This window comes from Meriones unguiculatus, chromosome 11, assembly GCF_030254825.1.
Source record: "Meriones unguiculatus strain TT.TT164.6M chromosome 11, Bangor_MerUng_6.1, whole genome shotgun sequence".
Lineage (NCBI taxonomy): Eukaryota > Metazoa > Chordata > Mammalia > Rodentia > Muridae > Meriones > Meriones unguiculatus.
The window spans coordinates 10,548,823-10,687,215 of NC_083359.1; the positions used below are offsets into that span (position 1 = coordinate 10,548,823).

The 138,393-nt window shown below is 49.2% G+C and overlaps 7 protein-coding genes across 15 annotated transcripts in view; 3 read left to right on the forward strand and 4 right to left on the reverse strand.

The window, feature by feature from the left end:
• The first annotated feature begins 7,253 nt into the window (after positions 1-7,253).
• On the forward strand, positions 7,254-31,490 carry Shmt1 (serine hydroxymethyltransferase 1). The gene is made up of 12 exons (XM_060363598.1): positions 7,254-7,559; positions 13,583-13,679; positions 16,089-16,234; positions 18,017-18,132; positions 19,302-19,462; positions 22,220-22,301; positions 23,249-23,461; positions 25,540-25,656; positions 27,251-27,373; positions 29,391-29,507; positions 29,915-30,025; positions 30,281-31,490. Exons 2-12 carry the CDS (start codon positions 13,602-13,604, stop codon positions 30,451-30,453), a joined length of 1,437 nt encoding a protein of 478 aa, XP_060219581.1. The 5' UTR covers positions 7,254-7,559; positions 13,583-13,601; the 3' UTR covers positions 30,454-31,490.
• Positions 31,491-35,143: 3,653 nt separating this feature from the next.
• Positions 35,144-41,845, reverse strand: Smcr8 (SMCR8-C9orf72 complex subunit). Its single transcript, XM_021658190.2, has 3 exons — positions 41,686-41,845; positions 39,008-41,378; positions 35,144-36,778 (listed from the first exon to the last, which is right to left on the reverse strand). Exons 2-3 carry the CDS (start codon positions 41,371-41,373, stop codon positions 36,325-36,327), a joined length of 2,820 nt encoding a protein of 939 aa, XP_021513865.1. The 5' UTR covers positions 41,374-41,378; positions 41,686-41,845; the 3' UTR covers positions 35,144-36,324.
• Positions 41,846-42,042: 197 nt separating this feature from the next.
• Top3a (DNA topoisomerase III alpha) lies at positions 42,043-79,325 on the forward strand. 4 transcript variants are annotated; one of them, XM_060363595.1, is made up of 20 exons: positions 42,043-42,176; positions 42,308-42,462; positions 51,657-51,716; positions 53,003-53,076; positions 53,919-53,994; positions 56,488-56,596; positions 58,885-59,028; positions 59,160-59,330; positions 59,561-59,661; positions 61,835-61,909; positions 63,710-63,792; positions 65,070-65,277; positions 66,303-66,488; positions 66,610-66,739; positions 69,380-69,493; positions 69,579-69,744; positions 71,590-71,733; positions 74,484-74,606; positions 75,679-76,370; positions 78,080-79,325. In XM_060363595.1, the coding sequence occupies exons 2-20, from the start codon at positions 42,358-42,360 to the stop codon at positions 78,256-78,258; spliced, it is 2,940 nt and encodes a 979-aa protein (XP_060219578.1). In that variant the 5' UTR covers positions 42,043-42,176; positions 42,308-42,357; the 3' UTR covers positions 78,259-79,325. The 4 variants fall into 4 exon arrangements, with proteins under 4 accessions (XP_060219578.1, XP_060219577.1, XP_060219579.1 ...); XM_060363594.1 differs by having other exon boundaries at positions 42,043-42,462; XM_060363596.1 differs by lacking the exons at positions 42,043-42,176; positions 42,308-42,462 and adding an exon at positions 44,180-44,845.
• A 4,877-nt stretch (positions 79,326-84,202) lies between these two features.
• Mief2 (mitochondrial elongation factor 2) lies at positions 84,203-90,044 on the reverse strand. Of its 4 annotated transcripts, none has more exons than XM_021639507.2 (4): positions 89,909-90,044; positions 87,167-87,319; positions 86,802-86,964; positions 84,203-86,289 (listed from the first exon to the last, which is right to left on the reverse strand). In XM_021639507.2, the coding sequence occupies exons 2-4, from the start codon at positions 87,311-87,313 to the stop codon at positions 85,235-85,237; spliced, it is 1,365 nt and encodes a 454-aa protein (XP_021495182.1). In that variant the 5' UTR covers positions 87,314-87,319; positions 89,909-90,044; the 3' UTR covers positions 84,203-85,234. The 4 variants fall into 4 exon arrangements, with proteins under 4 accessions (XP_021495182.1, XP_021495181.1, XP_021495180.1 ...); XM_021639506.2 differs by lacking the exon at positions 89,909-90,044 and adding an exon at positions 89,658-89,782; XM_021639505.2 differs by lacking the exon at positions 89,909-90,044 and adding an exon at positions 89,574-89,711.
• A 118-nt stretch (positions 90,045-90,162) lies between these two features.
• Positions 90,163-103,900, forward strand: Flii (FLII actin remodeling protein). Of its 2 annotated transcripts, none has more exons than XM_021639502.2 (30): positions 90,163-90,300; positions 91,967-92,077; positions 92,526-92,597; positions 94,633-94,713; positions 94,982-95,067; positions 95,155-95,316; positions 95,468-95,571; positions 95,981-96,156; positions 96,234-96,391; positions 96,726-96,810; positions 97,078-97,225; positions 97,372-97,508; positions 97,658-97,870; positions 98,057-98,236; positions 98,821-98,903; positions 99,020-99,094; positions 99,282-99,365; positions 99,451-99,622; positions 100,882-100,986; positions 101,068-101,259; positions 101,495-101,683; positions 101,773-101,912; positions 101,988-102,231; positions 102,388-102,542; positions 102,614-102,674; positions 102,753-102,881; positions 102,952-103,058; positions 103,133-103,238; positions 103,411-103,476; positions 103,617-103,900. In XM_021639502.2, the coding sequence occupies exons 1-30, from the start codon at positions 90,238-90,240 to the stop codon at positions 103,749-103,751; spliced, it is 3,819 nt and encodes a 1,272-aa protein (XP_021495177.1). In that variant the 5' UTR covers positions 90,163-90,237; the 3' UTR covers positions 103,752-103,900. The 2 variants fall into 2 exon arrangements, with proteins under 2 accessions (XP_021495177.1, XP_021495178.1); XM_021639503.2 differs by having other exon boundaries at positions 97,375-97,508.
• Llgl1 (LLGL scribble cell polarity complex component 1) lies at positions 103,856-118,478 on the reverse strand. Of its 2 annotated transcripts, none has more exons than XM_060363593.1 (22): positions 118,228-118,478; positions 115,355-115,452; positions 113,490-113,571; positions 113,252-113,382; positions 112,126-112,281; positions 111,884-112,046; positions 111,662-111,794; positions 111,429-111,483; positions 111,120-111,274; positions 110,822-111,045; positions 110,594-110,661; positions 109,471-109,624; positions 109,285-109,389; positions 108,488-108,780; positions 108,089-108,236; positions 107,768-107,921; positions 106,383-106,678; positions 105,756-106,020; positions 105,501-105,615; positions 105,266-105,378; positions 104,957-105,077; positions 103,856-104,867 (listed from the first exon to the last, which is right to left on the reverse strand). In XM_060363593.1, the coding sequence occupies exons 1-22, from the start codon at positions 118,306-118,308 to the stop codon at positions 104,789-104,791; spliced, it is 3,189 nt and encodes a 1,062-aa protein (XP_060219576.1). In that variant the 5' UTR covers positions 118,309-118,478; the 3' UTR covers positions 103,856-104,788. The 2 variants fall into 2 exon arrangements, with proteins under 2 accessions (XP_060219576.1, XP_021495198.1); XM_021639523.2 differs by having other exon boundaries at positions 111,662-111,797; positions 118,228-118,477.
• Positions 118,479-128,287: 9,809 nt separating this feature from the next.
• The window catches only part of Alkbh5 (alkB homolog 5, RNA demethylase), a 21,780-nt gene continuing 11,674 nt past the window's right edge, over positions 128,288-138,393 (reverse strand). Inside the window, exons 3-4 of the mRNA XM_021639519.2 lie at positions 133,621-133,776; positions 128,288-132,400 (exon numbers count right to left, since the gene is read on the reverse strand). Coding sequence (XP_021495194.1) covers positions 132,223-132,400; positions 133,621-133,776 — 334 coding nt within the window. The 3' untranslated portion in view covers positions 128,288-132,222. The remainder of the gene's footprint in view (positions 132,401-133,620; positions 133,777-138,393) is intronic.

Sequence of the window (138,393 nt, forward strand, 5' to 3'; positions counted from 1 at the left end):
ACCCCTCTGATTCTAAGTATGTGTGACTAGTGAGTATACCAGTGCCTTCTGGGCCCTCCTGTGAATCTCTCCCCACTCTTTCTGTTCTTCACAAGATTTTTCTGAATCAGGTTTTATTTTTCAGTTATTGAGACTAAAGTCTCACTATGTAACCCTAGTTTGGTCTGGATTTGCTATGTAGACCAGCCTGACCTGGAACCTGCAATGCTCCCTTTGTCTCTGCCTCCTGCATGCTGGGAATACAGGGCTAATGTATAGCCTTTTGGACTGTTACACTGTAACAGGACCCCAGATATAGTAGGGCCCCAGTAGACTCCTGCTCACAGTCAAGGATGATTCCTTTGTGGAGGTGGGGAGGGCTGAGCCTCTCCTCTAGGCCCCCACCACCATCTAAGCAGAATGCATACATGGAGGAAAAAATAGTTCCCCCAGGTAAACATTCCCTGTGTTCTGTGCCTGCTCTAAGCAACCCCAGGGAAGGGAAAAAGTTCCCCTGGGCTGGGCCCAAAGGAAAAAGAGAAAGTTCCACTCCTCTTTTCAACAAGTGATCCATAAAAACCACCATTCTCTGAAAAGAAAAGAAGTAAGAACTGCCACTGGGTTGGGCAGGGACATTGCTGCCAGGCTTGGACAGGACAGATTTTCCCTTCTGTCCAACAATGACCAAGGAGACTTTAAGCAATTTCCAGTAGGTACTTCTTAGAAAGATTCAAGACAACTGCTTGAAAGAATTTCCTTAGTCATTCAGTCAGCCCCAGATATTAGAAAAAAGTTATAAAAGTTAAAAAACATAAAGGTATAAGTAGGCTCCAGTTTGCTGGAGGTAGCTTACAGGGTACTCAACAATAGAGAACTGACTGGGACAAGACCTTTTGCATAAAGTGAAAGCCACCACATCACCTTCTGTGAAGATGAGACACAGATACCCAGCAAAATTTTGGTGTCTCACTCTCTGTCAGAAGAAACCAAACCCCCAGGACCAGCTTAACACCAAGTTTCTATAATTGTTCAACTAACCAGTGCAGCTAGCTACCTTGATCCAGATTAAACAATACCCAAATGACTCTGAAAAACAACAACAACAACAAAAAAAAGGCGGGGGGTGGGGTGGGGAATTGCAGTCCAGATTGCCTGGCTTGAAGACACAGGCATTCTGGTGCCCAGCCAGTCACCCTAGAATATACTTCTGTTGCCTATGAAGAAACCTGGAGCTGGGTGTGGTGGCACATGCCTTTAATCCCAGCACTCAGGAGGCAGAGGTAGGTGGATCTCTGTGAGTTCGAGGTCAACCTGGTCTACAAAGGGAGTCTAGGACAGCCAAGGCTACACAGAGAAACCATGTCTCAAGCAAACAAGCAAACAAACAAAGAGAAGAAGAAGAAGAAGAAGAAGATAGAAGAAGAAGAAGAAGAAGAAGAAGAAGAAGGAAGAAGAAGAAGGAAGGAAGAAGAAGAAGGAAGAAGAAGAAGAAGGAAGAAGAAGAAGGAAGAAGAAGAAGAAGGAAGAAGAAAAAGGAAGAAGAAGAAGGAAGAAGAAGAAGGAAGAAGAAGAAGGAAGAAGAAAAAGGAAGAAGAAGAAGGAAGAAGGAAGAAGAAGAAGGAAGAAGAAGAAAGAAGAAGAGGAAAAAGAAGCTCAGGCTGACTTTCAATTTATCATCCTGTCTCTTAAGGGCTGGGATTACAGGCATGTCCCATTAGCCCTAGCTACATTTCAAGTCTGTAGGAAAGAGCTTTCTATGCCATCAAACTGACAGAAACCTATCTAGCTAGGTTTATGTGTACTGCAAAGAATGGAGAAGATAGGAAGCACGTTTTCCCGTAGGTAGATCCCTAATGACAAACACAGGAGAGAAGCTCTGACTTCCACTGAATAATTATACCTGCTTAGCTTCTGGGTGTCCTGACAAGCTTCCTGCTTGATGGTGTTCACTCTGGGGCAGGGTAGGGCAGATGAATTCTCTCTAAAACAAAAGAGGCATTTGGCAAACCCCTCTGATTCTAAGTATGTGTGACTAGTGAGTATACCAGTGCCTTCTGGGCCCTCCTGTGAATCTCTCCCCACTCTTTCTGTTCTTCACAAGATTTTTCTGAATCAGGTTTTATTTTTCAGTTATTGAGACTAAAGTCTCACTATGTAACCCTAGTTTGGTCTGGATTTGCTATGTAGACCAGCCTGACCTGGAACCTGCAATGCTCCCTTTGTCTCTGCCTCCTGCATGCTGGGAATACAGGGCTAATGTATAGCCTTTTGGACTGTTACACTGTAACAGGACCCCAGATATAGTAGGGCCCCAGTAGACTCCTGCTCACAGTCAAGGATGATTCCTTTGTGGAGGTGGGGAGGGCTGAGCCTCTCCTCTAGGCCCCCACCACCATCTAAGCAGAATGCATACATGGAGGAAAAAATAGTTCCCCCAGGTAAACATTCCCTGTGTTCTGTGCCTGCTCTAAGCAACCCCAGGGAAGGGAAAAAGTTCCCCTGGGCTGGGCCCAAAGGAAAAAGAGAAAGTTCCACTCCTCTTTTCAACAAGTGATCCATAAAAACCACCATTCTCTGAAAAGAAAAGAAGTAAGAACTGCCACTGGGTTGGGCAGGGACATTGCTGCCAGGCTTGGACAGGACAGATTTTCCCTTCTGTCCAACAATGACCAAGGAGACTTTAAGCAATTTCCAGTAGGTACTTCTTAGAAAGATTCAAGACAACTGCTTGAAAGAATTTCCTTAGTCATTCAGTCAGCCCCAGATATTAGAAAAAAGTTATAAAAGTTAAAAAACATAAAGGTATAAGTAGGCTCCAGTTTGCTGGAGGTAGCTTACAGGGTACTCAACAATAGAGAACTGACTGGGACAAGACCTTTTGCATAAAGTGAAAGCCACCACATCACCTTCTGTGAAGATGAGACACAGATACCCAGCAAAATTTTGGTGTCTCACTCTCTGTCAGAAGAAACCAAACCCCCAGGACCAGCTTAACACCAAGTTTCTATAATTGTTCAACTAACCAGTGCAGCTAGCTACCTTGATCCAGATTAAACAATACCCAAATGACTCTGAAAAACAACAACAACAACAAAAAAAAGGCGGGGGTGGGGTGGGGAATTGCAGTCCAGATTGCCTGGCTTGAAGACACAGGCATTCTGGTGCCCAGCCAGTCACCCTAGAATATACTTCTGTTGCCTATGAAGAAACCTGGAGCTGGGTGTGGTGGCACATGCCTTTAATCCCAGCACTCAGGAGGCAGAGGTAGGTGGATCTCTGTGAGTTCGAGGTCAACCTGGTCTACAAAGGGAGTCTAGGACAGCCAAGGCTACACAGAGAAACCATGTCTCAAGCAAACAAGCAAACAAACAAAGAGAAGAAGAAGAAGAAGAAGAAGAAGAAGAAGAAGAAGAAGAAGAAGAAGAAGGAAGAAGAAGAAGAAGGAAGAAGAAGAAGGAAGAAGAAGAAGAAGGAAGAAGAAGAAGGAAGAAGAAGAAGAAGGAAGAAGAAAAAGGAAGAAGAAGAAGGAAGAAGAAGAAAGGAAGAAGAAGAAGGAAGAAGAAGAAGGAAGAAGAAAAAGGAAGAAGAAGAAGGAAGAAGGAAGAAGAAGAAGGAAGAAGAAGAAGAAAGAAGAAGAGGAAAAAGAAGCTCAGGCTGACTTTCAATTTATCATCCTGTCTCTTAAGGGCTGGGATTACAGGTATGTCCCATTAGCCCTAGCTACATTTCAAGTCTGTAGGAAAGAGCTTTCTATGCCATCAAACTGACAGAAACCTATCTAGCTAGGTTTATGTGTACTGCAAAGAATGGAGAAGATAGGAAGCACGTTTTCCCGTAGGTAGATCCCTAATGACAAACACAGGAGAGAAGCTCTGACTTCCACTGAATAATTATACCTGCTTAGCTTCTGGGTGTCCTGACAAGCTTCCTGCTTGATGGTGTTCACTCTGGGGCAGGGTAGGGCAGATGAATTCTCTCTAAAACAAAAGAGGCATTTGGCAAACCCCTCTGATTCTAAGTATGTGTGACTAGTGAGTATACCAGTGCCTTCTGGGCCCTCCTGTGAATCTCTCCCCACTCTTTCTGTTCTTCACAAGATTTTTCTGAATCAGGTTTTATTTTTCAGTTATTGAGACTAAAGTCTCACTATGTAACCCTAGTTTGGTCTGGATTTGCTATGTAGACCAGCCTGACCTGGAACCTGCAATGCTCCCTTTGTCTCTGCCTCCTGCATGCTGGGAATACAGGGCTAATGTATAGCCTTTTGGACTGTTACACTGTAACAGGACCCCAGATATAGTAGGGCCCCAGTAGACTCCTGCTCACAGTCAAGGATGATTCCTTTGTGGAGGTGGGGAGGGCTGAGCCTCTCCTCTAGGCCCCCACCACCATCTAAGCAGAATGCATACATGGAGGAAAAAATAGTTCCCCCAGGTAAACATTCCCTGTGTTCTGTGCCTGCTCTAAGCAACCCCAGGGAAGGGAAAAAGTTCCCCTGGGCTGGGCCCAAAGGAAAAAGAGAAAGTTCCACTTCTCTTTTCAACAAGTGATCCATAAAACCCACCATTCTCTGAAAAGAAAAGAAGTAAGAACTGCCACTGGGTTGGGCAGGGACATTGCTGCCAGGCTTGGACAGGACAGATTTTCCCTTCTGTCCAACAATGACCAAGGAGACTTTAAGCAATTTCCAGTAGGTACTTCTTAGAAAGATTCAAGACAACTGCTTGAAAGAATTTCCTTAGTCATTCAGTCAGCCCCAGATATTAGAAAAAAGTTATAAAAGTTAAAAAACATAAAGGTATAAGTAGGCTCCAGTTTGCTGGAGGTAGCTTACAGGGTACTCAACAATAGAGAACTGACTGGGACAAGACCTTTTGCATAAAGTGAAAGCCACCACATCACCTTCTGTGAAGATGAGACACAGATACCCAGCAAAATTTTTGGTGTCTCACTCTCTGTCAGAAGAAACCAAACCCCCAGGACCAGCTTAACACCAAGCTTCTATAATTGTTCAACTAACCAGTGCAGCTAGCTACCTTGATCCAGATTAAACAATACCCAATGACTCTGAAAAACAACAACAACAACAAAAAAGGCGGGGGTGGGGTGGGGAATTGCAGTCCAGATTGCCTGGCTTGAAGACACAGGCATTCTGGTGCCCAGCCAGTCACCCTAGAATATACTTCTGTTGCCTATGAAGAAACCTGGAGCTGGGTGTGGTGGCACATGCCTTTAATCCCAGCACTCAGGAGGCAGAGGTAGGTGGATCTCTGTGAGTTCGAGGTCAACCTGGTCTACAAAGGGAGTCTAGGACAGCCAAGGCTACACAGAGAAACCATGTCTCAAGCAAACAAACAAAGAGAAGAAGAAGAAGAAGAAGAAGAAGAAGAAGAAGAAGAAGAAGAAGGAAGAAGAAGAAGGAAGAAGAAGAAGGAAGAAGAAGAAGGAAGAAGAAGAAGGAAGAAGAAGAAGGAAGAAGAAGAAGGAAGAAGAAGAAGGAAGAAGAAGAAGGAAGAAGAAGAAGGAAGAAGGAAGAAGAAGGAAGAAGAAGAAGGAAGAAGAAGAAGAAAGAAGAAGAAAGAAGAGGAAAAAGAAACCTGGGACCTCTGATTCTCATGAGTTTATTTCTTCCAGAGAAACACATATACACTGTCTTGGACCTGAAAACTATGTACTTCAGCCTCCCATTAGCAGAGATGAGTCTTTGCATTTAAATGGACAGATCCAGAAGGAGGTTACAGCAGGCAAGTTATATAGACTAAAGATTATATTGTCCCAAAGATTTAAATGCTCACCTCCCGCTGCCCCTTCCATCAGAGATTTCCTGGGAAAATAGAGATAAAAGGGCCACCCATGGGACTGCTGCCAGAATTACAGACCTTTGGCTATAGAATGTCAGCTATGAAGGCCAGACGTGGTGGTGCATGCCTTTACTCCCAGCACTCAGAGAAGCAGAGGTAGGCGGATCTCTGTGAATTCCAGGCCAGTCTGGTCTACAAATCAAATCCAGCACAGCCAAGGCTACACAGAGAAACCCTGTCTTGAAAAACAAAACAAAACAAAACAAAACAAAAAAAGAAAACTAACAAAATTCTGATTATGGTCCAGGATGTCATGCTTTGCTTCAGCCTGCCTCACCCCATATAGGGAGGGATTTACCCTCTGTGAGATGTTTGGAAGACCTCCCTGGACTGCTTTCCAGGCTCAGAGACCAGCAGTTGGCAGAACTCTCTAGCCATTCCTTGATTTTGATGTCTGCTAGTCTGCCTTATGGGTTAATTAATCCGAATAACAGCAATATTCACTAAGACTAGTGGGGAATGTAACAGGACCCCAGACCTTATTGAAACTGACTCTATGGTAGAAGTTCCATTCACGCTGTAAAACTCAGTACACAAACAGCCAAAACTAAAACAAAGGACTAATCCATCAACATCATATAGATCTGGAAAAGTCTCAAAATGAACTAACCTTGCTTGTTAGCAGACGCAGGTGGATCTCTGTGAGTTCCAGGGCAGCCAGGGCTTAAATAGAGAAACTCTGTCTCAAAAAACAAACAAAAAAAGATTTATGTGCATTTGTGTTTTGCCTTCATGTGTGTGAAGGTGCCAGATTCCCTGGTATTGGACAGTTGTGACCTGCCATGTGGGTGCTGGGAATTGAACCTGGGTCCTCTGGAAGAACAGCCAGTACTCTTAACTGTTGAGCCATCTCTCCAGCCCCCTGGGGTTTTGTTTTATTTTTTATTATTTTTTTATTAGTGCAGAGATGGCTCGGTGGTTAAGAGCACTTGTTGGTCTTGCGGAGGGCCACGGTTTTGTTCCCTGCACCCGTATGACAGGTCACAAGCCATAACTCCAGTTCTAGGGAATTCAACACCCTCTGCCTGCCTTTTCCATGGGACTGGAGTTCCGGACATTTGTGAGCTGCTGGCAACTGAACCCAAGCCAGGATCGATCCCTAACCCTACTCGGGTCTTCCGGATCAGGCAACCTTCCTTTTACAGCCAACTCTAAAGCCCCAAATTCCCTGGTCCCACCCAAGGTGAGAGGCCGCCCCGTTCCCTCCTCCCACCTGCCCGCTTCAGCTCCCTTTCCCTTTCTCTCCTCCCCCTGTGCCCTGACTCCGCGGCGGGGAGGCTGGGGGCGGGCTCTACACGGCTGAGCCCTCTGATTGGGCCTCTGGAGGGGCGGGGCGGGGCCGGGCCGCTTTGGGCTGAGCCTAGTGGATCTCCGACCTCCGCGCGCCAAGTTTGGGTTCTCCCCGGACGTGGTGTGTCACGTGGTCTGTGGGCAGGTGCCGGGAGCACGTGCGGGGCTGTTGGGACCCAGGCGGGGTGGTTCAGCGTTCGGGTCGGCGGCGGGCCTCCGGTCGCTGTCCGCGTGCTCCTGGGGAGCTCGGAGAACCGCCTCCCGAGTGCTGGAGGCGTGCGCCAGCGCGACGGCTTTGGCCCCTTCCGTAAAGGCGGGAGGACCAGGCGTCTAAGGCCCGCTCCCGCTCCCGCTCCCAAGCGCTGTGGAGGCCATCCTGTGCCACAGGTTGAGGCCGTTTCGCAGAACCCACCACGCTCCTAACACTAGGTATGTCATTTCTGATCTTTGCGGTTGTTTGTTGTTTTGTTTGCGGGGGCCGGGGAGTGTCCCGGGAAGCAGTGAACCCGAACTTGTTATGTCAGTAGCCAAGGATGACCGTGAACTTCTGACTGTCCTGCCTCCACCGCACCAGCGAGCGCTGCCCACTCCTGGCTTATGTGGTGCTGGGGCTGGAACCCGGTTTATACATGTTGCTTCCGAGGTTTGTCTGTAGATCTGTAATCACCACTTTTGATGTACTAGTGTTCCCGGGTCTGCAGGGTGTTACCCCGCTCTAGGAGGCACGTTGGGTTGTAGCGATCTTAGCCCCAGTGCCTCTGTTTCAGGTCTGGAAGTTAGGTGACTCATGGTTAGCTGAAGTAAACACAAATGTGTTTTATTGAGCCAGGAAGTTACTGGACTGGAAACACCAGTTTGGGTCCCCCACGGAATCTGTTTTAAATTTCTTCCTTGAGGGAATGTCGAGCCAAGGTGAGTAATTGTGTTACCCAGGTTCTAGGAAGTACCCAAAGTAAACAAGAGTTCAGATTTTGCCTCTTTTTGGTTTTTCGAGGTTGGGTTATTACTCTGTAGCCTTGGCTATCCTGGACTCACTTTGTAGACCAGGCTGGTCCCTAACTTACAGAGTCCTGCCTGCCTCTGCCTCCTAGACTTCTGGGATTACAGCCACCACGCCTGGCCAGATTCTGCCTCTATTATATATATAGCTTTTGGGATGCGCCTCTGTAAAGCAGAGCACAAAAATCCATTTATGAAACAAGGAAGGCCCATCATGCCTGGCCCTGTTCCAGTGGCAATAATAGTAATAAACCTAAGCTTAGGCAAACCTGCAGTCCTTAATAAAAAAAGATGCTGTTTATTTTCCTCAGAGTGAGCTAAGTCCCAGCATTCCAGAGGTGGAGGCAAGTGGATCTCTGAGTTCAAGGCCAGCATGGTCTGCAGATATCCAGGACAGCCAGGGCTACACAAAGAAACCCTGCCTTAAAAAGCAAAACGAGCAAGCAAGCAAACAAACGAAATAAACCCACAAGGTGGGAAACTCCAGGGAGAGGAGAGCCACAGGGCTGGGCATACCTGGCCAATGATAAGAGTTCTGGCCCTCTGAATAAGATGGTTCCAAGTGGACTTTCCTTCTTTGATGGTTAGGAGATTCCCCCACCCCCCAACATAGGTCCTTTCTAGCCTTCAGCAGTTAATGTTTAAAGAAAATGTTGCCCTTTGGGATTTTAGGAGCAGAGGTCCAAACCTGACTGGTGTGGACTCTGGTTCCCACTTGCCAATTGGCAACGGCCCAGAGAGGTGCTGGGATTGCCTGGGTTCTGATCTCCTGGGTGGAGAGGAACAAGAAGGCACTTTGCATGCCTCTCTGAAGTCACTGTGTCTAAACCTCTCCTTTCCTGGTTGCTGGCTGCTGCTGCTTCAACTGCAGAAGCCCATCTGACTGCGAGTGCTTTCTGTGTTTGTAAGCCTAATGAGTTCATGCTTGTGTTAAAATAACAACTACAAGTCCTGCCTGGGAATTTTCTGTTTAAAAGATGATTAACACTTGTTTGTCTACCTATTCCAAAGAGAGGAAGAGCCCTGTTGTTTGGGACCATTTGGGTTGTTTGCCCCTTGGTTTTGTCCGTCTGTCTCCTCTTAGAGAGTAGGCCCTTTGCCTGTGATCGGCTGCTTTCTGTTAGGTTGTCCTGGCTACTTCTTACCCCTAGCACTCCTTTTTTGGCCTTATGTATTTATTCAGTATTTGTTGGCCTGTGGTCCTTCTCCACCAGAGGAAGCCCCATCAGGGCATGGCTCCAACTGGATTTGCTGACCACAGCACCAAAAAGTAGTAGTCTATGGACAGTCCTTAAATACTTACCCCATAAATAAAGTTTATACAGGTTTAACAGAAAAGGACAGGAGGGCTGCCAGCCATTGAGTAAAGAGCTATGAATGCAGTGTTGTGTTTTTTTTTTGTTTGTTTGTTTTTTGTTTTGTTTTTGGTTGTTTTTTCGAGACAGAGTTTTTCTGTGTAACCCCAGCTTTCCGAACTTGCTTTGTAGACCAGGCAGGCCTTGGGATTAAAGGCATGAGCTACCACCGCCCAGCTGCAGTGGGAATTTTGTTGTTTGTTTCTTTGTACCTCCCAGCTGCCCTTGCACAGGGAGGGCGAGACCAAGTGACAAGCCTTTTGATTTTTCTTTCACTTTCCTGGGAACATTTTTTTTCTGTGTCTGTTTGTGACTCTCTTTGTCGTTAACCTACTCTGAATTTGCATACATTAATTGAGTTCAAACCATGGGTCAGGCTTCTACCCCCTTGAGTCTAGTGCTGGACCACTTTAAGGACTTCTAGATTTTGGAACATTCAGGTTTGGATGTCTGCCCAGGAAAATTAACCATCTTTTGCAGGAGGGGGTGGTCTACCTTCAAAGTAGGATGGCCAGAGGAGAGAACATTTTATCTGCCCGTTATCTGTAGGGTGAAGGCTTTGGTCTATGAGGATCTAAGACACCCAGATAATGTCCCATTATGTCACCTGGCAATATATATATCATACATCATCTGGCAATATCTAGTGGAGCACCTTCCCTCCTGGCTCCAACCTTTCCCTGCTGCTGTGCCCTCTATCCTCCCCGTCCAGGAAGTACCACCTTGCTGACCACCTTTACTTCTTCCCTCGGCCCCAGAAGAGAATGATTTCCATCCCCTGTCCTATGCCCCGGGGAAGCCACTGCCATGGATGGGGAAGAACAGTCGGGTGCCCAGGTGGGTCCAACAGCAAGCCTACCTCACTCGAGCTCGTGTGGCCCGCCTGGCAGACTTAGCTAAGTTCACAGTGACTCTTCCCCTTTCTTCCCCTTTCCCAGGAACATCTTTCTGTGTCTGTTTGTGACTGTCTTTGTCGTCATCATTGTCCTGCTCCAAATTTATATAGATTGAGTTCAAACCATGGGTCAGGCTTCATCTACCCCCTTGAGTCCAGTGCTGGACCACTTCATGGGATCCCCTGATGGAAACAGGAGATAGTACATGACTCATTTGCCCCTTGCTAGTAATGGTTTGTATAACTAGAAACTGCAGAACTCCACATTTTCTGAGAAACCAGCTAAGCTCATTGATTTTTCTAGATTCAGTCATGCTTACTCGTCAGCCCACATAGGATGATTGCCAGCAGGTACGGCAGGTTCTCTTCATGACTGAAGAAAAGGAAATTGGTTCTGGGCACCAGTGGTATGTCCACCCAGGTTCAGGCTGATATTGTTGCGGCCTACACCCAATCCTGGGTGCAACCGAGAAAACAAAAGAAAAGCAGACAAGGAGAGGCTACAGGTCTTCCGCCAGATTCTCAAGGGGGCCCTCCAGGACGCCGCCAGATGGCCCCTAATTTTAAACAAAGTGATATAGGGAAAAAATGAAAATTCAGGCGCATTTTTAGAAAGATTGTTGGAAGCCTACCATATGTGCATACCCTTTGATCCAATGGCCCAAGAACTTCAGTCAACCATCGGTATGGTCCCGGACATACTGTGCTAACTCCAGTGACTGGACCCTGTACACACCATGGTACCAGCCTTTTGAAGTATGTAGATGACCTCCTTGTGGCCACCCAGAAACCTGCCTACAGGCCACCACTTGTTTTACCAAGTGAGTTTTGGCCAAAAAGGCTCAACTGCAGACAAGAGGTAACCTCTCTCGGGTACATTCTCAAATTAGGCCAACGGATGTTGTCTCGATCTTGGAAGAAAACCATTCTCAGTATATCGACCCCTTCCACAAGGAGGCTGGTACGGGAGCTCTTAGGATCAGTGGGCTTCCACAGCCTGGGTGCTGGGGTTCACAGAGATTGCCAAGCCACTCTGTGAGGTCACTCGAGGGCAGGAAGGCACTTTGGACTGGACACCTGAAATGGATAGAGCCTTTCTCAGAAGGGCCTCACTTGAAGCGCCAGCCCTGGTCCTACCAGACATTTATAAACCTTTTCACTTGTATGTGGACGAAAATAAGGGCGTAGCAGAAGGAGCCCTACCTCAAGCCTTGGGCCCTTGGAAGAGCCCGGTTGCAGATCTGTCCAAGCAGCTGGACCCCGTGGCAGTGGGACGGCCACCATGCCTCTCACACTGTAGTGGCCACTGCCTTACTGGTTAAAGATGTAGACAAATTATCACAGGGCAGGAGCTAGTAATAACACCCCCACACTAGAAAGGGGATTTGAAACCCCCCACCCCCCAAATGATGCTATCAAATGCTCAGGTGGCCCACTACCAGTCTTTACTTCTACACCTGCCCGGCATACAATAAAACCTGTCTTCAGGGCTCAACCCCACCACTTCCTGCTGGACCCAGACACAAATGTCTAACATGATGCTCCATCATGCTACAACATGTCCAGAATCTCCAGCGGGATCTGACTCCATGGCTGGATGCAGATCGAGGTCTCTTCAACGGGAGCAGCTTTTTCCGAAAAGGTGCCAGCTATGTGGGGGCAGATTGTGGACTTTAACGGGAAAGTTTGGGCCAAGGCACTGCCTCCAGGAATTCAGCCTTCGCTCTTACAAAAGCTAAGGGAGACATTGTCAGCATCTACACAGATGGTAGATATGCCTTCACCGCTGCACTTGTGCATAGGCCCCTTTATAAGGAAAGGGGCCTCCTCACAGCAGAGTGCAAAACTGTCAAAAAAGAAGTTTTGGCCCTTCTGCAGGCCTTATGGCTCCGTCTCAAAGTTGCTATTATTCTCTGTCCAGGTCATCAGAAGGGAAGCTCGCCAATAGCCCAGGGAAGCAGATGAGGCAGCCAGAGAGGCAGGTCTCACTATCACCCAGGCCTTGGTGACTGTGGTGCCAGCTGAGGTCCCAGATTCACTACAATATGAGGAAAAGGATAAACAAGACATGGCCAGATGCCAGGGAATCTATTGGAAGGATGCATGGTTCCATACAGCTGACACCAAGGTACCCACTTGGGGCAGAGAAAGATTAAAGAGTTACTAAGAGGTGCCAACTACAGAGTCTTTCATCTAGGAGAAATAGTCAAGAGGGCTGTTTCCCACTGCCCCACATGCCAAGCTGTTAATGCCACTGTCTCAAGCCAAGAAACCATAGGAACTTGAGTAAGAGGTCAATGGCCTGGAGCCAATTAGGAAATAGCTTATTCTGAAGTAAAACCAGGGATGTATGGCTCTAAGTATTTGCTAGTCTTTATAGATACCTGCTCAGGAGGGATGAGGCCTTCCCCATTTGGAAGAAAACTGCCAGTGTAGTGGCGGAGAAGATGCTAGGAGACATCCTCCTCAGATATGGATTGCCTACTCTCATAGGCTCGGACAGTGGACTGGCCTTCATCTCTCAGACAACCCAGGGTCCATATTGGGTATGTTGGGGGTAAATTGGAAGCTTCATTGTGCATATCGTCCCCGAAGTTCAGGCCAGGTAGGAGGATGAATCGTACCTTAAATTAACTGGCAGGGACTGGGTGGCTCATCTTCCATATGCCTTGTACAAGGCTAGAAATACCCTTTATACTTTGGGTCTCACCCATTTTGAGATCCTCTACAGGAGAACTCTTCCACTCCTCCCCAGTCTCCAGTCTGAAATTCTCGCTGACTTTGATAATCAAAAGTTTCTAGAATCCTTACAGGTTCTACACCCGACTCAAAAGATCACTGGCCTTTCATGAAGGAGATTTATGAGTCCACTCCGCCCCCTAACCCATATTGCTTTGAACCAGGTGATGAGGTCTGGATTAAGAGACATAATCACAGGACCTTGGGACCCCGCTTGAAGCAGACATCACACGGTGATCCTGACCAGGCTCTTTGCTTTTTCATACTACCTGAGTCTGGGGTCTTTGTTCAGTGGTTCAGTGCCTACCTAACAAGGTAGGCAGCTTTGGAATGAGGGGGAGCTTCAAGTGATTTCAAGGGATTTAGGTGCCTGTTTACCAAAAAATAGAAAAGGTGTATCAGCCAGTCTGGAGAGATTTGCTCGGGTTGATGTTGGAATACACATGTTCTTTCCCTTATTTTAGGCAACTCTGAACCAGTGCAATGGCAGTTAAGGATATCACCCTGTGGTCTTCTCATGAGAAGATGTTGACAGAGCCCCTCAAGGACAGTGATGCTGAGGTGAGACCTGTGGTGCTTTCACATGTTACATGTTTGTACTTTGGAAATCTTGTTTTGGTCCCTGGGGTTTTTGTTGTCGTCTAGAGGAATTATAAATCAGAACATGGCTGTTCTGACAAGAGATCACATCCAAAGACCTTCAGGGTCTGTGTGATGCTGCTGGAATAAAATATGCCTTTAATCCAGGAGAGAGAAGCGAGCAGATCTGAGTTCATGGCCAGCCTGGTATAGAACAAGGATCAGGTATTATATACCTTTACTCCCAGCCAGTGAAGGATAGTTAGTTTGTAGAAGAATGCATCCATGATTGAAAGTGATGTTTAATTGAATGGCAGAAATAGTGACGAATCAGTGATGATACGATGGAATAGGATATGCCCAAATCTCAGGAGACAAGAGAAAAGGGAAGCTACTTGATGGGCAATGCAGAGAGGGAGAGAAGGCAGTTTTACTGGGACAGTGATAGAGAGAGAGGCTGCAGGGAGAACTCAGGTGAAGACTGAGAAGAAACCAGGAGATAAGAGCAGATTGCTGGAGAGGGTTTGAGGCCAAGCAGAGCAGTTCAGAGACTGAGAGAAAAGCATGATTGAATAAATGAGCTGGGAGATGAGTTTGAGCCAGAATAACTGAGCCAGCCAGCTCAGATCTCCGTGAGAGTAGGAGGTGAGCTTAGTAAGCGGTGAGTCACTGAGGCTAGAAGCTTCCGGAACTAGGCCTACTTTAGCAGACAGAGGCAGTGAACTTCTGAGACTACAATTACCTCAGGGGAATAAAAGTTCTTTCTACATTGTTGTTTTGTGGGGATTTTGTTTTGTTTCATTTGGGTTTCTTTTGTGCTGTTGGGGCTTAAACCCAGGGCCTCATTTCTGCTAGGCAAATGTTCTATTACCATACTGCACTAAATTTTTCACTGTGATCCTGAGTTAACTTGACTATGTAACAGACAACCTTGCTGAGTGACAGATTGGGCCTGGGGTGTAGTAGTACCATGGTAGAGCATTTGCCTAGGATGTATAAGAATCCCAGTTACATCTCCGGCACAACCAAAGAGAACCTGTGGCCAATAGTCTTGTGGTGATAAAGGTAGGTATTTCCAAGTTCAGAACACAGGGCTAGGTGCTCTAGAGGAAAATAGGAAGAAGGTTGGCCCTTCCTTTACATTGCACTGGAACAGACCTGCTTATATGCCTAAAAGCAACTTGATTTTGTAATTGTTTTATTAATATATTATTCACTTGTACAGTTCTGTGGTTTTAGCATACAATAATCCTCAATTTGTGCTATAGTTATGTTCTAATAAACCCACATAAGTTCAAAATAGGCCAAACTGCATGGAATCTACCTCACCTGGCACGCATCCTGGCTTGGCAGTGTAAAGCATAGTAGTTTGAGTGTTTCCTGTCATGAGCTCAACAGGCACTGTGGCTTGCTGCCCCTGCCAGCCTCGTGAGAGAGGGTTAGACTCTAGCCAGGACACAATTAAAAACTTGAAGTGGTTTCTTTCTGCCTACTGCCTGGTGCTTCTAAAGCTGAGAAATTGTATGTCTGGTGGCATCTGGACTCACAGTAAAGTGTAGGACATTCACATACCCAGGAATCCATGAGCAGTTACCCCAACCCTGGGCAACCATTAGTGGGGTTTCTGTTGTGTTGAATTTTTCTTCTCTCTCTTTTTTTTTCTTTAAATTCCGAGACAGACAGGGTTTCTCTGTGTTGCCTTGGCTGTTCTAGAACTCACCCTGTAGACCAGGCTGGCCTTAAACTCATAGATAGCCATCTGCCTCTGCATCCCCAGTGCTGGGATCAGAGGCATGTGGCAACACTTCCTGGCTGTGCTGTTTTTGTTAAAATACTTTTGGAATAAGGTTCGTGGAGATAAGAACTTGGTAAAATGTAAAGATAGAATTAAAAATTAGCTGGGAGTATGTCCACGCCTTTCTTGCTGGCAGAGGCAGGAGAATGTGAGGCTAGCATGGTCTGTGTAGTGAACTCCAGGCTACCCAAGGCACATAGTGAGACCCTGTTACCAGCAAACAGACATACACAATACAGATTAGCTGTGATATTAAATCACTGTGTTTTGCTGTCCAACTGAGGATGACCTTGAACCCCTGATCATCCTACCTTCACTCCCAGATTACATACTTATACCATAGCAGGTCCTGTTTAATTTGTTTTAAATTCATTTTTTGTTGCTGTTGTTTTTTTTTTTTAAACTCTGTGTGGCCAAAGGTGACCTTGAAACTTCTGATCCTACTCCCACAACCATGAGTGCTGAGATTGCTGGCATGTGCTGTGCTACCCAATTAACTCAATGCTGTAGGTCAGCCTAAAGGCACTGTGAATGCTAGATAAGCACCCCAGCCCCTGAGCCTCACTCCAGCCCCATGTCTGTTTCCTTTTGATAAGGTTTACAGCATTATCAAAAAAGAGAGCAACCGGCAGAGGGTTGGATTGGAGCTGATTGCCTCAGAGAATTTTGCCAGCAGAGCTGTGTTGGAGGCCCTGGGATCTTGCTTAAATAACAAATACTCTGAGGGATATCCAGGCCAGAGGTGAGTGAGCGTTCTTGAAGTCCTACTTTAACATAATTTTGTTTTTCTTGGTTGAGACATTGTCTTGCAATGTTCAGGTTCAGGTTGACTTTGAACTCTGACCCTTTTGCCCCAGCCTCCCAAGCACTATTGCAGATACAAGCTACAATGCATGGTTTTCAGATACAAACCTCCTGTGGCTTGCTAGTCAGAGGGTTGTCTTCCCTTCTTGCTCTTCTGATATAACTCCTCCAGTTCTCTGCTTGGGTGGGATTTTGTAGTCTTTCTCAGAACAGTCAGTCACACTCAGAAGTCCCTATACGAGACCTGCATAGCTGGCTTCATGCCTCTAAGTCAAATGGTTATAAGTAAGGCTTGTCTATGAGATACACAGCCCAGCCTCTAGCAAGGTTCATTGTCCTGTGAGAAAGCTACAGAGAGTAGCTTTTGCTCTGACCTTTACATCTGGGAAGTGAAAAAAGTGTGTATTGCAGGCTCTCTGAAATGCTTCTAATCAGAAGTGTTTTTTTTATCAAAATATCTACTTAACTCATTGGTTAAATATTTTATATCTGAAACCCAGACTTCTTCAAAACTTGAAACTTTGGTGTTTCTTGATTCTAACTATGTAGATATACAACTTGGCGTGTGGACCAGGTTGGCTACAAACGTGCTGATCCACCTTCCTCTTTCTCAAATGGTGGCTTGCAGGCATGCGCCACTTTTATTTTTGGTGGTGCCTGCTGGTAATTGATTTGAGGGCCTCATTCACATGAGGCAAGTCCTCTACCACCAACATGGATCTCACTACAAAGCATAGGCTGGTCTCGTGTTTCCAAGTTTAAGTGGGCTTCTTGCCATAGTCTCCCGCAGGTGTGTGTCACTGCACTCACATTTTTCTGTCTGTTTATTACAGTCCTCATCAGGCAAGGAAAATACAGAATTTGACAGTAGTTTTTGCACATGTATGCATTTGTTTAAGTGGGAACAGGAAAAAAGGAAAGTGTTGTTGTAAATAAAAAATAGTGTTAGGTTTTATATTATTTATTATTTGCCCTGTGATTATCACAGCAGCATTATATAATTGCCTTGTTTACCTCGGGCTGCACAGATATTTCTACCTCACCGTTCACCTCTCAGCCCCCGTCCAATGCCATGTGCCTTAATCCTCATCCCTTCATCCATAATCCCATGGTACTTGCTTTTATTCTTTATCTGGGTCTTTTTATGCCATCATTGGAGTCCTTTCTCCAGTCCCATGTGGTTCTTTTTTTCCATGCTAATGCATGGTAGCACCCTCCTTTTTCCTCTCTTCCCAGCTATCTTTCCCATGATCAGTTTTGTTCTCCAAAGCTCAGGAACCTTAGCCACGCCCATCCCATTCTGCCCTGCCCAGGTATAGGCTGTTTAATCAACCAATCAGATATGTCTTAGTCAGGTTTACAAAACAAAGATAAGTGTAACCAGAATTAAGAGTCGGTAACATGCGCAGACCAACCTCCAAAAGGAAAAGACAGTGCATTCTGTCTGAGATGCCCTTGTTTCTTTTCATCCTCCCTCCCCCTTTTTCTTTAGACAGGGTTTCTCTGTGTAGCCCTGGCTGTCCTGAACAGCTTTGTAGTCTACAGCTATGTAGACCAGGCATGGCCTCACCACTAGTAATACTTCACTGGATTCTCACAGCAACCTTAGAGCAGGACCCACTTCCTCCCAACATTCTCTGCCCACGCTTGAGCATCTTGCACTTCTGCTAGGCGCAGAAACTGGGCCCAGGGTGGATGTGGACCATGCTTCTCTTCACAGGTATTACGGTGGGACTGAGTTCATTGATGAGCTGGAGATCCTGTGTCAGAAGCGTGCATTGCAGGCCTACCACCTGGATCCTCAGTGCTGGGGGGTCAACGTCCAGCCTTATTCAGGTGAGTGTTGCATCCGCATGGACTCTGGGTAGCTCCTTAGGCCTGGCTCTGTGGTGGCACAGTCATCAAGTCAAGTCCTATAAAAGGTTTCTCATAAATAATAGAAACAAGGCAAGGAAATATGTATCTGTGTGCACTGCCCTTGGACTTACTTAGCTCTATACTGACCTCCAAGTAGAACTCCACCCTAGCAGGTACTATCAGTGGGACTGGGACAAGGTTACTTTCTAAAGCTCAGGAAAATCATGGTGATAGCTTGCCATGTGATTGTCTAGTAGCCAAGTTCCTGGATAGTAGCCAAGTGCCCAGTTAGTGCAGTTGGTAAAGCATGAGAGTCGTAATATCAGGATTGTGGGTTCATGCCCCATGCTGGGCACCAAATGTCATAAAGAAAGGAAAATTCTAACTGTTTGATTTTTACCAGTGAACATTCAGGAGCCAGATGCGGGGGTGAAAGCCTACTAGCTCAGAGAAGCAGAGAAAGTACCCAGTTGATCTTCCTACTCAACTCAGAAGGAAAAGGCCCAAAGCTCAAAGTTAAAAGCTTGCTAGCAGGGCTGGAGAGATGGCTCAGAGGTTAAGAGCACTGGCTATTCTTCCAAATGTCCTGAGTTCAATTCCCAGCAACCACATGGTGGCTCACAACCATCTATAATGAGATCTGGTGCCCTCTTCTGGTGTGCAGGTGTACGTGTAAGCAGAATTCTGTATACATAATAAATAATAATTAAAAAAAAAAGCTTGCTAGCTCAGCTGATGGAGAAAAAGGCTTGCTAGTTTACCCAACAGCCCAGGAAGAAAAAGCCAACAGCTGAAAGCCTAAGAGCGAGCTAAAGCTCTCCATGCTGTCTGAAATACTCTTCTCTTAAAGTCCTTCTTTTCAGTTCAGTCCTGTCAGCTGGTTACTTGCTCTGCCTCTTGACCTAGGGTTAACTTTACCAAATCCTGTGTAGAAAGCTGTACGATTAAAGATGTGTTGGGGCTATTACCTGTTTACAAAAAAACAAGAAAGTTCTTAGATTAAAGGTGTGTGTTAGGGCAGAACCATAACAAACAAAAGAGAGGTTTTTACAGTTCACAGTCTCACAACAGGATCAAATATCCTGTAACATGCCACTTCCTGTCTTGTGGGTAGAAATAGTCAAGGCTTCCTGTTCTCCCTGTTTCAGGCTCCCCTGCAAACTTTGCTGTGTACACCGCCCTGGTCGAGCCCCATGGCCGAATCATGGGCTTGGACCTTCCAGATGGAGGCCATCTGACTCATGGCTTCATGACAGACAAGAAGAAAATCTCTGCCACGTCTATCTTCTTTGAATCCATGCCTTATAAGGTAGGGTTGTATGTGTCTCTTTAGAGCTTTCCTTATGAGTTGGCACCCATGGGGATAAGTAATTTCATGTACACAGTGCTGCTCCTCCCTCTTTCTGGAGCTCACTTTCTTGCCCCAAGCACTTCTCAGGTTTTTGGCATACTGGGGACAACAAGGAAGAGGATTTAAGGTTTGGGCCAAGGCTGTGACTGAGGAAGGATGAGCTGCACCAGAGTAGTGTCCACCCAGAATTGTAGCAAACAAAAGAGAGGTTTTTACAGTTCAGCTATAGCCAGACCCTGGCCACACCAAGGTCAGCAACGTCCCTCTGTCTAGCATCAGTATTAACAGCTTCAGTGTAATAGCCATGGGCCTGTACAGCCCAAGCAGAGCCAGGCTTTGCCTATATATGGTTACAGTCCAGCCCTGCAGCCCACCACTGTCCCTAGTTGACAAACTGTTCTCCGGCATTACAGCCATGAACCCACCAGTGGAATCAGTTATGTCACAGCCATTAGCCACAGCAAGTGTGTGTGTGTGTGTATGTGTGTGTAGTCAGAGGGCTCTTTTTGTATTAACAGATGAGCCAAAAAAAAAAAAAAAGCATATAAGGGTTGTAGGTGTAGATGTGTAGATCAGCACTGCATGACTGGAGCATTTGTGTCCCTGTTATCCCAGCCTTTGGAAGGGTTCCAAAGTTCAAGGCCACTTGGAGCTACATAAAGCCCTGCCTAAGAAAAGGGAAGGAGGGAAGAAAGAAAGATTTGAGCCCTCCCCAGGCATAGGGACACATACTGTCCTAACACTTGGTAAGCTAAGGCAGAAGGATTATGAGTTTTGAGGCCAAATGAGGCTACATGAGTTTCAGGTCAGTGAGACTTTGAGTTGAGAAAATGAAAGTAAAAACCAAAAGATCCAAGGGCTCATGCATCATTATGATAGGACCAACACTCAGAGATGGAGATATCTCAGAACTGCAGAGAACCCGGCACCCACCTGGTGGCTTACAACTGCCTGTAATTCCAGTTCCAGGGGACCCCAGGCCTTCTGATCTCTGCCATTACCAGGCATGCATACAGTGCACACACATACATGCAGGCAAAACGCTTATATAATACAAGAAATAAATCGTATAAACCAGTGATAGTTGGATAGAAGGAAGCGTGCATATTTTCTGTTGTCTGGTAATGTTTTCTTCCTAGTGTCCCTCTTTCTGGTGTCTACTCTGCTGTCCATGGTTGTCTTCTGTTTGCTACCATGAAATAGATGGCACTGAATCTTTCCACTCAGCTCAATATTAGGTGTGCTTTTCTTTTAAAAAAAAAGTGAGGGTCAGCAGGAAAACACGCTTGCTGCCAAGCCTGGGGATCTGAAGTCAAACCCTAGGACTTACATGGTAAAATGAGAGAACCAACTCTCATAAGTTGCTTTCTGACCATGGTGCTTGTGCACACACACACGTGTACACAAAGATGCTAATAAATAAATGTAATGGCTGTCATCTTTCTGACCTCCTAGTGACTGTTAGGAGGTTGTACTTGTAGGTGTGAGTGACAGCCTGAGGGTTTCTTGTCACAGATCTTCCTGGCCAGCCTAGAAACTAGATTTTTTTTTTTTTTTAATCAAAATAAGGGTCTCTACTTGGTAGGTAAGGGCCTCTGTACTGTTCTTCCAGAAGTTGGCTAGCCTCTGAACACTTCCTGGTGGTGTGTCTTTGCTGTTGTTAGGTGTTTGTTTTAAGATACATTTTTAGGGCTGGAGAGATGGCTCAGAGGTTAAGAGCACTGGCTCCTCTTCCAGAGGTCCCAAGTTCCAATTCCCAGCAACTACATGGTGGCTCATAAACATGTATATTGAGATCTGGTGCCCTTTGCTGGCATGCAGGCAGAACCCTGTATATGTAATAAATAAACATTTTTTTAAAGATACATTTTTAATTTAAGTATATGAGAATTCGCCAGAATGTTTGTTTACATATATGTATGTGTGTGTATATCTATGTATATATATCATGTGTATGTATCTCGTGCCTGAAGAGGTCAGAAGAGGGCATCAGATTCCCTGGAACGGGAGTTACGGACAGTTGTACGCACCATCGTGTGGGTGCTGTGAAACAGACCTGCGTCCTCTGCAAGAACAGCAGTTCTCTTACCTTATGAGCCATCTCTGCAGCCCGTCTTTGTTGTTTTGATTTAGTCACTCACGCTATAGCCCAGCCTGACTTTGAACTCATGACAATCCTCCAGCCTCAGCCTACTTAGTACCTGGGGTTACAGGCTTGTGTAAGCAGGGGTGACTTTCTTTCTTTTTTTCCTTTTTAAGTTATTTGTTATTTTAAAAAATTTGTTATTTATACAACATTTTGCCTGCATGCGTGCCTGCACATTGGAAGAGGACACCGTATCTCATTATAGATGGTTGTGAGCCACCATGTCGTTGTTAGGAATTGAACACAGGACCTTTGGAAGATCAGCCAATGTTTTTAACCTCTGAGTCATCTCTCCGGCCTCTGGCTGTGTCTTCTTTATTTTCTTGGGCTCTTTGTTCTGTAACATGGGATAGTACCTAGGGCTAAGGCTCCCCTTTATCCTGAGTCTCCTGTGAGGGCTCCCAAGTCTGTGATATTTGGCCTTTTATATCCTTGTGCAGGCTGAATATAGTGCCCTGCCTCAGGTCCCCATCTGTGTTGTGGCAAGCTGAATGGCCTCGGGTGGGTGGACAGGGAACACTGTTTGGCCAGAGGAAGCAGCCAAGCCTGTGGCTCCTTGATCTCCACAGGTGTACCCAGACACTGGCTACATCAACTATGACCGGTTGGAGGAGAACGCCAGCCTCTTTCACCCAAAGCTCATCATCGCAGGTGCGCAGCCAGAGGGATGCAGGTCCGGAAGGCCTCGACAGCTGCTCCTCTAGGCCACTGTGGAGAGCGCAGGACATGGGCTTGAGACATAAGTCTGTCCTTTTAAGGCCTGGGTTGTAAGGAGCTATTCTTTGAACCAGACCTCTGCCATCTTCATGAGGTCTGTTGTGCCTGTTTGCAAAGGTCTGTCTTGATTGCATTTGTGGACAGTTTACTTTTGCTCTCCTACCAGGAGGGAGCTGGAAGGGTAATTGAACCCATACCCTGAGTGTCAGGCCACTTCTCCCAGCCATCTGTGCAGTTTTGCCCTAAGTGTACGTGGCCTCCATGAGGGGCTGGAGTATCTAGACTGGAGAACACTAGGGGAAGGGAGCTTTCTATACTCTGTTATTGAAAAACCATCCATGCTGATGAGGGCTCTCCAAGGCAACTGCATTTGGTCACCTATACTTCCCATAACCTCTCATACTTCCCATAACCTCTCAACCCATTAGTAGGACCAATAAGCTCATTGGTTTTCCAGTGAGAACTTGTACTTTGGCTTGTTATTGAGAATATATGAGGGGAGGGCAGGCATTGTTCACTTTTAGAGAAGAAATTTTAACAACAGCTGTCAATAGTGCTCCCTGGATCAGTGGTTCGGGCCTTAGACTTTTCTTAAGGTGTTTTAGAAACACAGGGATGGTTTTGATGTTTTGTTTGATTAGTTGATTGTTTTGAAACAGGTCTCATTGTGTAGCCCTGGCTGATCTAAACTTGTAGACCCACTGGCCTCTGCCTTCCTAGTGCAGGGACTAAAGGTGTGTATCACTACACTTAGCTCGGGGATGGTTTTGAGGGTACACTATTCATCTGTCTGAAAAGAATAGGGGGATCTCCCTGCAGATCTGTCCAGCTCAGCTATCCTGGACATCTTTGACACTACCATGTCATTTCCCCTGTCGCAGGGACCAGCTGCTATTCTCGGAACCTGGACTATGCACGTTTGCGAAAGATTGCTGATGAAAATGGGGCGTATCTCATGGCAGACATGGCACACATCAGTGGGCTGGTGGCAGCTGGTGTGGTGCCTTCCCCTTTTGAACACTGCCATATAGTGACCACCACAACCCACAAAACCCTGAGGGGCTGCCGTGCTGGTATGATATTCTACAGAAAGGGTAAGTTCCCTCATGCCCCAGCATGAGACAGAGTGTGGGCTAACATTTCCTGTGGGAACGAAACTGGGAAAACTCTGGACTGTGACTTCTGGAAAAGATCAGGATTCTGTCTTGAATTGTTCCTCAGGAAATATAGGCTTTGAAGGAAGCCCCAAGCCACAGTTCAGTGTGTGTGCCAGGAAAGGGCCTTAGCCAGTATCCTGCTCACCTGACTCCTCACAGGACGGAGGTCAGGTAGCCAAGAACTATTTTTGGTGGGGGTACTTGCCTGCCACAGGATGTGGAGGTCAGAGGACAACTTTTGGGAGTTCTTCTCCTGTGGGGTCTAGCAATTGAACTCAGGTTGGCAGTTTTGCACAGCAAGGGCTTTTACCTGCTGAGTCATCTGAGTGGCTCATAAAGAGAGATTAATGTGACCTGTAATCCCAGTTCTTGAAGCAGGAAGATGAGGAATTCAAGGCCAGCCTGAGACCCTGTCTGAGAGGGTGGGGGTGACCGTGAGACTAACACGGATGCTCACAGTGATGAAGCACTGGTGCAGGAGGTGTGGCATGATGGCACACATCTATAAACCCAGCACTTGGGCAGAGGACGGCTGCAGGCTTAGGGGCAGCCTGATCTCTGTAGCAACTTCTAGGTCAGCCAGGGCTACGTAGTTAAGACTGTTTTGTCCATAAAACAAATACAAATAGCCTATGTATGAATGTCATCATTTTAGTGAGGTGTTTTTCTTCCCAGGACCTTATACCCCAGCTCTGCATAGACTTCCCTTATTCTGGAGTTGCTACGATGGTGAAAGGCGTTTATGTAGTTAGGCGTTTATGTAGCCCATAGCCATGCGAAACACAGCAGCTGGCCCTCCTGTGTGACTTACCCTGGGAGGATCTATGTCCTTACCTTACCACACCTCCTACCTGGTATGGGCACTTCCCAGTAAGGCACCTTTTCAGTCTTCTTGGGCCTGTGCCTCTGAGGACTTTTGTCAGTTTAGTCTGTGTGGAGTTGTTGGTGTGTTGTTTTTTGTTTTGCTTGTTTTAAGCTTTAAACCAGGATCTCATTCTATAAGACAAGCACTCAATCCTTCTGCCTCACTCTCTCAAGTGATCAGATTTTAAATGTGAGTCACAAGCTAGGTTTCTGGGTTGGTATTTCTGAGTCACTGGGATTTGTTGACCCTCAGCCAGCCAGAGTAGATCTTCGGTTCCCATGTCATTTTGGGCTACCAGCAGCTTCTCTGAGTCTTGTTTTCCTGATCCTAGAGCGGAGAGTGTCACAATAGTACTCAGGCCTCTACATGGCCATTCTGGGGATTGACACGAGGTGCTTCTGTAGCGGTCCCTTGGCTTAAAGAGACTGCAGGGGTTAGTGATGCTCACCGTTGGACAGGAATTGTCTTTACTGTTAACCTTTCTTGTGAATGGTCATCTGAGCGTTACTGCCCTTGCACTAGCATTCTGGCCTTTGGAGGAGGAGGAGGAGGAGGAGGACAGCCAAAGCATTTGACCCACTCTGGAATATTTCTCTCCTTTCAGTTTCTAGATTTGAGACAAAGTTTTTGTTTTTGATACAAGGTTTTCTCTGTATAGCCTTGTCTGTCCTGGAAGTTGCTTTGTAGATCAGGTTGACCTAGACCTTAGAGATCTGTCTGCCTCTGCTTCCTGAGTGCCCTTGCAAGATTTGTGGGGTTTTTGTTTGTTGGTTGGTTTGGTCTTTTAATTAAGGAAAAGGGACCAAGCATGGTGGTGTACACCTTTAATCCCAGCATTTGGGAAGCATAGGCAGGTGTCTCTCTGGAGCCTAGCCTGGAACATACTTTGTAGAACAGCCTGTTGCAGGCTAGCCATGACTGTTAAGCAAGACTATATATAACATATAATGTATAACATGTATTTTTAGTAGGGGGCAGGTGTACAACTGAAACCAGCAGTCCACCAGTCCACCCAGTCACTCCGCTACAGGGCCCTTTGCTCTGACATTGCAGCCAGTCAAGGCTGAGGTGTGACTAGCTGCTCACACCAATTTGGCTGTGAGTCTGAAGGAAACTGGTCCGTCTGCTAACATTCTAGCTTCTTTACCAGGTGTGCGCAGTGTGGATCCCAAGACTGGCACAAAGATTTATTATGAACTGGAGTCACTCATCAACGCTGCTGTGTTCCCAGGCCTCCAGGGCGGTCCCCACAACCATGCCATTGCTGGTAACGTCACCAAGGCTATTGTAGAGCCCTTGGGTTGCACCCTCACCATCACAGCCTCGTGAAGTCCATAATTCTCATCTTGCCTGTCCTCCAAAGGATGTTCCTGGACCTACACACTGGAAAAGGAACTTAGGGGGAAGTGTCTGTATAGGAGATGATAACATAGGAGAAAGGGGGTTGGTTAAAAGTGGTGCAAGGTGAGGACAGGAAAGAAGTGTCTCATCACGCAGATTGCTACCCTTAGGCAAAACTGCACTAAGGGAGAAATCTGAAAGAAGACTGTGGCCTCCAGTGAAGAAAAGTAGGGGCCAATCCTACAGGCCGAGCTACTTCTCTTCCATGGAGGCTCCCACATGACCCTTGCACCTTGAACCCTGGCTGCAGTGGTAATTCCTGGGTTCCATATGAGCCCTATGGCTCTCATTATTATTCTACTTGCACATATGGCTTGTAGCTACCTTTAACAGTCTGAGTCATCCTCCTGTCATCTTGGCAGTGGATGTGGCACTCAGGACAAGGTAGGGTTTTTCAGGCAGGACATCAGTGTGTACACTGAGATTGGAAAAGGCAGAATATAGGGGCTGGAGAGATAGCTCAGCAGTTAAGAGCACTGGCTGTTCTTCTTGGGCCTGGTTCATTTCCCAGCATCCACAGGGGGTTCACAACCATCTCTAACTCCAGTTTCAGGGAATCCAATATCCTCTTCTGGTCTCTGTAGGCATAAGGCACCTAAATGACACCAGCACAGACATATATACAAGACAAACACCTATATACATTGTAGAGAGGGAGAGGGAGCAATGATAGCATGTGCCTTTAATCCAGCGTTGGGGAGGATCTCTGAGTTCAAAGCTAGTCTTTCTCAATGCAGCATAGCAGCGTAGAGAAGATGCCTGGGGGATGGGAGGTGGTGGGACCTGGGCTGATTTTTCCACAGTGCTTGTATGCTTAGCTCTCACAGTTCCCTCTATCCAAGTTCCACGCTGGGTTGCTGGCACCCAAGCACTGATGTGTTCCACAAGCGGACAGGAGGCTCCATACCAGGACTTAGAACATGGAATCTGCATAGTGCTCTGCTTCTTGTGCCTTATAGTCAAACAGCCCTCAGGAGTCATTAAAGGGTGACAGTGTACCTAAGTAGTGAGGGGGAAAGCAGGCCATCCCTCTTGTGGGAGTACAGCTTGGAATGCTGCATTACATTACACAAGACACTGACTTTGTTCCTCCAGAGCATCATTCTCATATATCAAGCATAAAAAGGACACAATCTGTCCTTGTGGCATTCAGGTTATCATTGAGCTTTCATCCTTAGAGATGATTACCTCCACAGCAGTCCTTAGGGAGTGACTTCAGTGAAGTCTGCAAGAGTGGCGGGCTAATTATAGGGCTAGAGCAATGACTATGGGAGAATATCACAACCATCCTCTGGGTTCTATCCCTAGGACTGTAAATGAACAATTGGGTGCTCAGGTGGTGGTAGTGGTGTGTGTGTGTGTGTGTGTGTGTGTGTGTGTAATTTACAGACACAGGGCTTCGTGAAAACAAAGCCTGCTCTTGAGTCACCACCTGTCTTTAAATCTCTCTCCTTGTCCAGGTGTTGCAGTGGCCCTGAAACAAGCCATGACTACAGAATTCAAAATCTACCAGCTCCAGGTGCTGGCCAACTGCAGGGCTCTGTCTGAGGCCCTCACAGAGCTAGGCTACAAAATAGTCACAGGTATACTAAATGCACATAGCGCTGGCCTGCCCTGCTCCCCTGGGTGGGGATACTGAAGTCTGTCCTCTTGGTTCATCTGGTTAGGGTGTGGACTGCCACCACTGCAGCGACCCTGACCACCTCAGACAGCATACCCTCAGCTGTAGGTCTTTCCCTTACCTTCTTAGCTACTGCTTGACACCCAACATGGGTACTGCATATTCTGGGAACAGCTGTCACCCATTTGTAGATGGCAGAGCCAGCATCCTTCCATTTGGTGATAGCTCACACCATCCATGAGGCCAAGACACAGTAGGCTCTCCCTGGTTCTTGCCAAGTTTTGGGTATACAATTTGAATCTCTTAATAGTCATGTGACATACCAGTCGTTCCCCCCCCCCTTTTTTTTTTCTCACATAGACCCCTGAGATCCCAGAATGTTAGCTGATGGGATCCGTATAGCAAATATGTGGACTTGGCTGTGGTTCTGCACAACTAGGCTGCAGATTTAACTAAGCTGCATCTTTGCAACCTGCAGCACTGCCCAGGGCTGAAGGGAGAAGTGGTCTTCCAAGGCCACACCCTGGTTTAATGAAAGTTCAAAGCCTCTGGGAAAGACCTAGAGGCTCAGAAACTTCTTCATGCCCTTGGGCTAGGTCAGAGCGTCTGTAACAAGTGCCTGAGATACTCAGCTTACACAATACACACTGACTGACCTCTGGAGCATCTGTCCTGTCCTGTCCACAGCCAATTATCCCAATTAGCCCCTTTGCTTTTGGACAGTACATCATGGTGGGAGCTTGTGGTAGAGCACAGCCATTTAGCTCATAGCCAGGAAACAAGAAAAAGAAGGGGCTGAGACCCACAGTCTTCAAGTGACATAAAGACCTACTAAGTCTGTCTTTAGGAGACGGGAGGTTTCTTTTTGAAACAGGTTTCATTATACATGCCCATTTCCAAGTACTGGGTACGACAGAGGCATGTATGACTGGGCCCAGCATCAAGGCCCATCTCCCACAGGGTCTGTCAGTTTTTGATAACGTTAGAATGGAGAGCAAGCCTTTAGCACCATTAACTTTTGGGGAGCATGAGGTCGGAATTTTTGCACTGCCTGTGTCTCTTTCAAAATGTGAAGGCTTTGCACACAAACCAGATGCCTAAAAAGTTTTGGAATAGAATTTTTGTGTTAGGGTTGCTCAACCAGTAAGGTTTGTCAAATGTTCTAAGATGTAAAAAAAACTCACCTTAAACACTGCTTCCGGTCTTGGCATTTACTTTTATTTTTTTTGTTGTTGTTGTTTTGTTTTGTTTTGTTTCCAGACAGGGTTTCTTTGTGTAGCCCTGGCTGTCCTGAAACTTGCTCTGTAGACCAGGCTGTCCTCAAACTCACAGAGCTCTGCCTGCCTCTGCCTCTGCCTCCTGAGTGCTGGGATTAAAGGTGTGTGACACCACCATTCAGCTGGACTTAGCATTTTGAATGATGTTCAGTCTGTATTCCCGCCTCATGGGCTTTGGAAGGAACCCACAGAGCCTCCTGAACATGTGCTTACGACCCAGCTGCATGACTAATTGGACCCTACTCACTGCTCAGGTGCTGCTTAAAAGGTGCTCTTTGTTGTAGTGTCTGAGGTGATATCTCAGTATGTGGTCTTGGCCTAGAACTCATTTAAGAGATCCACTTGCCTCTGCCTCCCAAGTGCTGGGATTGATTGAAAGCGTGTGACACCATTCCTATCCCAGAAGGGCTGGGAGTGTGGCTCAGGGTTAGAACATTTACCTAGAGTCATTTGTCACGGAATCCATAAGACTTGACTGAGTGTTCTGCAAGGGCCTCTACAATGTCATGGCACAGACAGCCTCAGAAGCTGCTAGACACTTCAGCCTGCAGCTGAGCACCTCTTTGTATAATAATCATTTTATAAGAGCTCCTGTCCTCTTCTCTTTCCTGGATGCCTCTACCCACATCTTTGCAAAACAGCAGGTTCTTTTCCTTGTGACATTAACCTTCTATACTTCACTTTATCCAACTTTGTTTCCAGGTGGCTCTGATAACCATTTGATCCTAGTAGACCTCCGCTCAAAGGGGACTGATGGTGGAAGGGCTGAGAAGGTACTGGAAGCCTGTTCTATCGCCTGCAATAAGAACACCTGCCCAGGTGAGGCTCCTCTGTGGTTCTTCCCTTCTGAGGTTGGCCTGTCTGCATTTCTTTCAGCCGGTGTTGCAAAGTATTCAGCTGAGGAGACAGACCACAATAAGGGAAGAGCAGAAAGGAACAAACTAATTGAGACAGGGACTCTTTAGAAACAAGCCTCATATCAGGCCCTGACAGAGGTTAACCTCCGAAGGACCCAGGGCCACACCACCCCCAGAGCACTACTTTTCCTAGGGTAATACAGTGGCACACAAGCTTCTTTACCCTCAGGCTAGTTTTTTAAGACAGTTGTCTCCATGTTAGAGAAAGCTGGGATCACAGACTGGGATCTACGTGCAACTGTCCTTTTAAAATACACAATGGGCACAGTGGTGTATTAGGCACAACTCAGGGCCTTGTTTGTCTTGAAGGTGACAAGAGTGCATTGCGGCCCAGTGGACTGCGTCTGGGGACTCCAGCGTTGACATCCCGTGGACTTTTGGAAGGAGATTTCCGAAAAGTTGCACAGTTTATCCACAGAGGTGAGAATGCAATGTTGGAGGTTTGTATGTATGGAGTTTCTGGTGTGTTTTAGCAGCTAAGACCCAGCCATTGGTGAGAGCTGGGGCAACAAAATCACTCTGGTCTACAAATCCCTCTTGGATGAGGTTTATAAATAGCGTCCACTGTCAAGGGACACATCCCAGAATCACCTGAGGGGAACACTGACACCTCTGAGTTGTGGCAGAATACACAGTGAAGGAAGCCCCACATGGCACTCACTCTACTTTGTACAGGCATTGAGCTGACTCTGCAGATTCAGGGTGAAATGGCTGAGAGGGCCACCCTGAAGGAGTTCAAGGAGAAGCTGACAAGTGATGAAAAGTACCAGAATGCTTTGCAGAAACTCCGGGAAGAGGTGGAGACCTTCGCTTCCAACTTCTCGCTGCCTGGCCTGCCTGATTTCTGACAGCGCAGCTTACATTTGCCAAGAGGGTAGGACTGCTCTGGGACCCTGTGGAGTCTGCCCTCTTGAGACCACCAACCTGTCCCGAAGTGGACCACTGAGCTGCATCATGCTTTGGAGGGTGTTTCTGTCCAGTTTGCATTTCAAATATTCTCGGACAGATTATTAAGGACTACAAATTGAAACTTCATTTCTCAATAGCTGTATATAATTCTGGAAAAAAGTACTATGTAGCTATTTGACCTCATTCATCCAGTGCAGGATGAGGCAGAATTCTCTTTTCTCTTTACTAAGTGGCAGGTGAGGGAATGCTCAAGTTTTCCATTCTTCCTACTGTGTCCCCCAGAAGACTGCCAGAGCATCCCTGAGTGTTCTGCTCTGAGCTTGAGATGGTACACTAGGGGAGTATATGTATAAGCAGAAATAGTATTAGGGGCTGGAGAGACAACTCAGCACTTAAGAGCACTGGCTGCTCTTTCAGAGCATTCTTGCCACATGGTGGATCACAACCACCTGCAACTCCAGTTGCAGAAGATTTGACCCCTTCTTGTACTTTCTGAGGACAGCATACACACATGAAGTGCAGATATGCATGCAGGCAAAATAGCAATACACATAAAATTTTCTTTTAAAGAAAAAATGTCAGCAGGTTGAGGTTTTAATAGAAGGGCTAGGGGTGTCACTTAGGTCAGTATGTATGATGCCCTGGGTTCATGCCTAGGGCACAAACACACTCCTATAGAACTGGCTGTCTCCACAAATTGGGAATCCCTTCCTGGTATGAGAATCGGTGGAGGCCAAAGGCTTTGTGTTTCACCTGCCTAATTTAACTAGATCCTTTCTGTAATTAGGGACCCAGATGCCACCTTCCCGAAGAGTCTTTTATTTTTCACATTGCTGAATTGCAAACCATCAGTGACTTTAATATGGACAGTTTTTTACCCACAGAATGTCTACAAGAATTATAGCTTTAAAAAATACAACCAGTTTTTATATTTTAAAAATATCTGAACTCAAATAAATTAATATCTTAAAAAGTACACTCCTCACACTGTTTGGCATTCACTCTGACTAAACTTTTGTGCATAATGCCTATGGAACATAGTGACATCAGCAGGGCTGGTCCAGTACTGTGACTGCAGCTAGCAGGGTTGGGACACGTTCACAGACATGGTGGGAACATGCAGTAATAAAATAGCTTCTTAGAAAAGGACAAGTTCATTACAGGCTGCCGCTCACTAACTGCTGTGTGCTCTAATCCAGCCTTCAGCTCCAGTTGTCTAGCATAAGATAGTTTGGCCAAGGCTCCCTGGGAGCTGGTCCATTATTGGTACTGTCTCCATGGAAAGAAGACAGTGGTGTCAGTTTCCATCGGGTTGTGGTGGGATATTGGTCCCCTCATCTCCAATTGTGTGGCCTGTGCTTCTGGCCTTGGTGAAGACACCTGGCCCCAGGTAGGGCGTCCTGGGGAAGCGGGCTACAGACCAGATCAACTCTGCAGGGTGCTCTTTTTCCTCTGCTACATCTCATCTATTCCTCCTGACTGTTCCTAACCAAAGTTTTAATAGTACCAGATCTTAGCGGGCCAAGGGCTCAGGGAAACAGTATGTTAAACTCAAGAGATGCATTGCTTTCCAAGTAGGAGAAACCTAACCTCTGCTGCTGTGTGTGTGTATGTCCCTCTCAAAGATTCCAGTTTGATCACAGCATTAAGGTAAAACCAGAAAGCTGGCTAATTTGTTTCAAAGCACAAGCCAAGGCACTTTCTTAGCTCTCTAGGGAAGTAGAAAGTAGCCCAGAGGGTCTACCTGCTATTGCAATTTGGTTCCTCCAAAGGCCTCACGTACCTGATGATATCCCATCCATCACTGGGTGAGCTACTGCCACCCAGCCATCTGATAAACCATGGTGGTGGCAGCTGCACAGGACACTGGCCAGGTATACAACACTCAGGCTAGGGAGTGGCACGGACTCAGCATGCCAAACAGGTAGCCACCATGCATAGAAGATATTCTAGAAGTTGCCTCCAGCACCGCATAGCTCAACTGCTGGCAAAAGAGAGGTCTCCTGGTCTTCCTAGGATCATGAAGAACTAATTTACTTAATTTAGACCAGGCTGAAATCCTTCGTACTTTTTTTTTTTTCCCCTCCTGAAACAGTTTCTGTATATCCCTGGCTGCCTTAGACTCAGGACAGCTTTGTAGACCAGGCTGACCTAGAACTCAGTCTTCTGTCTGCCTCTGTCTTCCAAGTGCTGGGATTACAGGCATGTGCCACCACTGCCCAGCTATCCTTTGTATTTTAACTGATCTAAAATAAAGGAGTTGAAGGTCAGATCAGGAATGATAGGTTATGACCACAGTCCAGTTCCAAGTTTAAGAGCAACTTTAGCCACTGCAAATCAGAAGAGTCAAAATTTTTTTCCTTTTCTTTTTTTTTGAGACCGGGTTTCTCTGTGTAGCCACATTTGTTATGGAATTTACTCTGTAGCCTAATCTGGCCTTGAACTCAAGATTTTCCTGATTTTGCCTCAAGTGCTAGATTAAAGGCATGCACCACCACTGCCCAGCTGAGTTTAGACATTTTAAATTTAAACTTCTGAAGGAAAGTGATAAAGCAGGGGGTGACAACTCAAGCCAGTGTTCCACATGTCCCCCAATTGTATAGACCATGGACTGACCTCTGCAATGTAGCATGTGAACATTCAGTAATGTGCAAGCATTACTTGTACAACAGTGGAAGTAATGTACTTGCTCATTTGGATGGTTCTTTAACTAGACTGCTTTAAAAACAGGAAGGGAAAGAATTGCTTGGTAGTCAAGTTGAAACAACCCTGACTTAACCGTTTTAGTGCCAAGACTCAAAATAGTAATAGGAAGAGTGAAAACTCTGTTCTCTGTGTTTTTTGTTGTTTTGTTTTCCTGAGACAGGGTTTTTCTTGTGGAGTATTGGCACCTTGGCTGTCCTGGACTCACTTTATAAACCAGGCTGGCCTCAAACTCAGAGATCCGCCTGCCTCTGCCTCCCATGTGCTGGGATTGCAGGCATGCACCACTGCGTCTGGCTCTGAGGTGTTTTTGTTAAATTAGCCAGGCTAGGGACGTAGCTCAGTTGGTGTAGTGCTTGCCTAGTATGTATGAAGCCCTGGGTTCAATCCCCAAAACTCTATAAACAAGGCATGACAGTCCTGCAATCTCAGCATGCGGAGGATCAGAAGTCCAAAGTCATCCTTAGCTACAGAGTTCAAAATTGTCCTGGGCTGTATAAAACTGTCTCAAAAGAACAAAACAAACAAAACCCTTACTAACTTGGTACTTGAGAAACACTTCAGATGGAAACTTGTGTTTTTTAAGACAGGGTCTCATAAAGCTCCCAACGCTTGAAACTCTTCATGTTGATCAGGTTGGCCTCAAGTTTGCAGAGATACATCTGCTTTTAAAGATGTGTGCCACTACGTCCCCTAATCAAATGAAAACTAAGGAGTTGAGTTCTGCTGCATAGGTCTCTACACCATCGAAGTGTACTATTAGACGTACTACTGCTAGAAGATTCTAGTCCTCCAAAACAAAGGAACAGCATTAGCTGCCCCTGTCCAAACTCAGTCCCAAGGACCCTGTGAGAGGAAGCGTGCTTTCAGCATTAAATAATTTCTTCAAATGACCGCAACACAGTTTTAAAACCAAAGTCTAAATCTAGACACTGGTTCTGGTGGCACACACTTACAATCCCAGGATTGGGACGTGGAGGCAGAATGACTAAGTTCAGGGTTATCCTTTGCTACATACTGAATTTGAACCCAGTTTGGGTTATATGAGACCCTGTCTCAAAAAACAAAAAGATGTAAATCCTGGAGTTCAACTCCTTGTCAGTCTGTACTTAGTGAGGAGCTATTCAAGAAAGGCACCTGTTCGCCATTTCCAAGACTGCCACCCAAGAGACTGACTGTTCTGCCCACCTTCCACCAGTCTTGGTCTTGTCTAATGAGCCACCCTGTGGCTGAATGCCAAGGAGATGCTTGCATGTGGACTTCCACTTTAAAGCACTGAAGTGTGTTTTCAGTATCCAGAAGGCCAAGCATGGCGACAACTTTTCTTTCTCAGTGCATGGAACAGAATTTGTTCATCTTAGCATCCCTATGTTGAGGCAGGGGTGCCAGCATCAGACCACCGCCCAGCCTGGCTCTTGTACTCCATAACACATTCATCCTTGGTGCCTGAAAAACAACTCTTAGCCAACCAGTCAATGTTGGTGCATCTAGAACACTAAGAAGCAATAGCAGGTGACGAAGCCATGAGGAGAAACACAGCTGTCGATGTGTCTGTAAATACATGTAACAGACACAGTGACAAACTAATGCAGGCAGTGCCATCTTTCTGGTTGTCACAGCTTCAGAAGCAAAATCACATACCCTCTAACATGAAATGGGGAGCATGATCTGAAGCCATTGACCACAGCCACCAGGCTGCTGCTTTGTATGAAAGACCTGGGCAAAGAGGCTGACACAGGAATGACATGCTACAAGCCATCTTTGGTTACCTGGCTTCTATAGGGTTCCTTCTTGAGAGACCTCAGTGGTGACAGACCTGAGTGCAGGGGACACAGCATCTAACAGATGCATACATAGACTGATCCAGGTCCAATCCACTGCAGTTTTTTTGGGAGCAACTTAAAAAAGCAGTAACAACCAGGCCTCTCCTATTTAAGGAGAAAACTTTTTTAAGGTCTCACATTTTCAAGACTGAGCATTCCATGCACACAACAGGAACAGCTTCAAGAAGAATGCCAGAGAGGCTTGACAGTTGGTACCAGTGGGTCGGGTGGGGACTAAAAGGTGCCTCCCCCCTGGCTCAAAGTTCCTTGAAGGGGAAAGGGACTCACACGGAGATGATTGTGAGGACAGACATGTACTGGGCCTGCCTCCCAGATGCCTGTAAAGACAGCCACCAGGAGCTCGTACGAGATATCCTTGCCCCTAAGTTCCAGTCAGCACACCGACTAGCCAACCAGAACTCTGTTGTCACCAAGCACACAGGCCCTCAGGAGAGGGGACACAGTATCTGCAAATCTTCCCAGGGAAGTCAGAGTTGCTGTTCTGGCCAAGAGGAGCCAATGGGCAGCTCCTGCCATGCACAGTGGTGACAGCCTTATGGCCTGCTTCACCCACAGCTTCCCCAGGTAGTTCTCAAACTGGCTGTAGCTGTATGGCATCTGCTTCATGTGCAGATCTAGTAACCACTGTCCGCAAGGACCTCAGGGACCAATAAGCACTTCCTTGACAGTGGTGAAGATAGGACGGGGCCACATGTGGTCTGCAGCCCCTAGAGCCCACGTGTGTGTGTCTGACTGGCCAGAGCTTTGTTCCTCCATGTCCTTGTTCAGGAGTCTCCCCTCAGTTACTGCGTTCTAGGAAGCCAAGTAAAGGGCCTTGGTCGAGGTAGATGGAGGCCATGGCTGTCCTGTTTCCTACCACATCGTCACAGTTCCCCGGCTGATTCTGCCAGTCAGATGTTATTTGGGCTTTGGCTACTTAGGCTCATCTTTTTCAGCTCCATGGGCTCTGGAGCTTTCTCTTCCTGCCCAGACTGCTGATCCTTAGAAAATTAAAGGGCACCCCCTTAATTGGGGCCACTTCCCTAGAGAACCAAGAGCAGCTGCTGCTGTTCTTCCAGCCACCTCTGGAGAGCCAGGCACCCCCTCTGCTCAGCCCACTTCACACACTGCTCAGGCCTATGTGAAAACTACAATTGCCACCTGTTTTCTTCCTGCTGACACCACAAGGCTTAATACTCCAGCTCAGGCAACCATTTAGTCACACCAGCCTTTCTCCCTCCCCATACCCTGAGTCACAGGTCTCGGTCACAGTGGCTGGAATCCTTAGATTTTGTACAAAAAGCTGGGGACATAGTCAAACCTGAGCAGTGGGCAGGCGGCCCCAGGTGACTCCTGCATGTAGTGCAATTTCAACAGCTCAGCCAGGTACTGAACTACTCTGATGTCCTCATTCACCAGTCCCAGGTTAAGCTTCAGGAAGCTGGTCTGTCTGCTGGCCACTGCTTCTCGTGTCTCCTCACTGTGGGCAGGCAGATGTAGGTGGTGGCAAAAGGTGTAGAGGAATGCCTTAGAGCATAGCTGGGTGAGCATGCTCTGGACATGTAGGTAGTAGGTGCTGCCCCGCTTGATCTGAGTGCGATGGTCAGCCAGGCGGGGCACCAGCGTACCGCTGTACAGGGGACAGCGTAGGGTCTTGTTATCCAGGTCCAGGATGCTGGTGTAGCGGCTGTACCGGCTCAGGGTATGAAGAGTACCCACACTGGAAGGGGAGGCCACTCTGAAAAAGACAAGCCAAGGTCAGAAAAAAAGGCAAGGGTTAGAAAAATAGGTGACATCTGCTTAGATTAGGCTCACTGTCCTCAAACTCCCATCCAACTAGCATACACTGGCTGTACAGGAAGTTCAGATGCTTTGGTCCCTAAGACCCTGGCAATCTGAATCCTGATGGCCTCAGAAGCATCTATTCCTTGCCTAAATGAGTCAAACTTCCAGTGGTGCTTCAGAACCATCTGCCTGTCTTTTCTCCTCCTGGAATTCCTCACACCAGACTGAAGCACACTTGGGCTTCCCTCATCTCTGGGATTAGCTTGGTCAGCCTCCTTTTACCCTTTCTGAGCCTCATCTCTAAGATGGAGATACTTCTTCCTGGGGTCACCAGAGTGACAAAATAAGTCACCTTAGGATGAAGCCTGGCCTTTCTTTAGTTGGGTACTACCACTCTGAGCCATAACCACCCAGTGTGGTGACTGCTAAGGAATTCTCCATTCTGGAGGCCTTGGGCCCAGCAGCATGTGTTCCAGGGTGAAGTGGAACAGGCCCAGTGCTCAGCTTCCTGAGGCTGTTCCCTGGCTCCTGCCCCCTAGTTTCTGAGTCCTGACTCAGAAAGGCATAAGTTCCTTTTCTTTCCATTTCTGTTCTAAGCATGCTTTCCATAACACTGGGCTTCACTTTAATGCTCCCCTCCCTGCTGGGTGGCTCTTGCCCACCATGTGGCTGACCTTCATGTCCAATTCAGAAAGCATGGTGCCGAGACTCTTAAATTTCCACCTTTGGATCTGTAATAAACTTCTAAAAACTCAAAGCAAAACACTCCCTGTAAAAAGAGCAGCCTTCCCCAAGGGTAGGACTAGAGTAGGAAGAACAGGGGCCTGCTGTGCATGGACCCTAGCTTACATTCCAATATCACAAGAAAACAAAAGAGCTCTCCTTCAGAATGGTCTTCCCAGCGGGACAGCAGTGGCTCACACCTTTAGTCCCAGCCCTCAGGAGGCAGGGGACATCAGAGCAGTTTCCAGGACAGTCAGGACTACACAGAGAGACCCTTTCTCAAAAACCAAACCAAACCAAAAACAACCAAAGCGGGAGGGGAGGCAGTCTTCCCACACGGGTAGGGATTCCCACCAGAAGACCTTCATCAAACATTTAGGGCTTATATAAGACATAATACTATAAAAAAAGCCACTAGAACCACAATTACTTTTGCCTTCTTGGTGCACTTAGTAATGATTAATTAAGTATTACTAGCAAATCAGGCCGTGAACTGGGAGCTGAGACTGTGATGAAGACTGTCCCAGAATCTTGTCTTATTCTTCTTCATGACAAGCTGGACTTGAAAGAAGAGTGGGACCTGGGGACTGTGGAAGGCCTGAAGACCATGACAAAGGTCAGGATTCAAATGGCAGGACTCACACAGGCCCTAAACCCAGAACAAGTGGCACTGCATGTACAGCATACGCCTTTAACAAGGGAGAACTGGGGCCTGAAGGCAAGAAACAGCCTCAGTTCATGAGGACAGTAAGAGGTCTTAAGAGTGTCCCCCACTCACTACCCCCACTACTGCCTCAGTGGGCTGCCTTACCAGCCACTGCACCCTCGCCACGGATCTTGCTAACTCCACACCAACTTCTTTACTCCCACTGAAGGGCCCAGGCAAATCTTGAGCTCAGCAAGTGCAGCTCAGCTCCCCATTCGGCTCAGCCAGTTCCCACCTGGCAGACCCTCCACCTCTCTTGTGATGTTTCAGCTATTGGAGGTCTGTACCTCCGACAAGGACGGCATAGTGCTTTACACCACTGTGAACTGGAGTCAGAAAGAACACAGGACCTTCAAGTCCAGTCACTCTCTGACTTTACTAGACCAAGACTCCAGTTCTCTTTCCTCACCAACTGAATCAGACTCTGACTGGGAATTCACAATTGACTCCCAGGAGATGTGGCATTCGCAGGCTCTGGGTTCTATCGCTGTCTACCACACAACATACACAAAGAAATTAATTCTCCCAAACAGTTCTGACATGGAAGTGGGGAGGGGTCAAGATAGGCAAGCTGTGAACCCCCTGCCCCATGATAGAGAAGGCAACAGAATCAAGAGTGTTTTGCCAAAAATATGAACAGCTAGTTGGGTTAGCCATTGTCTAGGGAGCAAGCTTCCCTTTCCAGCATTCACAGATCAACCTGCTTCATCTCTTACTGTCTAGGGCTCTTCCCCACCACCTGGAATCAGTTACCTCTGTAGGCCAATAAGCTTCCACTTCTGAAAATCCATGATATGCAAAGGGGAGGAGATCCAGTGCTTCACTGGCTTGGCACAGCAGCCATAGCTGGGCACAAAGATGGACAGTGCAGTCACAAGCTTTCTGACTATGCTTTCATCTTCACCCAGGACCACAAGTGTCCTCCCACTGAGCAGGGAGTAGATGGCTGGGTGTGCAAAAGGATACTGACGAATGAACTTTAAGGCATTCTGGCCAGCTCTCTTTTTGTGCCTCTCAGAGGATAGGCCAGCAGGGTGAGCAGAGAGGCTTCTGTCTGAGCTGGCGGAGGCCACACTGCCCATGTAGCTAGCAGTATCTGAGTAGTTATCCAGGCTCGTCTTACTAACATCTCGGCTAGCCAGAAGGCAGCGTGGATCCAGCTCATAAGCTGGGAACATTTCACATATGTTGTCTCGGGGAGAAGGGTCAGTGTTTTCCATGACAAGGTCCACATGGAGCCCTTGTTCCTTCTGCAGGTAGCGCTGTGGAGGAATGCTCACCACACCATCCTCTTCGGAAAGAGTGGAAGCTGGGGTGGGCAGAGGCACCAGCTGACCTTCACTCTCCTTGCCAATACAGCAGCTGGAGTCTATTTGGGATGGGGTATTTTCCAAGTTGCCCTCCTGAGTTTCACCCAGTTCTGGTGGGGTGACACTTGCATGGAAATGGATGGCCCCCTCATTATCCCCCTCATTATCTGCATAGGTCTCTTCCTCATTAATGGCACTTGGGTAGCTGGCCTTAAAGTCATCAGGAATGAGGGCCTCAGAAGGGCAAGTGCTTAAGACTTCAATGCTGTCCTCACTGACTGTCCTGTGGCTGACCGCTTTGCTGCGGACCACACGGGGGCTCAAGGGCACTGTGAGACTGGCCTGGCTGTCGGATTTTGACAACACAGAAGAGGACTTCTCAGTGCCCAGAACCTCAATGCTTTCCCCACTGCTGATGCTCCCTTTCATATCCATGTCCAGGTAGTCCAGGTTTTCTTGAGGGTCAAAACTGCTTGACTCTGTTGCCTTCACTTCCTTGTATTCTTCATCTCCAAGTTCCTGATCCATCTTGATCAACACAGACTCCACACTGGACTTGTAGGAACCAACACTAATTAAGACTTTAGGAATGGGGCATTCTTCCACAGGCCTAGAAGGCAGCCCTTCCCGGCTGGGCCGAGACGGCACATTCTCTTGCTTCTCTATCCTGTCATCAACATCCATAAAATCTTCGAAGAGGAAATTTGTTATGTGCTGATGTTTTCGAAGTGCTCTGTCAATCTGACTGGTCAGGAGGTAGCAGAGGTCTCCTCTGAACATGTGTTCAATGTGGCTAAGCTGGGCAAGGGTCTGAGTGAAATACTCAGTGTCACAGAGTTCCTCCAAGGTCTTCAACTTCTTGTCAAAGCACTTGGTGGACTTCGCTTTGATGAGTTTTGGGGTATAAGATGGCCTGCAGGTATAAAGGTCTGCGTGAGCTGGCTCCTCAGGATTAGGGGGAATGGAAACCTGGTCAGCCTCATCTTGGGATTGCTCCACATCACCAGGATGCAAATCAGGCACCTTCATCTTCTGACGAGGGTACGAGCGGATCTGCTTCAGCAAATCTTGATGCTCAATGATGGACTTCTCCACATTGGCCAGCTCATTGGCTTTCTCAATTGCCTGAGATGAATAAAAACCTTTGTCATTGGCTTTCTTCTGGATCTCAGTTTCTGTGTGCAGCACTGTCCTAGTGTAATCCAAGTCTTTCAGCTTTTTTTCAAGCTCTCCAGCAAATGCCTTCCTGTTACCCATCTTCAAGCACTCTGATGCTTTGGAAAATTCAGCTGAAAGCTCTTGGAACTGCTGCATGATTTTATGCTGGTCTGCGGAGATATAAGCCATACAGAAGGGTCTGACAAAGCCCCGGGCCTCTAGGTCATACAAGGTTAGGTGATGCACATATGCAAACGCCCCTTCCTTAGAGTCTCCCAGTACCACTTTAGAGTCCTCCACAAAGTTCAACTTGGGGTAGGCAGAACCAGGAGGATGACCAACGAATGAAGCCTGGTAATCCACGGACATGATCCGCAAGGAGAAGTAATTGAGATCAAAAGTGCCAAAAACTTTGGTGTCATTGGGGATGGTCAGCAAGGGTTGTGGTCCCACCTGCTCAGAGAACTCGGAAATAAGGATGAAGTCCCTGGAGAACTTGGCCCCAGAGAGTTTAGACCAGGGGTTAGCCCCCTGGCTGGCATAGGGGAAGAGAGGAACTGAGTACTCTTCAGGCAAGGCAGGCTCATTGTAAGGTTCTTCCTCATACTCGTCTTCCTTGGTGAAGGCTACCACATCAGGGGCGCTGATCATATTTCCTGAAATATGGAGAGAACATTGAAAAGAAATGTAAAATAATGCGGGGTTAGTCGGCAGGAAAATCACGCCTCTGGATGAGAAGGGGAAGTTCTTGTGGCCTTCTTTGCACTTGGAGGGGTCCTGAGCTGCCTCTCACACAACCAAGAATTCCAGTTCCCGCAGCTTCGCGAGGTTTGGGACCTGGGAAGCCTCATGAACTCCAAAGCTGCAGGCCCAGATGACGGAGGAGGCTGGCTACTCTCCGGCTGTTTCCCCAGCTGGCCCAAGGTTTCTGAACCGAGGTCACTAGCACTTCCCGGAACCTACCGGCGACATCAACAGCCTCCACTCTGATCAGGTTCTTAATCCTGGCTACGGGTTGCCGCAGAGTCAGTCAAATGGGTCTCCCCCCGACCTAAGAACAGAAACTGTCGCGGCTCCTAGGACAGTACTGTCCTAAGGAAGCTACCGCGGCACCGCCATCTTGGTATCACATGACTCCCAAGCATCAGCGTTGCGTGACCCGGAAACACTCATCAGTCTTCCTAGAAAGTGTCGTCTTTCAAGAGGCCCTGACGATTACTCCCTCCAGAGGACGAGTCCCATTAACTAACCGCTGTCCTAAAGAAAAGAAAAGTAGAATACAGTGGGGTGAAAGGGAGGAGGAGAAACCGTGTTGTGTGAGCGTGTCCGGGCCGTGAGGCATTCTGGGAGTTGTAGTTCGATGTTGCTCAGAGGCACGGTTAGCGGAAGTTGTCTGTGAGCGCGAGTTTAAGCGGGACTCTGAAGTGTGGGTTTCTGGCAGGGTCCTGGAAAAGGTGCATTATTAAACTGTCTCTGGGAGGGGTGCCTTGTGGATTCTCCTCTCGGTTCCCCAACATGCACGGGCACCCGTAGAGTTGCTGCCGGCGCAGGGCCTAGGGAATGATCTTCTCAGTTACCCTTTTAGCGTTCCAGTGGCAGCGACGGCTTGGAGGCCGTGCCTTGTCCCGTGCTGCCATGGAAGTGGCCTTCCGAGGAGTGCGAAAAGTCCTGTGCGTGGCGGAGAAAAACGACGCCGCCAAGGGGATCGCGGATTTGCTGTCCAATGGTCGAATGAGGCGGGTAAGAAGCATTTAGGTTCGGCTTCCATGGGAAACGCCCACAAAGTGGGACTGCGCGGTGGTTACCCAAAGCCTAGGCTAAAGCGACTCCGCCTGTAACGTCGCAGAAGGCCCCTCCTGCCCTCTTCACACCCCAGGCTCTCCTTTGACTTCAGGCCTTTTAAGGCATCGATAGTTCTTTGCCCGCTTTCTCTGTCTGATCGTCTCAAATACTTGTGGATGATGGGCCTTATGTGGGTCTGGAGCGATTGTGAGGAGACATGTATTTTACAGTTCTTCCTTGGTGAGCCTGAAGTTCAGTTTAGTTGGAAACCGGAAACCAAACTCCTTTGACTTGACGTTCAAATCTCACTTATTGATCCTATGCCTGGATTGTGCAGTCCCTGTGACTTTTTTGTCTCTGTCACCCTAGGGGTAGACAAACACTAAGGTTTGGGAACTAGAGGGGAATTCAGCAACTACTTCCATAGATTGATTCTGAACTACACAAGAGAGGCCTGTCTCCTGACAAACGAGAAAGGGAAGATGAGAAGGGCAAAACCACAGAACTGTTGCATTATCGCTCAGCTGGAGGTCCTTCCAAAGAGCGGTTCTTTTTTCTTTGAAAATACTTGGATCTCTAGACCTCTGCTTCCGGTTCCGAAATCACATGGGTTGGGGTGGAGGGCAAGGTTAGATGGGCGCTGGCAGTAACTTCACTTCTTTAAAATGTTGAATATCTTTGAGTAATAATTTCCTTATCAGCCCTGAATGGTGGTGCACACCTGTAATTCCAGCACTCAAGGGGCAGAGACAAATGGATCTTTGTAAGTTTGAGGCCAGCCTAGTCTACAAAGTGAGTCCAGGCTACACAGAGAAACCCTGTCTCGAAAAACAAACAAACAAAAACAAAATTTCTTTCCCTTCCTTTTTGGAAATAGGGTCTCACTATGTAGCCCTGGCTGTCGTGGAACTTGCTAAGTAGATCAGGCTGGCCTTGAACCAATGAGATTTTTATTCTTTGTTTTTTGTCAATATCTATGGGTGTTTAGCCTGCATGTATGCCTATGTACCACATGCATGCCCACCAAGGCCAGAAATGGGCATCAGATCATCTAGAACTTGGAGGTACAAATGGTTGTGAGCAACCATGTGGGTATCAAACCTAAATACTCTAGAAGAGCAACCAATGTTCTTAACCATTGAACCATCTCTCCAGCCCCTTAACTGTCTTTTTAAGGAGTCTTCCTCCTGCTCTCCACGCATAGTGTTCCTCACTAGGCCCGGGATATCTCTCTCTCTCTCTCTCTCTCTCTCTCTCTCTCTCTTTTTGTGGTTTTGTTTTTTTGGGGACATGGCTTCTCTGTGGTGTAAGTGCTGGCTGTTCTGGAATTTTCTATGTAGACCAAGCTAGGGATTCTTAATAATGTATCACTTAGAAGGCATCTACTGAAGGCTGGAGAGATGGCTCAGAGGTTAAGAGCACTGACTGCTCTTAATCTGAACTTAATTCCCAGCAACCACATGGTGGCTCACAACCATCTATAATGAGATTTAGTGCCCTCTTTGGGCCTGCAGGTGTACATTTAGGTAGAACACTGTATACATAATAAAGAAATAAACCTTAAAAAAAAAAAAAGAAAGAAAAGAAAAGAAAGAAAGAAAGAAAGAAAGAAAGAAAGAAAGAAAAGAAAAGGCATTTACCAGAACCAGAATGCCAAAGCTGGAAAAGAAGATTATTGTTGCTTTGCTGATACCAATGAGTAGGTGGGAACTGAATCTTTAAAACAGTATTTCATTCAGAGAGCTGGCAGTGTTAGATGAGTTTTCCACCTCATCTCCAGCTGGCAGATGAGAATAAGAATAGGGGTGAGGTAGAACAAGAAAGATGGTCAATTATTAGGGAGTTCAGTCTTGCCCCCTAGTCAGCCACATTTTGAGACTTGTGTAGTTCCGTAAGGAGAAGAATTTAGCTGTAGGAAGAAATAAACAGTGAGAAATTAGATGACCTCAAACAGCTAGAGCAATTGTTACTTAATGACAGAGAGGTGTTGTTTGTTTTTCTGACTAGGTCATGATCAGGGCACAGAACCTAGGCACTCAGTGACCAGTGTTCAAGAGAATAAGCATTACTTGCTTTAGGCTGGGATTTTTGTAGCTAAAAATAGGAATAGGGAGAAAGAGATTTGTTTGGGGCAGAATGACAAAGTTAGCTGTTTTCTTTAGATAAGCTGTTTGGTCAAACTGCCATGTCTGTTGTCTCTGGCACCACTGGGTATCTGGGGTTGGGCCAGCTGCTTCCTGCAATCATCAAATAGCTGTTTCCTAGAACTTTGAGCTCAGTTTTAGGACCTTGGCTTTTGTGGAGATTCATGTTTTTAATTTGGAGGAAATGTCACAACAAGGTAAGTGTGGTAAAGTATGGGTTGTATGACCATTATACTATCTAGTTTCAGAAGGTAACTTTGTCTCTTTAACAGAATGCCGTTGTTTGCTATGTCATGCCCACCACCATTAACCTGTTCTGTTGTTGTTAGTGGGAGTGTGGGGGTGGGGTTAGGTTTTTTGTTGTTGTTTTCCAGACAGGGTTTCTCTGTGTAGCCTTGGCTGTCCTGGACTGGCTTTGTAGACCAGGCTGGTCTCACAGAGATCCACCTGCCCGTCTTCCAGAGTGCCAGGATTACAGTTGTGGGCTCTGTGTTCCACTGTTGTTGTTTTTTTTTTTTTAAGATTTATTAATTATTCCCTCTATCTGCATGTATACCTGCATGCCAGAAGAGGGTATCAGATCCCATTATAGATGGTTGTGAGCCACCATGTGTTGCTGGGAATTGAACTTAAGACCTTTGGAAGAACAGCCAGTGTTCTTAACCTCTGAGCCATATCTCCAGTCCTCTTATTTTTATTTTTGTGTATTGCTGTTTTTAACAAAATCTCAATTGTTCGATTTTACCAATAAGAATCAGAGAGTGGTGGTGCACGCCTTTAATCCCAGCACTCAGGAGGCAGATCTCTGTGAGTTCAAGGCCAGCCTGGTTTACAGAGTGTCATGGCTAAGGAAAAAGGACTTAGGAGCCAGATGCTGGGTGAAAGCCTGCTAGCTCAGAGAGGCAGAGAAAGTAACCAGCTGACCTTCCTGCTCAGCTGATATCCCAGAAGGAATCCTCCTTTCCCATGCCATCTCAAACAAGCCTCCTTCCAACTCATTGTCCTTCCCTTCTACTTTCTGTTCATCCCTCTCTCTGTCCTCCTCACCCCCTCTTACTCTTATCATAGTTTTTTCCTAATAATCCTATGTTCAATTCCTGTCAACTGGTCGCTTGCTCTCCCTCTTGACCTATGCTTGACTTTATTTAATCCTGTTTATAACATTCAAACACAAAGCTCTTGGATTAAAAGGTGTGTGCTAAGGCTGGACCACACTACAACTAGAAATTGGTTTTACCAGTGAATAACACAATTGCAGGTTTCACAGTGTGATCAAATATCCTGCAACAGTGTATAAATCTGTCTATGAGTGTGCAGGCACTTGCCACATGTTTGCTTGTGTCCTTGAAGGCCAGAAAAGGGCCTTGGTCCTCTGGAACTGCAGGTATAGGTGGTGATGGGCATTTGCTGTGGGTGCTCTCCTGGAAGGACAGCACTCTAACCACTGAACCCTCTCTAATCTCTAGCCAACCCATGTTTTATCAAACTGAAGCTGGTTGTGAGGTATTTTCTTCAAATTGAAGCATGAGTGTCCCCCTCTCCAAGCTAAGGTCTTGAAACTGATCTCAGTGTTCCAGGAAGTAGCTCTTTGGGAATTTCAGAAGGCCCAACACCAAACACCCAGTCCTTGAAATCTTGACCGTCTTGCTCCCACCTTCCAATATGATTATATAAGTATGACAAGATGCACAGCACTAATCCACTTTCTGTCCTCCTGGATTTGCCTGTTCTAGACATTTCATATAAATGGAACCAGACAGAGCATGGCCTTTTGTGTCACATTTATTTCATTAACAACGTTTTCTGAAGTGTATCCACATTGTAGCATATATTAGTACTTTGTTCCTTTTCATGGTTGGACATTTTATTAGCTAGATGGATCACTCTGTGTTTACGAATTTGAGTTCCTTCTACTTTTTGCTTATTGTAATTAAGACTGTTGTAAACTGATTTGCAATTATGAATAGCTATTACAGTTATGGGAGTTCTACGCGTGGGATTGCTGGGATGTGTGGTAGCTATGTTTAACTTTTTCAGGAACATTAGACTTTTTTCCATATGCTTTAAAAACACTTGTTTGTTTGTTTTTCATTCTGGTGCTGGCACCCAAGGTCCTGTGCATGCTCAGCAACCATCTACTACCAAGCTACAGCACTAGCCCTACACTTTATCATTTATTACTTCATTTAGAAATAATAAACCAGCTGGGGGGAGGGGTGGCACATGCCTTTAATCCCAGTAGTCGTGAAGCAGAGGCTGGTGGATTGCGGTGAGTTCAAGGCCCACCTGGTTTCAAAGCAAGTCCAGGACAGCCAGGGCTACACAGGGAAAGTCTGTCTCAAAAATATTTTTTTATTTATGTTTATTTTATGTTCATTAGGTTGTTTGCCTGCTTGTATGTCTGTGTGAGGGTGTAGTAATAGGAGTAACAGACAGTTGTAAGCTGCCATGTGGGCACTGGAAATTGAACCTGTGTCCTCTGGAAGAGCAGACAGTGTTCTTAACCACTGAGACATCTCTCCAGCCCCTTGATCCACTTTTTTAGTTCATGTTTCCATATTGTATTTAGTCTGTCACACCACATCATTTTGGCATATGGAGATCTATTTGTCCCATCGTCATTTGTTGAAATCTGTCCTTTCAGTGGACGTGGCACCCTTGTCAAAGATCACTTAGCAAGGAAAAACCTGTAATCCCAGCATTCAGCAAAGAAAGTTTGAGGCCAACTTGGGCTATATAGTGATACTCTATTAAAAAATCACACTCACACACACACACAAAATGAGGGACTATAAAGATGGCACTGGCTGTTGCTGTAGAGGACCCAAATTCTGTTCACAGCACCCATGTCAGATGGCTCACAACCATCTCTTCTGGTCTCCTCGGGGACCCATACACATGTGGCACACACATACACACATTGATTTTGATTTAGGGGGGAACAAAACAACCACAAAATGGACTGGGGAGATTGTCAATAAAACACTTGCTACAGAAGCATGAGGACAAATGTTGCATTGTAAGTGCCCACATGAAAAGCTGGGTGTGGCAACGGGCAGCTGTAACACTAGCACTGGGAAGGCAGAGACACCTGGGGCTTGCCGACCATCCAGTGTGGCTGAATTGGCAAGCTCCAGGTTCAATGAGACCCCATCTCAGACAAATGAGGAAGGAGGAAAGCATTGAGGAAGACACCTAACATCGACCTCTGCCCCTTACACATAGTGTGGAAGGTTTCAGTCAACAGAGCAGGTTCTGCCATTCAACCATACTCTTAGTTCTCATGATCACTACAGGGTGTTTTATTTGTTTGTTTGATTAAATCTGATGTTTAGTTATTGTAGTGTAGGCTTAGATTTTTCAAACACTCTATTTAAGGTTCTTAAATGCCTTTACCTCCCTTCCAAACCCCATCTTAGGTAGGAGATTAGTAGGGAAAGGGGCTGTAGACCTCTTTTATCTACTGCCTGCTGATAAGAGTCATTGGGTTCTTTGGGGATTACCAAACTCAGTCCTCAGGATACCAGCAGTCTAGTTGAACAGCAAAGCAGCAGCAGAAACACCAGTCAGCAATAGCTGAACGATTCAGTAGAAGCGGCTAGACTCTGCCCAAATGGTATGAGTCCTCTGAAGCAGCAAAACTCTGCCAAAACAGCCCGAGGTTCTCCGGAGCATGTCTGTCTTTGAAGTCCAGGGGAGGGTGCAAACTGTCGCAAAGAGTAGCAGTGCAGAGACGCAGAGTCTGGGGGCTTCTGTTCCTTCTCAGTCCACACAAGGGTGCTTTCCAGCTCACCAAAACCACGCGTCACGCACATCGTCTTTTCACAGGGGTTGTTTTCCGAGGGGGCAAAACACTCCCACATCCCACACTGGGACCCAAACAGAAAATTTAGTCACATGACACAACTGAGTTTCCAAAGAAACCAGAAACTTCCACTTGATTGTAGTTTCATAGTGAGTTTTGAAATTAGGAAGCTTTATTTTATTTGACTTACTTGGTTGGTGTTTACTTGTTTTTTTGAGACAGGGTTTCTCTGTGTAGCCTTCGCTGTCCTGGACTTGCTTTGTAGACCAGGCTGGCCTCACAGAGATCCCCCTGCCTCTGCCTCCCTGAGTACTGGGCAGCTTTACACTTTTTAGGATTGTTTTTGTCTTACAGAACCATTGTAGTTCCATATGAACTTTAGGATCAGCTTTCTTATTTTTGTAAAAATACTATTAAGTTTTCATAAAGAGGTCAGTGAAATGGTTATATTTATAAAAGTTTTTAAAAATGTTTTTCAGAAGGATTAGAATTTGTGTCTGTTGTTGTTTGAAGGTATAAAAATTGCAACCTGACGCAGTCTAGACTCACCTGGGAATAGTCTCCATAAGAGATTGTATAGGTTAGGTTTTCCTGTGGGAGTATTTGTGGGTTTACAAGGTTTCTCTGTGTACCCCTGGCTGTCCTGGAATGGCTCTGTAGACCAGGCTAACCTTAAATTCAGAGATTCACCTGCCTCTGCCTCCCAAGTGCTGGGATTTCCCAGCAGCGTGAGCTGCCACTGCCGCCGCCACTGACCGGCCTCCCTTGGTAAAATCAACCCCTGCGCATTTTGTTCTTTTGGGGAGCACTGAAGAGGGTACAGAACCAAAGGCATCGTACGTGTCAGGCGAGTACTTTGCTAACCAAACTCCTAGATATTTTGGGGGGTTATCATTAGGAATAGAAATGCTTGTGTTTGCTGTTCAAGACGGGTGCTGTCTGCTTGCTACGCCAGCCATCCGGCCTGCTGCTGCCACACTGTCTTCTCCATTCTGATTCCTAGCCCTCTGGAACCATAAGCCAAACTGTTTTCCTGTAAGTTGTCTTGGTCATGGTGTTCTATCACAGCAATAGAAAGGTACCTGTAAATTTTGTAAGGTCATGCATATGTGGCTGCCAGCACTCTTGGTCAAGGAAGATCAAGCTGGCAGAGTTGTCTGCATTTATCTGTGTTAGCTTTCGGAGATCCTTTTGGACCTTGAAAGCTGGTACCCGTTATCAGAATGTACCAGCAAGGGGAAACGGGCAATCAACACGGGCAATCCTCCTTCCTGCACAGCACTTTTTTGTAGGATAAGGAAATACTATAATGGATATTTTTCTCTAGAAGCCATTTTCACTGTCCTCTAAATTTAGCTAGGATTGAAGTTAGAAAAGTACCAGGTCTCTCTTCCTTTGATGGTCTGGATTAAACTGATACAGTTTTGGGTTACCTTGTTACCATCTGTAAGACAAAAAGAAGATACACTGAAAAGTCTTCCATATCTCCTTTGTCTTCTCTAGGACATCTGCAGATTTTCCTGTATTTTTCCATTTTCCTTTCATGACCAACCACAAGGAAAGGAGAAAGGCCACACTCCAACAGTGATAACCTGAGCTCCCTGTATCCCATCCTCCCTTATTAGCAGCCACGAGGAAGGGAAGCCTATCAGGCTAGTCACTTTCACCCACATGACTCTACCTGACTTTAAGGCCCTGTGACCTTGATGAATTCTTTCTGTATTTTGCCATGTAAACTTATTAAGAAGCAGCCAGGGTGCAGGGGAAAGCTGCCTGTTTTGGCGCACCCTATTGGAGGTACAGGGGAAACTCTTTTAAGTTTCCTTTAGAACCCAGTTAGTACATTAAGGAAAACAATGTTCCAAAACCAACATCCCATCATGGAGGTCTTGTATTACCTCCTTAGTCTGATATGGAAAATGTATTAGCCTTATCACAAGGCAGTAGGGCACACAAAAAGCATACATGAGCATAGTCACATCTTTTAGATTTTTTTTTTAAAAAGGCACCTGAGTTAGGTCAGCATAAATGTAGCAGGAGAAGAACACATGTGGAACAGGAGAAGGTGGCCTGAGATTTGTAGCCTAAAAATAGGTAAGGTCCTGTGGCATGCCCAGAAGGGACTTGTAGGCTGGCCTTGGATTTGAAGTTGTGGCAATCTTCCTGCCTCAGCTCTCTAAATGCTGGGAGTATGTGCCATGGCCAGTTCACAGTAACGATTTTTGTATTGAACATGTACCCTGCAACTTTGCTGGTTTTGTTTATTACCACTTATCAGTTTTGTTGTTGTTATTTCTTGGGGATTTTTCACATATGAGAGATTGATTTGGGCTAGGATGTAGTGGCACATGCCTTTAATCCCAGAACTCAGAGGCAAACAGATTTTTGTGAGTTTGGTGCCAGCCATTGCCGCTTGGTGAAACCCCATCTCAAAAAAGGTCATGTTAAACTGGGCACAGTGACACAGATCTTTAATCCCAGTATTCCAGAGTCATAGAAAAGGGAATCTCTGAGAGTTCTAGGCCAATCAGGGCCACACAGCAAAACTTATCTCAAAACAAAATTATTTTGTCTGTAAATAAAGATTCTTTTTCAGTCTTGTTGTCCTCTATTTCTTTTTCTTGCTGGAGTGTTCTAGCTGGAACACTAGTACAGTGTTGAAGAGCAGGGTCAAGAATGGATGTACTAATGTTGTTACAGATCTTTTGCTGGTTTGTTTGATTGTTTGTTGAGGCAGGGTTTCTCTAGATAGCCATGGCTGTCGCGGAATTCACTCTACATATCCGGCAACCTCAAACTCAGAGATACTCCTGCTCCTGCAAGTGCTGGGACTAGAGTCACGTGCCGTCACACACAGCTAACTTAGTTTTTTATTTTGTGTTACTGGAGATTGAACCTGTGGCTTTGTGCATGCTAGGCAAACTGTCTGCCATTGGGCTACAGACCAACCTGTTTAGTCTGGGTAGGAAGCACTATTTTAGTTTGTTTAAAGTTGGTCTCTGTAGCACAGACAGGCTTCAGTCTTACAATACTTAGCCCCTTAAATGCGAGACTGTCAAGATGCATCTCGCTTGTTGATTTTTTTTTCTTTTTTTAATATTCCTTTCTTCCCTTCTGTGGGTATTGCTCAGTCTTTATGTTGGGGAGTCATTTGTTTTAAAATATGATGTGAATTTTTTACATATTTTTCTTGTGCTTCACAGAAAGAAGGCCTTTCTAAATTCAACAAGATTTATGAATTTGACTATCATCTGTATGGCCAGGTAAGTGCTAAAGTGTTTCCATTATAAAGCTGACATAGAAGACAGGCGTGGTAGCTAGCCTATAATGTAATCCTAGCATTTGGAAAGCTGAGGCAGGAGGGTGATTTTTACCTTGCAACCTGGCCAGGTGTCTTAGGGTTAGTATTGCATGATCAAAACAATGAAACAATGATCAAAACAACTTGGGGTGGGGGAAGGGTTTATTCGGGTTAGGTTCCATATCACAGTTTATCATCAGAGGAAGTCAGGACAGAAACTCAAGCAAGGCAGGAACCTAGAGACAGGAGCTAATACAGAAGCCATGGAGGAGTGCTGTCTACTGGCTTGCTCAGTCTGCTTTCTTATGGGACCCAGGAGCATCATATGGGGTGGTACAACCCGTAATGGACTGGGAGCTCCCCCACCCATAACTAATTAAGAAAATGTTCTACAGCAGGATCCTTCCCACTGCCTCCCTCAGCAGGGTTTCTCTGTGGCCCCAGCTGCCCTGAACTCACCCTATAGACCAGGCTAGCCTCCTGGGTGCTGGGAACGATGTGTCCTGCCTAGTTTTATGTCAGTTTTTCATAAGCTAGTCGTTGGAGAGGAGGAACCTCAACTGAGAGAACAGTTCCATAAGATCCAGCTGTTGTGTGACAGCGGTGGCGGCAGCAACAGCAACAACACACACCTTTGTTCCCAGCACTCAGGAGAGTGCTGTTATAACTGTCAGCAAGCACGTAAGTGCTTGGCTTGAGGCCCTATGCTTCTGCCCCAACACAATGCTGGAATGTGTGTAGTTGAGAGATGAAGTCCTCAAATCACTGTATTTTAGCTGCTTTCTTGTTAAACAGTAGAGACAGGACCATATTCTATATAAAAAAAGATCTTCTTATGTTATAAAATTATCAGAAATGGGGCTCTATAGCATAGCTGGTAGAGTGCTGGCCTAGCACACAAGACACCCTGAGCGCAGTCTATAGCAGGCTGTGTAAACCAGGCATGAAGTCACATGCATATAATCTCAGCACACAGGAGGCAGAGGCAGAATAACAATGCTTCAAGGTAGTCTTCAGTTACAAAGACTACATTATCACCTGGAACTACAGACCAAACAGAAGCAATGGAGACATGACCTAGAGAGAGAGAGGTGGTCTTACTGTGATGATTTTGGTTTTGCAGAGTTATATTTATATTCCTTCTCCATTAGCTGTTTGTTCTTAGTTCTCTTCATTGTTCTTTTCGTTTGAATTATTTGGCAAAGTATATCTACAGAAAGACTAACTTTAGTTTTTGTTGTTATTCAGAATGTTACTATGATAATGACTTCAGTCTCAGGACATTTGCTGGCTCATGATTTCCAGATGAAGTTTCGGAAATGGTCAGTACAATTAGTAGGGAAAATTAGTTGGGACACATTACAGGGATTTTGAAGCATGTTGATGTTACCATGTCATTTATAATAATTTGTAAATATTAATTCATAATACTAAAGTTATCCAGAGCTATATAGATGACCTGCCATAAATTTTTATCATATTTTGGAATAAGTATCCACTTTGAGGTGTTTCCTTAAATATAATTCAGTGAAGTCTGGGTTGTGCTTATTCTGTTACAGATGTGCATAAGCGGATCCTAGAGTTTCTTCTTTGTATCTCCTGTTAATCTGCTTGGGAGTGTGGACATTGCGCTGTGTTCTTTTTCGAGACAGGGTTTCTCTGTGTAGCCTTGCCTGTACTGTAGATCAGACTAGCTTTGAACTCACAGCGCGATCCACCTGCCTCTGCCTCCCTGAGTGCTGGGATTAGAGGCATGTGCCACCATGCCCAGGTCTTTTCTCTCTCTTTTGATCTTATCTTTGTCTGATCTTTCCAAGATCTGGCATGTGCTACCTTGTCTAGCCTGCTTGATTTCTTTCTTTATTTTTTTCTTTCATCCTTTCTTTTTTCTTTCTATTTATTTACTGGTTTTATTTTTGTTCTTGCTGGGGTTTGTTTTTTGTTTTGTTTAAGTCTTGGTCTGCTACTCTGCTCAGGCTGCCTTTCAGTTCCTGGGATCTAGTGATTCTTCTGCGTCAGCCTTTTGGGGGGCATCTGTGTTCCCAGCTTCTCTAGGCCTTTCCTATGGGAGGACCACATGTGAGCCGGCTGTTACACTTTCTTAGTGAGGAGGCCTCTCTGCCCCGTGCTGGTAAAGGCCTTTGTGTCTTCATTTCTATTCTAGGCAGAGCTGCAATCCCCTAGTCCTCTTTGAAGCAGAAATTGAAAAGTACTGCCCAGAAAATTTTATAGACATCAAGGTGAGATCTTTGGAAGGTATGCAACCCTGGGATTGAAACAACCAGAGTCATTGAACTGAGTGATTTCTGTTATTTTAATGCATTAGCATTTCCCACCGTTTATTTGTTTGAGACAGGGTCTCACTATGTAACCTTGGCTGGCCTGGAATACACAGACCTTGAAACTGATAGAGATCATGTGCCTCTGCTGGGATAAAAGTATACACCATGCCCAACCTGTATCATGACTTTAAAATACTATTTCCACCTGTTTCATAAATGAGGTATTTTGTTTTGGTTTGTGGACAGGGTCTTGCCATGTAGCCCAGGTTGGCCTCACCCTGCACAGATACTCATGTCTCCCAAGTGCTGGGATGACGGGCATGAGCCACCATCTAGGATAAACTAAAGTGCCCAAGGAAGTCAATAAAGCCTTTAAAAATGAAATTCAAGGAATAAATATTAATAAATGGTTAATTCTAGCCCCCATCTTGCCTTCAGGTAACTATAGAAAGCTTCAAAGTAAGATGAAGCAAAATGGACCCGCATCTCTTCCATGGGAAAGGCAGGAGGATCATTGCAAGTTCAAGGCCAGTGAGGACTACTTAGCAAGCCCTTGTCTTAGAAAAAGTTACAAAGTATAATTGATTGTTAAAAGTAAATTGTAATGAAGCAGAGGTAGGCAGATCTCTTGGTTTGAGAACAGTCTGGTCTACATAGCAAGTACCAGGCCAATCAGGACTCCATAGTGAAACCCTGTCTCAAGAAGAAAAACTTTCAGGCTGGCAAAAGCCTGGTGACCTGTGTCCTTTGCCAGGAACCAGTGTAGAAGTGGAAAGAAGGCTTGAGGTGGCTCAGTGCTGGAAAGTGTTTTCTGTTCTTCCAAAGGACCCAAGTTCAGTTCCCAGCACCCAGGTGGGCAGCTCTTAAGTGCCTGTAAGTCCAGCTCCAGGGGTCCAACATCCTCTTCTAGCCTCTGAAGGCACCTACTCAGCTGTGGTGTATATTCACACAGAAACACACACATATGCACAAGGGAAAATACATATATATACACACATACATACATGTACTGGCTCTGTGCATGCTCCTCTTTGGGCAAATTTGGGTTCGATTGATGTCACACATATCAGCTCATAACCACCTGTAACTCCAGCTCTAGAGGATCCAGTACCTCTGGCCCCTTCAGGCACCTATATTCAAATGCACACAACCCACACACCAACGTGCACATACACACATAATTAAAAATAATAAAAATTTAAAAATGTTTGTTAAGGTGAGAGGTTAGAACCGACTATGAAGTTGTCCTGTGGCATCCTTACAATAATAATAAAATAATAGGGGTAGGGTGGTAAATGACCACCAGTTCAAGACACTTGGTTCTGCTAACTGGGAACATTTTTAGAATTAAACTCAGGGAAGCGGGCCTGAGAGTGAGCTCAGTTTGTAGCGCGTTTCTAGTGTGAATGAAGCCCTGGGTTAGATTAGTCATCATACTCCATTAACTGGGTGTGGCAGCATGTAATCTCAGCGCTGAGGACATGGCGGCAGAAGGAGCCAGAGTTGAAGATCGCCAACTAGGTATCAAGCTCAGGGGCAGCCACAGCTTCCTGAGACCCTGTCTGGGGAGGGGAAGCTGAGGAATTTACTCAGTGACTAAAACCTGATCAGAACCACCGGTGCTAGAAGTGTCTGAGAGCTGAGTTTTAGATTTTGTCCTATCGATAGAGTTGTGTGAGGCCCTTGGCCTTCTATGCTTACACAGGTCTGGAGGATTGTAGCAGACACCACCATGAGCGATTCTCTCTGTTCTTCCTCCACTACCGTCCCTTAGCAAGCCCTTCTCTTAGAAAAAGTTACAAAGTATAATTGATTGTTTAAAAGTAAATTGTAATGAAGCAGAGGTAGGCAGATCTCTTGGTTTGAGAACAGTCTGGTCTATATAGCAAGTACCACGCCAATCAGGACTCCATAGTGAGTCCTGCCACCCCTCACAAAGTCTGAGTACTCCAAGACCAGTGATGATCCGCAGTCAGATTTCTTGATGGACTCTTGTTGTTTTGTTCTTGGTTTTGTTTGAGGTTTTTTGTTTGTTTGTTTTCTATTGTTTGGATTTTGTTTTGTTTTTAAAGCAGGGTTTCACTTTGTAGCCCAGGCTGGCCTGAAGCTCACAGCACTCTACCTCAGCCTCCCAGATGCTGGGATTACAGACTTGGGCCATGTTGCCTAGCTAAGTGAGATTTCTTTCATTTAAATTTTTCTTAATTTTTTTATATGTATAGGTACTTTGCCTTGAATGCATGTCGTTACACCCCATGCATGCCTGGTGCCCCAGAGGTCAAAAGAGGGTGTTACATCCCCTAGAGCTGGAGTCACGGATGGTTGTGCTATGTGGTCTTCTGGAAGAGCAGCCACTGAGCTGTCTCTCAGCCTCCTAAGTCAGATTCTGTAAAGGAGCCAAGTAATTTCCCTTTGTTCTGTGCTCATTGAGCTTTCCCCTCGTAACTGCAGAGGACTCTGGAACGAGAGACTCAGCATTGTCAGGCTCTGGTGATCTGGACGGACTGTGACAGAGAAGGGGAAAACATCGGGTTTGAGATCATCCATGTGTGCAAGGCTGGTGAGTCGACTGCTGAGCTTCTCTGCTTGGGAGTCTGTCTTAGTTAGGGTTTTATTGTTGTGAAGAGACACCATGAAAAACATTTAATTGAGGCTGGCTTACAGTTTCAGAGGTTTACTCCATAATTGTCATGGCAGGAAAGATGGCAGCATGCAGACAGATGTGGTGCTGGAGAAGGCTGAGAGTTCTACACTTAGATCTGCAGGCAGCAGAAGGAGAGACTGCCATACTAGGCATATGAGACCTCAGGGGCCTTCTCCACAGTGACACACTTAATCCAACAAGGTCACACTTCCTAATAGTGCCACTTTTTATGGGCCAAGCGTTGAAACACCAGAGTCTATGAAGGCCATTTCAGACCAGCACAGGGGCTTTAATGTCCAAATTTCCCCATACACAGGTCCTCCTGAATCATTCACAGAACCACACATAGATATATACATACACATAATTAAAAATAATAATTTTTGTTTGTTTGTTTTTGAGATAAGGTTTCTCTGTGTAGCCTTGGCTGTTCTGGAATTTGCTCTGCAGACCAAGCTGGCCTTGAACTCATAGAGGTCTGCCTTTCTCTGCCTCCTGAGTGTTGGGATTAAAGGTGTGCACCACCACTGCCTGGCTATAATCAATTCTTTTAAAAGTTAATCTCATATTTTTATGGTATCTGACTAAATAATTTTGGAACTGAAGCTTAGTGATAGGAGTATTTGCCTGTGGTGCCAGTGAGATGGCTCATCAGGAAAGAAGAGACATGTCTGACACTTGCAACCACATATATGTTGTGACAATGAGCGCACATATATGCAGACACTCTAAATAAATAAGATGAAAATTTTAGAAGGGTGAGGTATGATGGAGCACACCTTTAATCTTAACCTTTAGGAAGCAGAGGTAGGCAGATCTCTGACTTCAAGGCCAGCCTGGTAGATATATAGCACTTCAGGCCAGCCAAGGCTACGTAGTGACACTGTGTCTCCAAAAAAAAAAAAAAATAGTACTTGGGGCCTGGAAAGATGGGTCAGTGAGTGGTTAAGTGCACTGGCTGCTCTTGCAGAGGACCCACGTTTGGTTTTTAGCAACTACATGGTGATTCACAGCCAAATGAAACTACAGTTCTAGGGGATCTGATGCCTTTTTCTCACCTCCGAGGGCACCAGGAGTACATGTGGCATGTGTGTGTACACACACAGACAAAATACTTACACAAATAAAATAAATAAACCTGAAAAAAAAAAAGGTGCTTCCCTTCCATGCATATGAGGCCCTAGGTTCCATCCTGCCATAGCTCTGCTTATGTGAGGTGTGTGTGTGTGTGTGTGTGTGTGTGTGTGTGTGTGTGTTGATTAAATTTAAATAGTTCTAACATGGTCAATGATTTTAGCTAACTGAGAAGTGGTGAACAGCCTATCTCTGCTCTAAAAGATAGTTCAGTTTTCCTTAAAGGAAAGACCCTTAAAGAGTTTTCTGTCTGAATCTGTAATGCTACTGAGAATCTAAATGTATGAACTTTATTTTGTTCCTGGAGAAACATAAAGATCCCCCAGTATAACCTATAACTGGGCCAGCAAGGTTGCTCAGCAAGTGAAGACATTTATCACACAAGCCTGGCAACCTTAGTTCAATCCCCAGAACCTGTGTAAAAGTGGACAGAGAGAACTGACTCCGTAAACTTGTCCTCTGACCTCCTGAGTGCCATAGTGTACATACACTCATAGATTACACAATAATATTTAGATTTTTATTATTTTTATGGGTGTTTTGTCTACATGTATATCTGCACCACTTGAGTGCCCTCACAGGCTAGAAGAAGGCATCAGATCCCCCTGGAACTTGAGTCACCCACAATTGTGAGCTGATGCATAGGTGCTGGGAATCAAACCCAGGTCTTGTCAAAGAACAGCCAGTGCTCTTATCTGCTGAACCATCTCCAGCCCCCTAAAAAATTTTTGTAAGAGATCCCTTAGCTGTTCAAGCTGTTCTTTTTCCAAAATTTAACCCAAAAGATCCAAATAAGATTTAAGTTCCAGAAAGTTCACCTAAAGGATCTTAGTTGATAGCTGAAATTAATCCCACTGTTATTTCTGACATAATTAAATGTTATAATATAAAATGTTATAAATGTTTCTCTCATTGCTATTTGTGTTTCATTAATTTAAACTAGTATGAAAGGCAAACCAGCTCTTTGTACTGGTTTGCCTGGGTATCATGGTGATTTAAGCAAAGCAGTTGCTTTGTTCTGAGAAGCAGCTACGATCAAGTCTGGCATTCGTGCTTCCTCCCCGCTGCAGTAAAGCCCAGTCTACAGGTGTTGAGAGCCCGTTTCTCTGAGATCACGCCCCATGCCGTGAGGGCGGCCTGTGAAAACCTAACTGAGCCTGACCAGAGAGTAAGTGACGCCGTGGATGTGAGACAAGAGCTGGATCTGAGGATCGGTGAGGAGCCAATTGGGGCTGCCCATTGCCTAAGTGCTTAACACCGTTAACCTGATGTTGAGCTACGGAACCAAAAATAACTTTGTTTATTCCTTTCTCCTTCCTTTTCTTCCTCTACCCTCCTTTTCCAGGGGCTGCCTTCACGAGGTTCCAGACCTTGCGGCTCCAGCGGATTTTCCCTGAGGTGTTGGCAGAGCAGCTCATCAGCTATGGCAGTTGCCAGTTTCCAACACTGGGGTTTGTGGTGGAGAGGTTCAAGGCCATTCAGGCTTTTGTGCCAGAAGTCTTCCACAGAATTAAAGGTAAAGCCCAAGGGGACTGCAGAGCTTCGGTAAAGGCATGGTTATTGTTCTGCCTGGGTGCCCTTTGCCCTGCCTCCTTACACTTTTCAGAATCTACTGGAAGGCCCCTTACCTATCCAGAGCTCCTCACTGTATCACAACCCTTTGATTTTTCACTGTGCTACAATGTTTTCCATCTGTCATATGGTGGCTTCTCTAAGACAGCCTCTGTTTGTCTCTCTCCAATACAGTAACTCATAACCACAAAGATGGGACCGTAGAGTTCAACTGGAAAAGATACCGTCTCTTTAACCACACAGCTTGTCTTGTCCTTTATCAGCTGTGTGTGGAGGTAAGGATCTTTGAGAGTGATCTAGGAAGCATTCTGAACTCTCCCCAGCAACCTGCTCCTATTGGCTGAGGCGATCCTACCCTATTCCCCACACAACTATGCTTGCTTGTTGGCTTAGACTTTACACTCCCAGGGCCTGCAAGATGCCTCAGTGCTGCTGCCAAGTCTGAAAGGCAAAATTAAATATGTGGGAAGCAGATGGTAGAAAGGAGAAAACCAATTCTTAAAAGCTGCAGTCTGTGTTCCACGTGTGAGCTTGTGTGTGTGATGAGTGCACATCACTTTTGGGGGGGACAAGCATGACTAGAAACCCATGAAAACATCACCAAAATTGTGTAAAGTGGTGCATGCTTGTAATTCCAGCCCTCAGGAGGCTGAGACGAGGTCAAGGGCAGCATAGTGTATGAGTGAGATCCTGTCTCAGCCTCCCCAAAGTACGAGTATTAGAAATTAATGTGCTTCATAGACAGATACGGACATAAGATTACCTTCAGAATGAGCTCATTAGAGTTATAAACTATGGCCATGGCTTAATGATGCTCTTAAGATGAGAGAGCACAGCCAGGCAGTAGTGGCGCATGCCTTAAATCCCAGCACCCAGGAGGCAGAAGCAGGCAGATCTCTGTGAGTTTGAGAGCAGCCTGGTCTTCAGAGTGAGTTCTAGGAAAGCCAAGGCTCCACAGAGTAACCTTGTCTCAAAAAAAAAAAAACAAAAAACATTGGAAGAGACTTAGTGCCATACGATAGGCCTTCAATTCTGGAGACAAAGCGGGGTTTCTGATTATTACAGGACAGTTTGTGTTTTTTGGTTAGAAGAGGTTAGAATGGGGTCATAATTCAAAGGTGGCCCTGGGAGCGTCTGGGATTGCTCCACACTAGACTCCCTGGCTGAGGCCTGTGTGCTAACAGTCACCAAAGGAGCCTGTCAGATCTTCATCCTGAGGGAGAGATTGCAGTAGGGCATGGCCTGATTTGTGAGGCAGTAGTAGACAGAACCTGATCCAACAGCAAGGAAAGCTGGGCGTAACAGTGTGTACACGGGGAAGGTAAATGGATACAGGAGGGTCACCTCAATTCCCGGTGAGTGTAAGTCTGAACTGGGCTACACGAAGCCGAATCTTCAAAAAAAAATGTATGTTTTTTAAGTAGAACTTTTAGTTAAAGTCAGAAATTTTAAAAGTGGGTAGCTAAAATTCCTCTCTGAAATGCATACTTTCACCAGAGATTAGCATGAGTCAGCTTAAGCCCATTTAGAGCCTAGACCCCTGGATCTGGTAAAGAATTTAAACATTTGGTCCAACCTCCTGCCATTGGTCATGTGAGGAAGTAAAAGTCACAAATGAAGGAAATAGTTTTGTAAAATGATAAAACGCCAGGGCAAAAATACAAGGAAAAACAACAGAAGGTGACGGAGGGGGTGGGGGGAAGACTGTTTGATCTAGTGATTCGAGAGTAACATTTGAGCATCTGGACTCTATCCCTGGGATCCACATAGTGGAAAGAAGAAAACACCTCCTTCAAATTGTCCTCTGACCTCCATACATGCTTAGGGCTTGCACAAGTCCCCTCCACACACGCATAATAAATGGGTCAGTGGAGTGAGAAACACCTGTTGTACTTCTAATAGGCTATATTAGCAACTAAGTGGCAATGGACAGATTTTGAGCTCCTTGGAAATAGGGGCTGGTCCCCATTCTATTGGGAAAGAAAAACCTGGATTGTGATATATAAATCTCCTCTTTAGCAAACCATTTACATTTAGTGTTCATTAACGTTTTACCGTTTGTTTGTATTGTATGATTTTTGCTGTTTATAGCTCAATATGAAGGTATGTGATGCTAGTGATAGAACCCCAGGCTTCAGGCATGCTCTGCCTCTGACTTACACCCCCAGCCCTATTATCCTGAATTTAAAAATAAAAAAATACAACAGGGAGCATGTATAGGTAGGATTGCACTCAGACTATGAAAGTCCATCAGTTCTGGACCAGAGACTTAAGGACTTGTGAAGAGGTCTTTCAAAGTCTTGGCTTGAATGGGAAGGAAGTGGTGGCGTCCACAGTGTCAACTGTGGGTGACAGTACACAGAGTGCTCCTCTGGGCAAGGGCTGTAGCGGGGGTCCTTGAAGTAATATACTCTAGGCTAATGTGGCTTTGTGTTCTTTGCTTTTTAGGATCCCATGGCAACTGTGGTAGAGGTCAGGTCTAAGCCAAAGAGCAAGTGGAGGCCTCAAGCTTTGGACACTGTGGTACGTTCCAGATAGGTTGTTCCAGGCCTTAGGACAGTTACTTCCTGTTGTTGGGGCTACAGTTCTTCATGGGTTCTGGGCCAGTGGAAGGAAGGAACATCACCCTCTGGAGGCCACTCGGGCCAGGCAGTGGTGATGCACACCTTTAATCCCAGCACTTGGGAGGCAGAAGCAGGTTGATCTCTGTGAGTTCAAGGCCAGCCTGATCTACAGAGCAAGTTCCAAGACAGCCAAGGCTACACAGAGAAACCACGTTTAAAAAAAAAAAAAAAAAGGTGTAGAGCTCAGAGTTTGAGGCCAGCAGCCTGGTCTACAGAGTGAGTTCCAGGAGTGAGTTCCAGGACAGCCAGTGCTATACACACAAAGAAACCTTGTCTCAAAAATCCAATAAATAAATAAATAAGCAGATAGATAGGTAGGTAGGTAGGTAGGTAGATAGATAGATAGATAGATAGATAGATAGATAGATGGTAAAAAAAAACAGGCCGTGGAGAAAAGCACTTGTGAGACCTAAGTTAGCTCAACTTAATACAACTATTATATAAGGTTTTTAAAACAAAGGAACACAAGCTTTTTATAATGCCATCTTTGCCTAATCATGTAATTTTGATGTCTTCTTAGTCCTTTTTTAAATTTTTTTTCTTTTTTTAAATTTTTGGACAGGGTTTCTATGTGAGCTTGACTGTCCTGGAATTCACTGTGTTGACCAGGCTGGCCTTGACTCAGAAATCTACCTTCCTCTCCTTCCTTAGTATGAGGTTCAAATCATGCACTACCGTGCTTGGCCTTTGCAGATTGTCAATAGAAAAAAACAGCTTGGGTATTAGAAAGCCTCAAAGGATGCTTTTCAGTGTCTAGGGGAAGTTTTTGAGACTTGAGTCATGTTCTCCAAGCGTGGTTTTAAGATTTTAACGACATTCTCTTGTTAGGCTACTATTAAAAATAGAGATTTTAGCTAGGGATAGTAGCACATATCTGTGATCCTAGCTATCAAGGAAGCTACAGTTTGAGCCTAGCCTGGGCTACATATGGTGCTGTGAACTTGCCAACTCCTTGGGCAAGTATCAGCTGCACATTATCTTGAAGAACCATTCATTGGCTTAGGAAGCCAGAGTGATGGGTGCTGGTGATCGTAGCATTTGGAAGGTAGAGGCAGGAGAATCATGGATTCAAAAACAATCTGGACTATATGAAGCCCTGTCTGAAACCAAAGAGAAAAATATTTTTTATTTATGTTTTTGTAGTTTTTTGAGACAGGGTTTTACTGTGTAGTTCTGGCTGGTCTGGAACTCATGGATGAGACTAATCTAGATCTCACAGAGATCTTCCTGTCTCTGCCTGCCAAGCACCATCATGCTCTTATTTGTGTTTTCCTATTTGTTTGGTTTTTGTTTGTTTTGTTTTGTTCCCATTAAAAGCACATTTTAGGAGGCTAGAGAGATGGCTCAGAGGTTAAGAGCACTGGCTGTTCTTCCAAAGGTCCTGAGTTCAATTGCCAGCAACCACATGGTAGCTCACAACCATCTGTAATGAGATCTGGGCCCCTCTTCTGGCTTGCAGGCAGAATATTGTGTAAATAATAAAATAAATCTTTTTTTAAAAATACATTTTAAACAAAGACCCCACTAGTTGGGATCCGCCTGGCAGATGGAGACCCAGGAACTGTCTGTCCCTTGGGCAGTTTCTCCCTCTTGGCATGATTGCTGTAGCTGAGGTGAGAGGGCCAGACGTGCCTGAAGATGAATTAGGTGCTGTGTTGTCCTTCAACTAAAAAGCTTCATCCTCTGTCTCCGTTGACAGGAGCTAGAGAAGCTGGCTTCTCGGAAATTGAGAATAAATGCTAAAGAAACCATGAGGATTGCGGAAAAGCTCTATACACAAGGGTAAATATAAGAGCTCTCGGAGCAATCTGAAATCACTCCCTCCCCTGTCCTGCATGCCAGGAATTTCATCCAGGGCCCTGCACACAGTAGGTAAGCTAAATCCTACTCTTGACCCCTCAGCAATTCTTCTGGGTCCTGTCAAGGGGCAGGCACAGGCAGCACCTTTAGGGGTTGTCTGTCTGTCAGACTTCCTCCTATCTCTGTGGTCAGTGAGTGCCCTCGCAGCGAAGTGTCCCTACTGCCCACTTACCACTGTCTGAGAACATGACAGGTGAGTTGTCCAAACTGAGATGTGTTGTAACTATAAAATACTTAGCAGAGTATGAGGATGTATATGAAAATAAGACATGAAATATTCATTTTTTTTTTTTTAAGCATTAACTCCAGGTTGCCCCTCACGCATGCTAGGATGGCAGACACACTACCACTGAGCCATATTGGACAATACTGTGGTGTTGGGTTTTTTTTTAAGATTTATTTTTATTATGTGTATAGGTTTTACCTGTGTGTATGTCTACACCACGTGTGCCCACAGAAGCCAAAGGAAGGTGTTAGATCCCCTGGAACTGAAATAACAGACAGTGTGGGCTTCCCCGTGGGTACTGGAAATCCAACCCAGGTTCTGTGGAAGAACAGCCAGTACTCTGAGCCATCTTTCTAACACCTGGGAAACACTGTGCTTTATATGCTTTAAGAAAAATTCTAGACAGGCTGGAGAGGTGGCTCAATAGTTAAGAACACTTACTACTCTTGCAGAGGACGTAGGTTCAATTCCCAGCACCCACATGGTGGCTCATAACCATCTCTAACTCCAATTCCAGGGCTCCGATGCTGGCTTCTGAAAGTACTGGGCACACTGGTGGTGCTCATATGTACATACAGGCAAAACATATAAGTAATAAAGTTAATTTTAAAAAGTTATAGAAGAATGTCCTGTTGGAACGGTCTGATCCATTGAGGCTCACAGCACAAGTGGTCTTTCTGTCAGACTGATTGGTAAAAGGGGCCAGTGCTATGCCCTAGGCACAGAACTGCAGTCTTGGCCCTTTCTCTCATAGTGTGCTTCTGCTTTCTTGTCTGTAGGTTCCCAGAAAGTCCTAGCAGGAAAGCCCACTGTCTTTCACCCCTTAAGGGGCCCTACCTATCTCCAACTACCTTGTCTCAGCTTAGGTGGTTTACAGTTGCATTGGCAGGGTCAGGTGGGTGACTACAACCTCCAGTGGTTACAAACCAACAAAAAAGCCTAACAAGGTCCTTTTGCTGTACCCTTCTCTTAGGTACATCAGCTACCCCCGAACAGAAACAAACATCTTCCCCAAAGACTTAAACCTGGTTGCGTTGGTGGAACAGCAGACCCAGGATCCACACTGGGGGGCTTTTGCTCAGAACATTCTAGAGCGAGGTGGCCCTACTCCGCGAAATGGGAACAAATCTGATCAAGCTCACCCTCCCATTCACCCCACCAAATACACCAGTGGCCTGCAGGTTGGTGTCTGCGGCTAAATCCTGCTGGAGCATAGAGCAGGTGCAGGGTGGGGTAGCAAGGCCAGACTTTCCTCTGTGGGCTCTGGTGTTTGGAAACAGTGATACCAAAGTGTCTTTCATTTCAAGAGGAGAGTGAAGGATGCCTTCAGTGAATCTGTTTCTACGTTTTAAATTTTCCAACCCTTGTTTAAGACAAAGTCTCAGTATATAGACCAGGCTGGCCTCAAACTCAGAGATCCACCTGTCATTGCTTCGAAAGTGCCAGGATTAAAAGTGTGCACCATCACACCTGGCCTTAGTTGTTTTTATTAAGTGTTATTCATGGTGAGGAGGGGGTCCTACATGCCAGAGCACATGTGTGGACAAAGGAAGTAACTGGAGATCTACACAAATAACTATGCATTTGAGTATATTATATCTTTACTGTTTATAAATGATAACATTTGGGCTACGGAGATAGAATGAGTAAATGAATCCTTAAAAGGGTAATTGTTAGATATGTATGTGAATGTTTCATGGACTTTTGATAGTAGGATGCTCTTCATTAAGTCCTTGCTTACAGGTAATGGAATGTTACGACAAATTACGTGTTGTGCATACATGAAGGTAGTCCAAAGCTGTCATATACAGTTACCTGCTTTATTTAGAAAGTGCTAATTTATCATGCTTTTACCTCATTTCTGTTGACGTGAGGCTCATATCGAAGAATTCTTTCCTTACCTTTGCCTGGTCAGAGTTATAAATTTTGCATTGTGTTATCACCTTTAATCCTGACACTCAGGAGACAGAGGCAGGCAGATTTCTCTGAGTTCTGGTAGAGCTCCGAAATGAGACCTTATTTTCAAAACAAAACAAAACACAAGAAAGTCGTTTACTCGCACACTGTTGTAGGGCCTGAGGAGCCGTATGTTCTGTTCTCTGCAAACTCCCGGCTCAGTGCCGGAAACCAAGTTGAAAGTCCACTGGTGCTGTGCTCCTTGAAGCATGCTGTTCTGGCAGGAGTGTCAGACTCTCCTTTTCTTCAGGGCGATGATCGACGACTGTACGAGTTCATCGTTCGCCATTTCCTGGCTTGCTGCTCTCAGGATGCTCAGGGGCAAGAGACTACCGTGGAGATCGACATTGCGCAGGAACGCTTTGTAGCCCATGGCCTCATAATTCTAGCGCGTAACTACCTGGATGTGTATCCATATGACCACTGGAGTGACAAGGTGATAAGGAGGTTGGCCTACCCGGGGAGAGGGCAGCGGTTGTGCTCCAGCCTGTGCTTCCTGAAGGAGCAGGGCTTTGGGGTGACGACAAAACGTCTGAATCCACACCTGCCCCCTCTAGCTCCTCCCTGTCTATGAGCAAGGCTTCTGCTTTCAGCCCAGCACTGTGGAAATGGTGGATGGGGAGACTAGCCCACCCCAGCTGCTCACCGAGGCTGACCTCATCGCCCTCATGGAGAAGCATGGTATCGGTCAGTACCTTGTGTGGGAGCTCATGGCTCTTGGGCATGTTGTAGGCTAGGCGTGACCTCCTCTCAGGGAAGACATTATATCCCTATCCCTGTTCTATATTTTAAAGTGAAGGGCCTGGCAATACCCTTGCCTGTCATACATGAGGCCCTTGATTCCACCCCAAACCCTGACTCAACAAAGAGAAGACACCAGGCGGACGTGGTACACTCCTTTAATCCCAGCACTTGGAATGCAGAGGCAGGTGGATCTATGTGAGTTGGAGGCCAGCCTGGTCTGCAAAGTGGGCTCCAGGACAGCCAGGGCTACACAGAGAAAACCTGTCTCAAAGAAAGAAATGGAAGGAAGGAAGGAAAAAAATATTGAGGTCACATCTGCAAAGGTTAAGAACTTACCTAAAGTCACCAAATACATACATGTTTAATATCCAGTCCAAATAATTCCATGGCTAATGTGCTTTTTTAATTTGTCTTTACAGTGCTAGGAGTAGAACATAGCGGCCTGCATTCCAGCTGTGGTTCTGGAACTTGTCTTCCTGACAGACAACAGGGTTCCTAGCTAGGGCACTTTAGGGTGGGGCCCAGGTGCCCTAAGCCAGGGTATGAAAAGGGTTTTCCATAGGGTATTATAGTTTAGCTCTTTCAGCATGAGATCGCCAGTGGCGATGGAAGCTCAGGCCTTCCAAAGCCTATGGCAGTAGCAAAGTGTTAACAACTCTTGGTTAAGCTACTGTGCTAAGCAGGGCAGAGGTGTGGGCCAAAGCCCATGCCTGGTCAACTTGTAGCCAAGACACAGGCCCGGCCCCGGTGGGCCAGAGGGCAGGTCCAGAAAGATACGACCCAGCAGAGGATAAATGACGAATCTCAGACAGTCTTAAAGTGAGAAAGCTCGAACCTTTTTTCATGTGAAATCAAGGGTAATATAAACCCTGGGCAGAGGGAGGGATTTTGAGGGTAAATGTATTTGATTCATGGGGTCAATGATACTTAATGATCTAGCACAAGGAAAACACAGTACTTAATTATCCCAATGGGGGGTGTGTGTCAGTCTCCAAGTACAATTGAAGGTCATTGCTGGACTGAGATCCTTAGCAAGGTGGGGAATTTCTAGGAATTCCTAGGTGCTTGCTAGAGCAATTTCCTTGTCAGGGAAGGTTCTGGCCTGTAATCTGCCCTGAGGGCTATGTGACACTGAAGAAAGGGAGTCTATCATCATAGACTGAGTACAAATAATTGGCTATCCAGAGAAGACCAACTCCAACCTTATCCAGCAGAGCCCCACACACCTGCATGCCGGAAGAGGGCATCATATATCAATAACCACATGGTGGCTCACAACCGTGTGGTTACTGGGAATTGAACTCAGGACCTCCGGAAAAACTCCTAACTGTTGAGCCATCTCTCCAGCTCTAGGCAAGCACTCCTAACACCGGAGGCCAGGGGACCTCCACTTCTCCAGTGATCTTGAAGCCAATACTGCACCATGTGTGTAATGACATAGATGTTTATTATGACTGGATACTCAGTTGAGGGCACTTTATGGCCTTTGTATTGGTTCTTCATTTTGATCCAGAACAAATAACTCAAGAGCCAAGGCAGGAAGTTTGAAAGTTTCAAGGCCAGACTAGCAACTGATGAAGCCTCTGTCTCAATACAAAGTTTAAAAGGCTGGGAATCTAGCACAGGCCTGTAACCTCAGCACTTAGGAGGGTGAAGTAAGACAGAAAGGTCAGGAGTTCAAGGTTATCTGTGCATACATAGCAAGACCCTGCATCAAAAACAATAAAAAGTACAATTCTAGGGGCTGGAAAGGTGGCCCAGCAGTTAAGAGAGCTTTCTGCTCTCGCAAAGGACTCGAGTTCTGTTCCTAGCTCCAACGTTAGATGGCTCATGACTGCCCATAACTCCAGCTCCAGGGTATCTGATGTCCCCTCCAGTGGGCACCTGCCCTCATATGCACATACCCTCACAGAGACATAAACCCTCACAGAGACATTAACCAAGCCAGGTGTGGTGTAGCATTTTGTTAGGTTCTTGGTGTGTATCTCCCAAGCAGCGCAGCTGCACTTAAAAGGTCCCCTGGGTTGCAGCTTAAAATAGGTTCGCCTGGAGGTGGACAGTGAGAGCAGTACTGGAGAAGTGCAGGTGTTGCATATAAATAGTTATAAAAATAATAATAAGTAATAACAAGTAGGTACAGCGGTCTCCTCGGCCACAGTCTAACACAGGAAAAGAGAAGGATTTAAATAAGGAGTTTTTAAGGCTGGGATTGACAGTTCTGATGAGCCCTCAGGTGTTAGGAGGGAGGAGAGTCAAGGTGGCCTTTGGGATTGCTAGCAAAAGTCAGATGTAAGAGAACTTACTGGCATAAACTGCCCAGGCGTAAGACGCATCCATGGTAAATGAGTTACCCACAGGCTATTCTGATGCTTCTCTCTTTATTACCACAAAATAACGGGGAGATGAGATAGGCATGGGGCCAAACACATGCCATTCTAGCAGTTGGGAAATAGAGGGGGATTCAGAGTTTAAAGACAGCCTTGCCTACACTGCAGGTTCAAGGCCAGCTAGGGCCATACTAGACCCTGTAGATGATGATGATGATGATAACGATGATGATGACAATGATGAAATGGTTTCTAGGTACTGATGCCACTCACGCAGAACACATCGAGACCATCAAAGCCCGGATGTATGTGGGACTCACCTCAGACAAGCGGTTTCTCCCTGGGCACCTGGGCATGGGACTTGTGGAAGGTAAAGCACAAGAGAGTTTGCAGTAGAAGCCAGGATGTCCTGACGTCGTCGTCTAGAAGCTCTCAGCACTGCTCTTCCCCTCTAGGTTACGACTCCATGGGCTATGAGATGTCCAAGCCTGACCTCCGTGCCGAGCTGGAAGCTGATCTCAAGCTCATCTGTGAGGGCAAGAAGGATAAGTTTCAGGTTCTAAGGCAGCAAGTGCAGAAATACAAGCAGGTTTTCATTGAAGCAGTAGCAAAGGCAAAGAAGTGAGTGCCAGACCCTTCTCCCCTGTCCAAGTGGTTCTGTAGTTCCCAGCCATGCCACAGAATTTCCTAACGAGGACTGGGCGCGCCTGGGGAGCCCAGCAGAATGAGGCTATAGAGGCGCTGCTGTTCACATTGGTCGGTCGCCCTGTGGGAGGGGAGCCAGCTACGCATGTATTGTCCCTTGGGTTTTCCCCTGTGGATTCAGTTTATTCCTTTCTAGAGAAACGGGCTCTACTGGTTTTGAGCTTTAGAAGTGCCTTTCTCTCCTTTTTGTTCTACCTTGGTAGGCAGCAGTCCTTTAAATCAGCTAATCCAGGTTCTAGTGTGGAACCTATTCATTTGGAGCATTTGGAGGTGGTCAGTTAGTGAACAGAATATGTGTTTTGTTAGAAATGATACATTTTCAAACCAAGGATGGTGACTGCTGTGTGTCATCCAAGAACTTGGGTAGTTAAGGCAGGAAGATTGCTGATTGCTGTGAGTTCACAGATATCCTGGGTTACAAAATGAGACCCAGTCTCAAATAAAAAGGAAAAGGAAAAATAATATTTTCTAACCCAGATGCTATGATTCATTAGCATAGAAACATACTTAGTTCGATTTCCTGGCATTCTTGAACTCTCTAGAGTGACAGCTTTGTTTGCCAGTCACCTGGCTGATGGAAAGCACCTGTTGAGCCACAGGCTAGACTTAGTTGACAGGAGAAACTTCCCTAAGGCTAGAAAGCAGTACTTACAGCTACTCTAGGGTGGTACTGAAGTAAGATTGGTCAGCAGTGCTCATGACCTACCAGATGTCCAGCTATGGAAGACATCATAACAAGTGTGTTCTAAGTTTTCAGTAACTGAGTACATGGTGTTGCCTGGAAAATGGTACACCCAAAGAAAACATAGCAATACAGTCTTGCTCATGCATCTTGCCCTTTGCATCTCTCCTGTCTGGCTATTCTGAGTTTTGTGAGCCAGCCAGTGAATCAGAGCATCAGACCATGGTAAGCCCCCCTTAGAGTCAGAAGCACAGGCACATCTTGACACTTGTAGCTAGTGTCTGAAAGGGGAACAGGCTTGGTCACTGAGCTCTGTCTTGGGGGTCTTACTCCAGGTGGCGGTAGGCCCAATTTGAATTAGGAATCAGTTACTATTCGCTAGACAACTTCTTGGTGTCTAGGACAGTATTTTATATGGCTATATTTGTATGGATGACAGGAAATGCCAGTTTGGGGATTTCTCTTTCTTTTTTCTATTTGTATGTGTTTGTGTGTGCACATGCACGCACATGCCAAGGCAAATGTACTCAGACCAGAGGACTATTTTTAGAAGACAATTCTCTTTCACTGAGCCATTCCAAGGATCAGTCTCAAGTCATCAGGCTTGCATGTGTACCCACTGAACCTTTGTGCCAACCCCAGTTTGCATTTTTCTTTTTTCTTTCTTTTTTGTTTTGTTTTTTGAGACAGGGTTTCTCTGTGTAGCCTTTGCTATACTGGGCTCGCTTCGTAGATCAGGCTGGCCTTGAACTCACAGAGATCCGCCTGCCTCTGCCTCCCCAAATGCTAGTATTACAGGCGTGCACCGCCGCACCTGGCTTCAGTTTGCATTTTTAATGCTCGAGACTTTTAAACCCTGTATCAGGAATATAGTCAGACAATGCTATTTGTACTATCCGTGTCTACCTAGAGCTGGCATCACACTAGGAGCCTGGAGTCAGGGACAGTGGGGTAGAGAGCTCCATCTCCTCTCTGCTTACTGGTCAGCCTGTGACTCCCTGGCCAACTGGTTCCACTCTAATGGATACCTATAAAGGCCTTTTGAATGAAACTGGCTTGTCTATCTGCTTTTTCTTCAGATTGGATGAGGCCTTGTCTCAGTACTTAGGAGAAAGGACAGAGGTGGCCCAGCAAGAAGAGATGTACCCAGCCATGCCAGAGCCTGTTCGGAAGTGCCCACAGTGCAACAAGGATATGGTCCTCAAGACCAAGAAGAGTGGTGGGTTAGTGTCTGGCTCTCTCTTGCCTCTACTCACCCAATATATACAGGGCTGACCAGCTAGCCTCTGTCAGTCCATGCCCATATCATTACTTAGAAGCAGACCTGCTATTGGCAGACACTGGGCAAGGGATAGAACTGGGAGGGCAGCAAGGTAGCACCTGGGTGCTGAGGGCAATGGGAATTTATATGCTACTAAAATAAGGCAGTCTGCAGGATCCAGAAGAGGGTTTGGGTCTCCTAGACCTGGAGTTACAGGTAGTTGTGAGCTGTCCAGTTTGAGTGCTAGGAACCAAACTTAGGTCCTCTGCAAGAATGGTAGTGTTGTTACCATGGAGCCATCTCTCTAGCCCCAGGGATTTTCATTGTTGTTTGTCTATTTTTGTTTTTGTTATTTGAAGTATAGGAGTAGAAACCAGGGTCTCATTTACTTGGCAGCTTTCTACTGCCTATCTCCCAACCCAGAATGGGTTTCTGTTTTGTTTGTTTTGTCTTTGAGTCAAGGTCTTGTTTATATAGCCTAATGCCACGGACCGGCCCAGTCGGGCTCCCGTCGTCCGCGGGAGAACAAGGCTTTAGACAGGAAGACACGGTTTCGGCGAAGAATTGACAGACAGAGACACCTTGATGGTTTTGACTCTGCTGCAACTTTACTGATATCAAGCTAGTATTTTTATAATGATTTCACAAAAGGCACCTTAAAATTGGCATACTTCCCAGAACATTTAGACTTTTACCAAGAATACAAAGTTTACATTTTAACTCAAAATGCAATCAAACATAAAGCAGTACCCACAAATAATCTTGGCCTAAAAACTTTTTGATCAGAGCAAACAAAGGAAAAGAAACCTCAAATATAGTTTCATTATTGCTAACCAATGAAGAGGAAAGTCAGGAGCTAAGTCAGATGCCTGCCAAAGTCCTTCTCTATATCAAAATCTAACTACACCTTTGTTAACCCTCCTCCCATATGTCCTGCCCAAGATTTATGATCTTCTCTAGGAACAAGACACTGAAGGGAGGGGGAAACTCCCGCCAGCTGCACCTCTCATGCTATTATTTCTTAAGAAGGAGCCTATTATTATTTTACTATTCTTAATGCCTATTAATACTAAATCTAATTCATTACTTTTCTTAAACTTATTTTTATTAAAGCCTTTAACAATCTACTAATAATAAATTTCTTTATAAAGTTAGTTGTGCTGTTTTAGGTGTCACAGGGAAAGATCAAAGAATTCATTATTCCAGCCCCAGAGCCACAACTGAAGAAGCGTAGAAATCTCAGAACACGTCTCTTTTCCAAGTGGGATGAGTTTGACCTTCCAGGGGGCATTATTTCCGGGGAAATCATATCCCCCGCCCTGTAGCTTATGCTACTATGGCGACACTGGCGTGGGTGTGGCAGCCTAATGTAACCAACTTTGTGCTCTAAATCCTCCTGCCTCAGCTTCCCAAGTGCTATGAGCTAAGAATGGTAATTTTTGGTTTTGTTTTGTTTATATTTTTTGAGACAGGGTTTCTCTGTATAACCCTGGCTGTCTTGGATTCACTTGGTAGACTAGGCTGGCCTCAAACTCACAGAGATCTGCCTACCTCTGTCTCTGCCTCCCTGAGTGGTGCACCACCACATCTGGCTTAAATATCTGTGTGTGTGTGTGTGTGTGTGTATGTGTGTGTGTGAATGGGGGGGGGCGGTTGTTGAGACAAGGTTTCTCTGTGTAGCCTTAGCTGTCCTGGAACTCACTTTGTAGACCAGGCTGGCCTTGAACTCACAGAGATCTGCCTGCCTCTGCCTCTCAAGTGCTGGGATTAAGTGTGTATGCACAGGGCTCTGCATACATGACTTCACCTTGAGCTGGATGTGGTGGCACACGCCTGTAATCCCAGTGCTCAAGAGGCAGGGGCAGGTGGATCTCTGTGTGTTAGAGGCCAGCCTGGTCTACAAAGTAAGTCCAGGACAGCCAGGGCTACACAGAAAACATGTCTCAAAAACAAAAAAAGAAAAAGAAAAAAAAAAAAACAAAAAAAAAAAAACAATGACTTGGTCAGTGGTTTTTTTGTTTTGTTTTGTTTTGTTCTTTTCTTGAAACAGGGTCTCATTCACTCTGTAGTCCGAGGTAACCTGAAACTCAGTATGTAGCTGAGGCCTGCTTCACACTTGCTAAATCTTGCTCAGCTTCCCAAGTGCTGGGATTATGTTGGAGAAACACCACACCTAGTCCCTGGTGGTCTAAGTAAAGTCAGTACTAGTTCCATTTTTTTCCCCTTTGAGGCAGGGTTTCTCTGTGTAGCCCTGGCTGCCTAGAACTTACTCTGCAGACCAGGCTTACTCTGCAGACCAGGCTGGCCTCAAACTCTGTCTGCCTCTGCCTCCTGAGTGCTGGGATTAAAGGCATGCACCAGCACCACCGGGCTATAGCTGCAATTTTTTGGGGCATGAGAAGCTTGCAAGAAGGGTTTCTAAATCATTCTGTGTTAGTATATCCAATTAAGTGTGTCAACCAAGAATGATTTTTCTTAGGGTAAGCTGTGGTGGCACACACCTCTAATCCCCACACTCAGGAGGCAGAGGTGGGTATATCTCTATGATCAGGTTAACTTACACTGTATAGCAAGTTCCAGGCTAGCCAGGGCTACACAGTGAGACCTTGACTCAGAAAACCAAGAAAATGAAAGAAGGATCTTCCTGGCAGGTGGATATAACTAGTGTGCCTTCCAGATTCCTGGATTTGACCTGACCTCTTTGATCTCCAGGTTCTACCTTAGCTGCACGGGGTTTCCAGAATGTCGGTCAGCTGTGTGGTTTCCTGACTCCGTGCTGGAGGCCAGCAGGGACAGCAGTGTGTGTTCCGTTTGTCAGCCAGCCCCTGTGTACAGGTGAGCTGCATATCTGTGGGGCGTGCACTGCAGAACTCCTCCTGTCCTCATCGAAGCCCAGGCACACTCTCTAGGGCAGTGGCTCTCAACCTGTGGGTCACAACCCCTTCGGTAAACTTCTAGCCCCAAAAATATTTACATTACGATTCATAAAAGAAGCAAAGTTACAATTCTGAAGTAGCAGCAGAAGCGATGTATGGTTCGGGGTCGCCACAGCATGAGGATCTGTATTAAAGGGCCGAAGCGCTAGGAAGGCTGACCCCTGCTCTAGGAAATGCTGTTCTCAGCTTGCAGTCTAGCAGCAGTGCCAGCAGCTGGCTGGTCTAGTTGTGCTGTGCTCTGGGAGTCACAGGGACCTGTCTGTCTCTGCCTCCTGAGTGCTGGGATTAAAGACATGCCATCACGCCTGGCTTCACACATGTATTTTTTTCTTTCTTTTTTTTTTTTTTTTTTAAAGATTTATTTGTTTAGACATATGAGCACTCTATTTGCATGTGGGCCTGCATGACAGACTAGAGCATCAGATCCCATTACAGGTGGTTGTGAACCACCATGTGGTTGCTGGGATTTGAACTCAGGACCTCTGGAAGAGTAGACAGTTCTCCTAACCTCTGAGCCATCTCTCCAGCCCCACACATGTATTTCTTACTAACAGGATAGGACAAAACACTTTACTCTCCAAAGCAGATATACAGCACTGCTAAAGAATAATACTGCTTTTTGTTTAGGCAAGAAGGGATTTGTTTTCAGTTTGTCCCTGTGCTCCACTTGAACCATCATGTTTCATCATTTCTGGAAAACTCTTCATTGTATACACACGGAAGCATGAGGGTAGACTAGAAGCATTCTTACCCATCTTGACTTCCTAACCTTGGAAGAGCCCCAGGGCCCTGAGCGGCCCAGTGGTGTTCAGAAGGAGAGCTTTCCAGGGGTGCCTGTGTTTGGTTGCTTATTAGAGGCTGAGTTCCTCTGTACACTTCCTGCTCTGTGCTCTGAATGGGCTTCCTGGGTCTGCGGGGAGGCTGTGCACCAGGGCAACATGTAACATCCTTTGTCATCTTGGCCTCACTAGGTTGAAGCTGAAGTTTAAGCGTGGTAGCCTTCCCCCAACAATGCCCCTGGAGTTTGTTGGCTGCATAGGTGGGTGTGATGAGACTTTGAAAGAAATCTTCAGCCTGCGATTTTCACGGGCCCCTCCAAGAGCCAGCCAGCCCTCTGGCCACCTGCAGGCCAGCCAGGCCCTCAACAGGATGGACAGCAGTCAGCATAGCCTGTCTCAACCTCTGGCTAACAGGCATACTGGATCTTCAAAGGCAGTGGCCCAGGCCTTACTACCATCCAGTGCTGCTGGGGAGAGCAACTCTGTGACCTGCAACTGTGGCCAGGAAGCAGTGCTGCTCACTGTCCGCAAGCAGGGCCCCAACCAGGGCCGGCTCTTCTATAAGTGCAGTGCGGGGGCTTGCAACTTCTTCCTGTGGGCTGAGAGCAGCCATCCCACTGAAGGAGGAGGCCCCCCCAGCTCTGCATCAAGACCCTCAGGCAACTCCGTCGGATGCCCATCAGGCTTTGGCAGCCACATGGATGGGTTTGGCAACCTTGGCAGTGACAGTGATGGAAGTACAACCTGCCTGTGCGGGCAGCCTGCTGTCACACGGACTGTACAGAAGGATGGACCCAATAAAGGACGCCAGTTCCACACCTGCGCCAAGCCACGGGAGCAGCAGTGTGGCTTCTTTCAATGGGTGGATGAGAACGTGGCCCCAGGTGAGGCAGCAGGTTCCTGCATAGGTCTTCACAGTGGCTTCCTTTGCAGAGAGCAGGCAAGGCAGAGCAGTGTGGTGGGGGTCAGCAGGGTGTTGCTTTGCCTCTTTTCGCTCATTGTTTAGAAAGGTCTGAGCCTTACTAAACAGGGTCTTGGGTTCACCTTAAAGAGTAGCTACTGTGTCCAGCTCTGTGACAAATACATTTCCCACGTCGGTTATCTTTCATGTACATTAGATCACAGTTTTCCAAATGAGGTGAGGCTCAGGCCAGTGAAGGGTTTTATTTGGCCGCACAATGACAGGGCCTAAGGTCCTGCAGACAGTCACCCTTGCTAGGTCATTGACGTCAGCCTCATTTTTACCTGATGGCACACTGACTGAAGGTATGTAGAAATCTGCCCAGAGCTACACAGCCTGGCCCATGTCTCAGCAATGAATGTTACAAGGACTGGATCATATGGGGTTTTGCCACTGTAGTACACAGCAGTAAACACGCTACCTTACTAACCCAAGGCTGAGTAGCAGCCGTGCAGTTCAGCAGGTCTTTCCAGTCTTCACTCAGCTGCCTCAGCCTTTCAGCAGCAGTCTCCTCAGCAGTAAGATGCTACCAGTTTTACTAATTTCATAGGACTCCTGTTTCATAATGGAGCCCAGGTGGTCTTAACTATGATTTTTTATTTTTGTTTGTTTGTAGCTGGGGAGGTTTTGTATATAGCCCAGACTGGTCTCAAACTTGCAGCTTTTTTGCCTCAGCCTCCTGGGTACCAGAATAACAGGCATGTGCCACCACGGCTGACTTCATGATTCTCGTATTGGTGCCTCCAGATGCATGAAGTACCAGAAGGCTTGGTCAGAAACATAGGACTGCAGGCCACCATTTGCTATGCCCATATTTGAAATGACGGTAGCACCGTTGTACACTGAGACTTTCTAGGGCCATTTGAAGTGACATTTGACCTCCAAGCCAGATGACAAGTTGACTTCAGTGACAGGGCAGCCATCACTGAGGCCTGTTTATAGGCTAGAAGGTTGCAGTGCTCAGGGTTCCACGCAACCAAGGCGGAGTGGGGAGCTGGCAAATGATCACAGACTCCCCACCTGTTTCTGCGTGCTTGGGTTTCTGCTACGTAGGAAGGGTGTTGTAGACAGTTACACCATGGCCTCCTCATTGGTACAGTGTCTCAAAAAACTTGGGTTTCTTTAGAATAAGAAAGCAGATCTGGAGAGAAGGCTCAGTGGTGAACACTTACTGCTCTTCCACAGGACCTGAGTTTGCTTCCAGCACACACACCAGGTGGATAGCAACCCACCACATGTGACTCCAGCTCCGGGGAATCCACTGTCCTCTTCTGTAGACACCTGCACTCATATAAGCTTATATGCACATAAATAAAAATGAAATAGTTTAAAAAGAAAGCAGGTAACAGGTGGTACATCATGCCTTTTACATAGAGCTGGCCTTCACAGAGCAGAGGGAGTCTGGCCCATGTGTTCACCTGAGCTGGCACCTCTACCCAACATTGCACCTTTTGTCTTTGGTTTTGTTTTAGACATGGTCTCATGTCGCCCGAGCTGGCCTTAAACTAGTTCTAGCCCTCTCGTACCAGGGTTATGGATATATACCTCCCCCCCACCCCCTGTGTTGGACCTGTTTCTTGCTACTTGATTGTATCAATTGTGAATTCATCTTTTTCCTGTCTTCTCCCACAGGGAGTCTTGCAGCTCCACAGTGGCCAGGAGGCAGAGGAAAATTCCAGAGACCAGAAGCTACAAACAAAAGACTGAAAGCTGGTACCTCAGATGCAGGGGCTACAGCAAAAAAGCCTCGGAAATGTAGCCTTTGCCACCAGCCTGGACACACCCGGCCCTTTTGTCCTCAGAACAGATGAGGGCAGATGAGGTGGAAGAGTTGCCTTGACCAGGAAATGAACTAACTGGGTCCAGGTAGGCATCCTGGTCCTGGAAACCTAGGGAGGTGCTGGAGTGGGCTTCCTTTGTTGAGGAGTACAAGGATCGGTCACCTCTGGAGAATCTGGCTGCTTCCACTGGCTATTGCTCTGTCTGTGGCTCCGGGTGGCTAGCTGCTGAAAAGTGAGACGATGTCAGTCAGCATGTAGGCAGGGACTGACCTTGGGTGACCACTCAGGCCCTGACTGTGGCTGCTGTCTGCCAAGTGAGAAAGACTCTTCCAGCCAACATGGGCACTGGGCAGCTGAGAAGTGGCTGTCTTGTGTATCCACAGGCATCCACTCCCGCTCCATCTACAACACCCAGAGCTCATGTGCCTTAATAAAAAATCCATCCACTTTTCTGGTGGCGTGTGGTCTTGGGATGCCAGCAAGAACCAGTGAAGGCCAAATTTGCTTCTTCTGGGACTCTCCCCATCCCATCTCAGCACACTCTTGTCCCTGCTGTGGCTCGTCCCTTGAAGCTGGCAGCTTCTGGGCACTGGCCTTACAAACTTCCAGAAGAGCCATGCTAGCTTTGTCTGCAGTTGAGAAGTGAAATGCGAGTTGCTCCTTGAGTTACTAGTTCGTGAAGCAACTAAGGTTGTTGTCCGGTCAGAGCAATAGCCTTCGCTTAGGCTAGTAGCTCCCAGCCTGGCTGGTGCAGGGTTTCACCAGTGAATATTCCTCCCGGTGTTCACTGGGCACCGTTTGTAGCCTGCATTTAAGCTCTGACCTGGGTGGTCCACTACTCAGCTACTGGGCCTACCTATTTGGTCACTTCACATAAAACAACCTCATGTACTTCTGTGCCTAGTTTCTTTTGGTTAGCATATGTTCATCGGATTTGTTGAGATTGTGCTGAGTCATGATTCCACTGTCTTGAGACAGTTTCATTGTATAGTGTAGGCTGTAGACTTGCTTTGTACACCAGGCTGGCCTCAAAGTCACCAAGATCCACCTGCCTTTCTACCTCTTCAGTGCTGGGATTAAAGGTGTGTGTCACCATGCCCAGCTGCCTTTTGTTTGTTTGTTCATTCATATGCTCATTCATTCATGTTTGTTTGAAAGATCTGTCCAAGGTCTTTTGCTGCTTGGATTTTTCTTTACACTTATACCCATGCCCCCATCCCCCCTCCTCCTTACAGAAGATGAGGTCCCCATGGGTACCAATCTACGAGGCTGCTTGAATTTTTTAAAGGTCTTTTTAGACTTAAAAAAAAAAAAAAAGGCAGTGAAACTGAGAATTACAGAGTATTATATTTCTGTCTAAGTTGGCAAGGATAACTGACCTTGGACAGGGAAATGCTTAGTGTAAGCACAAGACAGGAGACACCGCCAAGAATGTTGTGTGTGGACACGACAATTGGAAGTTTTAGATCCCAAAGGCAGCTCTTCCCTAAAACCAACTGAAGGACAAAGCAAGTGGTTAGTTTTCGTGGAGGACAAGGGTAGAGAAGAAGAGACAGATGGAAGGGGAGGGAAGAGGAAGGAGAGGCTGGCTGTCCAGGGGTTGGATGGATGTTCTACTGAACCCAGGGATGGTAAACTGGACCTAGAGCAGCTGTGTTTGGGACAGGTCTGTCGGGGTAGGGGACATACCCAGATAGTACTAAGGTCTTTGTTAGCTCCCTTGTCGAGGGGACAAATGTTAGGGGGGAGGAGGGAGAGAATGTGTGTGGGTGAGGAGGAAGTCCAGTTGGAGGGAGGAAGAGAGGGGAGGCGTTGCCAGGTAGAGGGGTGCTGGTGGCAGAGAAGCTGGAGGCTGGGAGCTTATGTGACCATCAAGGAGGTGTCATCAATGGCTGAGTTCAGGAAGGCCAGTGTGGGAGGCACCTGTTAGAGTCCCATGCTAAGGCCATTTAGTACTAGATTGGGGGAATCTCTTTATTATGTGTGTCTTAATGTGTGCTACGTGTGTGCAGGTACCCACCAAGGCCAGAGAGGGCATCAACTCTGGAGCTGGAGTTCCAGGTAGTTATAAGCCACCCAGTATGGGTGCTAGGAACTGAAATCTACTCCTCTAGAAGAGCAAGAGGTGCTCCTAAATACTAATTCATCTCTCCCGCCCCCACACTCCATATTTAGGGCTGAATAAGCTCACACTGCTATAGCAGTAGTCCTGCTTATAGGTGGGGCTATGCTCCCACATCCCAAAGTAGAACAAAGCCTCAGATGGTACCAAACTCCATGGTTTTCACACCGGTACACAATGATAGTATTTAAATCAGTAAATGCAGTAAAGATAGAGACTGATTAGGATGAAATGGAAAGCCAAGGCTGTGTATTATGATGGAAATGATACCTCCCCCACCTCTCTGAGAGATGTTTTGTACCCACAGTAGACCACCAGGCGAATGAGAGGGACTGCTGTATCACAGTTGTGACGGGAGCTATCTGGATGGCCATTCCAGTCAGTTGGGGTGTATGTATAGCAATGAAATGTTAACACATTTAGTGAACTGTTTATGGTGTCTGCACCATGTTAGTGTAATAGCAACATACAAGGTTATTATTCCACACGCTTGGTTTTTGTTTTTGTTTTTTTCCTTCCCCCTTGTCTTACAGCTGCCCAAGTATGTATGAAGTAATATGAACTTGAACCCCTGGTCCGCAGGTGCTAGCATTTCAGGCATACACCACTGCGCCAAGCTCTGTTGGCTGCGTTTTGGGGTACTGCAACAGTTAGTTTGAAGCAGGATGGGAGGAGGGGCATCTGGTTTGTGGGCCCTACTAATGGAGTTGAAATTTTTCAGACAGCACTGATAAAACCAAAATTGCCTGTGTAGACGAGTATACCCCAAAAACAGTCAGGGCAGTAAGTAGACTGGCCTTCCCTTGGGCCAGGGTGACGAATCTAGTGAGTCTAGAGGATGACCTGTTCCCTGAACCTCAACAGCACCCTCACAAGCCTCCCTAAAGCTTTTTCCTTCTGTCACAGGCTAATTTACAGAGTATAATCCAGAGACAAAAGGGGGCCACTTTGTGAATTTGCATGCCGTCCTTGTTCAGGAGCTGTGCTGCTAAAATGAACACCTCTACCCTCTAGGCAGGATCCAAAGCAGGTTTAGAGATGTAACTCAAGGGCCACACCCACACTCCTCCTCCCCATTGTACATTCATAGGTCTCGCCCCCCTTGTCTTTCGTCCTCCTTCTGTACCTTTCTGCTTTTAAATACATTCAGCTTTGATTCATAGCTGCCTTTCCCTGAAAGCAGTCTGTCAAAGGCACTGTCCTAGTTTGCTTTCTGTTGCTCTGATGTGCACGATGACCAAAAGCAGCTTGGGCAGGAAAGAGTATTTCATCTTACAGCTTATGGTCTCTCATGGAGGAAAGTCAGCAGGAACTGAAGCAGAGGCCATGGAGGAATGCTCCTTATGGCTTACTCAGCTCTGTTTTCTTGTTCAGTTACCTGCCCAGAGTTGGCACTGCCCACAGTGGACTGAGCCCTTATCATTATTAACCAAGAAAAACGTCTCAGACCTGCCTATAGGCCAGTCTGATGGCGACATTTTCTCAATTGAGGTTCCTTTATCCTAGGTGACCCTACCTGTGCCAACCTGGCAAAACAATTAACCAGCACAGCCATTAACTCCATTTTGCTTTGGTGGAAATCTCTGAAAACAACTCTTAATGCCAGCTGCCAAATGTGCCCCTCTCCTAGCAACAGTCTAATAGGCAAATCGTGTCAGGCCGCATGCCTGCTGGTCCCTTGTTCATTTTGTGATGGTGGGCAGGCCCTCCACTACTGAGCTCAGTTGCCTTTAAACTGTGTTGATGACTGAAGCCGGGACCTCATTCTAAGCACATGCTCTGCCCTCCAGCTGTGCCCCATTCATGCTAATACAGATATTTCTTCTGAGCTTGAAAAATCATCCTAGCCACCACGGACCAAACCTTCACCACATGAATCTACTAGGGATACTTCATAGTTATAGAGTTCACGGGTTCAGGACGCCAAGATACTTTAAATCTACACAGGTAACACTCCTGGGTGTTCCATGACCAGAACTGCTGGGCCAGGCTGCACCAAGGATAGGGCAGGAATCTGGCCTCAGCTTGGCTATGACTCCCCTACTCAAAAGCCATGGAGTCTCAGTTGCCTCATCTGTGATGAGATGATCTTTCTAGACAGCATGCTAACTAGTTTTATGTCAACTTGATACAAGCTAGAGTGATCTGGGAAGAAGGAACCTCAATAAGAAAATGTTTCCATCAGATTGGCCTGTAAACTAGCCTGTAGGGCGTTGTCTTGATTCATGACTAATGTGGGAAGGCCTAGCCAGCTTTGGGCAGGGCCACTCCAGGGCAGCTGTTCCTGAGTCGTATAAGAAAGCAGGCTGAGCAAGCCATCGGGAATAAGACAGTAAGTAGCTTTCATGTTCTCTGCATCTGCTCCTGCCTCCAGGTTCCTTTCCTGCTTCAGTTCTTGCCTTGACTTTCCCCAGGACAAAAACCCTTCCCTTTCCAGGTTGCTTTTGGTCATGGTGTTTATCACAATAGAAACCAAGTCAAGATACTGGCTTCCAGCCAGGCGTGTTGTCACTCGCCTTTAATCCCAGCACTCAGGGAGGCAAGAGGCAGGCAGACCCTATAAGTTCGAGGCCAGCCTGGTCAACAAAGTGAGTCCAGGACAGCCAAGGCTACACAGAGAACCCCTGTCTTGAAATAAAAATAAAAAATAAAAATAACAAAAAAGCTTCCTACCAGCTATCCCTGGAATGCAGAGACCTGCTCCAATTAACAGGTCCATCCCTCAGTTGTTACTATAACCCTACCTTGAATGCCAGCTTCCACACTGGGAAGTGGTACTCTGCCTGCCATCCATCTGTGGAACGATCCTTCTAAAATCCACCTAAGTGGAAAAGCCTGGGCATTGGGCCATCCACTAAGGCCCAGCCTGAAAAGACTCGCTCTTGGGAGTTTGTCAGGCAGTGTAGAGGACCCACAGGTCACCAGTCATTGGGTTGCATTGTGTTATGGGCCAGGCTTTTTCTGCTGTGACTGGCTGTTTTTAAAGACATTTGCCTGATTATAAAGGAAAACTGAAGTATGAAAGTGCAAATGTTGCTGGATGGTGGTGCCACACACGTTAATTTCAGCACTTGGCAGGCAAGAGCCAGGCAGATCTCTGTGAATTCAAGGCCAGCCTGGTCTACAGAGTGAGTTCCAGGACAGCCAGAGCTAAAACAAGAAAACCCTGTCACACAAAAAGAGTACAAACATCACAGGCCATGCCTGGAGTTGAAGACTCCTTTTAGAGACCAGAGAAGTGAGTTAGCTCTCTCCTCACCCCTGGTTATGTACCCTATGGCCACCCTGTCCCCTCAAAAAAGGACACATATGCCCTAGGTTTCTCACAGGCTTAGAAGTCTGTAGCATGAGCTCAAGGAAAGAGAGGAAAACAAAACAAAAACACAGTTGGAGGCTAAGCTGAGGCAGGGATGGTCTGAATCAAAAGATGGGGCAGTGTCCCTCAAATGGCTGGCACCTGAGCTGAGGTAGCTAGCTGTGTATCATGTGGGCCCCTCATGAGACCTAAGAGCTGTTTGTCCACAGTGCAGATGGACAGTCTCAGCCCTGTTTATAGCTGGGAGGGGGTGAGGGTACACCCACTGAGCCATCTCTTTAGCCTGAAAAAGACCTAAAAAAAAAATCTGGCCATCTCCCAAGATGGACGTCCAAGCCTCCACATCCAGCCACAAGACTTGTGAAGCTCCAAGCAAAGGTACAAGGTATTAAGACCATCTCCTGCCAGCAAGAATCACACATGCATAAAATATTTTCTTAGGGGGTTGGGGATTTAGCTCAGTGGTAGAACGCTTGCCTAGCAAGTGCAAGGCCCTGGGTTCGGTCCTCAGCTCTGGAAAAAAAAAAAAAAAAGACCACATTTTTTCTCCTTTTATTCACACTCTTCAAGGCAGAGCTGTGTTTCGGGGTGTGTGTGTGTGTGTGTGTGTGTGTGTGTGTGTGTAAGGAGATGGTATCTAAAATAGAAAGGCTCCCCCAGACAGAGGAGATAGTCTGCCTCCTCCAGCCATGCCACCTTGCTCAGGGTGCAAGGTAAGGATACAGACATTTATCATGAAGATTTTGGCACGCTACAGAGGCCAGGGCTACACACAGGCCTCTGGGAGGGGCTGTGTCCCCTACCCTGCAGTGAGGTCCTGGAGCAGCCTTGCATAGGCAGCAAAGAGCTCGGCTCCCCAGTGAGGAAGGAGCTCCCCCAGAGGTAAGTCATGGCCTAGAGAGAAAACCAACCAAGCAGGAGGGAACAAGATCATTCTTCCCTGGGGTATAAGGCAGGTAGCAAAGGAGTCAACTTCCACTTCAAGGCCCAAGGACTCAACCAGAAAAACAGATGCACAACCTTCAGGGAACCACCATCCATCAACAGTTGAGAAGATATCCTCCAGGGCACCAGGAGACCCCCACCCCACAGAGTAACAAACACCAGACTTGATGACCAGCCTTGGGTGCCTCCAGGATACATGGAGCTGCTACCCAACCAACGTTAAGCTTCCTTCTTGGAAAAATGTTGGCAACATCCTCTGCCTAGGGGAAACCTAGGAAATCAAAAGCCACACCTCGTTCTTGGTGAGTTCATTGCTGGTGATGGTTGCCTGAGCCCAAGGTCCTAAGTTAACCCCAGAGGGGGAAGGGCCATCTGTGTGGCTGGCATGGAAAGCTGTCAGCCAGGGCAGGCCAGCCACATTTAGGTGACAGCAACCCAGACTCTCTGGGTTTGGGAATCCTGGTCCCCAGCACCCAGGCACTTGCCCACCTGTGGGCTTGGGCAATGTATACTCCCTTCCATTCTGGCTATAATAAAGCAAACCCCATTCTGCAGCGTCCAGGGAGGGAAGTGGCTGCTACTCTCCAGCATCAGAAAACACGCCAATCACAGTCCTCGTTCACTTAGAGTAGGCTCTCAGGGAACTGGAGACCACTGTACAGCGCATAGCCGATGTCATCGATCTCCTCTTCGCGAAAGCCGTCCAAGAGGTTCACGCTGGGGTTGAAGTGGCAGGGCAGGCTAGCCTGCTCCAAGCTGCCCACCAGAAACTCCAGGGCTTGCAGAAAGCGTTCCCCCAAGGCCTCCTCCGTCCAGGCCACTTCCTCCTCACCCAGATGCAGAACCACCTGAGTCAGGTGGCTCCAGCCCAGCCGCACCAGAGCTGGACGGCCACGGCACACGGCACGCAGCAGAAGCAACAGCCTCCGGCGAGTCCCAGCATCCCGGTCATCCAGGGCCCGCAAGTGGGCAGCCTCTACCGGGTAGAGGTCCTGCAACCAGAGGTTGCTGGCCAGCCCCTCCAGGGGCCACGCCAGCAGAAGGCGGTCATCGGTGCTGGCCCCAGGGACCACCATGAGCACAGCTAAAGTGAACTCCAGGCGCTCATGCTGAACTTCCAGCAGCAGCTCCTCCGAAGCCACACTGGGCCGGATCAGACACCCGAGCAGGCTGCCAATGGCCGGCCAGTTGACGGAGGCTGCCAGGGCCTTCCGAAGCAGCTCCAGCAAGACTCGGGAGGAAAGGTACCCGCCCACCAGGAAGCGGTCCCAGGGGCTGCGCCCACGGGGATGGAACTCAAGCTGGGTCCTGCGCACAGCCCAGCAACGAGGTTCCCCGGCCACAGTGTCCGCGCCAGGTACCAGGCTCCACAGCCCTGGCTCCAACTCCAGGGGCGCTAGAAGGCGCACCTGCTCAGCCGCCCCTGCCTGTAGCCCCTCGTAGAGAGGCCCACCGGGCACAAGCGCACCAAAGGGCAGCTCTGGGAACTTGCTCTTCAGGTAGGCCTGCAGCTCCAAGGCAATGTCTCCAGTCAGCTGTTTCACCAAAGTCACATGGCCTTCTGGGATAATCACGTGGTTGCGCTCAAACGCCAGCAGCTTCTCCTGGAACGTCAGGCACAAGGGTGCTAGGGAGCTGAGCTTAGGTGTCGTCTGGGAATGAGTGGGTGTGGGCCCCACTGCAGAGGGAAGCATCCAGAAGAACATATCAGAAGGCCCCACAATGAGCTAAGGAAACTCTACCTGGCTACTAGCTGTCTGATGGCACCGGCTTCATCCTCACCTGTACTGGCCACTGAGAGAGCCCTGAGGTCGGCTTCTTAGGACAATGAGGGCACGGCGACAAGGAAAAGTCTCACTGGCCCAGAGTCCCAACACTTTGGCTTCTACAACTAAAACAGCTTCATGGAGAATGGGGAAGACAGATCCCATCCCTCTCCAGGCCTGTTTCCCCACCTGAGGCTCTCTATCATCATACGCAGCAACCTCGCTCTAGTAGAAAGCAGACAGGCAAAAACAAGAATCCCAGGGCCGAGGTAGAACCCAGGGGTAGAGGGCTTGCTTGGCCTACGTGAGGTTCTGGAAAACACGGACCTACAACACCTATTAAACATCTGAGGAGCCCTCAACCCAAGGGGAGCAGAAACTTGTGAAAACTGCCCCTCCGGCAAGAGGCGAGAGTGTGGCTCACCTGGAGTACGGGGTGCGGGGGTCACAGGAGAGATGGGCTGGCTGACTGCAGCAGGGGAGGGCTGCGGCTTGTGGAGTGACGTGGCTCTCAGCAGGCTCAGCTCCTTCCAGCTGTCCCCCTTGGTATCATCCTCATCCCGGGGGCTGGTGGCCCTGTCAATGAGCTACAGGCAAAGTGACACAGATCAGAGCATGGGGGGCGGGACAGACATGGCAAAGCCAGGGGGTAAGGCAAGCCAGGAAGCTAGGACGAAAGAGCAGGGGCCCTGTGTTTCATTTCATCCTCAAAAAGTTCCACCATCCCCCAGCTCCCCAGTCCTGGCCTCCTCCTGTGCTCTCAGGCAGGCCTTGCCCACTTGGCCTTACCCGCTTCACAGCCAGGGTAGCAATGCCCAGCACTGCAGCCCCGCCAACACCTAGCACCAAACGAGCGTTGGCCAGGAGGAAGTCCACCACATTGCCCAGGCCCTCGCCGCCATGCTGCTTCCTCTGCTTCTGGGAGAACTCCGCCATGGTCACCTGCAAGAGAGGCAATTGGTAGACCAACATGCATAGGTGCTTAGCCGTAACCCAGCGGGTGGCTTCCTGAGCTCTCGGAGAAAGGGGCTGCTGTTTCTTGGAGGGAAGCAGGGGAACTGCCAGGCCTCTTTCTCCCGACTTCACCCTCCAAGGTGTCTGACACCTACCAAGACCTTGAGAAACAGGACTCACCATCACCTCCGTTACTCTACAAAGACACAAGTGAGTGCTGACTGAGGTCTGGGACCCACAGCACAGCCTCCAGACACCCTCAAAGCCTGACTATTTCCCCCACGTCTCCTGGTCAGCTTCTCAGAGTCCCAATCAGGACCCACCCAGAACAGCTACCCTGTGCGCCAGCCTGTCAGGGGGAACCCAAAGCCCCAGAAAAACTTACAGTTTGAGTTTCAAGGATGCCTGCCTGAGCGGGGATTTTCAGACCTTTCACGGACCCTCAGTAAATTCCCCTCCCCACCCCCAAGCGTGCCAGGAAAACTTCAGGGACGGGGCAACCCCATCAGAGGCAGGCTGAGGGCAAGGATAAAGGCCCTACGGTCCAGTGGTGAGCAGAGTATCCCTAAAATAGCCCACTGAGTCAGGGAGGGCTGGCCAGGGCCTTTGGACTTGGAAGAACGTCGGGGATGGGAAGGTGAGAGGCCGTAGCCATGGGCTTTGGTTCACTGTACGAGCCCAGTGAGGAAGACTGGGAGGTGTGGGCTGGACGAGGTCAGGAACTGGGGAAAAGGAGACGGCAATCTCCAGGCCCAGTCCACTAAGCTGGAAGGTCATCGCCTGCTGGGGCACCAAGGACATCAGCCCTTCCTTCAGGGCCCTGGGTGCCTGGGGACCCAGTTGCCAAGTGACAAAATGCCTGGAGTAGCTGAAGCTTGAAGCACTGTGTAACTCAGCTGGGACACCTGTCCACTCTCCCCAGACTAAAAATAAGAGCCTGTCCTGGGGCCTCGCAAGGTTAAGGACCAGCCAAGGAGCCCACCAAAAGCTCAGAGTGGTTTCTGCGTCAGTCTATCACTGCCCTCAGACCAGGAAGGGGCTTTACTTTCCATCACTTGTTAAAGTGGGACTCAGCCCTACACCTGGAGGGGCCTTGTATTCAAACTCCAGTAAAAAAGTAATGAAATAGGTGGCTAAAAATAAGCAACTCAGGCCCCGTGTGGTGATGCAGGCCTTTAATTCCAGCACTCAGAAGGCAGAGGCAGTCAGAGAGCTCCGTGAGTTCAAGGACAGCCAGAGCTACATAATAGAGACGCTACTCAAAACAAAGAAACAAAATAACCTGAGCCTTCACAGACTGGATGTTACCCGTTCTTCCCCTAGGGCCAAAGCTCACTGCCCTGGAGCAGTGCTGAGCAGGAACATGAAACCCCGTACAAACAGCTCTCGGATTCTATTCAAGAGGGAAGTCACCGAGGCCCTGGAAGTCATGCGCAAAACCCAAGTCGCGAAGGGGCAAGGCTGGGGTTCGAACTTGTCTCTTTCAGGTCCCAAGTCCTACTTCCCACTGCAGTGACCACAGGCCACGCCCCCACCAGCACAGGGACGCGTGCCACACCCAGGGCTGGGAGACCCGGCGCTGCAGCCGTACCTGCATCGGGGCGTCAGCGCATCGAACCCGGGACGCAGCGAGTAGGACCCGGGAGGCCCAGGACCCGCCTAGGAATGGAACGTGCAAGCCCCGGGAACCGAACGCCAAGGCCCAGGGCCGCTAGCGACCCGAAAGGCACGCCGGATAAGCAGGCCCCCGCTCCAATCCGAGCGCACAACTCCCGCGCACACGTGCTCGAAACTGCGCAGCTCAGCCAATGACCGCCAGGCACGGCCCTCGGCCCTCGGGGGCGGGAACCACAGACGCACTCCGGATTTAAAGGCACAAGGCTACGCTGTCAGGGCAAGGGGGTGGGGCGGGGGTGGCCAGAGTGACCGTCCTTCGGGGCTCGAGCTAGTTTGTTTACTTTCGTCCTCATTTTGGGAAAGGGCCCGGCCCTGGAGCCGAGGCCGACCTCGGATGCTCGGCGGTCCAGCCTAAGCCTCGCGTGTGACCTTGTGTGTACTTGTCACGGGAGCCTCCGGGTGGAGAAAGCTGTCTGGGCCCACGTTCTCTTTGTCAGCCAGGCAGACAAACTGCCCTTTGCCCAAAGGCCCACATTCTGTCTCTCAAGTTCGCCCCTGCGAGACAGGGCGGTGTCATTTCCTTTTGGCCTGCCCGACACACAAGAGCTCCCTGCCACCCGCCTACCAGTCTTGCCTCCTGTTAACACGGGACGCCAGACCCTGTGCTTCCACAGAACAGCTGTGTCTGTTACCGGAAACCTCCCCCTACCGTGCAGGCTAGGGCAAGACAGCCATTAACAGCTTGGCCCAGGAGAGACTCTGGTCCTCTTAGAGCACGAAACGAGTCAATAGAGAGCAGCGGAGGGAACCCTGAGGCCAAGCGAGGACTTTCAAGTGTTGGTGCATCCCGATCTCTAAGCCGCCGCAGGCTGAGGGCTCATCTGCCTCCGACAGCCCTGGGAAGCACGTTCCACAGGAGCAAAGCTGGGTCCAGAAGCAGAAGGGCTAGGCCCCACACACCCGGAAGTCTCACTGCCGCAGACCCGTGTCCCCGCCGCTGGCACCGTAAGCCCTCCGGGGTCACGGCCCAGCTTCGGGGGCGGCCGCACCCTCCACGCCGCCACTGCACATTGGAAGTGCCGACCGTCCCCCGGCCGGGGCGCCAGGGCCCGGACGGCCTCTCCGGTCCCGGGGCCTAGGGCTCCGGGGAGCCTCGGAGCCTCGCTTCCCGCAGAGGCCGCGGCCGGGAGGAGGCGCGCGCGGGCTGCAAGGGGCGGGGCCGCCGCTGACCCAGCCCGCGGCTCCCGGCCGGCCCGCGTCCTCCTCGCCCGCCGGAGAGCTGCGCCACCATGGAGGCCACCGGGGTGCTGCCGTTCGTGCGCGGCGTGGACCTCAGCGGCAACGACTTCAAGGTCAGCTGGGGGGGGAAGGGGGTGCGGGGGGGAGGCGACCCCTACGCCGTCCACCCTCTGCGCTTCCGGGGCCGGCGGGCGGGGCGGGCGGGCCTCCGCGAGGCTTCCCGGGCCTGCCCCGCCCGCGGCGGGAGACCTGGGCTGGGGCTCCGGGGCGGGCCGCGCACCGGACCCGGTGCCACCGAGGGACTACGCCCTAGCCAGCCACCGCCCCTCCCCGTGGTCTCTGGGCCAGTCACTTCTCCCCTCACAGCCCCGGGTGTTCTCCTCCGACCCAGGGGCTTAGGGACAGCCTGTTTGGAGGCGTGGAGTGGAAAGAGATCTGTTAGTATGTAGTGTCCCGACAGGTGTGCGAGGTCCCAGGCGGCGTGTCTGCGCGGCTGCTAGACTGAGGGGCCAGGGGACAGGCAACCCGCCGCCCAGGTTCTGGACAGCGAAGACAGACCAGGCTATGGGCGTGGTGGTCACGCCTATAATCCCAGTACCGGGGAGGCAGAGGCAGGTGGATCTCTGAATTTGTTGAGGCCAGCCTGATCTGCAAAGCAAGTTCCAGGACAGCCAGAGAATCCCTGGCTTGACTTTAAAGGGGTGAGGTTGGGGAATGTAGCAGGCTCATCGCAGGCCCCGGACAGAAAAGCTGGACTGGAGGACCAGCTGAGCGACCTAGGCCCTCTGCTGTGGCGTCCATCCCTTTCAGATTGGGGGAGGGGGAGCTAAGGAGGAGGAAGTAGGCGCCTCGTGAGTTCACCTGCACGTGGATACACATTTGACCCTGTACACAGCTGTCAGTGCTTTACCCTATGCTCAGTTCGGGTCTCTATGTGCCCTCTCTGGATTGAGAACATCTGAGTCACTCTGGGGAATGTGGCTAGAGGAGGTGGAGACAGCAGCAAAAGGCAATTGAGCTTCATGCTGCTCAGATGTCAAAACTAACCAGATGTAGCCAGGCAGTGGTGGCGCAGGCCTTTAATCCCAGAACTGGGGAGGCAGAGGCAAGCAGATCTCTGTGAGTTCCAAGCCAGTCAGGGCTTTACAGAGAAACCCTGGGAGGGATGGGGTGGGAGACCAGAAACACATAGCTGGGTATTGGTGGCTCAGGCCTTTAAACCCAGCAGTCAGGAGGCAGAGGCAGGCAGATCTCTGTTAGTTCAAGGCTAGCCTGGTCCACAGAGTAAGATCCAGGACAGTCAAGGCTACACAGAGAAACTCTGTTTTGAAAAACAGATGCGGCTAGAGGTGCTGAAGTGGGCATTACATGTGAGGAAAGAATGAAGGAGATTGTGCCAGGATCTGTGGGGAGCTGGGCCCTTAGTGCAATCTGGGGACTATTAGAGGGAATCTCATCCCAAATAGTCAAACTGCCTGAAACCCCAGGCAGAGCCATTTGAGTGCCACTAACCACAGTGGAGTCCTGGGTGTCCCTTGAAACACACCAGGTTTGTGTGGCCTCCTCGGGACATAAGCTTCAGCTAGAGACACAGATTTGGGCCAGTACTTTTGTCCTTTGAGGGCTTTCATGTAGTCCCATTTTGTAACAAATTTAAATACAAAGTGAAGTGTCTAAGGAGTTAACTCTAGCCTCTAGGCTCTCATGGGGACCACAGAAGGTGGTGGGAGCAGGGACACTCCTCTTTCAGACTGACCTCACCATGATCACCCCCCTCAGGGTGGCTACTTCCCTGAGAATGTCAAGGCTATGACCAGCCTGAGATGGCTAAAGCTGAATCGCACAGGCCTCTGCTACCTTCCTGAAGAACTAGCGGCTCTGCAGAAGTTGGTAAGGGGCCTGGACAGCAGGGAGGGTCCCTGTCATAGGGCCTGGGCCAGGTGGGCACACCCTGAAAAAAAGTCACATAGGGGCCTGGAGAGATAGCTGGGAGGTTAAGAGCACCGGCTGCTCTTCCAAGGCCCTGAGTTCAATTCCCACCAACCACATGGTGGCTCACAACCATCTATGATGAGATCTGGTGCCCTCTTCTGGCCTGCAGGCACACATGCAGACAGAACATTGTGAACATAATAAATAAATAAGTCACACAGAGAGAAAAACAGAGATAGCTGGGGGCAAATTTGGTGGAGGAGGAGTGGGCACCCCATCCGGGAGATATACAGGGAAGGTAGCGGTGTTTAAAGGGGAAGGGACTTTTGGGATGGCCTTCCCGAGTGGGCATCAGGGGCTGTACACCTTAGGTCCCCGGCTGAGCCTCTGACTCTGTCCTGTCCAGGAGCACCTGTCTGTGAGCCACAACCATCTGACAACACTGCACGGGGAACTGTCCAGCCTGCCTTCGCTTCGGGTGAGTGTTGGTCAGGGCTTCGGTAGGGTCAGGGGTGGGCCGGAGTCTGCCCTCCTCTCCTCTGAGTCCTGTGTTTGCTGCAAGAGGGCTCTGTTATGCCTCATGCCAGGAACGTATATGAGAATGTTCTGGGAGAAAAGCGAGGAAGTCTTAGAGCAGTTGTGAACATGGCCTCTGCAAGCAGAACGTGGTGCTAGTCCGTGTTAGGTTGTCATGTGATTCTAACCTCTACCGCACAGACAGGTGACCCCGGGTGACAGGGCCTGGAATGAAGGTGGTCAGTCTTCCAGGCTTCAGCCAGGTTTATCCTTTGCAGGTCTAGAACTCCAAGATTGTTCAGGGACCAGGGTCTGACTTGGGCTCCCTGACTGTGAACGAGGGCTTTGCTGTCTTAGTTACTTTTCTATTGTTGTAACAAAACACAGGACCAAGGTGACTTATAAGAGAAAGCATTTAGTTTGGGGCTCACAGTTCCAAGAGCCAGAGTCCCTGAGCACCACAGCGGAAAGCAGGCCATAGGCAGGCATGGTGCTGTAGCGGTAGCTAAGAGCGCACATTGAGACAACAGCCACGAAGCCGGAAGTGGCAGTGGCGTGGGCTTCTGAAACTTCAAAGCCTGCCCCCCGTGAAGCACCTCCTCCATCAAGGCCACGCCTCCTTCTTAAAATTAATTATTTATTTACTTTACATCCCAATAGCAGCTTCCCCTCCCTCCTCTCTTCCCTCTCACTTCCACTCACCCCTCTTCTCTTTTGCCTCAGAAAAGGGGAGGTCTCCCATGGATATCAGCCAGCCCCACCTGGCAACCCTAAGGCCACACCTCCTAACCCTTCCCAAACACTTCCACCAACTGCAGACCAAACATTCAAATATATACGGCTTTGGGGGCCATTGTCACCCACACCATCATAGTGGCTAAGTAGCTTGGACAAGTCCCTCCCTCACTTTCCTCTATCACGTAGGCTGTGCTTTAAAAAAAAAAAACAAAAAACGGCAGATTTCTGGGCAGCAGTGGCGCACATCCTTAATCCCAGCACTCGGGAGGCAGAGGCAGGTGGATCTCTGTGAGTTCGGGGCCAGCCTGGTCTACAGAGTGAGTTCCTGGACAACCAGGGCTACACAGAGAAACCTAGTCTAAAAAACCCAAAATCAAAACGAAAGAAAGCTGCAGATGTGGCTCTTGCTGCATTCAACATCCCGAAGGAGCAGCGGGGTCCCTCCGCTGTTCCCTGGCCCCAGCCTTCTGCTCAGACTTCTGCACATCTCATTGAGCTTTCAGGGTGCACAGCGTTGAAGGGACTTATCGTATCACTTAGCTGGGAAGCTAGCTGGCTTGTCCCAGCCTGTGAAGGGACACGGGGACTGCATGAACTGCACATGGCACACACGCACACATTCAGGCACTCACCGTACACATAAAGAAAAAGGCATTCTGCTAGGCCAGTGGCGCAGAGACTGTAATCCCAGCTAGGAGAGGTTAACGTAGGTAAGCGGGAAAGCTTAAGACCCTCTGGGCTACGGAGTGAGTTCAGGTCCAGCTGGACAAGCTAGACAAACATTGACTCAGAATGAAATGTGGAGTTGAACACAGTGGCACAGGCCTTTAATCCCAGTGGGAGGCAGAGGCAGGCGGATCTCTGAGTTCAAGGCCAGCCTGGTCTACATAGCGAGTTCCAGGACATCGAGAGCTACATAGTGAGATCCTGTCTTGGGCGTAAAAAGAAAAAGTGGGTGGGGATATAGTTCATTGACAGTGTGCATGCTGTTTCATACAAAGCCCTGGGCTTCCATCCTACTGCTGCAACTCTAAAGGCCCCATATTGGACTCAGAGTCACACTGGCATTGGGATTTAAAGTTTGAAGAGGTGCTCAGGAGGAGGGTAGGAAGAGCACACCAGATGGACTGTGAGCAAAGGTCAGAAGTGGGAGAGTCCTGAGACCTGGTCTCCAATTTCTGAAGAGGCACCCCACCTGGCCTGTGCTTCTCTCTAAGAGCAGAAAGTAAGGATCACAAATTCTTTCCTTATGCACCTAGGCCATTGTAGCTCGGGCCAACAGCCTGAAGAATTCTGGAGTCCCTGATGATATCTTCAAGCTGGATGATCTCTCAGTTCTGGTCAGTGGTCACCTGCCCATGTGGCCCCTATGATGCCCAGTCATCCGTCCTCACTCAGGAGAGAGTCTCTGGGGCCACACCATCCCCTAAAGTAGACAGTGCTGGGCCAACATCACTCATGGACTCAGATCCCTAAGCCAGCCTCCTTCCACTCAAGATCTGTTTCCCTCTGGCCCCAAATGTTCTCATCACCCTCTGTTCAGTGTCCTGCCGGATCCTTGAGTATCGCAGAGACATACCCTGGCATGACCTTGTCCCCTTTCCCTAGGACTTAAGCCATAACCAGTTGACAGAATGCCCACGGGAGCTGGAGAATGCCAAGAACATGCTAGTGCTCAACCTCAGCCATAACAGGTGCTGGGAGGTCAGCGGCAGGCGGGCGGTCCAGCGCCGGCCGGGTGTGATGGAGGGCTGACGGCAGCCTTTCTCTCTGCACGGCAGCATCGAGTCCATCCCCAACCAGCTGTTCATCAACCTCACGGACCTGCTGTACCTGGACCTCAGCGAGAACCGCCTAGAGAGCCTTCCGCCTCAGATGCGCCGCCTCGTGCACCTCCAGACACTGGTGCTGAACGGAAACCCGCTGCTGCATGCACAGCTCCGGTAGGCCCTGCTTTTTCCATGCTTGGCCCCTCGCCCTCAGGCCTCGGCACCGGCCTGTGCCGGCTGAACATCGCACCCACTCCTGTCCACCCCATCCCCAGCTACACCCCTGGAGTGGGCGTGCCCTCTGGTGACAGCTCCTTCCTCACAGGCAGCTCCCCGCCATGATGGCCCTACAGACCCTGCACCTTCGGAACACCCAGCGCACCCAGAACAACCTCCCCACAAGCCTGGAGGGCCTGAGCAACCTTGCAGGTGCGGACTATGTGGGGATCCCCCGTTCTCACTCCTTGAGCTTGCCTGCCTCCTCGGGAATGAAGGGACTGAGCCCTGCCTCTTGAGTCACATCTCACAGACAAGTTAGACAGGGCCTTGCTGTGTGACTCTAGCTGCCTGGCCTGGCTGCTCCTCACTATGTAAGCGGGTTGACCTTGAACTCATAGCAGTCCCCCTGTCTCAGTGTCTCAGGTGCTGTAGACCATGGCCAGCTCCCATTGGGTGCTATGAAAAAAATCTCTTAAGTGTAGATACTGCAGGCGTGTATGTTGTTGCTTGCCTAAGACCACACAAGCTGGTGGTAGAAGAGTTGGAATTCACACTGAGGCTTCCTTCTTCTGGTGGCTGTCGTGTGGGTCTCAACTGATGTGCCCCTCCAATGCCCTAGATGTTGACCTGTCGTGTAATGACTTGACAAGGGTGCCGGAGTGCCTGTACACCCTCCCTAACCTGCACCGCCTCAACCTCAGTAGCAACCAGATCTCCGAGCTGTCCCTGTGCATTGACCAGTGGGTGCACCTGGAGACCTTGAATCTCTCTCGCAACCAGCTCACCTCCCTACCTGTGAGCCTGTGCCTGGGACATCGGGTGGCCTGGGCGGGAGTGCCGGGCTCCACGCTAACTGACACCTGCCCCTCCAGTCAGCCATTTGCAAGCTGACCAAGCTGAAGAAGCTGTACCTGAACTCCAACAAGCTGGACTTCGACGGGCTGCCTTCCGGCATCGGCAAGCTCAGCAGCCTGGAGGAGTTCATGGCTGCTAACAACAACCTGGAGCTGATCCCTGAGAGTCTCTGCAGGTGCTGGGCCAGGGTGGGAGTGAAGCTGGGGCTAACCTCGCAGCCTGCTTACGTGCCTGCATCCTGCTAATGACTGACTTGCCTTCAGGGATGCGGCCCCATCCCATCCCACACCCAACTTGGGGTTCCCAGACTAACTTCTAGGAAGTTAATGTTAGGGTCTAGGTCAGAAGGGCTCCAGCACCATATAAATTTGTGGGTCCCCTCCGTTGGTGAAAAATCACTGACTCTCCTGTGGATACCTTGCTCGAAGACAAAGAATTGGGAAGCCCCTCTCCCTGGGCCTAACCGCAACACCGTATGCCCTAAGGCTCTGGCTGGCCTGTCTTTACAGGTGCCCAAAGCTGAAGAAACTCGTCCTGAACAAGAACCGCCTGGTGACCCTCCCGGAGGCCATCCACTTCCTGACAGAAATCGAGGTCAGGCAGGCCAGGGTATCAGGAAGAACGGAGCAGAGGGTGTGCCTGTGTCTCGGAGACCTAGCAATAGCCTTCTAGGGGCAGTGCCCAGGCGCCTCTGGGGAGAGCACCTTCTCGTCAGCACACCAGCGTGTGACTGACGCCTCACAGGCAGCTGCGGGGCGGCCAGTGTCAGAACTTGGTTCCCGGGCCTGACTATAGACCTAAGTGAGGGGCAGGTGTGTGGCTTAGAGATTGGCCTCCAGACCTCGTCTGCTCACCTACCAGGTCCTGGACGTTCGAGAGAACCCCAGCCTGATCATGCCGCCCAAGCCTGCTGACCGCGCTGCCCAGTGGTACAACATTGACTTCTCACTGCAGAACCAGCTAAGGCTGGCGGGTGCCTCCCCTGCCACCGTGGCTGCCGCCGCAGCGGGTAGGTAGAATGTGGTCTGGCATGGGAGCAAGCGCCCGGCTCTGGACCTCCGCTTACCCATTTGCGATCTGGGTACAAGGGTTGGCCTCTGGCTGAATGTCCAGAAGCCAGCCCAGCGGGGCACAGACACCTGCATCTCCCATAAGTAGGGAGCGGGTCCAAGGACCCCTTGGCTCGCAAGATGCGGCTTCGGAGACGCAAGGACTCAGCCCAGGATGACCAGGCCAAGCAAGTGTTAAAAGGCATGTCAGATGTCGCCCAGGAGAAAAACAAAAAACAAGAGGTAGGTCAGGTCAGGCCTGGGGCAGGGCAGGTCTAGACTCTTAGGAGGAAGAGGGGCCCTGAGGAGAGAGAATGGCTAATGCCAAGGTGAGAGAAGCAGAGGCCAGTCTTAGTGTCTCAGTAGAGTCAGTGCTGCTCCTGTGTCTCCAGGAAAGCATAGATGCCCGGGCACCCGGGGGCAAGGCGCGACGCTGGGACCAGGGCCTGGAGAAGCCACGCCTTGACTACTCGGAGTTCTTCACCGAGGATGTGGGCCAGCTGCCCGGCTTGACCATCTGGCAAATCGAGAACTTTGTGCCTGTGCTGGTGGAGGAAGCCTTCCATGGCAAGTTCTACGAGGCTGACTGCTACATTGTGCTCAAGGTGGGGCTGGCTCCTAGTGTTCTGCACCTTGTGCCTCACTGAGGTGCCGGGCGGGCGGCAGGCTGGTGGGGCAGTCGAGGCGGGTAGTGGCATTCATGTGGCCTAGAAAGCCACATGCGTTCCTGGGGCTGGGAAGTCACGAATGGCCCTGGAAGGCACTCATGGCCGATGCCTTGGTCTCCTCAGACCTTCCTGGATGACAGTGGTTCCCTGAACTGGGAGATCTACTACTGGATTGGCGGGGAGGCCACGCTTGACAAGAAAGCCTGCTCTGCCATCCACGCGGTCAATCTGCGCAACTACCTGGGCGCTGAGTGCCGCACTGTGCGAGAGGAGATGGGCGACGAGAGCGAGGAGTTCCTGCAGGTGCAGTGAGCACGCAGCTAGGAGGGAACTTGGGCCTTACATACGTGGAGAGGGCAGGGAGCTCAGGCCAAAGGTAGTGACGGGAGCCTCAGACAGCAGGGTGAGGTCTCGGGAGCATGAGGTGGTCCGGTTTGAAGTCCGTGGCTGGCAGGGATGGGTTAGCACGGGAAGGGTCCCGGCTTTGGGAGCTGGAAGACGGGATTAGGAATGGAGCTCAGGATCAGGGCTGGCACCAATAGCTCTTGGGGCAGGTTACAGGCTTGGTGATAAGGGAAGAGCCAAGCCCAAGAAAAAGCCAGTTGGCAGATTTGCTGTTTATCCCCTACAGCCAGCTAGGTTAGCCCTAGCAATGGCATGCCGCTGGAGTTTACCCCAGGCCACCCAGGTCTGCAAGCCTCCACAAACGGCTCTCAGGCTGTCCTCCATGTGGGCATGAGCCAGTGCTCCCCTGCGATCCCCCATCCCACTCTGACTCTGTGTCGGTTTGCGCACGCGCTTCGGCTGTGTAAGCTCTCCCAAGCCTGGCAGGTAGTTGGTGGGGCAGGGAGCAGCTCAGTGATGGAGAACCATGCTCGCACATACAGGTGTTTGACAATGACATCTCCTACATTGAAGGCGGCACGGCCAGCGGTTTCTATACTGTGGAAGATACACACTATGTCACCAGGTTAGCGGGCAGAGCAGGGTGGTGTCGGCCTGGACTGCTGGGATTGGGCGGAGGCAAGGGTGTACGTCGGGTGGCCCTTGATGCCCACAGTAAATCATTCTTGCCCTGCTCCCCAGGATGTACCGGGTATATGGGAAAAAGAACATCAAGTTGGAGCCTGTGCCCCTCAAGGGGGCCTCCCTGGATCCGAGGTGAGCCCCCTGGGAAGAGAGGAAGAGGGCGTGCTTGTCACCAGTTGCCTCCTCACCTAGGAGGAAGCAACTTTGTTAACTTCTCCTCAGAGCTTGGCAGGGAAGCCTGAGGTCTTCGCGAAAGAGAGACCAGAACCCCATCTTTTGGGTCAGGGAGCAGGGACCTTACTCTTCCTGTCCTATCCAGGTTTGTGTTCCTCCTGGACCGAGGACTGGACATCTATGTGTGGCGGGGAGCCCAGGCCACCCTGAGCAGCAGCACCAAGGCGAGGTAGGTGGTCTATGGAGCGTTCTGGGCAAGGGACGGTCCCCGAAGAACAGCAGGGCCGTGCTGAGGGCTTTGCATCTGTCCTCAGGCTCTTTGCAGAGAAAATTAACAAGAATGAGCGGAAAGGAAAGGCAGAAATCACACTCCTGATGCAGGGCCAAGAGCTGCCAGAGTTCTGGGAGGTGCTGGGTGGGGAGCCCTCCGAGGTCAAGCAGCACGTGCCTGACGACTTCTGGCCGCCCCAGCCCAAGCTCTACAAGGTGGGTCATGGTGCTGGGTGCGGGGCCAGCCTGAGCTTGGCCGGTCGGTTGTGCTGTGGGCTTTGGGGGAACAGGGCATCCACTTCCTGCGTGAGGAGCTCAGTCTGGAAGCCAGCTTTGAGGGTGGAGCCAGCATGCTCTTCCAGAAGGTGGGCCAGAAGCTCCAGGGTCCCAGAGCTGAGCATTTGCCTTAATTCTGTGTGAGGTAGGAGACTGAGATTCTTATGAGCAGGCAAGAGACAGGTTAAGAGGTTGGAAGCACCCTGTCTCGAAACCCAATAAATAAGTTAAATAAAAATAAATCAGAAACAACAGTAAAGACCTAGATTGGGCAAGCAAGGGGAACTTGTATTTAAACACCCGTCCAGTTTGGTGTGGTGGCGCACACCTTTAATCCTAGCACTTTTGGGAGACAGAGGCAGGTAGATCTCTGTGAGTTTGAGGCCAAGCAGAGATACACAGTAAGTCCCTGTCTCTAAAACTAGTCCTTTCAGTGCAGCAGAGGTGGCCTAGTAGTTAAAAGAACTTGTTGCTTTTCCAAAAGGACTTGGGTTCAAGTCCCAGGACCCACGTCGTAGCTCTCATTCCAGGGATCCAACACCGCCTTCTGGCCTCCCTCTGTAGGCGCCAAAGATACATGTGATGCACATATTAACAGGCAAAATATGCACACTTAAAAATAGCAACTAAGGCCAGGCAGTGGCGGTGCACACCTTCTAACCCCAGCACATGGGAGGCAGATGGAGCTCTGAGTTTGAGGCCAGCCTTGTCTACAGACTGGGAGTTCCAGGACAGCCAGGGTTACACAGAAAAACCCTGTCTTGAAAAAAATAATTAGGGGCTGGAGAGATGGCTCAGAGGTTAAGAGCACTGTCTGTCCTTCCAAAGGACCCGAGTTCAATTCCCAGCACCCACATGGCAGCTCACAACCATCTATAGTGAGATCTGGTGCCCTTTTTTGTGTGCAGGCAAACATGCAAGTAAAATGCTGTTTAGATAATAAATAAAGCTTTAAAAAAATAAATGAAAAAAATAAAAAGCCCTTTCCTGGCTTGGAGTGGGGCTCTGGAGTGGAGCACTCGCCTGGCGTGGGAAACCCTGTACCACTCCCTGCACTAGAAAAAACCAACGAACACCAAACGTGGGGAAGAGCACCGTAAAATGCCGTTTAGTTTGAAGGGAAACAGTCCAGACAGCAAGGTAGGGACCTGGGCTCCAACTGTGGTGGGGTCTGCCGGACCCATCTCTCTTCCTTCCAGGTGGGTCTGGGTCTGGGCTACTTGGAGCTTCCGCAGATCAACTACAAGCTCTCAGTGGAACATAAAAAACGGCCAAAGGTGGAACTGCTGCCAGGAATGAGACTGGTGAGGTGGGAGGAAGGTGGGCGTGGGGTCTCCATCATTCTGTGTTGCCCAGGGCCTGACCTCCAGCCGTCTGTCCTGCAGCTGCAGAGCCTGCTGGACACGCGATGTGTGTACATCCTGGACTGCTGGTCTGATGTCTTCATCTGGCTTGGCCGCAAGTCTCCACGCCTCGTGCGGGCTGCCGCACTCAAGCTGGGCCAGGAGCTGTGCGGGATGCTGCACCGGCCACGCCATGCGGTGGTCAGCCGCAGCCTGGAGGGCACCGAGGCGCAGGTCCACCCTCACACCCAGCTTGTTTTCCGCTGCCCACCATGCCCTAGCCCCTCGGTGGCCCAAATCCACGCTGGAACCTGTCCCAATTTCCTGTTGCTGAGCCCACCTCCAGCTCCTGTTTAGACCCCATCCCTTGAGCGCTGCCCAGCTTTTCCAAGACTTGCTAGATTCCCTCAGCCTCTACCTAACTGTTCTGTACCTCTCTCCAGTCCCGGCATCATCGTGTTCTCCACAGGTGTTCAAGGCCAAGTTCAAAAACTGGGACGATGTGTTAACCGTGGACTACACACGAAATGCAGAGGCCGTGCTGCAGGGCACAGGCCTCTCTGGGAAGGTGAAGCGGGACACAGAGAAGACAGACCAGATGAAGGCTGACCTCACTGCACTCTTCCTACCTCGGCAGCCACCGATGGCACTGGCTGAGGTACGGTGAGGCCTGTGGAGGGGAGGGGTGTGAGAGGCAAGGGTCTCCGCACAGCACGATGCTCAGACCTCCTGGGGCCGGGATGACAGGCAGAGCAGCTGATGGAGGAATGGAACGAGGACCTGGATGGCATGGAAGGCTTCGTGCTGGAGGGCAGGAAGTTCACTCGACTGCCAGAGGAGGAGTTTGGCCACTTCTACACACAAGACTGCTATGTCTTCCTCTGCAGGTGCCGTAACAAAACCTCACCCTCTTGCCCTGTTTTTCCATACGCAACCCCTGCTCACCACTGTCTAAATTGCAGGTACTGGGTACCTGTGGAGTATGAGGAGGAAGAGAAGACAGCAGACAAGGAGAGGAAGGTCTCCGAGGACGGCACAGAAGGGGAGGAAGCAGCAGCAGCTGAGGCAGAGGAGAAGCAGCCTGAGGAGGATTTTCAGTGCATAGTTTACTTCTGGCAGGGCCGGGAGGCCTCCAACATGGGCTGGCTCACCTTCACCTTCAGTCTACAGAAGAAGTTTGAGAGCCTCTTCCCTGGCAAGCTGGAGGTAGGCCTCAAACACCCTGAGCTGTGCCCCGTGGCCTATGGTTGGGATGCTAGCATGATTGAGCCAGACCCAAGGAGGCCTGACCCTTGAAGGGCAGGCAGGCAGGCAGGCAGGCAGGCAGGGTCTGGGGAAGAACACAGCACTTCTGATCCGCAGGTAGTACGTATGACACAACAGCAAGAGAACCCCAAGTTCCTGTCCCATTTCAAAAGAAAGTTCATCATCCACCGGGGCAAGAGGAAGGCGGCCCAGGGCACTCTCCAGCCGAGCCTCTACCAGATCCGCACCAATGGCAGTGCCCTCTGCACCCGGTGGGTACCTGGTGTGGGGAGGGGCAGGCGTCCATGGGTGGGGGAAACGCTGCTGACCCTCCTTCCCACAGGTGCATCCAGATCAATACTGACTCCAGCCTTCTCAACTCGGAGTTTTGCTTCATCCTCAAGGTGAGGCTGCACAGGGCAGCAGGGCAGGGTGGTGGGCAAGGAACCAGACCTGACCCAAGCCCCCTGTGCATGCCGTAGGTCCCCTTTGAAAGTGAGGACAACCAAGGCATCGTGTATGCCTGGGTGGGCCGGGCATCAGACCCTGACGAAGCCAAGCTGGCAGAAGACATACTGAACACCATGTTTGATGCCTCCTACAGCAAACAGGTAATAGAGGTGGGGGCAGGCAGAAAGGTGAGAGCAGATGAGGGCCCTGGCTTATCGGCTCCTCCCGTAGGTCATCAACGAAGGCGAGGAGCCAGAGAACTTCTTCTGGGTGGGCATCGGTGCCCAGAAACCCTATGACGAAGATGCAGAGTACATGAAGCACACAAGGCTCTTCAGGTGAGCGCCTGACCCCGCCTCTAGCTTTAGTCCCTTCTCCAACCTGGCCCTTCACCATGGCTGTTGCCCTTCAGGTGTTCCAATGAGAAGGGTTACTTCGCAGTGACTGAGAAATGCTCTGACTTTTGCCAAGATGACCTGGCAGACGATGACATCATGCTGCTGGACAATGGCCAAGAAGTGAGACCCTGCCTGTTGGATTAAGACGTTGCAGATGGGGGTGGTGGGGCCAGAGGGAAGCATTCCCACCAGCCACGGGTGAACCACTAGAGTGTCACGTGCAGAGACCCTGGGTTCAGTTTTGACAAAAGGCCAAGACACCATGTGACCATTCCCTCTGCTGGGTTCACAGGTGTACATGTGGGTCGGGACCCAGACAAGCCAAGTGGAGATCAAACTGAGTCTGAAGGCCTGCCAGGTAAGAGGGAGAGACTGAAGCCAGCCTGATGGCGTCGAGCCGCCTGCCCATCCGTCACCCTGGACAGAGGTCTGGGAAGGGGCACTGTGGTCAGCCCAGCAGGATTCGGGACTACCTGGGTCCGCTGTTCTCCTCACCAGGTTTACATCCAGCATACGCGCTCCAAGGAAAACGAGCGGCCACGCCGCCTGCGCCTGGTCCGCAAAGGCAATGAGCAGTGGCCCTTCACGCGCTGCTTCCACGCCTGGAGCACCTTCCGCCAAGCCCCGGCCTAGGCAGCACCTCCGCCCTCAGACTCCCGAGAGGACGAGGCCTCCCCGCCACCCCCGTCCTGCAGATAGCGCACAGCCCCATCGGTGTGTTCACAGGTGTGCAGGTGTAGTTTAAAAGATAGTAAATGCTTTTATTTTCAATATTTAAAAAATCAGTACTTTTAATATTAAAACAACTAGATTTTTAAAAAAGACAGAAAAGCCCAAGGTGGAGTGTCCAGGGAAGCCCATCCTCGCCGCCCACACACACCTCTGACCGACTTCAGTCCTGATGACCAGCAGTTTCCGGTCACATGAGCATACACACAGGCCAGGAGCAAGTACCAAAACTGCTGTAGAAATGACTGGCCAGCGCAGTCCAGGTGTTAGAAAAATACTCTGCTTGAGAAAGGGTAGCATGGAGTGCAAGTCCTAACACACTCCCTCCAGCTGACCTCCGAGCTGGGGGCGCTTCGGGGCCCAGCATCAGCAAGACCGGGTCCCCCAGGTTAACAGGGTGGGGTCAGTGTTAAGGGGCTGGGATGAGCAGGTGGGGATGGCTCCAGTCTGCAGGGCGGGCAGGCCCTTCAGTGACAGCCCAAGATGAACTTGCTGGCGATCTAGGAGGGTACCAAGTGGAAGAGGGCACGGGGAGTATCTGTCCAATGTAGGATGCAGAGGCACTAGCTGCCAAGGCCCACAGAGCTCCAGGCTCCAGCTGGGCTGGGTCCATAGCAGGATACGGTACAGCGCATAAGGGCCATGTGCCGGCTCAACAGGCAGGACCTACCGGCCTCAGTGACTCTCCTGTGAAATGGGCTCGGTGAACAGGATGAGCCTCAACTCCACCCGCAGGGTCAGAAGTGGCCTTCTCAATGTCCAGGGCCTCAGAGCTAAAAGGCCAGCCCCTTCCTAGCACTGAATTGTGATCATGACTGTGGGTCCCTAAGCCTCTGACAGCTAGAGGAAGGCAGGTAGGCTTCTAGGAGTGACACCGTTCTATAGAGGCCTGCCAGGGTCCCAGCTGGGGTGAGGTAAGGCCTGGCTGCCCCTGCAGCACCTCATTTAATCAGAAGGGTGTAGGCCCGGGCCTCATCTGCTCCCAGGTTCCGAAGGTTCTTCTCAGAGTCCTCGGGAGAGCTGGGGAGGGGCAGTAATCAGAAGGGCTGGGGTGGAAGGCCCCTCGTTGCCCTGGGAATGGAGGCTTGGGAGCGAGCAGCTGGCCTCACCCCAGGAAATCCTTCACATATTCCACTGTGACGTCTCCTGTCGTGTCCAGTGTGGTATCCCCACTAGTAGCGGAGTCGATGGACACAGGTGAGAGAGTGGCCTCGGGTGGGTCTGTGTTATCTGTTGGAAGAAGCGCTCCTCAATAGCCACTCTACATCCAGAGACCACGGTGGGATGCGCGTGTGCGCACACGGGCATTCCTGCCTCTCTGTGTGCTTCCAGCCTGGCCCAGTAGCACCGAGCTTGTCCTGACCCCTCTCCCCAGGCACCCTCCAGTCAATGCCTGCCCCAACCCTGTGACCTCTCACCAGCTCCCTTGCTGTGTGTAGAGTCAGGGCTTCCTTCACAGCTCTTTGGGGCCAGAATGATGTTCCGGGTCCCGTTGGCCTGGCTCAGCTTGGGTGACTCTTGAAGCGTGTGGCTACAGAAATAGATGGGCGTGTAATGGGGACTGCTACAGGTGCTACATGGCACCCCCAAACCAGAAATGGGCACTAATGCCGGAGCGTGAAGACCAAGGTGGATAAGGGGCCCCCTCCTTACCCAGGCCGGGTGGCACCTCGGGGCCAGCTGATATCTAGAGAGCAGAGCGGTTCTGTGATGTTGCGAGCACTCAGGGAGAAGCGTTCAAATTCAGACGGAGAAATCAAGTAAAAGCCTGTGGACAGGAGAAAAGGGCCAAAGAGCATGTAAGGGAAGATTGCCGCCGACCTCTAGCCAGCACGTCTCTGGTACATAAGCAGAGCCGGGGCTTTCAGCTGTGCCCACAGTTGCTCCCAAACCCCCGTCCCACCTCACCCTGGCCATGGCGTGTGAAGACACAGGAGGCGATGCCACTGATGTCCTCCTTCCGGATACAGGAGTAGTGCACCTGAGGCCTCAGGCCAGGAACAGAGAAGACGTGGACATCGCCCAGGTTGGTGAGGCAGGCAAGGCAGGTCTCGGCATAGTCCTCAGATAGCACACTGGCAAATGTGGCCAGGGCTACCTTCCGCACACGACAGCCTTCGTGGGCCGTCAGCTTGAATTTGGTCTTCGCGCTTACCTTGGGTAGTGTGAACACCTGGTGACAGATGGCCAGTGAGTTAGGCCCAGCCTTGTTCTAACCCCAGACACCCCCTCCTGTAGACCCAGCCCAGGCTTCGTGGTGCCCCTTATCTCTACCCGTCCACATTAACTAGACACATTCATCTGTCTACGCCTGTACCAGAAGTAGAGGACTGGATTCAAGGGGTTTCCATGGGACTCTCAGAGAAGGCAGTGAGGTAGAAAGCCTTAGGGGAACCTGGCAGGATTGGAGTGCGCCAGGTCCTTCAGGGGCTGAAGGCTCTTTGATGGAGCAGGCAGGAAAAATGGGCAGAGCAGGGGTTCTAAAAGGTCCAAGATGGGGGCCCACATGCACCTCCGTCATCCACAGCAGCTCACCTTGAATTGTTCCTCAGAAGCAATGAGCACAGCGTGCCCACCTTGCATGTCAGGCGCCTGTGCCAGGTCCCGGGAGGCCTCATAAGGCTCCGGCAGGGGTCGGCCACGACCATCCAACACAGCAATGGCCACCACAGGTGCCCGGTGCATCAGCTGGACCTCCTTGCCCAGCACAGCCTCCACGGCCTGCTCGGGCCGCTTTTCACCGCCCGCTGTGGCTGCTGGAACCTCCAGCGCATAGGCAAAGACGGAGCCTGAGTTGGTGCCTGCCCACATGGTGGGCCCATGGTGGGTCGCTGTGGGGGACAGGCAGAGTGAGGGAGGCCTGAGGAGCCCCATTCCTCATACACCCTTCTCTCTCGCCTCTGTCTTCATGTCCTAGCTGGCTGTAGGGCTCAGAGCTCAGGTTTCTGTACTCCCTTCTTTCTCACACCTGCTGTGTGGCCTCAACCCACTGGTCTGACACACCTGAGCAGAGTGAGGCACAAGCCACCTTGAGAACATCTTCAAGGGGGTATAAGGGCCACAAACTAGTCCCTGATACCTCCACCCCATCAAGCCACACCCTCCACTCATTCCAGCAAGTGCAGTGCCCTCCCGCAAGGCTGGGCGTGCTGGCACACCACTCAGGCGACAGAGACAGATCTCTGCCTGCTGAGACCAGCCTGATCTACACAGCAAGTTCCAGGCAGCCAGGACTCTGGGGAGACCCTGTCTAACACACAAGCAACAAAAACAAAGAATAAGAAAGTGTGCAGAGGGGCTGGAGAGATGGCTCAGAGGTTAAGAGCACTGGCTGCTCTTCCAGAGGTCCGGAGTTCAATTCCCAGCACCCACGTGGTGGCTCCCAAACATCTATAGTGAGATCTGGCGCCCTCTTCTGGCGTGCATGCAGACAGAACGTTGCAGAGACAATAAATCTTAAAAAGTGTGGCGAGGGCACACACAGTAGCAGAACCTGGGGGAGACAGCTCAAGTATGCGGGCGACTGTACACTATTTTCTGTTTCAAACTACTGTTAAACAACGTAAAAACCTAAGAGCCACCAACATACCTAAGGCACAGAGAGGACTTGCTACCACAGAGTCGACGCCGAGTCCCTGAACGCAGGCCAGTACCAGCTCTGCCTGATCTGCCCCCACACTTGACACCTGCCCATGGCCTCAGCCGCCTGTCCACCTCAGCATGGCTCCTCCGCTTCCTGTTCAACTCTACAAAGCTTGCGCAACCCACTCAGCAACCCAGTATGTCCCTATGGGAAGCTAGACAGGTAGCCAAGGTGTCCCAAAGTAGAGCGTGGCACACAGTAGGTGCTCCTAACACCACCTCCCCAACCAGTACAGGGGACACCTAACCTCTCCACCCTGTCCCTATCCTGGCCTCACCATCTCGAAGGAATGTGTCAGCAAAGTAGAGGCAGCGTACAACACCAGAGAGGGAGTCGTCAGCAGAGCGAGGCTCGATGCGACGCTGCACGGGTGTCACCTCCACATCGTGTGGGCAGGTCTGCTCTGCCAGCTGTGCATTGGCCTCCTGCAACTGGAGCGGCCGGAGTCTTAGACGCGACCCTACAAGAGTCCTTTGCGCCCAGGGCCTGCAGGCGACCCATGCACCTGCTCCCCAGTCCACCATGGGAGAGCATGGCAACTGAACAGACCTGAGGGCTCTGAGCCAGGGCAGGGACATGGCAGCCAGTCCCAGCTCACCTTGCTACTGGCAGGAGTAGCCCGCTTTTTGCCCGAGACACGGCTCTTCCGGATACGCCGGAATGACTGTCGCAGTGACTTCTTGAGGGACTTCACTCGTGACAGTGGCCCCTCCATGGCCAAAGAGTCATTGGGGTGAAGGGTACACCTGGGGATGACAGGGCCAGCTGTGCTGTGGAGCCATGCTCTCCTGCTGGCCTGAAGCCAGCTACTGGGGCCCAGGGCACAGCGCCAAGCAACCTGGTGCTGGGGCTTGTGGCCGCGGCAACTGGAGGGGCTGAGCAGTTCTCCACGGAGGAGAGAGGTCAGAAGGGCATTTCTAGTCGGTCTGCCTCTGACAGGAAACTGAATCCCAGACCACCTTATCAGGGCTTTGGTTGCCCACCACATGCCACATACCTGGCCAGCACAGGGCTCTTGCGCTGGTAGTCAAAAAGGCCAAAGCCATGACTGGTACCAAAGGCCACGAGGCTCCACTCAGCATGGAGAGTGACAGCAGTAACGGCGGCAGGCGGGAGGCACTGCACCAGCACGCGGGGCTGGAAGCCGGCAGGCCAAGGCAACAGCCCCGTGTGGGGGCTCAGCCGCTCGTGGCCCTTCCACGTGAAGCCCTCGCGATCCTGAAGGAGATCCACACTGGCCACACTCACGGCATGCTCTGCCGGCACGTCACTGAGCTCCAGCACCAGCACCTGGACCACAACAGGCAGAGGACTGAGCAGGAGAGGGCACCCTGGACCCTATCCAGACATGGCCGAGTGCCCCCATGTCTTCATTCACCTACCCAGGAAGTACCGTTGGAATACCATGCCAAAGCTGCACTGAGCACCACGAAACTTCAGTGATGACATACTGTGCTGGCCCCACCCTCCTGGAACCCTCCACTCTTTTCCTGAGCCTCTGTCTTCCTCTAAGCAACGAGCAAACACTAGCCCTGTATACACAGTCAAGCGCTAAATGTAATCGGCGACTGAGACCCACTAGGTCTCACACCCACATTCCTGCTCCCAGCCCCAAGCCTCCGTGGCGCCCCGACCCTTTATTCAAGTGGTAGCACCTCCCACACTTTCCATTAGTCCTCAGCCCTGCCAACTTTCCCGGGACTCCAGTCCCACTCTGACCTACTCAGTCTAGGCTGGTCCCCTCTATTCCAGCACAGCCTCCCCGGTAGCCACGCCTGGGGACGCCAAGCGCACCTGGCCTGCAGTGCCCGCCACCACCATCTGGGCTGTGTACTTGCAGAGGGCGACCTTCTGTATTCCTAGCCGGGGGTCATCACTGTAGGGGTCAAAGCAGCCCACCTGAGGGGACAAGATAGAAGGATGGACTGTACAGAACACGGTAAGTTCAAAGGCGGGCCGAGGGGTGGGGCGGACAGGCACCTTGCGGAAGGGCGGCCAGTCGTCCTCCACAGCCTGGGCCAGGCTGTCTGCATGCTCACAGTCAGTCTGGAAGAGGCCAGCTGTGCTCAGCTTGTAGAGTGGCCTTAGTGCTACACCAGAGGCATCCCAGAACCGCACAGTGCCATCCTCGTGCCTGGAGAGAGGGGGGTGTCAGAGACCACCCTGAGAGATCCACACCCTCGAAACTATTCTTCCCGTGGCCGCTATGGGTGCCTACTGCATACACCAAACACCAGCTGGAGTCAGACTGCGCACAGCAGCGAGCGCTCGCTATGCAGGATAAATAGCTACTGAGCGCCTACTGCATGTCAGGCCATACTCGGCTCATGCCCCCAGAGCCCTCTGAACAGATTGGAGGGTAACAGAACGACTACTGTGGCAACTAGGAGGTGGCAGAGGGGAACAAGGAGCACCCAGAAATCACAGCCTAAGCCATGAACCCCAGAAAGCGCAGGAGGCCCAAGGGGACCTTGTAGGTGAAGCGGTGGGACGGCTGGGTGGCAAAAGAGGGGGAAGGGGAAGCAGGAGGGAGAAGAGTAGACAAAAGTAGGGTACAATCTTGGGACAAGGCTGCAGAGCCCCAATGGGGTCCCAAGACAGTGAGACGCCCAGGTAGCTTAGAAGGAGCTAGACAGTGAGGTGGTTCAGGATTTCCAGCCTCCCTGAGGTCATAATAAGCTCTCAACAGGAAAAGGCTAGTTACCTTGCGATGCCTGAGGGTCCCAAGACAGGCAGGAGGGAGAGGCAAGGCAGTTAGTAAGGCCTGAGTCACCAGTGGCTAGACCTAGCCTTGCTTTCCAACACCTGACTAGAGGAGTCAGCATAGGCCAACCCAGATTTTCTAGTCCATGCCATGGCAGGCAAGCCAGGTGGGTGGAGCCTGGGCCGGGCTGAAACTCAGTCCCAGACCAAGAGGAAGTGCAGGGTAGGGCCTTGAGCCAGAATGTAGGGAGGCTTCCTTACAGCAACAACCCGACTTTGCTAGGACTAAGCCTGAGTCACCGAGCACTTCAGCAGCCAAAGAATCTGGGCCATTCAAGAAGCAGATAAGGCCTCACTCACAGGTGGAGGGCCCTGTCCGTCACCCACACCCAACACCTACCCAGTCAGGAGCAGCCCACGCTGTGAGGGTTCTTGGGCCAAGTTCCGGCCCCCAGTAATGGGCCAGCTCTAAGAAAGATGACAAAGATAGGAGCTCAAGGTCAGGATGAAGGTCTCCCCCTCATTCTGGCCATATGCCCACCCCATCCGTTCTGGGCTAGATACTGCCCTCTAGCAGGGACAGCCCCACCTGACCACCCCTCCTGGGCCACAGGACACCCACACTCACCAAGGCGCTGGACGCAGGCTGCGGGCTCTGCCGCTCACCAGCACTTACAATGCGGGCCCACAGCTTGCTGGGGACGTTGGCAACGTGGGCAGAGCAAGTGATAGCTGATGAGTGCAGCGGGGCCAGGTAAGGCGCAGGCACAGCCGGCCATCCTGGTGTCTGCAGGTCCAGCACCACCAGCTCCTCCTCCAGAAGCACAGCTAGGGCCTGGGGGTTGTCAAATTCTGTGGAATTGGGCGAGTGAGCTCAGCGTAAAGCCACAGTAGGCTGGCTGGGGTGAGGGAGGCGGGATACGCACCGTCCTCTGGCCGTGTGCTATGCACTGTGAAGAAGTCAATGACGCGGGAGGTGAAGTCTAGGGTCACCAGCGTCTCTGCCCGAAGTACACTCACACAGTGGCGGTCACCATAGCTGGCCCGAGGCATGCCACCACTGAAGATAATAAAGTGGTCTCTGCAAGAGGAGGGATGTCATGTGAACCAGGGGTCCCTGGAGAACTGGGCACACGCTGGACAACCCAGTAAGGGCTTCACCCCTATATACCCAGAGCCTAATCCTCTAGTCCCCAGCCAGACAAGCCCCCTCCCACACTGGCCCCTCTACCTACCCTGACTCACAGCTCCGCCACAGAATCTTGTTGATGGCCTTGCAGGGGAAGGGGCCTGGGGGTGGGGAGAGTGTCAGACCTCCCATTCCTCGTCCATGTGCCTCTCCCCAAGGTATGGCCCATACCCAGCAATACCCCCCAGAGTGTCCTGTAGATTTAGCTAGGCAGTACGCTCAGCAAGGCCAGAGAGCCCTCCAGCCCCCACCCTTGGCTCGAGCCTCCCCAGCGCTCACCATAGGGTGTGGTCACTACAGTGGGCTGTGGCGTTGGGGGGCTGCCAGTGTCGGTGGACCAGGTGGCATAGCTGCCATCACTGTGTGAGCTGATAACGGTGCTGCCACCACGCCCCCAACACAGGCTCTCCAGCTGCTACGGATGAGGATAGGATGGCATCATGAGCCAGCAGGTGTGTACCAGGGCTGGGAAGGAGGAGCATGCTGGCCTCGCTTGCTTACCTGGTTGCCCAGAAAAATGTGATCCACACACTGTGTGGCCTGGTTCCAGATGACCAGCAAGCCCCGACTGTAGCCTATGAGGATCTTGGTGGGGTCTCGCAGATGCCCCTGGAGCGACTCCACAGGGCCCAGGGCCTTCCCACACCGGTAGTCATCTGGCACACTGTCGAGAGTGCAAGGGAGTCAGGAGAACTTCCCCGAAACAGGAAGGTCCTCCCGCCTGCTGCTCACCTGCCGCTCACCTGCGCAGAACCTCGTCCGGGCTGAGAGTCTGCCCCTCAAGCAGCGTCAGGGTGCCAACGTCCAGGAAAAAAATGCTGCCGCTCTCCGTTCCCAGGGCCACTGTGTTGCCGGCTACCAGCAGAACCACAGTGACCCGGCTCGTGCTGGCAGGAGCACTGCGGGAACGAGGGAAAGAGAGTAAGGTGAGTCCGTCTGCCTGCGGGGGAAGGCCCAACAGGCTGGACCTGGCCTATGGGCTCTCTGTGCCTCCCTGCATTCACAGGGCCTGTTCGCGGCCCAGCTGACACCCTTGGAAGGCAGTATACAGGGTAATCAGCCCACTAAGTTATCCCCCAGCACGCCAGCAAAGAAAGGGATAAACGTAAGCTCCGCAGGCATCAAAGGGCTCGCAGCTCCTCTTACTAACTTGCCACTCTCAGGCAGATTTAGAGCACTGCCCCAACCAGGTACCCAACACCAGCCCTCCAGACACCTCAGACTTCAGGGGCCCAAACAATCCCAACCTACAGCGAGCAGGCAGGAGCCAAACTGTGAACAAGGACTGTCCCATTCCAGCTATTTCCAGCAGGCCTGACTAGGTGCTTTTCCTGGGAAGCCTGACCTGCTGCGCACCTCACCAAGCCTATCCTGGAGAGGTATCCCTATCCCAGACCATCAACTGAGGCCTGGCCCATCCAAACTCAAGAAACCAGCAGGGACACCAGACATGGGGCCACGCACCTGTACCCCCACACTTGGGAGACTGAAGCTGGAGGATCATTGAAAGTTCAAAACTAGCCTGACCCTCCGCTGATGTCACCCTGGAAGAGAACTGTCCCAAATCCCCAGAGAGTACAGCGCCAGCCTGCAAGTCTACGGAGTTGGGTATATAACATATTTTACTCACTGGGACCCCAAAACTGAAGGCTCCCACGCTGGGAGGCATAGATCGGCCCCGCCTCCTGGCCTCAGACTCAACTAGCACACCTCTAACCCTAACGTCACAGGATACCCCTGTCAAGCAGGGCTCCACACACCCCATCCTGAACTGTAGCCCTCCTGCCTTTGCCCTGCCTCAGCAGAGCAGGCTCAGAGACTCGCTAACACCCCTGCTGAGTGGCTAGCCCCAGCCTGGTCCTCCAGTACCTGGCACTGTCAAAACCAGGCCGGCTGGGTGGCTGGAAGCTGAGCCCTTCCTCCAGGTGGGCACAGCCATGACGGTGGATGATCTCCCACAGATGCAAGCTGCTGTCGTCTAGTAGCGTCAGAAGGCGGCCCTGATGAGGGGGGGAGGGGCAGAGACCAAAGTTGTGGATAGCCTGGAGGGGAGGAGAACACAGGGATGGGGACCAGCTGGTGCTGGTGCAGGAGGGCGGATATTCACCTGACCAGGCAGGAAGTGCATCTGGGTGACGGTGGCCGCATCCCGATGCAGGCCTGTGAATTCCACTCCAGGTGCACCATAGCTGAGATGATTTGTCAAGGACTAACACAAGCAGACCAAGGCAGGCCAGCTCAAGACAGGCCTTTCCCACGACCCTGCCCACCAGGAGTCCTGCAGTCTCCTCATGAGCCCCCTTCCTGAAGCAATTCTGCCCCTGCGCCCCCACACACTCCATACAGGCCCCCGAAGCAGGCTGCTGCTGTGGGTCTTTCAAGCCCCCATCTGTACAGCAGGCTAATGACTCAAATCCAAAGAGCTGGTGCAGACGAATAAAAACCTGTGCAGCACGTGGCCCCAGTGGAGTGCGTGTGGGGCCTCGGAGGCACCTGCACGGACCAAGCGCCTTGCAGTAGAGGTTACACAGACAGGCCTGGCTCCAACAGGGCAGCACTGGACTAACCCCGACCGTGGGCAAGAACCCCAGGTGCCCTCCAGAGCTGGCAGCTCACAGCTCCCACCGCCCGCCTTACAGAGGAGCACACACTAACTAGAAAACGGGTGACCTGCTTGAACGAGCGCCCTGAGACGCGGCAACCGCAGGGCTGACGGTGGCCCACAAAGGCTGGAGGGGCCCGAGAGCTGGGAGATGGGTCAGTGCTGTTGCCCCCGTGACAGGGCAGGAGCGGTTGCCTGGATATTGAGCTGGGACTCCCTGCAGAGCCTGCCAAGGATGACAAAGACAGGGCAGGGGCAGCTGGCTCCAGGCAGGGTCTCCCAGGAGATGAGCCTGCCCTGCAGGGGGAGGGGTGGCTTCAGAGACCAAGGCTGGCACTTCCCGGCCTCAGTTTCCCAACCTCAGGGATTCAAGGCTGTGGGAATTTAAAGGGAAGAGGGAGGAGAAGGAGGACCTAGGCTTTGGCCTCTTCATCTGTCCTAAGTATGAGGAGCCAGTTTCCACAAGGACAGCTCCAAGTACCTGGCCGTGAAGACTGTGAGTGACTGATGTGGACGTTGCTAATGAAGCTTAAGGCCAGAGAAGTGGAGAGGAAGCACAGCCCCCACAAGGGCTTGGAGTGGAAAGCGGGGTGGAGGCATGGTCACCTAACAGAGAGAAGGACATTCCCGGCCGGCACAGCCCCTAACATAGGCCACCAGCTCACCAACAATGGGCCACATTCCCACCTGGCAGCTCCGGGTGAGGAGAGGGAGAGACACCTTTACCGAGCTGCTCCCAGCCAGGCTCTGCACCTCGCATCTCGGTTCTCTTGAAGGCAGGTTAGGGTGGTGTTTCCAGGGTGGGTAAGGAGGCACTCAGCAGCCTGCTGCCCCACCCCCACCCTGGACTGCAGGAAAATGCCCGCTTTGTACAGTTCATTCGGTCCATTGTATGGCATCAGGGTCCAAATCGGGACAGTGTTGCACTCACCATGCTGAGCCTGGCACTGCCCTCGCCCCCTGGGTTGAACACATGGATCTTCATATTTGTGTGTCTGTGTGTATGTACACACACAGAGACACACAGACACACACACACACCCTCTCACCAAGGCCCATAGGCCACCTCTAACTGCCCCAGTCGCAGTTTGCCAAGATAATGGCAGGCTCACCTAAGAACTGGCAGGCTGAAAGCAGACAGGGATAGCTGTGGTCACTGAAAACTGACCTCCCTTCAACCACCCATCTCCCAACAAAACGACCGTATCGCTTCCGAAAGGAGTCACAGGCACACAGGCACGGCCATCTCCAGAGGCTCCAGCATGCCCTGCTGTCTCTACGAAGCACCTGCCATGCCAGGATCCCAGTGTGAAGTTCGCGGCACATGAGAGGTCTTCACAAACCCTGAGCACCACGGCAGCAAAGGATACATCTTGACAGCTCCAGACCTGGTGCCGATGGCCATGATGCGAAGCTCAGGGTCAAAGGCCAAGGCGCTGGGCTGGTTGGGGAAGCCATGCTCCACAGTCTGAGGGAGGAGAGGGCTGCGTGGGCAACACACCCTGGCATTGCTGTTTCCGCTCGGCCCAGGGGGTGCTGCCCACCTCCCCTCTCGGAGGGAGCTGGAGAACAAGCATCCCAGCGCCATCACAAGTGGGGATAGCATCCGGGCCCTGGGCCCTCTCAGTGTTGATGCCAATGTTCCCACACACTAAGCTCCAACACCTACTCCCTCCTTCGCTGCGGCTGTTCTTCCTCCCACTGGCCCACCATCAAGCAGCTCCCACCATGCCCAAGCGGGGCAGGGACAGGAGTACCCTCGGGAGACATCAAAAATGGACTGATGGCAGCACGAGGTGATAAGCTCAGCCTTTGCAAGGCTGAGGCAGGAGGACGCTGAGCTAGGGAGCAGCGCGGGCCACCGGGTGCAATGCATGGAAGAGGCTGTGCATGCGGAGACAGCCATCTGCAAAGGTGCCCCGGGCCTAACTGTGCAGCCGTGGGCCGATCCTGGCACTCCATCCAGCGGCCTTACACCCTGCAGTGACAGTGAGATTACTCAGGAGCAGGGCCACCAAGCATCCCAGCTGGTGGGGGATTCCCCTTCCTCCATCACTGCCATACCCTGTCTGGACCTGCCCTGCCCTGGTTAGCCCCAGGCTCACAGCCCAGCGTCCAGGAGTCACTGGAACATGACAGCATGCCAAGTCCCCACAGTCCCGTGTGGGCACCATCAGGCTCGTTTTATGGAAGAGAGGCTACATCCCTAGTGTCTGTCCTTTGCACCTCAAATCCAATCCATCCCTGAGCTTTACTGCCTTCGCTGTAAGACACGCAGAAGTCCCCCTCCCAACCCCTGCTCCAGGCCCACCCAAGGCCTGGCTGGACCAGTGCTCTGGACCAGTGCTCCCCTATGGAATCCAGCCAGCCAGCCAGCCTGACCTCCTCCAGGAGACTCCGCTGACCCACAGCTGAAGCCAAGCCCTCACCATGCACTGCTCCTCTGGGCATCTCGGCTCACCTGACTCCCACCCCAAAGCCCTTTGCTCTCCCCCCCCCACGCAGGTGTCTCCTGTATGCCTCCTGCCCCTCCCCCACCATACTGTGCTTCACCTGGCACTCCCAAATGACCAACTCTTAAAAGGCCTCCCTAACTGGTCCTGCTTACATCATCACCCCAGGCCACCTTCCCACGCCCTCTGCACACCATGTTTTAGCCACGACACTAGCCAACCCTGTGAACTACGATCTATTTCACTTTTCTGTTTTGGCTTTTCATCCTGGTCCTTTGCCCAACAAATAAACTGCCCTTTCAATGAAGAGTCATCTCTTCTGTGTTACACTATGTCCCTAGCAGTGAAGACGCAAGGATTCAAATTAAACTAGCCTCAGACGCACATGCTACAGGCAACTTGTGGTCTGAGCTGGATTTGAACCCAATACCCAGCGTGAAAATCCATGTTCACCCTGGACCACAAACCCAAACCCAGGAATCTGGGGCCTATTCCCTAGAGCTCTCCCAACACTTCCTTTGGCGACCAAAGCTCTTCCCAAAAATGACCTATCTCCTATCACTGCTGCCCACTCAAATCGGGCCTCACCCTCAACTCCTGTTGCTATAGCACCAGAGAGGAAGAGCCAAGCGGCAGAGCCTCATCCATCACATCTGTGCAGGGCCCCACTACATGCCTCCATTCACTGGCTAAAACTGGCTCTCTGCTTGCTCCACACCAACAAAATCAGAGGCTCACATCTGAGGAGCCTCTCCTCACGGGTCTTTAGCAGGTTCTTAGCCACAGCGTCTGTGAATCCTAACAGCCTTATCATTGCTGCCTGGGACCTCAACAGGAAAAACGGAGAGGCCATGGCAGGACCTCTCCTGAAACCTGTCTCCCAGGACAAGTTCAGGGTCCCTAAGTTCTGTTCAGGACAGTAGCAGCCGCTTGAAAACTCCGAGCCCTACTCCACTGTGATCACACAGCAGAGCAAGAAAGATAAGCGCCCGCTCCGTACTGAACCTCAGGGTTTTTTTTATGTGTATAATGGAAATGAGAAAAAAAAAAAAAAATCCTGAATGGCAGAGTGCTCACGGGCTACGAGGTAAAAGTAACACCCCCCCCGCCCCCGGGACCCCACCACTACGCGCCAGAGTTAGCCTTGCACGGCTCTACATTGCCGGGGAGGTAAGGGCTGAGGCCTTTTCCCGGGTCCTCTTCTCCTACAGCCTCTCCAACTTTAGTAAGCTCAGGCGGGCTGGCTCGGTTGCAGGGAGATCCAGAACCCACAAGAGGGAAACTGGCCTCATTTCATGGCATGGGAAACTGAGGCACTAAGGTTTGAAATGCATTTGTGCACACAGACCGCCACATCCCCTAGACTCTTCTCCCCCAAGGCAGGGCAGAGCCTGGGGAGAAGAGTGGAAGCTGGGCTCCGGGATTTCCCAGCCCCACCCCCCCACTTCTCCCTCTCTCGCCCGCCTAGGAGTTACAGAAAAAACAAAACCTGGCCTTGGGTGCCCCTCGCCCGGGCCGAGACACACACCAAAACAATGAAAGAAGAGAGGCCAAGAGTGAAAGGCAGATAGGTCGGGGGACCCCAAGGGAGCCCAAGGGACACCCAGGAGAGACATCAGGGGTTCAGAGACCAGGAGCAGAGAAACAGGAGGAGCCAAAATGCAAACGGCGCGGCGCGGGGCACAGCCTGAGCCCCTGATCAGGCACACCCGAACAGCTCGACGCTTGCAGGGCAGGGGCGGCCCGACGGACGTGGCTCGCCCGGGCCAATGCCGCCCCCGCCGCCGCACCTTGTGGAAGGCGAAGAGCTCCTGCTTGAGCTTCTCGCGCTGCGGGTCGGCACCCTGCCGCCGGAACCGAAACTTCATCATCTTGTGCCCGCCGCCGCCACCGCCGCGGGATGCGCCCGGCCCCGCCGGTCCTGAGGCGCGGGGCGGGGCCTTCACGGAGGCGCGGGACGCCACGGACGCCCGCCCGACCCACGACGTGAGCGTGCCCGCCGTGCCGTGCCGCCCCTTGCTCGCCAGACAATGGGCGAGGACCGGGCCCCCGGGCTCGCCGGGCTCGCCAGGGGGCCCCGGCCACGCATGCGCACTGGTGCGAGGCCTGCTGGGACTTGTAGTCCAAAGGTGGGTCTTCTCTGTGGGAAGCTGGGCTGTAGTTTCGGGAAGGCTGTTTTCCACTCACGACTGAGTTACATGAACGTGTTCATAATGTCAGGGACAATTCCCTAGCCCCTCCAGGCCCCACTTTCCCCATCTTTGCCGTTCTCCAGAGATTACCAAGTTTGTGTGGCCAGTTTTCAAGGGTCACTACTTTGTCTATTCCCCCAGTGAGTCTCCCACGCCATGCTTTTTGTCTCAACTATGGATTAGTAAAACACTCCTCTCTAGGACTCGAGGTGGTGCACACCTTTAATTCCAGCAAGCAGGAGGCAAGCAGAGGCAGGCAGATCTCTCTGAATTCCAGGCCAGCCAAAAGCTACATAGTAAAACTGTGTCTCAAAAAAAAAAAAAAAAAATCAATCATTTGGGAAACTTATATACATTCTTCATGACCCAACGCAAACAGTTCGGTTTGCACGGGCTCAAAAGATCCTTGAGAGAGTCGTGAGGCACAGAAAAGGGACAGAAGGCTGCGGGAGATGGCATATGGAGCGGAACAAGAGCTGGAAACAGGCTTCTTCCCTTGCCTCCCCATCCCGACAGGGAACTCCGAGAACAAAGCTGCGCCCCACCCCCACTTTCTTCCTGTCCCACCCACCTCTCGAGACTTGTCTCATCTGGACAATGGCCTCTATGCTGAAACTTTTCCTGAAAGCTGAGGGGCTCAGTGTGGGAAGAGATCCCAGGAGCTTAGGCGAGCCAAGCCCGAATCCTACCAGCTGTGTCAAGAGAGGAGTTGACCTCTAACCCTGAGGCAGCTGCTCAGCAGCAACAGGCACCTGGCTACCCCCAAACTGCCCAGCTTTGCTCTGCCCGCCCTCTGAGCTAGGGCTCACTACTCACAGCTATTTCTCGTGTTGTTGCCAAAGTGGCTGGCCTGAGAGCAAAGGTCCCTCCTGCTCTCAATGTGCTTAACGGTTTTTAGAGCTCCCTGAGAGAGGCAGGTTTACAGCGATGTCACCTCAGATTCACAGAGGCGGAAAGTGGAGCAGCCAACGCAGACCAAGATCAGACCCCACTGCTCAACCGCCATCATCAGACTCAATTCTGAGGCCTAGGGCTGCAGTCCTTGTCCTACCCCATATTATGTTTCCATCTTATGCCTGCTCAGGCTGTACTCCACCCTCACAGCTGCAGTAAAAGTTTAGCAGGATCCCCTGGTAACCAAAAACAAAACAAAACACACACAACACACAAGAGAACAGCAAAATAACAACAAATAACTACTATTGTTTGATGGCCAATAAGAATAACTTTTAAACCTGGCAGCACTGGCACAGTTCTTTGATCCCAGCACAGATCAAGAGATGCAGAGGCGGGGCTGGAGAGATGGCTCAGTGGTTAAGAGCACTGGCTGCTCTTCTATAGGACCCAAGTTCAATTCCCAGCAACCACAAGACAGCTCACAACTGTCTGTAACTCTAGCTCTGGGAGATCTGACATCCTCACACAGACATACATGCAAGCAAAACACCAATGAACATAAAATTTAAAAAAAGAGAGAGAGACAGAAGCAGGCGTGTATCTGTGAGTTTGAGGCCAACCTGGTCTACAGAGTGGTTCCAGGACAGCCAAAACTGTACAGAAAAACCCTGTCTCAAAAAACAAACAAACAAAAAAAAAAAATGACTTTTATTTTATTTTTTATATTCCCTTTATCTATCCATTGTTTATTTATTTATGATAGGGCCACACTGGATAGCCCTGATGGCCTGGAATTTACTACAGAGATCAGCCTGGCCTCAAACTTACAGACTGGCCTCTGGAGTGCTGGGATTAAAGATGTATGCCACCAGCCTGGCATGGTGGTGCACATCTTCGATCCCAGCACTCAGAGAGGCAGAGGCAGGTGGGTTGCTGTGAGTTCAAAGCCAGCCTGGTCTACGAAGAGGGTCCAGGACAAAAAGGGCTGGAGAGATAGCTCAGAGGTTAAGAGCACTGGCTGCTCTTCCACGGGTCCTGAGTTCAATTCCCAGCAACCACATGGTGGCTCACAACCATCTACAATGAGATCTGGTGGCCTCTTCTGATATGCAAACACACATGCAGGCAGGCAGAACACTGTATACATAATAAATAAATAAATCTTTAAAAAATAATGTGTGTTATCACACCTGGCAGCATACCCTGCCCTACTTACGGCCTTGTTTTTTGAGACCAATCCTATCAAATAACCCACACTGCCCTTGAATTTTGGTCTTTCTCGTAGAGGGATTTTAATTGAGTCACATGGCTACTCTGGCTGGAATACAGACAGGCCTTTAATCCCAGGAGACAGAGGCAAGCAGATCTCCGACTTCAAAGCCAGCCTGGTATAGAGCAAGTTTCAGATAAAGAAAAGCTTAGGTTCAGGCATGGTACTTTAATCCCAGTACTCAGCAGAGAGAGGCATGCAGATCTCTGAGTTCTAGTCAGTGCTGTTCAGTCAGTTTAGTTGAGTCAGTGAGTGGAGAGGCAGTGCAGAGTTCATGGCAGTTCAGTTCATACGATTCAGAGGCAGTTCTAGGGGAAGAGTTTTACAGAGACAGGTTGACGAGAGAACAAGCTAGACACAGAGTTACCCAATGAAAGCCTATCATAAATAAATAAATGATGGATAAATAAAAATAAAATGAATAGAATATAAAAAATAAAATAAAAGTCATTTTTTTTAAGTTTTATTTACATTGGTATTCTGCCTTGGTGTATGTCTGTGTGAGTATCAGATCTCCTAGAACTGGAATTACAAGGAGTTGTGAACTGCCATATGGGTGCCTGGGGTTTGAATCTGGGTCCTTTGGAAGAGGAGCCAGTGCTCTTAACCACTGAGCCTTCTCTCCAGCCCTGATAAAAGTAATCAATCAGCAAAAGTTATTTGCTGTTGTCTTGTGTTTTTTGTTTGTTTGTTTGTGACTGTGGCATGAAGGTGAAGACAGAAGGAGCCAAAGAATGAAAAGGAGCCAGATTAGAACATATTGCCACAGTTAGCACAAGGACAAGCAGAGCAATTCAAAGGCTGACAGAAAAGCCAATTTGAATCAGTCAGCGAGGAGAGAAGTTTGACCCAGAACAGCTGAGTTGAACCAGCCAGCCGGAGTTCAGAAACAACTAGAAAGGGTGAGCTTATTCAGCAGTAAGTCTCAGAGGCTGAAAACGTTCTAGGCCTATATGGAGGTTAGAAGCTTCCAGGATGACAATTAGGCGAATAAAAGTTACTTTAACATTTTCTTCCTCAGGCTCCTTACATGCTGATGTTACATGTTTTCTGATCGAAAAATGAAAAATAAATAAATAAATAAATAAAATAAAGACAGAAAGAAAAGAAAAGAAATAAAGGAAAGGAAACATGATTGGTCCCAGCTTTAAGCACCAGGTGAATGAAAAAAATAAAAAGGAAAGGAGCCTGACTGTTCCTACGTGTGATGGAGGAGAAGGTTTCTTATAGATAATGTGGGAGAGCATAGCAGGCACAGGGACATCTGGGGGAGTCCAGAGTGGACATGGGCAGCCTGAGCTGTGCCATGTGGGGGTGGGGAGTAAGGGAGAACAGGAAAATCAGTTGCAGCAGCCAGTAGGCCCAAGGGTACAAAGAAAGAGGGTAAGTAGTGTCTGGACTATATAGAAAAGAGCAGCGCAACCCCCTGGACTGGAGAAGTGGAGGGTGGGTGGGTGAGTATGCCAGCAGGAGGGGCCTGTAACAGGTAGGGACTCAGAGATGCTGGGAGAACTTGGCGGCCAGGTCTGCTTTGATATGTTTAACAAACACCTCAGCCTTTTGTCCTGGGTCTGAAATCTAACATTTACTACCAGGCCAAGCTGAAACTTTTTTTTTTTTTTCCTGAGACAGGGTTTCTTTGTGTAGCCTTGGCTGTCCTAGACTCACTTTGTAGACCAGGCTGGCCTCAAACTCACAGAGATTCACTTGCCTCTGCCTACCTGAGTGCTGGGATTACAGGTATGCACCACCTCACCCAACTTATAGTTTCAGTTTTTTGAGACAGGGTTTCTTTGTGTGGCCCTGGCTGGCCTGGAACTAGCTCTGTAGACCAGGCTGGCCTCAAACTCATAGAGGTCCTCCTGCCTCTGCCTCCCAAGTGACTGGGATTAAAGGCATTTGCCATTACTACCCAGCTAAAAATGTCAATTTTTTTTTTTTTTTTCTGAGACAAGGTTTTTCTGCATAGCCTTGGCTTTCCCAGAGCTCACTCTATAGACCAGGCTGGCAGGCTGGCCTCAAACTTACAGAGATCTGCCTACCTCTGCCTCCCTGAGTCCTGGGATTACAGGTGGACACCACTGTGCCCAGCTAAAATTCAATATTTTTAAGATTTCTTTTTATTGTGTGTGTGTGCCTGCCTTATATATGTGGGTGCTCACTGAAGCCAGGAAAACAGTGTGGGATCCTTTGGAACTAGAGCTACAGGTGGTCCTCTACCACCTGAACTGGATGCCGGGAAATGAACTCGAGTCCTCCAGAAGAGCAGTCAGTGCTCTTAACCACTGCATGATCTCTCCAGCCCATATGTAAACAAAAACTTTACCAGGTTTGAGGAGATGAAAAGATTTTAATTCCCGAGGCTGGAGAGATGGGACTGGATTCCCTGCGCCCACAAGGTGGTTCACAAACATCTGTAGCTCCGTTCCAGGGAATCTGACTCCCGCCATTGGGGGGGAGCAATGTAGTCCATAGACAAACATGCAGACGAAGTACCTTTACACATGGAAATTAGGAAAAAACCAATCAAGTGAGAACACAGAAACTCCTGCTTACACAAAGGGTGCGCTATGATCCTGCTGCCAGGTAGCTCTGAGAGGTCCACCCCCTTGCCAACGTCCCTCATTTGCTTCACACAGCTTTTCAGATTAGTCAGTCAGGAATAGACTGGTAGGAAATGACACACACACACACACACACCTTGCTGTAAGGATAAAAGCCAGGGGATACACAGTGCACACATTTTACAGAAAACTTGCCTTCCCAGCTGCCTCGTTCATGTGTTTCTAGGTGCAAGCCAGAACAGACTTTTAACTCAGGCTTCTCCATGTAGCCTGCCTGACAGTCCCCGCTGACCTGCCTTCTCCCACCTCCCTGCTGCAGACTGTGTGTGCAGTGAGGGTGCTTTCAGACCAGAACTCAGGGCCTGCTGGATGAGCAGTCTACCAACTGAGCTATGTCCCTCTGTCTTAGGGTCACTACTGCTGTGATGGAACACCACGACCAAAAACAATGTTCTGTGTAACAGTTCCTCACAAAGGGAGTCGGGCCAGGAACTCAGAGGGCAGGAACCCAGGGGCAGGAGCTGATGCAGAGGTCAAAGCTTACTGGCTTGCTCCTCATGGTTTCCTCAGCCCATTTTCTTAATAGAACACAGAACCACCTGCCCAGGGACAGCCAGGGATAGCTCAGGGATAGCACCACCCACGGTGGCCTGAGCCCTCCTCCACCAATCACTAATAAGAAAATCCCCCACAGCTGGATTTTTTTTTTTTTTTTTGGACAGGTTTTCTCTGTGTAGCATTGCCTGTCCTGGAATCACTCTGTAGACCAGGCTGGCCTCTGCCTCCTGAGTGCTGGGATTAAAGGTGTGTGCCCAAATCGCCCAGCCTACTTTATTTTTAAAATTGTGGGTGTGGGGCAGTGCGCATGACTGCAGGCATTGGCAGAGGTGGCAAACTTCAGCTCTCTCGGAGCTGGGGCTGCAGATGCTGGAGTCCCAGTATGGGCGCTGGGAGGTGAACTCAGGTCCTGGGCGAGCACAGTTTGTGCTCTCACCCGTCTCTTCAGCTCTTGAGTAGATTTTTTTTTTTTTTAACATCTGAGAAGCATAAATTCGATGCTTTCTTGTTCTGAATGCAAACCCAACCAGCTGCACACGCCCCTGCTTCCTTTGTCTTCCCTGATAGGATGTACTGTGCCTTGAATTATAAGCTACAATAAACTCTTTAAATTGCACGAATTTCTGTGAAAAGGTAAAAAAAAAAAAATGTGTGTGCCATCTGATCTTATCTATGTAGGAAGTGGAAAGGATCTCTTGAATCTAGGAGTTTGAGGTTAACCTGAAGGACATAGCAAAATGTACCTGAAAGGAAGAGAGAGAGAGAGAGAGAGACAGAGAGAATAAGATGGATGTAGTGGAACACCTTTAGCCCTGATGGTCTCAGGATGCAGAGGCAGGTGGAATTCTACATGCCCCAGACCAGCCTGGTCTACAAAGTGAGTCCAGGACAGCCAAGGCTGTTGCAGAGAAACCTGTCTCAAAAACAAAAGAAAAGAAAAAAGAGAAGAGAGCTGAGAGTTCTACACAACAGAAAGAGACTGTACCACGCTGGGTAGAAATTGAGCATAGGAGTGTCAAAGCCCCGCTTTCACAATGACAAACTTTTCCCAACAGGGCCCCGCCTCCTAAAAAGTGTCACCCCCCCAGGAGTCAAGCATTCAAACACATAAGTCTGTAGGGGCCATACGTATTCAAACTATCACAGTAGAAATGTTCCTCAGCTAAGCTTGAACATTTTAATTGAGTCCTCAGGAAAGGGTGCCTTAGGAAAGGCATATGTGTTATCTTTAGGTTTGTTTGTTTTTTTGTTTTGTTTTGTTGGTTTTTTTGAGAAAAGGTTTCTCTGTGTGGCCTTGACTGTCTTGGACTCCTTCTATAGACCAGGCTGGCCTTGATCCGCCTGCCCCTGCCTCCCAGAGTGCTGGGACTACAGGCAGGTGCCACTGCGCCCGGCTTTATCTTTAGTTCTTGTAGGTACAAAGACCACTCTACTTTAGAAAAAGCAAAAATAAATGGAAGCTAAGGACAGAGAAGTGACTTGGTCTGGGACCACTTTGGACTACATCCCTGCAAAAAGAAGAGGAGAGGGTGATTCTAAAACAGGGCAAAAAGGAAGTCCCAAGGGAGCAGAGAAAGCTCAAGGAGAAAGCCTAACTTGACTCAGCCTTCCAGGGGCTTGGCAGGTCTAGAATTCCTGCAGGAGATCTAGGCTGGATGGGGTAGGCTTAGGATGTGAGGAAGCTAAGGGATGAGAGGACAAGAGGGTTACCAGGACAGGGGTCAGCTGGACAGCCCTAGGGCCTCGGTGAGGGCCTCATTCTTCCAGGAATGAGGTAGGCAGGCACACCTGATCTAGTGGTACATTCCATCCAGAGGCTGGGGTGTCCTCACCATCCTCATTTTACAGAGGAGGAAACAGGCTTTTAGAAGGACCTTGCCAAGGAGGATGGCAAGACCCCGGCCAGACCGGAATTTGTCCTGGGCCTTTGTCTTGAAGTTCCCCCTCCCCAACAAAGAAAAGGTCAGAGGCAGATAATACAGTCATCCTTCTCCTGAGACAGGATTCAGCTTGACATAGGCCTGCCCCTGGATATTGACCTGAGCTCTTAAAAAAAACATTTTATTTATTACTATTCATGCATGCACATGTGTATGTCTGCATATATGTACGATGTGGGAGTGGGACACATAAAGACAGCTTTGTGGAGTCAGTTCTCTTACCTTTTCCTCAAGTTCTAGAGATTTGATCTAGAAGTTGATTTCTCTAGAATTTGATCAAATTCAGGTCATCGGGCTCGGCAGCAAGCGCCCTGGCCTGCTTATCTATCTTGTCTTGCTGACCCCGGGGGCTGTGCTTTATTTGGCTCACGCTGTGAGCATAACAGACAGACTCAGCATGGGGCGCCTGTGCAGGGTCAGCCTTGGCCTTGAGGCTGCAGGGACTGGGTGTTTGGATGCTGAAGCAGGTCAGCTGGGAAGTGGAACTGTATGCTTCTTCGTTCCTGTGGCTGATCCCAGGTTCTAATCACGTGCTGCCTCCGCCATCTCCCCTCTCCAGACCTTCATCTTCTCACTGTAGAATGGGGGTAGTGTTCTCCCGTTTGTGAACACTTAAGCTACACTCTTTGATTTTTGTTTTTGTTTGTGTGTTTGGAGACAGGGTTTCTCTGCGTGGCCCTGGCTGTCTTAAAACTCATTCTGTAGACCAAGGCTGGCCTCAACTCCACGGGCCTGTGCCTCCCGTGTGCTGGGGTTGGAGGCACGCACCACCGCACCACCGTCTAATGTTCTGTTCATTTTACAGAGGAAGAAACTGAAGGCGGTGAGGTTGCCGCTTGCTCACTGCACAGCTGTAGAATTAGGATCTGACTCTAAGTGCGGTTTTAGAAGTCGTGGTATTGAAAGGGACAGTAAGTAGGAAACCTCATTCCCAGTGAAAAAGCAAAAGGGGTAGGAGCGATGTCATAGGCTTCCGGCCTGGGAGCTCCACAGTGTGCTCGGGGAAGTCAGCACTAAGAGGTACTCCCAGCAACCAAGGAGCCCGGTCCTGCCAGTCCTGCTGGAGAAGGAGCCCGAGCCATGCCACCTGAAGCAGGACACGGTGGGTGTACAACTTCCCCAAGGGTGAGATCCACGTCGGAGGCAACTTTCACAGCTGTCCCCAGCTCACAGAACACCTGAAAGCATCTGTTTGTCCCCAGGTTGCATGCCCTAGTACAAGTACTAGCCACAAGGACCCTACCTGTGCAGAACGGAAGCAGTGGGCAACCGCAGGCAGTTATGTGACCTCTGGGTACTCAGTCCCTCACCCAAACCCAGAACTGGCTGCTGCTGCCACCCTGAGGGCACGGGGAGAATTGCAGCAAGGAATGTCTGGTACTGAGCTGGTGGATCCTAGGGCTCCAGACCTACCTGTGTATCTGGGATCCTCTACTTGACACTTCCACTTCCTAGTTGCTTGGCAGCTCAGTTTTTTCTACTCAGTCGTGTTCACAGCAGCTGGCCAGATGGTTCCTTCTGTCAAAAGCCCCCAAATGGGAACCCAGAAGTATATGGCGCTAGTTGCAAAACTCAACTGGCAGATCATGTTTTAGAGAATATAGCTCAGTGGTAGAGTGCTTGCCCAACCATCAAGGCCTTGGTTTAGTTCCTAGCACCAAAATAAACAAATACATATATACATACACACATAAATAGTGTGTGTTTGTGTGTATATCAAACCCATTCCCAGCCAGGCGGTGGTGGCGTAAGCCTTTGATCCCAGCACTTGGGAGGCCAGCCTGGTCTACAAAGTAAGTCCAGGACAGCCAAGGCCACACAGAGCAACCCTGTCTCAAAAACAACAAACAAACAAAAAATCAGACCCATTTCCACAAAGTTCCTGTGCCAGTGAACAATGTCAAAAGAAAATTAGGGATTGAGAATGGGACTCAGTTTTATTGTTTTCCTAGCATATTCCCTGTTCTGAGTTTGGTTCCCAGCACCGAGGAAGAAAATATTTACATAAAATTGAAATTATATTAAAGACCAAGATACTAATATTAAAAAGTAAGAACTTTCTGTCTACTGCATGATCCCCCTGCTTCAACTTCCTGAGTGCTAGGATCATACAGGCGTACACTAGCTGCATTTAGTCTATTTAGGATCTATGTGTTTTGTCTGTGTTTGGTGCTGGGGACTGAACACGTTAGGTAAACAATCTATCCAATTCTAGGTGATATCCAGCAAACAATAACTCAACAGCCAGATTCAACACAGAAACAGAGTCTGAAGAGTCCCCAGCGCCCACCCGGGACAAGCTCACAGGTCTCTTAACCTCGGCTCACTGCTAGTTCTAACCTCCTTAGGCACGTGCACTCGTGTACCTAAGTCCACATCAGACGCATACAACTTAACACAACTTCAAAACAAGAGTCAAACAGGTGAAATTAATTTAAATAATGTATTTTATTTAACTCAGTATGTCCAAAATAGTATTTCAACATGTAATCAATATAAAGTTATCAATTATTTATTTTACATTCTTTTTTTTCATACTAACTTCAAATTCTGGTGTGTATAAAGCATATCTCAATAGAAACTAGCCACATTTCAAGTGCTCAAAAGCCAGAGTCCAGTGGTTCCAGGTTGGACAGCGTTAAGTTTAAACTTACAGAAAGCAATGAGCTGCTGGGGGCAAAGCTAACATTTGCAAGGCCTAGAATGCGCAAGGCCCTGGATCTGATCCCCAGCACTAAAGAAAAAAAAATGCAAGCAAGTAATGAAGTAAATATTATCATCCAGATTAAATTATAAAATAGTGCTGAGAAATTTCAATCCAATTAATACAATTTCTTAGAGGAATCAAAAGGTCACAGATTTAGTAATAATTTTTGAAGGAAAGAGCAGCGTGGTAAGCTGCCCAGCGGCCCCCAAGGCTCTCAGGTTCTAGCTTCTGGAAGGCATATACTTTACTTTTGCAAGGAGTGGAGGTTAGGATGTGGATCAGTGGTAGTCTTTGCCTAACACTGGACAGGCACTGGGTTCCGTCCCTGGCACTACCAAAAAAGGAAGTGGGGCTAGGACGCTGTGGATTACGTGGGTGTTCCTATATCCAATTACAAATGCCCACTTAAGACAGGGACAGAAAAGGTTGGATGCAGTGGCAAAATTGCCAGTTCAAGGCTAGCCTTGGCGAGAGTGAGACCTTTTCTACACACACACACACACGGTGGAGGGGGCAGAGAGGCACTGAGAAAAATGTAGTATACAAAAGAGGCCATGTGACTAAGAATCTATCGTACTTGCAACTAGAGTGGTTAGAGCCACACCAAGCTTACAAGAGGCGAGGCTGGGACTCCCACCAGAGCCTCGGCAGGAGCATAAAATAGTTTACGGATCTGTTTTGAGACAGGTTCTCATTGCCCTCAAGCTCCCTATGTAGACCAGGCTGACCTTACATGCAACAGTCCTCTATGGCTTCTGTTAGGATTACAGACAAGCACCATGTCTGGCTGCTTTGCCTTTTGAGACAAGATCTTTTTAAGCTCTCAAGTTTGTGGCAATGTTTTGGCAGCCTTAGAAAAAGCTAAGACACACGGACAACAAGCATCTCTCTCACATGGTGTTTGAACTACAACCACAGATAGATGATGAATCCCGTATTTCAACAAAAAGCCAATCCGTGTTTTGTGGACAACAACTAGCTATAGGCTTACAAGCACACTGTACATGTTACTTATAGTCAATGGGCTCCACTGCTTTCCTCTCTATACATCATACAATACCTTATGTGCACCTAAGCATGTCATACACAATCTCTCGCCCATCCTGGGCCTGGCCTATAGGATACTCTTATTTTTCTGAACTCTGTAGACCTGTTTCTTCCTCCACACAACAGGGTTAGAGGAATGGGATGAGCTCCTGAAGGTGGGTGGGGCTGATGGAACAAAGCTTTTGGCCCAGTGCCATGGCTGGAACGGGAGTCAGGTGTAAGAAACGAAGGCTATTACTTCATACGGATGGGGACACTATACAGGTAGATCACAGGGGTCAAGCCTGAACCACCCTTGTCCCTAGGGCAAGGCATGCAAGCATGGAGTGGGATCACATCATGGTTGGGACAACATTTGGTACTTTTCTTTCAGTTCCAATGTCACTCCAGTCCACTGCACATATCACACAGAGGCCCTGGTCCTTTCTGTCCTAGCACTGCTTTTCAAACTGTACTGGCCAGTCATTCTATGAATAATGAAATAGCTGGACCAAATTCCACAGTGGCAATTTGACCAAACTGGTTCAGATCATGGAGCAGAGCTGGGGAGATAGAAACAGTTGGCAATACTCTAGGATCCACATTAGGGACCCCAGTGAACTGAAGCCCACTGAGTCCCAGCTTCACCCTATCCCATCTGCTCTGTCAATGTTCTATCCAGAGGGCGGCAGGAGCAGTAGCTCAAGAACCTGGCTATGGAGTGAAGAAGGGCTGTCCTCTACCAGAGTTCCTTGTCCTTGCCCAGCTCCATTTGTGGCATTTGCACTGGCCTGCTGCCTTTCTACCAGGCCAGGAAGAGGATGTAGCTTCTAGGGTTCAACGAGGTGTGTCCAGGGTCACTATAGTTTATTGAAGGCCATCCTCCTTGAAAGGGAGAGGGCAGTGGGCAAGGGCAAGTCCACCTTTAGCCATCAATCAAGAGGTGTAGTGACTATTGTCTTCAGAGCACTGGATAAATCTGATTTCTCCAAATCCAGTTGGAAGGTTAAGAAAATAGATTAAGGGACAAACAAGGTCAGGCTTTCTCTTACCACATCATCAGACAACTGTTTCAAAATATATTAGATTTGGTTTTTATTGTAGAGCACACACAAATTAGAGCAAAGTGCTGCACACACAACTACAAATCATTTTTGGAAAAAGAGCATTAAAAAAAAAAAAAAAAGAAAAGAAAAGGAAAAGAAAAAAACAAAAACCCCAAAACCACAGAAGACCTGCAACTGCTTTAGTTATGCAGTCTCAGCTTGAGGAATCTACACTGGTAAAGGATTTCTGACCCCAAAGAGGGACTTCCTGATGGTTGGCTGCTCCCACATCTTTATAGCCACTGAGGCCCGAGGGGCAGGCCTCTGTGCACCTCTGGAGTGGTGGAGGCATGGCTCCTCAGAAGGCCTCTGTTTAGGGCAGGCCCAGTGCGGGCCTGGCTGCCAAAGTCATTCCTAATGAACCTGGTCAGCAAAGCCCAACAGCCTTCCAGGATCAAAGCAGGCAGACTTCACCGTTCTATTTTTTTCTATTATTTTTAGAAGTTCCTTCCCCAGCACCCAGACCCCTGAGGCAGAGAAAGTACCAACCCAACATGCAGGTCTGACTTCTAGCCTTGGATGTATGCTATTGATGGACCTACATATAGAGATGATATGGGAAAAGAGGTCCAAGATGGCCAACTGAGGAGAAAGGAAAAGGAGACTAAAGGGAGAGAAACACCTCAGAACAAAACAAAACAAAACAAAAACAAAACAAAACAAAAAAAACCCCCACAAAGCCCTACCACACACCCCAAGTTCCCATAACCCAAATGCAAGACTGGAAGCAAATCAGTTCCTCTAGCTAGAAACAATTCCTACACATGACCCACGGCAGCAAGTCTAACTGTTCATACAATCACACACATAGGCCTAAAAGGAGCAACCCAGCAAACAGGCATGCTCTTGGCAAAAGAGGTCAGGACCACTGTGCTAAGTCCCTTGACCACCCAGGATTGGTGGGCAGAGCAAGCCAGAAGGCATGCACTAAGCCTGGGGACTCTTGATACGGGTCGGCAGGGGCTGGCACTGTTTAAGACCCACACCCAGCCAACCTGAATAGTGGGAAATGGGGTATTTGCATGAGCTTCCAGAGCCTGGACAGCACGTGAGATGTAGGTGCAGCAGGCCCAATGCAGGGCCTGTATGGCTCCAAGGGACCTCATCCAAGCATGAGCATAAATGGAAAAAGGGCTGGCAAAAGAATAGACTTTGTTTAAAACACTGCAAAGATTTACATTTAAAGCCCAAACAAGAATTCCTTAACCAAAACATTTTGTGTGTTTAAATAACCTTAGCCTGACAGAGTTCCACTTGAAGACAGTTGTTCCCACTGTCTCTACTGGCTACTCTGGTAAGAGTGTTCCCCTACAGAAGCTAACAGCCTTTTTCATCAAAGAGGAAAGCCAAGAACCTAAGAACCCAGGTCTTTTGCCAATTCTGTTCTTTAGCCTTAATGGGCAACGAAGCAAGGAAAACGTATATAGGACCAAAATAACAAACAAACAAAGAAAAACACTCAAATGAAACAGAAGATGGGGCAGCTACATCAGGATTAGCCAGAGTCCCAGGAGGGCACACAGCCTCAGTGTCTCCGCATCTTCACCTTGCGGGTGGGGCTGCCGGCTGCTTCTGGGCAATCTTCTGAGGACTCGTAGGATTTGCGCCAATAGTTCTCAGAACTAAAGCTTCCCCTCCGCCGGTGTGTGGGCAGAAGCACAGAGCGCCGGTTTTCCTCTTTGTCCATCTCCAGGATCCGGGGCCTGCAAACAGTGGGTCAGGTTGTTACTTGAGAAGCCAGACAGAAGGATCTAGTCTTACCATCACTGAACGGGACTCTACCCTTAAACTGGGAAGGGATTCCCTTGAAGGATGCCTCTATCCTTGAACTGGGCTGCTTGCTCAGCAGATCTCAATCAAGATACACTGACAGCAGTGCCACTAAGTGACAATGGCCAGTCCTTGTCTTGGGGATGTCTCTTAACACCCTGTCGAATCTGCTTAATTCTGACTTGGTCCCTAGTACTTCTTCAGGTGCTAGGCGGTCCTTATCTCAGCTTCAAATCCCTGCATGGACCTCCTGTACACCTCTACTTTCCTCCGCTGCTGCTCATATCACCGCTTCAAACCTTGCAAACTCCTTTAGTCTCTAAAACCACTATGCTCTTTTCTGCCTCAGAGTTCTAGCTCTTAACTACCTTCTTTCCTAGAATGCCCTTCCACACAGATTTCTTGTCTTTCTGGTGTCATTTTAAATGTTACCCTTCCAGAAACCTTCTCTAGAGATCTTTGGTTCACTTCTAAGTGCCAAGAAGCAAGCATGTATGTTTGTGAATTCTCTCTCATGCCCCCCCACCCCCAAAGGGAGAGTTTCTCTGTGTACCTCTAGCTATCCTAGAACCCACTTTGTAGAGAATGTTGGCTTCGAACTCAGAGATCTGCATGCCTTTGTCTGCTGGGATTAAAGACGTTGTGCCACGACCACCCAGCTCCAAGATGCTCTCTTAACACCTAAGTATTTTTTTTTTAAGATTTATTTATTATTTATATAGCATTCTGCCTGCATGTGTGCCTTTACACCAGAAGAGGGCACCAGATCTTACTATAGATGGCTATGAGCCATCATGTGGTTGCTGGGAATTGAACTCAGGACCTCTGGAAGAACAGACAGTGCTCTTAACCTCTGAGCCATCTCTCCAGCCCCAACACCTAAGTATTAACCTACAAGTGTGTCCAGATGAGACCGAACAAGAAAAGTCATGGGAGGGCCATGGATTTACATTTCTCAGACTTTCTTTTGAACCCCTTCCTCCAAGGGGCAATATGCACTGGCCAGGTGTTTTGTCTGTTGTGTGTGTGTTCCACCAATGCCACTTTGCCAAAAGAAAGACAAGGCTTTGAAGTAAAGGACAACCCATGCTCCTGCCAGCCTTCAGGCAGAGCATCAGCTGCTTTGTTGGCCTCTGCTGAGGGTTCTAAGTACCTGTGGGCAGCATCAGGGTCCGCCTTTCGGTGGGACCTTTTGGGTTTCGGCGCAGGGTCTCTGTTGTTTCCTGACAGGCGATCTGAAGCATAGCTGGGTGGCAACGTGGAGCTACTCAGGGATTTTGTCTCCAATCGCGGTGCATCTAATCTTGTCCTGCAAAGGAAACACATATGGTGTCTCAAAAGGGCCTCTGGTAAAGGCATAAGGCCCATCAGAACAGATCTATCTCTAGCGAAGACCGGCTTGACCTGCAGGCCAGCAGCTCTGTACTTTGGTCTCTTCATAAGTTCAACTAGAGATTAGTCTAGTGACTTCAGAGAATGTTTTTCTTACTTTCAGGCCTAGAAGTGGAGATTGGGAACAACTTCTGTTTGGACACCTCAATGACTGCAATCTGCTATGCATGCAGACAGACCCCTGGGTACTCCCAGCCACACAACACAGAATTTCTCAACCCAGTTAGACGTGCAGTTTCTCTAGGAACATCTATCTATCCAACCTGCCAATGAATTGTGGGCATACTCCAATAGATGATCTCATCCCTGCCAGCACAGGGAAGGGTTTGCCCAGGAAGATAGGAGAGATGAAGGAAAGCAGAACCACCTTACTCTCTCATAGACATAGGGTCATGAAGGCCAAGTGGCAGAGCTAGGGAATGAAGAGAAGCCTAGCCTACTCCACACCCCTGCCACATCAATCTAACAGTAGTCCTTTGGGGAAATGCTAAACAAACAGAGACCAAAAGGACTTTTTTTTTCTTCTTTTTTTTTTTTTGGTTTTTCAAGACAGAGTTTCTCTGTGTAGCCCTGGCTGTCCTAAACTCACTTTGTAGAATTGACTGGCCTCAAACTCATAGCAATCCGCCACCATGCCTGGCTCAAAGGAGCTTCTTTTTATTTAATAAAATTATATACATAAATATATATATAATTTTAAAATTATGTATATGTCCGTCTATTGTGGGGAATATGTATGTCCATGGAGGCCAGAGAAGTTGGATTCCTTGGAGTTGGAGCTACAGGTGGTTGTGCGCCACCAAATATGGGTGCCAGGAACTGAATTCAGGTTCTCTGGAAGAGCAAAGCATGCCTGAAGCACTGAGCACCTCTCTAGCTCTCCCTACCCAAGGCTTTTGAAAGTCTGAGGCGTGTGCTGTAGTGCACGCCTTTAATTCAGCACCCAGGAGGCAGAAGCAGAGGCAAGCAGATCTTTGAGCTGGAGGCCAGCCAGGGCTACAGGATGAGATGGGGGGGAATCAAGACAGTAAGCAAGCAAGAAAGAAAACGAAAAGAAGAGAAAACGAAAGAAAAGAAAGAGGGAAAGGAAAAAGGAAAGGGGAAAGGAAAGGAAAAAGGAAAGGGGAAAGGAAAGGAAGGGAAAACATAAATTAGGCTTAAGGTGGAACAAAAGTGAAGATCTGCCTAACAGGTCTGAGCTGGGGCCCAGACTATAGTTATGTAAAGTACTTATCAAGCACATGAATCAAAACTCCTGGGTTTAATAACCAACACAAGAGGAAGAAAAAAAAAAAGTAAGCAAATTTGAGTACTTATCAAAGGAGAGGGCTGGCCTGAAGACTGCCACTGCCAGAGTTGCAACTCTGTCATCAGGGCAAAACGAATCAGGCCAAGGTACAGATGAGACTGGAACCAAGAAAGGATGGCCAAGGCTACAACAAGTCAACATGGACTGGGGAGTTGGCTCCAACATTTAAAATGCTTGCCAGGCAAGCAAGAGGAACAGGTAAAATATCCATGTGTAAAAATAAACAAAACAAATTAAAAAATGAGTAGAGATGATGGAAGAGTCCCAACATCAACTCTGGGTCTCCAATGTGTACACGCACATGCATACACATGTACCACACACACGAAAACAAAAGGACAACAAATAGCCTCCAACACATCCACACGTAGACTGTGGGTCAGGAAGGGATAGACTTTGTCTCAGGAACCCCTCTTAGGCTCCTTTCCCACTCATCATTTAACACCCAGAAGCTGCTGAAGGTAGGGAACAATACTAAACTAAGAGGTCAGACCCCTGGCTTCAGTCACACAGCTACTACCCTATCAAGGTCTCTAACAGAGGTGCTCACTGTGGTGGAGCAGAGCTGCCTGAAGGCAGCACCACAATTCTGGGAGATGGGGCATCAGCCCACATTCACTATGCTCCAAGTGTCTCCGTGGGGCAACAGCTTAGGCATGGTTACAGCCAGGAAACCAAGATCTAGCCATTCAGACTTTCCTGAGGACAGAGCAAAGTGTACTCACCACACCCCTCCTCCGTTCACCCAGACACTAACTAGGGTGGGGTCCTCTGGCTCCAATGGTAAAATAAGCCACTGAACTCAGGCTCTTCCAACCTGTTATGTGTGAACCCCATACTCCACTGCTTTTGGTGGCTTCCTATTGCCATGCAGATTTGTATCAATTTCTACCTCAGTTCTAGTCTGTTCCAGTAGAGTGGAGCCTGCCTTCCCTCTCTTTTTCTGGTGCCATGAATGGAACCAGGGCCTCAGAAGAGCTAAGCAAGTCTTTAGCATGGAGCTACATCCCTCGCCCAAAGAGCACCTCTTGGCCAAACTACCTCAGACCCTGAGACCCTTTGTTCTCTGTTCCTGGAGAAGGCCTTCCTGCAGGTCTCTCAGAAGCCTTTCTTGACTTACTTCAGTAGCTAATTTCCCCAGAGGACACACAGATAAGAGGTCACTTGGGCTGGGTATAGCTCAGTGGTAAAGCATTGGCCCACTCATAAACGCCATCATGAAAGAAACACATCAAATCATACTAATAATACTCCTAGCTAGGTGTGCTAGTGCACACCTTTAGTCCCAACACTCTGGGAGGCTGAGGCAGGCAGAGCTCTGTGAGTTTGAGGCCAGCCTGGTCTACAAAGTGAGTCCAGGACAGCCAAGGCTACAGAGAAACACTGTCTAAAAAAATAACAAAAACCACAACAAAACAAAACATAATTTCTTAGGGCTATACAACCTAGAACACACTAATGTTAGCTAACTTTTGGTAAATGATCTCTAGCTATTTCTCCCCTAGTGCTTCAGAACATTTTTTTTTCTTTTGTTTTTCTAGACAGGGTTTCTGTTTTAGCCTTGGCTACCTTGGAACTCACGCTGTAGACCAGGCTGGCCTTGAACTCACAGATCTGCTTGCCTCTGCCTCCCAAGTCCTGGAAACTTCAGAACCTTTTTTTGGATATGAAGAGATTTACTGTGTGGGAGTGGGAGTGGGGAGTGAGGAGAAATAGACAGAGATTAAAGAGAAAGTGGGAGAGTGTAGAAGAGAGAAGGGAATAGTGGGGGTCCCCAGGAAAGAAACTGAAGCAGAGAGGGCCAGAGAGGAGAGAGGACAAGCCTACTTCTCTTCCGGATCTTGTCAACTCAGACGGATTTGAGCTGGCATTACAACTGCCAGGTCTTCCTTCTTAGTTTATGCTCTCCTTATCTGAACTTTATGCAAGACTGACTCTAACCCCTGACTATAAGGAACAGGACGGACTCAATATCCAGACTGTACTCACTAGAACCTGGCCTTACCAAAAGACACCACACATCACCCACGTACTGCAAGGCTACCTCTGATCTCTAAATAGTATCTGGATGCCCAAGTAAGGATACGTTCCTTTTCAGCTGTCTCAGTTTATCCTTTTACAAGACAAGTCCCAACAGCTATTCTGAAACGACTGTTTGGCAGCCCAAATTATTCATTAATCAACTGATGCCTCATTTGGCTTGGATGGCAAGCCTTGGATGGCAAGCTAGGCTCCAGACACAGCCTCAACTACCCCTAACTATGAATTTGGGAATTCATAATTGCCATATGACGAGCTGTGACAGCCTACAGAGGGATGGTACAGGCACAGTGGTGCACACCTTTAATAATCACAGCACTCAGCACTTGGGAAGCAGAGGCAGGCAGATCTTTGTGAGTTCAATGCCAGCTTGGTCTACAAAGCGAGTCTAGGATAGCCAGGGCTTAATACACAGAGAAACCTGTCTTGAAAGCCCAAAAAGATGTAATTCAATAGTGAAAGTCTAAATCCAATGTGAAGCTCCAAAGCCTCTATTCCAAACACCTATTCTAACTATACAGAAGTTCATTGAACGTCACTATATAGAAGTTGTGTAGTCTTGGGTCTGTTGAAGGCCAGAAGAGTGTCGGATCCCCTAGGAGTAGAATTACAGATGGTTGTGAGCCACCATCTAATGCTGGCAATCTAACCCTGAACGTCTGGAAGAGTAGCCAGCACTCCTAATGAGCCAACTTGCCGGCCTTTTTGAAACAGGGTCACTCTATTGCTGTTCCAGCTGTTCTGGAGCTCACTATGTAAACCAACTAGCCTTGAACTCACAAAGTCCATCTTCCTCTGCACTATTCCACTTGACTTATCTGCAACATTTTCTGTAACAAAATTTAAAAATGTATTCAAGATCTTACTTTTTTTTTTTTTTTGTTTTTTGAAACAGGGTTTCTCTGTGTAGTCTTGGCTATCCTGGACCCACTCTGCATACTAGGCTGGCCTAGAACTAATGGAGATCCACCTGCTTCTGCCTCCTGAATGCTGGGATTACAGGTGTGAGTCACTATGCCCAGCATAATTTGCTTAAATTAAAAAAAAAAAAAAAGCAAATGTCATACATCCCAGCAAGCATAGGCTGAACCTGTACACTGAACTTGCTTTGCTCACCATTTTTTTTTTTTTTAATTTATTTCAAAAGATACTCTTATTATGGTGGCACATACCTTTAGTCCCAGC

Excerpts from the sequence above, each read along its gene's own strand:
- Shmt1 (XM_060363598.1), top strand. The coding sequence starts at position 13,602 with ATGGCAGTTAAGGATATCACCCTGTGGTCTTCTCATGAGAAGATGTTG. Across the intron at positions 16,235-18,016 it reads GAGGGATATCCAGGCCAGAG|GTATTACGGTGGGACTGAGT; the intron begins GTGAGTGAGCGT and ends TTCTCTTCACAG. Across the intron at positions 18,133-19,301 it reads CAACGTCCAGCCTTATTCAG|GCTCCCCTGCAAACTTTGCT; the intron begins GTGAGTGTTGCA and ends TCCCTGTTTCAG.
- Smcr8 (XM_021658190.2), bottom strand. The coding sequence starts at position 41,373 with ATGATCAGCGCCCCTGATGTGGTAGCCTTCACCAAGGAAGACGAGTAT. Across the intron at positions 36,779-39,007 it reads AAGCTTATTGGCCTACAGAG|AGTGGCCTCCCCTTCCAGTG; the intron begins GTAACTGATTCC and ends TGTCTTTTTCAG.
- Top3a (XM_060363594.1), top strand. The coding sequence starts at position 42,283 with ATGATCTTCTCAGTTACCCTTTTAGCGTTCCAGTGGCAGCGACGGCTT. Across the intron at positions 56,597-58,884 it reads CATCCATGTGTGCAAGGCTG|TAAAGCCCAGTCTACAGGTG; the intron begins GTGAGTCGACTG and ends TCCCCGCTGCAG. Across the intron at positions 59,331-59,560 it reads AGTCTTCCACAGAATTAAAG|TAACTCATAACCACAAAGAT; the intron begins GTAAAGCCCAAG and ends TCTCCAATACAG.
- Mief2 (XM_021639504.2), bottom strand. Across the intron at positions 86,965-87,166 it reads CTACCCTGGCTGTGAAGCGG|CTCATTGACAGGGCCACCAG; the intron begins GTAAGGCCAAGT and ends CTTTGCCTGTAG. Across the intron at positions 86,290-86,801 it reads CCCCGCACCCCGTACTCCAG|TGGGGCCCACACCCACTCAT; the intron begins GTGAGCCACACT and ends TTCCCTCTGCAG.
- Flii (XM_021639502.2), top strand. The coding sequence starts at position 90,238 with ATGGAGGCCACCGGGGTGCTGCCGTTCGTGCGCGGCGTGGACCTCAGC. Across the intron at positions 102,543-102,613 it reads GGCAGTGCCCTCTGCACCCG|GTGCATCCAGATCAATACTG; the intron begins GTGGGTACCTGG and ends TCCTTCCCACAG. Across the intron at positions 103,059-103,132 it reads AAGCACACAAGGCTCTTCAG|GTGTTCCAATGAGAAGGGTT; the intron begins GTGAGCGCCTGA and ends GTTGCCCTTCAG.
- Llgl1 (XM_021639523.2), bottom strand. The coding sequence starts at position 118,308 with ATGATGAAGTTTCGGTTCCGGCGGCAGGGTGCCGACCCGCAGCGCGAG. Across the intron at positions 115,453-118,227 it reads AGCTCTTCGCCTTCCACAAG|ACTGTGGAGCATGGCTTCCC; the intron begins GTGCGGCGGCGG and ends CTCCTCCCTCAG. Across the intron at positions 106,679-107,767 it reads TGACACATTCCTTCGAGATG|CGACCCACCATGGGCCCACC; the intron begins GTGAGGCCAGGA and ends TGTCCCCCACAG.